Source organism: Camelina sativa, chromosome 9 (assembly GCF_030686135.1).
Source record: "Camelina sativa cultivar CO46 ecotype springtype chromosome 9, ASM3068613v1".
NCBI lineage: Eukaryota > Viridiplantae > Streptophyta > Magnoliopsida > Brassicales > Brassicaceae > Camelina > Camelina sativa.
Window position 1 is genome coordinate 29,620,552 of NC_141888.1, and position 129,383 is coordinate 29,749,934.

The 129,383-nt window shown below is 34.6% G+C and overlaps 27 protein-coding genes, 1 non-coding gene and 4 pseudogenes across 43 annotated transcripts; 17 read left to right on the plus strand and 15 right to left on the minus strand.

The window, feature by feature from the left end:
• Positions 1 to 5,174: 5,174 nt before the first annotated feature.
• On the plus strand, positions 5,175 to 7,220 carry LOC104711851 (uncharacterized). The gene is given in 5 exon segments (XM_010428622.3): positions 5,175 to 5,734; positions 6,310 to 6,420; positions 6,708 to 6,788; positions 6,906 to 6,974; positions 6,976 to 7,220. Coding segments are annotated over 5 exon segments (555 nt in total). The 5' UTR covers positions 5,175 to 5,485; the 3' UTR covers positions 7,021 to 7,220.
• An 813-nt stretch (positions 7,221 to 8,033) lies between these two features.
• On the minus strand, positions 8,034 to 10,160 carry LOC104711852 (fructose-bisphosphate aldolase 8, cytosolic). The gene is made up of 3 exons (XM_010428623.2): positions 9,801 to 10,160; positions 9,177 to 9,404; positions 8,034 to 9,074 (listed from the first exon to the last, which is right to left on the minus strand). Exons 1-3 carry the CDS (start codon positions 9,826 to 9,828, stop codon positions 8,254 to 8,256), a joined length of 1,077 nt encoding a protein of 358 aa, XP_010426925.1. The 5' UTR covers positions 9,829 to 10,160; the 3' UTR covers positions 8,034 to 8,253.
• A 966-nt stretch (positions 10,161 to 11,126) lies between these two features.
• LOC104711853 (delta(14)-sterol reductase) lies at positions 11,127 to 14,503 on the minus strand. Its single transcript, XM_019229306.2, has 14 exons — positions 14,336 to 14,503; positions 14,034 to 14,228; positions 13,809 to 13,926; positions 13,638 to 13,708; positions 13,478 to 13,534; positions 13,271 to 13,362; positions 12,889 to 12,936; positions 12,624 to 12,744; positions 12,491 to 12,537; positions 12,318 to 12,399; positions 12,089 to 12,165; positions 11,896 to 12,015; positions 11,708 to 11,782; positions 11,127 to 11,445 (listed from the first exon to the last, which is right to left on the minus strand). The coding sequence occupies exons 2-14, from the start codon at positions 14,091 to 14,093 to the stop codon at positions 11,292 to 11,294; spliced, it is 1,122 nt and encodes a 373-aa protein (XP_019084851.1). The 5' UTR covers positions 14,094 to 14,228; positions 14,336 to 14,503; the 3' UTR covers positions 11,127 to 11,291.
• Positions 14,504 to 15,508: 1,005 nt separating this feature from the next.
• LOC104711854 (CBS domain-containing protein CBSCBSPB3) lies at positions 15,509 to 18,336 on the plus strand. The gene is made up of 2 exons (XM_010428625.3): positions 15,509 to 16,095; positions 16,310 to 18,336. The coding sequence occupies exon 2, from the start codon at positions 16,352 to 16,354 to the stop codon at positions 18,020 to 18,022; it is 1,671 nt and encodes a 556-aa protein (XP_010426927.1). The 5' UTR covers positions 15,509 to 16,095; positions 16,310 to 16,351; the 3' UTR covers positions 18,023 to 18,336.
• Positions 18,337 to 18,690: 354 nt separating this feature from the next.
• Positions 18,691 to 18,773, plus strand: TRNAL-UAA (transfer RNA leucine (anticodon UAA)). Its single transcript has one exon. It is a non-coding gene; the product is annotated as a tRNA-Leu (tRNA).
• Positions 18,774 to 19,344: 571 nt separating this feature from the next.
• On the minus strand, positions 19,345 to 22,585 carry LOC104711855 (bifunctional enolase 2/transcriptional activator-like). Of its 2 annotated transcripts, none has more exons than XM_087465084.1 (13): positions 22,291 to 22,585; positions 21,955 to 22,018; positions 21,697 to 21,761; positions 21,544 to 21,591; positions 21,378 to 21,451; positions 21,203 to 21,283; positions 20,893 to 21,075; positions 20,539 to 20,754; positions 20,258 to 20,452; positions 20,117 to 20,167; positions 19,901 to 20,041; positions 19,743 to 19,799; positions 19,345 to 19,646 (listed from the first exon to the last, which is right to left on the minus strand). In XM_087465084.1, the coding sequence occupies exons 5-13, from the start codon at positions 21,429 to 21,431 to the stop codon at positions 19,566 to 19,568; spliced, it is 1,059 nt and encodes a 352-aa protein (XP_087321210.1). In that variant the 5' UTR covers positions 21,432 to 21,451; positions 21,544 to 21,591; positions 21,697 to 21,761; positions 21,955 to 22,018; positions 22,291 to 22,585; the 3' UTR covers positions 19,345 to 19,565. The 2 variants fall into 2 exon arrangements, with proteins under 2 accessions (XP_087321210.1, XP_010426928.1); XM_010428626.3 differs by having other exon boundaries at positions 19,370 to 19,646; positions 21,528 to 21,591; positions 22,291 to 22,478.
• Positions 22,586 to 23,008: 423 nt separating this feature from the next.
• Positions 23,009 to 24,172, minus strand: LOC104715615 (putative F-box protein At2g33200 pseudogene; annotated as a pseudogene). The gene has a single exon (XR_015566092.1). The product of XR_015566092.1 is annotated as a putative F-box protein At2g33200 pseudogene (transcript).
• Positions 24,173 to 24,580: 408 nt separating this feature from the next.
• LOC104715616 (cytochrome P450 76A1-like) lies at positions 24,581 to 28,070 on the minus strand. Of its 2 annotated transcripts, none has more exons than XM_010433008.2 (3): positions 27,467 to 28,070; positions 26,754 to 27,169; positions 24,581 to 26,634 (listed from the first exon to the last, which is right to left on the minus strand). In XM_010433008.2, the coding sequence occupies exons 1-3, from the start codon at positions 27,972 to 27,974 to the stop codon at positions 26,011 to 26,013; spliced, it is 1,548 nt and encodes a 515-aa protein (XP_010431310.1). In that variant the 5' UTR covers positions 27,975 to 28,070; the 3' UTR covers positions 24,581 to 26,010. The 2 variants fall into 2 exon arrangements, with proteins under 2 accessions (XP_010431310.1, XP_087321211.1); XM_087465085.1 differs by having other exon boundaries at positions 25,832 to 26,618; positions 27,467 to 28,012.
• LOC104711856 (peroxiredoxin-2E, chloroplastic) lies at positions 24,624 to 25,456 on the plus strand. The gene has a single exon (XM_010428627.2). It carries the CDS (start codon positions 24,624 to 24,626, stop codon positions 25,323 to 25,325), a length of 702 nt encoding a protein of 233 aa, XP_010426929.1. The 3' UTR covers positions 25,326 to 25,456.
• A 7,311-nt stretch (positions 28,071 to 35,381) lies between the features above and the next one.
• On the plus strand, positions 35,382 to 39,176 carry LOC104711857 (pyruvate kinase 1, cytosolic). Its single transcript, XM_010428628.3, has 16 exons — positions 35,382 to 35,669; positions 35,825 to 35,921; positions 36,028 to 36,125; positions 36,221 to 36,376; positions 36,486 to 36,563; positions 36,671 to 36,802; positions 36,920 to 37,000; positions 37,117 to 37,188; positions 37,293 to 37,382; positions 37,474 to 37,618; positions 37,766 to 37,854; positions 37,991 to 38,086; positions 38,174 to 38,241; positions 38,335 to 38,434; positions 38,511 to 38,570; positions 38,799 to 39,176. Exons 1-16 carry the CDS (start codon positions 35,601 to 35,603, stop codon positions 38,949 to 38,951), a joined length of 1,584 nt encoding a protein of 527 aa, XP_010426930.1. The 5' UTR covers positions 35,382 to 35,600; the 3' UTR covers positions 38,952 to 39,176.
• Positions 39,177 to 44,213: 5,037 nt separating this feature from the next.
• LOC104711858 (F-box protein PP2-A15) lies at positions 44,214 to 46,793 on the plus strand. The gene is made up of 3 exons (XM_010428629.3): positions 44,214 to 45,190; positions 45,307 to 45,425; positions 45,933 to 46,793. Exons 1-3 carry the CDS (start codon positions 44,879 to 44,881, stop codon positions 46,396 to 46,398), a joined length of 897 nt encoding a protein of 298 aa, XP_010426931.1. The 5' UTR covers positions 44,214 to 44,878; the 3' UTR covers positions 46,399 to 46,793.
• A 491-nt stretch (positions 46,794 to 47,284) lies between these two features.
• LOC104711859 (putative carbohydrate esterase At4g34215 pseudogene) lies at positions 47,285 to 48,580 on the minus strand (annotated as a pseudogene). The gene is made up of 2 exons (XR_015566264.1): positions 48,074 to 48,580; positions 47,285 to 47,653 (listed from the first exon to the last, which is right to left on the minus strand). The product of XR_015566264.1 is annotated as a putative carbohydrate esterase At4g34215 pseudogene (transcript).
• Positions 48,581 to 50,429: 1,849 nt separating this feature from the next.
• LOC104711861 (large ribosomal subunit protein eL24y) lies at positions 50,430 to 51,881 on the minus strand. The gene is made up of 5 exons (XM_010428632.2): positions 51,742 to 51,881; positions 51,317 to 51,392; positions 51,123 to 51,224; positions 50,884 to 51,032; positions 50,430 to 50,771 (listed from the first exon to the last, which is right to left on the minus strand). The coding sequence occupies exons 1-5, from the start codon at positions 51,750 to 51,752 to the stop codon at positions 50,618 to 50,620; spliced, it is 492 nt and encodes a 163-aa protein (XP_010426934.2). The 5' UTR covers positions 51,753 to 51,881; the 3' UTR covers positions 50,430 to 50,617.
• A 135-nt stretch (positions 51,882 to 52,016) lies between these two features.
• On the plus strand, positions 52,017 to 54,363 carry LOC104711862 (uncharacterized). The gene is made up of 4 exons (XM_010428633.2): positions 52,017 to 52,418; positions 52,508 to 53,419; positions 53,565 to 53,612; positions 53,695 to 54,363. Exons 1-4 carry the CDS (start codon positions 52,224 to 52,226, stop codon positions 54,112 to 54,114), a joined length of 1,575 nt encoding a protein of 524 aa, XP_010426935.2. The 5' UTR covers positions 52,017 to 52,223; the 3' UTR covers positions 54,115 to 54,363.
• Positions 54,364 to 54,610: 247 nt separating this feature from the next.
• LOC104711863 (late embryogenesis abundant protein At3g53040-like) lies at positions 54,611 to 56,486 on the minus strand. Its single transcript, XM_010428635.3, has 3 exons — positions 55,446 to 56,486; positions 55,208 to 55,365; positions 54,611 to 55,114 (listed from the first exon to the last, which is right to left on the minus strand). Exons 1-3 carry the CDS (start codon positions 56,355 to 56,357, stop codon positions 54,811 to 54,813), a joined length of 1,374 nt encoding a protein of 457 aa, XP_010426937.1. The 5' UTR covers positions 56,358 to 56,486; the 3' UTR covers positions 54,611 to 54,810.
• A 680-nt stretch (positions 56,487 to 57,166) lies between these two features.
• LOC104711864 (beta-galactosidase 15-like) lies at positions 57,167 to 57,994 on the plus strand. The gene is made up of 2 exons (XM_010428636.3): positions 57,167 to 57,584; positions 57,660 to 57,994. Exons 1-2 carry the CDS (start codon positions 57,207 to 57,209, stop codon positions 57,771 to 57,773), a joined length of 492 nt encoding a protein of 163 aa, XP_010426938.2. The 5' UTR covers positions 57,167 to 57,206; the 3' UTR covers positions 57,774 to 57,994.
• Positions 57,995 to 59,306: 1,312 nt separating this feature from the next.
• LOC147938972 (beta-galactosidase 9-like) lies at positions 59,307 to 60,021 on the plus strand. The gene is made up of 2 exons (XM_087463988.1): positions 59,307 to 59,737; positions 59,823 to 60,021. Exons 1-2 carry the CDS (start codon positions 59,372 to 59,374, stop codon positions 59,952 to 59,954), a joined length of 498 nt encoding a protein of 165 aa, XP_087320114.1. The 5' UTR covers positions 59,307 to 59,371; the 3' UTR covers positions 59,955 to 60,021.
• A 2,944-nt stretch (positions 60,022 to 62,965) lies between these two features.
• On the minus strand, positions 62,966 to 65,252 carry LOC147938973 (myb-related protein 1-like; annotated as a pseudogene). The gene is made up of 6 exons (XR_015567233.1): positions 65,111 to 65,252; positions 64,830 to 64,905; positions 64,669 to 64,705; positions 64,446 to 64,539; positions 64,296 to 64,353; positions 62,966 to 64,182 (listed from the first exon to the last, which is right to left on the minus strand). The product of XR_015567233.1 is annotated as a myb-related protein 1-like (transcript).
• A 1,560-nt stretch (positions 65,253 to 66,812) lies between these two features.
• Positions 66,813 to 67,599, plus strand: LOC104715618 (beta-galactosidase-like). Its single transcript, XM_010433010.2, has 2 exons — positions 66,813 to 67,257; positions 67,344 to 67,599. Exons 1-2 carry the CDS (start codon positions 66,922 to 66,924, stop codon positions 67,455 to 67,457), a joined length of 450 nt encoding a protein of 149 aa, XP_010431312.1. The 5' UTR covers positions 66,813 to 66,921; the 3' UTR covers positions 67,458 to 67,599.
• Positions 67,600 to 71,818: 4,219 nt separating this feature from the next.
• Positions 71,819 to 72,785, plus strand: LOC109126585 (uncharacterized). Its single transcript, XM_019230269.2, has 2 exons — positions 71,819 to 72,242; positions 72,495 to 72,785. The coding sequence occupies exons 1-2, from the start codon at positions 71,823 to 71,825 to the stop codon at positions 72,612 to 72,614; spliced, it is 540 nt and encodes a 179-aa protein (XP_019085814.2). The 5' UTR covers positions 71,819 to 71,822; the 3' UTR covers positions 72,615 to 72,785.
• Positions 72,786 to 74,626: 1,841 nt separating this feature from the next.
• Positions 74,627 to 75,292, plus strand: LOC104715619 (beta-galactosidase 6-like). Its single transcript, XM_010433011.2, has 2 exons — positions 74,627 to 74,959; positions 75,067 to 75,292. The coding sequence occupies exons 1-2, from the start codon at positions 74,642 to 74,644 to the stop codon at positions 75,178 to 75,180; spliced, it is 432 nt and encodes a 143-aa protein (XP_010431313.1). The 5' UTR covers positions 74,627 to 74,641; the 3' UTR covers positions 75,181 to 75,292.
• Positions 75,293 to 79,830: 4,538 nt separating this feature from the next.
• Positions 79,831 to 86,568, plus strand: LOC104711866 (E3 ubiquitin-protein ligase UPL7). 4 transcript variants are annotated; one of them, XR_015566093.1, is made up of 15 exons: positions 79,831 to 79,963; positions 80,394 to 80,516; positions 80,781 to 81,021; positions 81,118 to 81,680; positions 81,848 to 82,807; positions 82,899 to 83,221; positions 83,372 to 83,650; positions 83,756 to 84,024; positions 84,118 to 84,288; positions 84,402 to 84,494; positions 84,574 to 84,681; positions 84,803 to 84,919; positions 85,010 to 85,099; positions 85,192 to 85,289; positions 86,168 to 86,568. XR_015566093.1 is itself a non-coding variant. In XM_010428638.3 (15 exons), exons 1-14 carry the CDS (start codon positions 79,940 to 79,942, stop codon positions 85,273 to 85,275), a joined length of 3,429 nt encoding a protein of 1,142 aa, XP_010426940.2. In that variant the 5' UTR covers positions 79,842 to 79,939; the 3' UTR covers positions 85,276 to 85,289; positions 86,168 to 86,568. The 4 variants fall into 4 exon arrangements, 2 of the variants coding, with proteins under 2 accessions (XP_010426940.2, XP_087321212.1); XM_010428638.3 differs by having other exon boundaries at positions 79,842 to 79,963; positions 83,756 to 84,008; XM_087465086.1 differs by having other exon boundaries at positions 79,854 to 79,963; positions 81,838 to 82,807; positions 83,756 to 84,008.
• LOC104711865 (GDSL esterase/lipase At3g53100) lies at positions 85,616 to 87,803 on the minus strand. 2 transcript variants are annotated; one of them, XR_015566095.1, is made up of 5 exons: positions 87,107 to 87,570; positions 86,891 to 87,021; positions 86,580 to 86,813; positions 86,176 to 86,415; positions 85,616 to 86,033 (listed from the first exon to the last, which is right to left on the minus strand). XR_015566095.1 is itself a non-coding variant. In XM_010428637.3 (5 exons), the coding sequence occupies exons 1-5, from the start codon at positions 87,348 to 87,350 to the stop codon at positions 85,840 to 85,842; spliced, it is 1,059 nt and encodes a 352-aa protein (XP_010426939.1). In that variant the 5' UTR covers positions 87,351 to 87,803; the 3' UTR covers positions 85,616 to 85,839. The 2 variants fall into 2 exon arrangements, 1 of the variants encoding a protein (XP_010426939.1); XM_010428637.3 differs by having other exon boundaries at positions 86,176 to 86,431; positions 87,107 to 87,803.
• A 919-nt stretch (positions 87,804 to 88,722) lies between these two features.
• On the plus strand, positions 88,723 to 91,753 carry LOC104711868 (DEAD-box ATP-dependent RNA helicase 38). Its single transcript, XM_010428641.3, has 9 exons — positions 88,723 to 88,900; positions 89,040 to 89,275; positions 89,457 to 89,750; positions 89,857 to 90,084; positions 90,214 to 90,279; positions 90,628 to 91,026; positions 91,124 to 91,232; positions 91,320 to 91,408; positions 91,490 to 91,753. The coding sequence occupies exons 2-9, from the start codon at positions 89,042 to 89,044 to the stop codon at positions 91,556 to 91,558; spliced, it is 1,488 nt and encodes a 495-aa protein (XP_010426943.1). The 5' UTR covers positions 88,723 to 88,900; positions 89,040 to 89,041; the 3' UTR covers positions 91,559 to 91,753.
• LOC104711867 (vacuolar protein-sorting-associated protein 37 homolog 1) lies at positions 91,742 to 93,708 on the minus strand. The gene is made up of 7 exons (XM_010428640.3): positions 93,536 to 93,708; positions 92,939 to 93,121; positions 92,756 to 92,843; positions 92,478 to 92,517; positions 92,345 to 92,391; positions 92,130 to 92,250; positions 91,742 to 92,045 (listed from the first exon to the last, which is right to left on the minus strand). Exons 1-7 carry the CDS (start codon positions 93,547 to 93,549, stop codon positions 91,885 to 91,887), a joined length of 654 nt encoding a protein of 217 aa, XP_010426942.1. The 5' UTR covers positions 93,550 to 93,708; the 3' UTR covers positions 91,742 to 91,884.
• Positions 93,709 to 93,832: 124 nt separating this feature from the next.
• On the plus strand, positions 93,833 to 97,393 carry LOC104711869 (carotene epsilon-monooxygenase, chloroplastic). Of its 2 annotated transcripts, none has more exons than XM_087464103.1 (9): positions 93,833 to 94,418; positions 94,541 to 94,837; positions 94,946 to 95,143; positions 95,240 to 95,341; positions 95,443 to 95,583; positions 95,653 to 95,760; positions 95,860 to 95,942; positions 96,037 to 96,199; positions 96,309 to 97,393. In XM_087464103.1, the coding sequence occupies exons 1-9, from the start codon at positions 93,906 to 93,908 to the stop codon at positions 96,336 to 96,338; spliced, it is 1,635 nt and encodes a 544-aa protein (XP_087320229.1). In that variant the 5' UTR covers positions 93,833 to 93,905; the 3' UTR covers positions 96,339 to 97,393. The 2 variants fall into 2 exon arrangements, 1 of the variants encoding a protein (XP_087320229.1); XR_015565464.1 differs by having other exon boundaries at positions 93,836 to 94,418; positions 95,240 to 95,336.
• Positions 97,139 to 99,723, plus strand: LOC104711871 (nicotinate N-methyltransferase 1). The gene is made up of 4 exons (XM_010428644.3): positions 97,139 to 97,753; positions 97,970 to 98,306; positions 98,431 to 98,495; positions 99,252 to 99,723. The coding sequence occupies exons 1-4, from the start codon at positions 97,385 to 97,387 to the stop codon at positions 99,549 to 99,551; spliced, it is 1,071 nt and encodes a 356-aa protein (XP_010426946.1). The 5' UTR covers positions 97,139 to 97,384; the 3' UTR covers positions 99,552 to 99,723.
• Positions 99,724 to 99,874: 151 nt separating this feature from the next.
• LOC104711872 (UDP-glycosyltransferase 73D1) lies at positions 99,875 to 101,449 on the minus strand. The gene has a single exon (XM_087464104.1). The coding sequence runs from the start codon at positions 101,419 to 101,421 to the stop codon at positions 99,907 to 99,909; it is 1,515 nt and encodes a 504-aa protein (XP_087320230.1). The 5' UTR covers positions 101,422 to 101,449; the 3' UTR covers positions 99,875 to 99,906.
• Positions 101,450 to 103,456: 2,007 nt separating this feature from the next.
• On the minus strand, positions 103,457 to 105,566 carry LOC104711874 (UDP-glycosyltransferase 73C7). Of its 3 annotated transcripts, none has more exons than XM_087464108.1 (2): positions 105,303 to 105,566; positions 103,457 to 105,096 (listed from the first exon to the last, which is right to left on the minus strand). In XM_087464108.1, the coding sequence occupies exon 2, from the start codon at positions 105,089 to 105,091 to the stop codon at positions 103,673 to 103,675; it is 1,419 nt and encodes a 472-aa protein (XP_087320234.1). In that variant the 5' UTR covers positions 105,092 to 105,096; positions 105,303 to 105,566; the 3' UTR covers positions 103,457 to 103,672. The 3 variants fall into 3 exon arrangements, with proteins under 3 accessions (XP_087320234.1, XP_087320235.1, XP_087320233.1); XM_087464109.1 differs by having other exon boundaries at positions 103,457 to 105,065; positions 105,303 to 105,431; XM_087464107.1 differs by having other exon boundaries at positions 103,457 to 105,490.
• LOC104711873 (pentatricopeptide repeat-containing protein At3g53170) lies at positions 105,471 to 107,749 on the minus strand. Of its 3 annotated transcripts, XM_087464105.1 has the most exons (5): positions 107,214 to 107,717; positions 106,153 to 107,134; positions 106,039 to 106,083; positions 105,815 to 105,926; positions 105,471 to 105,730 (listed from the first exon to the last, which is right to left on the minus strand). In XM_087464105.1, the coding sequence occupies exons 1-4, from the start codon at positions 107,586 to 107,588 to the stop codon at positions 105,898 to 105,900; spliced, it is 1,431 nt and encodes a 476-aa protein (XP_087320231.1). In that variant the 5' UTR covers positions 107,589 to 107,717; the 3' UTR covers positions 105,471 to 105,730; positions 105,815 to 105,897. The 3 variants fall into 3 exon arrangements, with proteins under 3 accessions (XP_087320231.1, XP_010426948.1, XP_087320232.1); XM_010428646.3 differs by having other exon boundaries at positions 106,039 to 107,134; positions 107,214 to 107,749; XM_087464106.1 differs by having other exon boundaries at positions 106,039 to 107,117; positions 107,214 to 107,703.
• A 537-nt stretch (positions 107,750 to 108,286) lies between these two features.
• LOC104711875 (protein ANTAGONIST OF LIKE HETEROCHROMATIN PROTEIN 1-like) lies at positions 108,287 to 112,975 on the minus strand (annotated as a pseudogene). Its single transcript, XR_015565466.1, has 5 exons — positions 111,888 to 112,975; positions 111,751 to 111,814; positions 110,636 to 110,712; positions 110,253 to 110,558; positions 108,287 to 109,541 (listed from the first exon to the last, which is right to left on the minus strand). The product of XR_015565466.1 is annotated as a protein ANTAGONIST OF LIKE HETEROCHROMATIN PROTEIN 1-like (transcript).
• Positions 112,976 to 121,335: 8,360 nt separating this feature from the next.
• LOC104711876 (protein fluG) lies at positions 121,336 to 126,144 on the plus strand. The gene is made up of 17 exons (XM_010428652.3): positions 121,336 to 121,796; positions 121,916 to 122,241; positions 122,341 to 122,456; positions 122,537 to 122,642; positions 122,857 to 123,013; positions 123,100 to 123,195; positions 123,312 to 123,360; positions 123,492 to 123,763; positions 123,858 to 124,030; positions 124,118 to 124,238; positions 124,322 to 124,374; positions 124,473 to 124,602; positions 124,688 to 124,833; positions 124,920 to 125,108; positions 125,189 to 125,421; positions 125,645 to 125,787; positions 125,902 to 126,144. The coding sequence occupies exons 1-17, from the start codon at positions 121,635 to 121,637 to the stop codon at positions 125,962 to 125,964; spliced, it is 2,535 nt and encodes an 844-aa protein (XP_010426954.2). The 5' UTR covers positions 121,336 to 121,634; the 3' UTR covers positions 125,965 to 126,144.
• Positions 126,145 to 129,383: the final 3,239 nt, after the last annotated feature.

A 129,383-nucleotide genomic window follows, 5' to 3' on the forward strand; every position in this document is an offset into this window, starting at 1 on the left:
AAAATTAGAAACATTTACAAGTAGTATATGATATCTTCTTCACTTGTGCTGAATAATACAAAAAGGCATTTAATATTTTCAAAGTAATCTTTATTTGGTGGTGCAAAAACAAAAAACGATAGCATTATTTTGTTGTTTTGAGGAAATAAAGTAATGAATATGAGAAGGACGATAACGATATCTCATGTAGGAGTGAGCCACCAGCCTTTGGCTATGGTACCGTATGTATATGATGAGAGAGTTTTCCTAAGTTTTCTATTCATTCACTCCCACCAGTTTCGGCGGCATTTATATGCACTAAACGTTGCGTTTAATTTCGGCTCCTCTGTAAGAATTAGAAAAATATCACAAAAAATCAATCAACTATTTTAGGCAGGATTGGTGTACTATTTATAAAAGTGTTTTCAAAATGCCTATAAAAAAGTTTGATATTATTAGAATGCCCTCCAAAATATATTAAGCTCCTAAACTATAATAAATAATTCTTTTTTGATAGTATTACTATTAATGGATCTTGTGCACTAATAATGGATCTTCATTAACAATGGATCTTGTGGGCACTAATATCTTCGGGCCAGAACTTGTCATATACCAAAACAAAACAAAAATTCTAACATATGGCATTTTCTTCTGTCCTTACTATAAGGAAAACAAACTGAAAGCAATGTGTGAACGTGATGACATTGATGAACAAGAAGGCAACCAAATCCAGATTAGATTATATATTTCTTTAGCGTACATAAAATTTAATAATTTCGTATGACAATAATGTATGGTAAAAACATTAGTTCACATTTCTAATATACTACATTTATAGTAGTTGCTCATGTTCCAATGGTTTAGTATGAAGCATGAAGAAATATTACAAACTAGATCTGTTGTCTTACAGGGCATCCGCAATGGGAGAACACTTTAGGATGTTCTTAGAGTAAAAATATTATGAAAATAATCTAAGATCAGTAGTTAAGATCTTTTGTTAAAAAGTTAATTATTGGGAGAACATGTTTAAGATCATAAGATTTAATAATATAATATTCTTAAACATATTACATTTATAAAAACTGTAAAAATAACATTCAAATTGCAAACTTATAAAACTTGTACTAAAATTCAAAATACAATACCAAATTTTTATGAAACAAAAAAAACATTAAAGATTAAAAAAAAAAACAAACAAACATATTACTTAATTAAAACAAACAAACATTTTATTTAATTAATACATAGTTTAAATCAAATCCTCTTTTAATTTGTGAAAAATTGTTTACAAAAAATTGTATCCAATCACAGCTTGCCACGTCAGCTTAGAACTGAGTCTAGGATCAGTTCTACATCAAGAACTAGACAACATGTTCTTATGCCACTATTCATTATATTTATAATTTTAATGGGCTAAGAACACACCAAGTGTTCTCCCATTGCGGATGTCCTTAGAAAATTAAGATAAAGATATTACCAAATTTTTATAATTCAGTGGACGAGGGTTGGGTCACGTGCTATAACTAAGACCAGATAAGATCAATAGAGGGACCGACCCGACCCAAACTCTCCACCTACCTACTCACAGATTTGAAAAATTCACACGAGCCGAGTCGAAGCCGGACAACTAAGTAATAGTCTTAAGGAGCTCTAGTTTCCGACGAGGGCGCAGACAGTGAGTCCCACTATGTAATGTGTGACCCCAATGACCAATTATGTGTGGGTTTATATTTACCTTTCTGCTCCAAAAGTTACCGTCTATTTACGCACTATGCCATATAATCTTGCGGTATTGGATGATTATACTGTAACAAACATTTTATTTTTCTTGAAATGTTAAATTTATTCGTCAACAAAAAGTAACATATACAAAGGAAAATCACAGAAAAAAAAAACACAAGCTAAGTTATGCATCAAGAGATCAAAACCTTGGATCACACAACTTAAAATAGAGACATTGATACATCTTTAGACAGTTTAGGAACATCCTACTCAGGCATTCTATCTTATCCGGTCAAAACTCATTAGTATCTTAAACCAAAATCATATATGCTGAAGTTTGAAGAAACCAAAATCATATATTCTTTAGTAATTAAGAATAGTAATGGGCTCAGTTTTGGGTCCTATGAATTTGGGCTCGCATTGGGTGTCCTAATTTTAACCCGGAAAAAAATTGTAGGTCTGATTCCATACCTAAACATCTATAATGAGGCTATAACGATTGTTGTACATCTATCATGGAATATATAGCCGAGAATGAACTGAAATTAAATGTTTGGAACAATATTCAGAAGAAGAAGAAAAAAAAAGGGAGAGAATGTGAGTAACTTTTGTATATGAGTTTTGATGTCACATGGACATGTGACAAAGACAAATACGTCTTTTTGGGACATTGTGTCAAATAATTTAATTCTTCTGTGTATTAATTATTGGTTTTGTCAGAAATAATAAAACCGTATGCATATTAATAAGTACTATACAACACCACAACAGAAGGGGTCAAACATCAAAGTGAGTCAGTCAACTTGGGGGTCTACGTCTACTCTAGTGACTCTAGTCTCTTTTTGTGGTTGTAAAAAAGGTAAGTCACGCCAGCACACAGAGGCCAGAGCCATCACGTAGTTAAACCACGTGCCTTATTGTTTTTCTTCATTCGCCATGAGAGGCCCATACTCGTAACAAGCGAACCTCTAATTTTATTAATGGGCTTATTTATTATACTATGCTTGTGGGCTTTTTTAACTTGATTCATGTTGTTGACCTCCAACAAAAAACGTTTGTAATATATTTGATGTTTTAAGAGTAGTAATTTGACGTTTATCAAAAAAAAAAAAAAAAAAAAAAAAAAAAAAAAAAGAGTAGTAATTTGACAACAAAAACAAGATAAAAGAAAATTGCAGAACATGATGGGTCTCGTTACCATTCCTCGAGGAACTCTGCTTTTTTTTTTGTTGAGGTCCACAGTTAGATGGAACCTACTACCATGAGAATGAGATAATCTCTCAATCCAGACCGTACATCTGTCTGGTCCCCTACCGCCACCGGTTCTTCTCTGTAGCACTAACGAGTACCGATCAATCATCATCATATGCCTTTTGTTTTAGGTAATCATCTCTATGGATTTTTATTTGGAAATCAATTTTTGTTATATATATATATATATATACTGCACTCAATTTGAAAAAAATCCAATCTGTAAAGTGTTTTTGATTGACCTCACTGACTCACAATATGTCCATGAATGAAGAGGACATTGTTGTTGTATGTTAATTACTTACAAAGTGAAACGTTCTTACTTTTTCCAATAAAAAAACATAACCTTTATATATAGATGCATATGTTTGGCTACTGAAATAAAAACAATGCATGTAAGTTTGTTCAGATTAACTAGGCTAGTACAGTAGTACGCAATAGTGGTTGACTACAATATATTACCAAACTACAATCTCTACAAAAAAGTAAATAATGTCTATATTGTAAATTAGGTCAATTTATCTTGATAAGTTTATAGATAGATATATGTCTTTAAACATTTACATACTTTTGTCGATTATAAATACTATGAACAACAATTCACAATTGGTCTTTCCAGTTCAAAATCGTTACTAAATTTCTATTGTTTGCTGGGATTCGGTGAAAACGATGATGAATTCGAATCTTCTGAACAAACGATGATCAACTTACAAAACCAAGAAAAATGCAATAATAAAAATAGTTTAAGAAGAGAAGGTAAAGAGTTGAAAAGAAGTTGATAAATTATTGTACAGCTGCTGCCTTTGGTGTCTCCTTTCTTCCCAACTTTGTGTTTACACCTATCTTTTTCCCCACATCCATTGTTTTCCATTTTCTATTTTGTGTTTAAATATTCCATTTTTTTACACGTATACTAAGGTTTGGACATTGGACTATTATTAAAGATTCACATATGATTCTTTTGCAAATAGATAATGGGAAATTATGAAGTCTGTAAGACTGTAACTATGTTAAGTGGAAAATAAAACAAAGTGTAAATGATTTTTTTCATTGTTTGAGTTGAGATATTGACATATTTTAGCCTTATAATGTATTATTTGTTCTCATGAGAATAATGTCTTTTAATTTTGTTTGCATCTCGAAGCTGTCTCCGGAGTAAGTAGAAAGATTGTGAATGTTATGTTCCTCATATGATTAGGCAGCTTTGGTTGGCATTTTGCTTTTCAATTTTTTTTTTTTGGTTTAAAATAAAAAACAATCTCTTTAATATCTCCACGCATATATGCTTTTCTAAAGCTGTTAGGATTTTTAATAGCATGCAATATGCATATCCATATCAGATCATAGCATAATTTATCGGATTTAGAAAAGAAAATGATAACAACAGATCGCAGTATTATTAGTAATTACCAGTTGTTTGTTTGTCAACATGTATATTACACATCTTTGAATTCGTAGATGGTATGATAAGTTGATAACACAACAATGTCATTATAGACAATATTATTGTGAAGCTGTTATTTACAAATATCTAAAAACATTTTTGGCTTTTGCTTTACAGCCGTCATCTTTTTTTTTTATTTTTTTGAAAGATGGATTCATTTAAAAATTCGCATAGAATGCCAAGTGGCCAAAAGCCAAAAACTATAGAAAAACACCAAAAAAATTTGCATCTACTCTCACAATAAGAAATGTAGGATTCATTCAAGGTTCAAAAAAAGAAAAAAAAAAACATTAAATGATTCCTGAAACTGACCGTTAACATATTAAATGTCAAAAGACCAGACGACAACGATCAATAGTAGTAGTTCAGAATCTTTTATTATAATAATGCAAAAGAAAAAGAGATTACTATACAATTACTCCCTTCTCTAATCATTTTAGCTAAACATTTCTTTAAATTATTAGTTATACATACGTTTAAAAATATCAAACCAAGCTATAATATTTAAAGTTAAGGATTCAAATTCAAAAAAATTCCTCGTATCAATCAATATCTCTCTAACTACATTCTCAAAACTATCCAAACAAACCTCCAAATATATAGGATTAAACCAAATAATTCGCCACCTCCAATTACAAAAGAAAAAACATTATAATTTGAACAAAAAAAGATATGTAAACGACACGTAATTAAAGTATTTGTTGAGAATACGAACTTAACGGATACGTAAAACAAACTCTTATTTTTATTAAAAATCCTAAATACAATAAAATAAAATAAAAGAGAAAGGAACCAAAGTGAGAAGAAGAAGAGGACAGAGGGAAGAAACCTTTTTACCACCACACACAAACACACAACTCACAAACAAACCCACTCTCAAGTCTCAAGTCTCAAGAAGTCCATTTAAAAACCAAACCTTTTTTGCTTAGTTTCATTCCCAAATCAGTAAACATAGGTTTAATCGAAGAACCCCATCGGAATTCCACTGAGGAATTGCGTCAGTCTCGTTCTTGTTGCGGCTTGAGGAATAAGAAGAAGACTACTCTTAACCAAAACAAGAACAAAGAGGAGGAACAAGTCAAATCGAAGATGCAGACTTCTTCGACTACGGAACAACCGCCTCAGCCTCAGAATCAGCAGCAGCAGCAGCAGCTGATGAGTTTGAGTTTTAGTAGTCAGATGTCTAAAGAAGATGAGGAGATGGCTCGTTCTGCTCTCTCTGCTTTTAGGGCTAAAGAGGATGAGATTGAGAAGAGGAAAATGGAAGTTCGTGAAAGGGTTAAGGCTCAGCTTGGTCGTGTTGAGCAAGAGACTCGTCGTCTTGCTAATATCCGCGAGGTTTGCTTTCATTTTTTTTAAGTTTAAACTTTCTAAGATCTCAAAAAAAATTCGAGATTTTGAAGCTCAAATGGTTTGAAATTTACACTCATGCAGTTTTGGTTGTGTTTATGTTTGCTGTCATTTGAATTTTTGGTTCTGTTTCTACAATTTTAGAAGATTAGGGTTTTAAAGATGTGACAAATTGTGGATTTTGGACTCAGGGGTTAGGCAAAATTGATTTTTTTTTTTTTTTATAATTACCCTTTTAGTAAAAAAAATTCAACTTGGAAGATTTGATGATCTGAGATTGATTTATAAACATAACTGGTTTATCTTGGAATGCGAATTGGGTCATAAATTATGATTTCACTTTCTAAATTGTATATCTTATAAGCAGATGGTTTTGCATGTACTCAATTTGTTTTGCTGTTGAGTGAATTTGGTTTGTTTTATATCACATAGTGAAGAAGTAAGTAAGTCTGTTCATTTGTGAAATCTCTAGGCTTTGTGGACATGAACTTCTGCTTTTTGTAGTTTGTTTTATGAGTTCTTTTCTCAGGAAAGGGTTTAATGATCATGTTTTTTTATTTCAGGAGCTTGAATCTATGGCAGATCCAATGAGGAAGGAAGTTAATTGGGTGCGTAAGAAGATTGATAGTGTCAACAAAGAACTCAAACCATTAGGCTCTACAGTTCAAAAGAAGGTATATATACTTTTCAAGATCAGTTGTTTCATTCGATTACCCGATTAAAGTATGTCTAACAACCGGTTGCTATAAAAAGTTTTGGTCTTTTACCCAACCCAAACTCAATCCTAAATGTCAACTGTATAGGTTTTTAGGTTGTTATGGTGTTGACAAAAAGATTTGATTTTGCAAGATTTGGGTTCACAAAAGTCAATATTTTAGGACTTGTTTAGGTATTTGCTTCTTGATTCAATAAACAAACCCAAAAGCTTATGTTTTTGTGTTGTGTGATGATATGAAAACAGGAAAGGGAATACAAAGAAGCATTGGATACATTCAATGAGAAGAATCGTGAGAAAGTTCAACTGATCACCAAGCTAATGGAGGTTAGTTTCGAATTCTCGAGTTATTATTTAGCTGAAGTTTTTATTGTTTTCGCGCTTATTAACCTTAATGGTTTGTGTTCTGTTTTCTTTAATTTTCTCCCTGGGGAGATGGGACAGTTGGTTGGAGAAAGCGAGAAGCTGAGGTTGAAGAAGCTTGAGGAGCTAAGCAAGAGCATTGACACCGAGTGATAAGCTTATCTCACAAGACAAGACCAAACAAGTCAAGAACTAATTTGGGTTTAGGGTTATATGGTTTTATTTTGTGTATTTATTCTATTTTATTTTTTACATTTTGGAATGTTTGCTTAGTTTTTGGGTGTTTTAGTTTTTTGTTTTTTTGGCTTATGATTTGTGGGTTGATTTGTAAAATTATGATGGGTTTCTCGTGTTTTTGATTAACCATTAGTAGGGAAGGGAACTGGGATTAGGCTACTGAATGCTAAACGGTTTGTAAGTTTGAATTTATTTATTTTGTTTTTTCTTTTGAATATTATTTTATTTTTTAGCTTTATTTTAATTTCATTTCCCCCCAAACTATGTTTAGCTTTTATGATAAAGTAGCCTCTTGCCGTCAAGAGCGTGTATGGTGCTTTTGAAATTGTCTCTTGTCTAAGCAAATCATGACTCTTGCTTGACCCACACAAGACACATTAGACTCGATAAATTCAGGGTTTAAACATTTTCCAATTATTGTATATCAAAGATATTTACGAACCTCCCTTAACTTTTGTATGAAATGTAAAACAAATATATTTTTGTAAAACAAAAAGGAAAACAAATTCCATCATTTACTGATATTTTGTTGTGCTCTTCAAGTATTTCCATTATCTTATCTTTCTATCAGATTATTCCATTGAGCTGGTAAGATTCGATCCTACAAACACATCAATGTGCTAATCTATATATACTACCAAACTATTTGGTATTATATGATCTGGAAAGCAAATGCTTTTATGATATTTAGTGGAGATATAATTATTTGAACAGCATGCACAAATTTTTTTAGGCCCATATTATAAACGGATATAAACATTTTTAGCTGTTTTCTTTTGATTAGCTTTTTGAATGAAAACACTGGTAAGACAGTGTGGAAAGAAAAGAGTAATTATTCTGTAGGGAGATGTCATGTTCTTGAATGAAGAAGTTTTAAGATGATACTATAATTTAGGCTTAATAAGTTGGAGAATGATCATTAACTGATTTTTTAAAATCCCCAAAAGAGGTCTTTCAAGGCTCAACAGAAAATAACCTCAAATGGCTTTTTTATTTGGGCGTGTTATAAAACACTCAAATCTAAATAACACAAACCCAACCAAAATCAAAACACAAATCCAAAAGGAAATCGAAGGAAAAAAAGAAACACCTTTAATCCGATAATGTCAAAGTAGAAAAACGAAAAAAAAAACCCTAGAAATATATCCAGGAAGATGACAAAACGTCACAAACTCCAAACCATGGACGATGCTCAGTACTTGTAATCCTTCACGTGAAGGCTCTCAGCTGCTCCATCACCAAGCTTGGCGTCACCCTTGTAGGTTCCAAGAGTGGCTTCTGAGTTAGCCTTGCACCTCACATACAAAGCCTCTTGAGCTGCCTTGACATTCTCCTCTTTGCCTGCCCATGTCTTCAAGGTAGACTGCTGCAACGCACGTCCGAAAGAGAAAGACAATGACCATGGCTTCTTGGTCTTCAACTGGTTCATTGCGTTCAAGTTCTTGGTAGCTTCTTCCTCGCTCTGTCCACCAGATAAGAAGACGATGGCTGGAACAGCTGCTGGGACGGTTCTCTGAAGGGCACGGACGGTGTGCTCAGCAATGACTTCAGGTGAAACCTTGGGGCTGTCTGATCCTGGTGTAACCATATTAGGCTTCAAGAGGGTTCCCTCGAGCAAAACGTGGTGGTCGCTAAGAGCCTTGTAGCAAGCTGCAAGAACACGCTCAGTCACGGCAGCACACTTCTGGATGTCATGGGATCCATCAACAAGGATCTCAGGCTCAACGATTGGTACAAGACCGTTCTCCTGGCAGATAACAGCGTATCTAGCTAATCCATAAGCGTTCTCATGGATGGATAGCTCAGATGGCTCGTTCTCGCCGATCTTGAGGACTGCACGCCACTTGGCGAAACGAGCACCAGCTTCGTAGTACTTCTTGCAACGGTCACCAAGACCGTCAAGACCTTGAGTGGTGGTCTCACCGTTAGTTCCAGCAAGCTCAACGGTACCCTTGTCAACCTTGATACCTGGAAGAACTCCTCCTTCCTTCAAGATATCAACGAAAAGCTTGCCTGTAACAAAGAGTCATCACCATCATCAATAAGAAACAATCACAAGCAAGAATATAACAATCATAATAGAAAACATAGAGAATAAAGAGATTGAGTTAATACCATCGGAACTCTTTTGGTAGAGAGTCTCCTCGAAGAGGATGACACCGCTGAGGCATGGGAGAGCACCAGGGGCGGTGAAGAGAAGCTCACGAAGGTTACGTCTGTTGGTCTCAACGTTCTCGACGTTGATGCTAGCAAGACGCTTTCCGATGGTACCGGTTGACTCATCAGCAGCCAAAATACCTTTTCCAGGTGTGCCGATGTAGGCAGCGTTGGCGATCAACTCATCTACATATGTTCCAAACACACATAAACAATCAATCACACCATAAGAGACATCAACTGTAAATCAATCTAAAAAGCTTCAGATCGTGAATACTGGATTAGATCCGTTCCTGAACTATATAACAGATCGATAAAACGAAGAAAAAAATCCGAACGAGTCTACAACTGATGAGAACAGAATCAGATCTACGCTAGTTTTTAGCCATGGAAATCATCGACAGATCCAATTCAACTCTAAAAACAAGCTAAGCTCAAGAATAAACCAGATCTAGACTATTAAACACGCTTAACAAGAAGCAAAACAAGAGATCTAAAGGTTTTCAGGAATCGAGTCAGATTCACGAATCTAGAAACACCTAATCGCTACGAAAGTATAAGAAGGAGGGAGAGAGATAGTACCGGCGAATTTGCTGGTGAAGGCAGACATGGTTGGACGACGGAAAGATCGAGAAATCAGAGAGAAATTAAAAAGAGAGAAGCGGAAGAAGGCAGACGAATGGTGGACCAGTAGAGGAAAAGGGCTCGGGTTTTTATAGCTGCGGATCCCTCTCTATTGGTTGGTGAGAAATGTTAATTTCAAGGGTCAGATCTTTGCATGTTCCCCAAGAAATTGCTTTTACAGCCGTTGGATCTTCACATGGTTTTTTGTTAAGTGGTAGTTTTGGTTAATCTTTGTTCTACCCCTTTGTTAGCGTGGATTCAAAGCAAATTAGCTAAGGGTAATTTGGGAACTTCGGGTTTTAATTTAAGGAATAGCATGACTACAGCCTCATTACGGCCCAAACCGCCCGACGAATTATATAATTTAGTTTAATGATTATTTTAATCAGTATAAACACTTAATAGTTGACTACGAATCTCTATAGAATATTCTTTTATTGAGAAATGCTATGTGTTTCTAGATTCACAATAAAAAGTGTGACTTTGATATCACCGAACATTATAGATCTGAGATGTAGATGGAGACACATAACCGTAAAACAGCTGCGACTCTTCAAATCCATGAATCATCAAGAAACTATCAAAGTCTTTTTGCTTTCTACCGACACATGTTGTAGTCTAGAAGTTTTTTTTGATCTTGTTGTTACATTTTGAAGTTTTGAAGGTGTCTTTTAGGATCGTCAATGGTTTTTTTTTTTTAATCGATCTTTTTAAATAATTATAAAATTATACATCTTTACTTTATTATAACGAATTAGGGGACTTTGACTCGTATTTCAGCATTTTTTTAATATGTGTATATAATTTTTTATAATAAAGCTCGTTGACAAATAAATTTTAAAAAACTCTATGATCTACTAAAAACTAAAAAGTAATATATGATTATAAATGGAAAACAACTGTTACGATATTCCATACTATTATTTAAGAAAAAATAATGATATAGGATAGGAAATACATTTTATTTGAAGAAGAAAATAGGGGGAACAAAGGAAACAATATCCTTTACCAAAAAAAAAAGGAAACAAATATACCAAAAGGGATGTATGTGGATATTTTTAGGTGGTCCATTCAACTTTGTAATCGTCAATATCTATTTTTGTGAATTTTTTTCCATTTCCTCCAATAAACATATTCAGCAACGTTCAACATCAATTTGTTCCTGTATTAGTCATTTTCTATTTCCATCATGACATTTAACATCAAACAAATTGTTTTCTTCTGTAAATCTATGGAGTCCGGTTTTAAAACAAGCCAAAAAAAATCAGAAAATGCTGCTACCAATGATAAATGATAATGACTGAAGTAGAATTCTCAAACGTGTCAATCAAGCATTTCTAAAGGGCCATAATGGGATCTTCTCAAGTCCATACATTTGAAAACAAGATGATGAAAGAATAAGACACAAGAGGGTGAATCTGAACTGAGAGGATTCGTGACATGGCACATCTAATACACGTAAGGAAGTATTCTCCAGGGGACTAGTCTAAGATACTCTGCCCATATCTCCTTGTACTTCTCTGCGCATCTAACCTCGTCTCTTCGTTCTCTCCATATCAACAGTATCAGAAGATATGTTGGGTAGAAATATGGAACTGGAGAACTGAGAATATACGAAAGACAACATCATACAAACACCTTTGGAAAAATGAACTTGAAAGCTTTGGAAAGTTCAAATAGTGGAGTTAGAGAATCTCAGACACTTATCAATCAATTATATTAGGTTCAAGATAATAATCATCTTTAATCTTGTAGCCAAATCGATGTTTGGGGATAACATTCTTAACGTTAAAAGTTTTTGATACTGGTATTAGTTTCTACATGACTTTGGTAGTCGTAAGATAAACTCAAGCAGAAAAAGTTACCTTATTCCACAGGGCAAACTGAAGGAGAGAGCAAGCATCAAGTCGCCAAGGTAATTACAGTGCCTTGCAATTCCCCTGTAATATATTATAAAAAACAGCGGAACTTTCACTTCTCCGCATGATGAACAATCAAAGACAGAGATGGCGGAACCAAACAAAGAAACAAGAGAGATATAAAAAGATCATACCAATAGCCTGAAGCCAGTAACTTTCCACCAACTACCACTGGAGGCTTGCCCCATATAGGCGTTTTTGGGTTCTTCTTAAAGATATGTTTTTGTTTGTTAGCCCCTCGAAAAACCAAGTACCTGCCGAAACAGAAATTGTGGGTTTCTTAGTGTAGTTTAAGAATGTAAAATAACCCAATGACTCAGAACTTACCCTATCACGAAGACAAGGCAATTGGCTACAATAGCAGGAACTGTAAGTTCTACTTTGTTGTGCAAAAGCCACCAGCCCTGTACCAAAGAGAAGATAATCCAGTCACAGAATGATCAATTATTCAAGAACGATATTGTTTCCGAGAATAATTGTAACATGCCAGGAAGATACTGTCAATAAGACAAGTTAAGTACGTCTTGTTTGTGTTCAAAAGTTCACAGTTACATGCCTGAATGCTAAAAGTGAAAGGAATCCATAAGAGATCTCCAAACACTAGCATGAAGCCCAGTCTCTCTGCAATTATGTCCCACCTGAAAACAGTAAATTCAGAGTAAATGTAATAATGGAAATGTTCATATTTTAGTAAGAAAAAAGTGTTTCCTTAACACCCCATGAACTTACGTAGAGGTCATGTATTCTTCATGAACAAAGTAGTCCAATATATATAACTGCAATTATAAAAGTAATCAAAACTAACAAAACGTAAATAATCAGAACTTCAGGAAGCAGGAGTTGTAAGTAAACCCAAATTTACCGCACAGAAGATCTGGTAAAGAATCATCGACTGACTCAGTGAACTATCCTGCACACTTTTTGCCAGAATAGAGAGATTGATAAGCAGCCATCCCATCATCCCGGCTCTGACAAAGAAAAACCTACACAAGGAGTAATTCCCATCATCATAAACATACCTTACTGTAGATAGATTATTAAACTGCTACTCAATATGAGTACTGAGCAAACTGAGCAATGTGCAGCCCGGGATGACAAATAGAAGAAAAAACGGAAAGATGGATTACTTGAGATCGATGCTCATAAACTGAGGATTCAGCTGAATTCCAAACCACCTATCACACGAAACAAACTAGATGAGGAAAAAATTGAAGCTGTTGTTTGGAAAAAACAAGTAAACACAGAAACCAGAACTTTAAGTTTCAGTAGAAAAAAGTCGAAAAGCTAAGTCACTGCTTAATAGAATTAACGTGGAAGCAACAACCGTTCAAGAAGAAATTACTCAACATTCTACAAGGTTCTACAGAATCATCATGTCCAAATCGTTGTCGCAAACTCTATATAGTACCAGAGTACATATTCTTAGCTTTTCTCTGGCAGGAATCAAAATAAATAACTTTAAACTACGTTTTATGGGACAAGAAAGGAGTAGATATCAAAATGTATTACCAGTCATGTACAAGATTTCCTGAGACATGAGGCTTTAGGGAAGAACTCTTATCCGAGGAACTTCTCCCAGTAATATACAATACTAGTGTCACCTGACAATATTAAGAAAAAATGGAGATTACACACTACACCACCCAAGAGAAAATCTGATCCTGTGGTAAATAAGACTAAAACAAAGACAACCTCAATTAGGATTGATCATCTTACCAAAACACAGAAAATAAAAGTAGCAGAGAGTAACTCAAGTCCTCTATCGGCAACCACCTGCAAAACATCTCAATGGTATGAATACAAGAAAGTTCCAATCTCAACTCACTCATTCGGATTCATAGAAACACACAGTTTCGATCTTGGTAACTACACTTACAAGAGGTGATACAATGCCAAGTTTTGCACAGATTCCCAAAATAGCGACCAACAATGTTAACGCCAATAGACCTGTAAATAAATGTTTAGGGGAAATTAACAAAAATAGTGAAAATAAAGAAGTTTCGAGATCACATAATTACAGAGAGACTAAAGTCAAATCAAATTAAACCATTGCATCGGTAACGAAGTTGAGAGCCATCAGATAAAAGAACGCCGCGAATAACTTTCCCGGGGAGAATTTCACCGGCGACGGCCAAGTAAACGAAGTAGAACACCAGCACATAAACCTAAAATCTCGGAACGGAATTAAAACAGAAATTAATCAAAATCGAAAACAAAAATCACAAGAAACAAATTGCGACATTGAAATCGAAAGCGATGAGAGACAGCTCACAGATTGCGATGATGGAATAAGAGATGGTAGAAGAACACCGAGATCCATATCTAGGAGCATTAGCAGATGAATGATATCAAAGTAGAAAGATGAAGAAGCATTCGAAATCGTTTGTATCGCCCTCTTCGCTTTGTTTTTAGTTTCAAGTATTTTTTTTAGTGGGAAGCTCGTGGACTCTTCTGATCAGCTCTCTCACTTGTGTGATTCGGGTAGGGGGAAATTATCAAAAAGAAACCTTAAACTCTTCATTTATTACGAATAAAGCCTAAAACTAATAAATGTCTCGAACCAAAAAAACCAACCTGAACCTAATGGCTAATGTGGGCTGGCCTGGCCTGGCCTAGCCCGCCTCAGTTAAGTCCATGGCCCTGATTGTTTATTTTTGTTTTCTTTTGTTAAACCATCTCAGCCGAGTTCCAAATTTGATGATTGAATATCATCATCTCGTTTCTGCAACTTCCAAATGTGCCAAAGAAGCCAAATAAAAAGATGAGAGTGCTAGGTACACTTTACAGTTAAGGGATGACAACGATTATTAGATGATTTTCTTTTCCTTTAAGATTACTTTTATGCATTACGTAAAAAAGCTAATACTATATCGAAGAAAAATAAACTGAATATATTATACTATGTGAAATAGGTAAAAAAAAAAAAAAAAATTTTGCATTAAACGTACATTAAAAATCTTCACATATCAAATTTCACAATATTTTTTCTTTTTCTTTTTTCCAAATTTGGTTTGATGTATTTGGTAAACTATTAAAAGAAAAAATTACATGTTGCCATTGGGTTTAGCAGATGGTTACATGAACTCTTTGACTCTGAGATACTCTCTCTTCCTCTCTTCAAACTTGGGTTTTGTTCACCCTTAATGGCTAAAGTGTTAAAGCCTATTTTTTGGAGGATTAAGTTGATTATGTTTAAATCACTTTCCCTTAATAGCTTTTGAGTTTTGATCGGTCTACAAAGCTGCATTTTGTAATCCTTTCTAATATGAATGGAATATCCATATAATAAAAAGAAAAAAACAAAGAGTTGCAGCAAAGAAGAGTGGGTCCAGTTGACCAAAGAAGCAACTTGCGTGCATCAATAATTTTTTTTTGTTTTCTTTCATTATTTGACCATTTTTTTCGTGTAACCCACACAAATCTTTATCCGAAGATTTCGATTATAAATTTTGTATTTTCAGTTTTAGGAATTATGATTTGGGATATGAATAGAGTTTTTTAAAGATTTAAATGTTATATAAAATTAAGATTTTGTTAAAGTTTAGTGTTATTAGTTTGTGGTTTATAAAAAAATATTTAAATTTGGATTATTGCATTAAAATTTTTATAAATTATTAAAAAAAGTTGTTATTGAATTAAAACAAAAGAATCTAGAATTGTTAATAATTTTAATTATTATGTTATTGGTTCATGATTTTATACACTTTATTCACAATATAAAGTCTTGAAAAGTATCACAAAAATAAAGAGATTGTTTGGAACATCTTACAAAATTTTAGAAAACTAATGAACAAAACTATATAGTCTCTCTAGCTGTTTTTAAAAATAGTTCACTTATTTATTTTGTTGATTTTGTTTTATTTTTTTCTTTTTTTTTGTACTGATTTTGTTGAATTCTTCCAAATTTTTTATAAATTAAAGAATTTAGAGGAACACCTATTTTAGAGGACATAATAATACATACAAGAGATAAATAAATGTTTTTTTATTGTTTTAAATGCTGGTGATTCAAATTTCATACTTTTGAAAAAGAAAGGGTAAAGTTATGGACATTTTTATGAGACAACATTAAATTCCCGGGTTGTTACTTTGGTTTTACGGATCTTTTTTTATATAGAAACTTCATTCATTTTACATTTCTATGATAAGTCGTCCATTAAATTATCAAAAAAGAAAGACACAAAGACGAAGGTGGTGAGGCGAACCACCACACACACGGAATCAAAAGAACAGCCAATGAAAACTCGATAAATGGCTGAACACAATTGTTAAGAGCCGTTTGTTTTGTTTTTGTTAACAAAATTGCTCCAGAGAGAAGAGGTTGAAGAAGAAAGGTAAACCCTAAAATCCTAATCTTCTACTCATATCCTAGGGTTTTCAAGTTTTTATCATTTCCCTTAACTCGTCTCTTAAATTTGAATCCTTTTATGCGTCGGATCCTCAGAACAAATCGTGTTTATTGTGAAATTAGGTTTTATTCAGATTTGTTGTGCTTAGATAAAAATTTCGACGATGTTTGAATTTAAAGGTTGAATTTTTAATTCGCAGAACAAGTTTGATTTCAAAAGGAATCATTTTTTGACGGAATCTATGAGTACTCAAGCGACGGGTCCGTCTTCAACATCAGGGAGAAGAAACACTACCTCTAGTGTACGCCGTGGACCACCACCTTCGAAGAAACCAGTCCAATCAGAGAACGGAAGCGTTAATGGGGGGAACACCTCTAAACCCAATTCACCTCCTCCTCAACCTCAAGCTTCTTCTAATGGAGAGAGAACTGTGAAGAAGCTTCGTTTATCGAAAGCTCTTACTATCCCTGAAGGAACCACTGTTTATGATGCTTGTAGAAGGATGGCTGCTAGGCGTGTTGACGCTTGTTTGTTGACTGATTCAAGTGCGCTTCTCTCCGGGATTGTTACTGACAAAGATGTAGCTACAAGAGTGATTGCTGAAGGGTTGAGACCTGATCAAACTTTGGTCTCTAAAGTTATGACTAGGAATCCTATTTTTGTTACTTCTGATTCTTTGGCGCTTGAAGCTCTTCAGAAGATGGTTCAAGGGAAATTTAGGCACTTGCCTGTTGTTGAGAACGGTGAAGTCATTGCTTTGTTGGATATCACAAAGTGTTTATACGATGCGATTTCGAGGATGGAGAAAGCTGCAGAGCAAGGTAGCGCTTTAGCAGCTGCAGTGGAAGGTGTAGAGAAGCAATGGGGAAGCGGGTACTCTGCGCCGTATGCTTTTATTGAAACCTTGAGGGAGAGAATGTTTAAGCCAGCCTTGTCAACGATTATCACAGAGAATTCAAAGGTTGCACTTGTAGCACCATCAGATCCTGTTTATGTTGCTGCTAAAAAGATGCGGGATTTGCGGGTTAACTCTGTTATCATTTCTGTTGGGAACAAAATCTATGGAATCTTGACTTCAAAGGACATTCTCATGCGAGTGGTGGCACAGAATTTATCTCCTGAACTGACTCTTGTCGAGAAGGTTATGACTCCGAACCCCGAATGTGCATCGCTAGAGACAACGATTCTTGATGCGTTGCATATAATGCATGATGGGAAGTTTCTGCATCTTCCGATAATAGACAAAGATGGAACCGCTGCAGCTTGTGTAGACGTTCTTCAGATTACTCACGCAGCTATTTCGATGGTTGAGAACAGTTCTGGAGCTGTGAATGATATGGCTAACACGATGATGCAGAAGTTTTGGGATTCAGCTCTTGCTTTAGAGCCACCTGATGATTCCGACACTCAAAGCGAAATGTCAGCGATGATGCATCATTCAGATATTGGGAAGCTCAGTTCTTACCCATCTCTAGGACTTGGGAACTCGTTTTCATTCAAATTCGAAGACCTTAAGGGCCGTGTACATCGGTTTACTTCCGCAGCTGAAAACCTAGAGGAGCTGATGGGTATTGTGATGCAAAGAATAGGCAGCGAGAACAACAGTGTGGAACAACGGCCTCAGATTATATATGAGGATGATGAAGGTGATAAGGTTTTGATTACATCGGATAGTGATTTGGTTGGTGCTGTTACGCTTGCTAGGTCTACAGGACAAAAGGTTTTGAGGCTGCATCTGGACTTCACCGAGTCATCAAGGAGCTTGAGCTCAGAAACCATTCAACTCAAGAAAGAGGATTCTCGAGATAGAGGAAGCGGATTGGTTTCATGGCGTGGTGGTGTGGTGGTTACAGGAGCTGTTGTCCTAACAAGCATAGCCGTAGTTGTTTACTTGAAACGTTCAAAGATCTGAATTTTTGCTGAAGCTTAACTGTTTGGGAGGCAAAACAAAAACACACTCTTTTTCTTCTTTTTTTGGTAAGTTTTATACAAGTTGTCTCATTTGTCTTTTGGGTTTACATTGTTTTTGCTGATGCAAAAAAAAAAACAAAATTTATTTCCTAAGATAGTTTAAATTAATGGGGAAAAACCCTATGAAGAAGAGAGTATTACATTTGACAGAGTTTATGTTAAAACCTCTGAAACAGAGAAGATAAAACCAAGACATGTTGTTCCACTGCAATTTCTGGTATTTGATCTAATTGAAAGTATGTATTTGCTTCTGTCCTCGTGGATGTGTTTGTGTCATAATCTTACTTACCCAGAGCGATTGTTGTGTGGATACGAGGAACAGAGTGTGATCTATCAATTGTCCTGCTGATTTTGTGGTTAACCTTTTGATACAATATTCTGAGGCATAGCTACATACACATTGTCACTTGTGATCTGTGGATATGTGGTGTAGTTATATTTGCATATTACGCAAACCAACAAAGAAATCACAATCTCGAGACAAGGACATTATCATTCATTATGTGAGAGGTAAGAAACGTACAGGTTGAAATGAGTCGAGGAAAACAAGTTTGTTTATTTCATCTAGGCTATATATATATATATATGAGTGGCTGAGATAACAGAGTAGCAGGTTTGCCCGAGAGGTTAAGGGGGAAGACTTAAGTTCTTCTGCACATAAGTGCGCGTGGGTTCGAACCCCACAGCCTGCATTTTATTCTTATCACAGATAGAAACACTTATTTACTCTTTTTTTTTTTTTTTTTTTTTCTTTTCCAATTAGCATTATCAAAATAGGAAATTAGTCTTTAATTTTTGAAATTAATTAGTTACTTTATATAATAGGTATTTCCTTTCCAGCAATTACGTTACTAGCTTATCAATTAGTTATTTTAGTCAACTTTCTTTGTGAGACAGTTGGCAATTTTACACCAACAAAAATGTCATGCTAATCCTTGGAGACATCTCAGGACACTTGGGGTTCATTAGGGATTTACGATTTTTGAAATCGAGAGATCGCTACTATTTTCTCCTAGTACAGCCTCAATAGTCAATACCCAATAAAGGAACTAAATGGTAGTGTAGATACAGTACGGCTTTGGGCTAGCTTATCAGCTGGAGGAGACCCTATCTATGAATGCGGTAGTGAAGAGCTTAGTACCGATGATACGGTTTCTGATTCCGATTCTGAGGACAACTAGTCGAAACTATGGACTCTGATTTACGTTAGATTGTGTAATATCTATCAAAGAGACATGTGACCATGTGAATAGAAACACGAGATAACAAAACAAAAACACTAACATTAATATAAAGTAAGGCTACTGTATTTTGAAAAGGCAGAGCTCACATGAAATCCACACACACTCTTGTTTTCTCTTCTCTACCAAAAAGTAGAACCAAACCAATTCAGCTGAGACACAAATACTTTATTTAGCTTTTATAAAAACCTCAAGTACAGTATTAATTAAACTCTCAGCTTTGTTTCGAGTCTCTGTCTCTCTCTAGTATGGCTCCACGGGCTTGCGGAAGTTGGCTCCTGCATACACTGCCTCTGCTCCAAGCTCTTCTTCAATTCGCAATAGCTACATTCATCATATCCCAATCATTATTCATCAGTTCGATAACTCTATTAGCGTGATCTTTATCAATCAAAAAATCAAAACATGTTGTTACTAAACCTGGTTGTATTTTGCAAGACGCTCTGATCTGCATGGAGCTCCGGTCTTGATTTGTCCCTGTTATATAGCAACATCATAAAGAGACTCGATATCATGATATAATATGTACAAGATAAAAATGGAAGGTTTCTTCAATATATTGTAAGGTTCTGACTTACGGTTGACAAACCAACGGATAAGTCAGCAATGAAGGTGTCCTCGGTCTCTCCACTACGATGGCTGGCCATCACTCCCCAACCAGCTCTCTTTGACATCTTAACTGCCTCGATACTCTCGGTCACAGATCCAATTTGGTTAACCTGTTTGTTCATGCACAAGGAGTTACTAACAATATTCAAAGGAACTGAAGAGTACTTTGTGGGTGAGTATGTTACCTTCAAAAGAAGAGCATTGCAAGACTTTTCCTTGATTGCCTTCTCAACCCTCTGCATACGTATGAGAGTGTTAGAGACGTAAGAATGTTGAGTAATATATAAAGAAAGGTCTAAGGACACTCTTGATTAACAATGGAAGACCTTGGGGTTGGTGACCAACAGATCATCACCGACAATTTGAACTTTCTCGCCACACTCAGCGGTCATTTTAGCGTAGTGCTCCCAATCATCTTGGTCAAATGGGTCTTCAATGGAAACAATTGGGTACTCTGAAACGAATGACTTGTACAAGTCCTTTAGAGCATCTCCAGAAATTTTCTGAGAACCATCATTGTTCTACAAATACAAAAACAGAGCAGGGGATAGATATTGAGAGCATTGTTCTTGATTTCTTCTCAAGTAAAGAAAATGTTTGTGATCACCTCTTCTTTGAAGTTCAAGTCGTATTTCTTGTCTGATGAGTAGAACTCAGATGCAGCAACATCCATTCCAATGACAACCTTGCCAGTGTATCCAGCCTTCTCGATGGCAGTCTTGAGCAGTTCTAGACCTTCCTTGTTCTCCTGAATATTTGGTGCAAAGCCACCTTCATCACCAACGTTTGTTGCATCCTGGCCGTACTTCTTCTTAATCACAGACTGAAAAAAGAGCCAGAAGAGTGAATTAGTCACATAAAAGAAATGTGAGACAAGTCATGTTAACCCCAAGGGATCAATCAGTATTAAGGAGTAACAACAAAAGACATGTTATTTCACCAAAATGATGCATGATTTTACCTTCAAGTTGTGGTAGACTTCCACACCCATTTTCATGGCTTCCGTGAAGGATGAAGCTCCAACAGGGAGAATCATGAACTCCTGCATTGCAAGCTTGTTTCCTGCATGCGATCCACCGTTGATGACATTGAAGGCAGGAACTGGCAGCACAATCTTTGGGTTACCAGCAAGATTGGCAATGTGCTGCACGAGAATACAAAAGAAAATCAAAAAGAGTTGAGATGATCTTGTACTATAAAACAAAGTGGCAATGTATTGTTTTGTGCTATCGGTTACAAGAAACCAGTTATTTAGTGCAAGATGATCAAACCTTGTAGAGAGGAATTCCATTGACAACAGCGCCAGCCTTGCAGACGGCGAGAGAAACAGCAAGAATTGCATTGGCGCCGAGCTGTAAGAAAACACAAGAAGGAAGCTAAGCTAAGATCATCTGTCAATATTTTAATAAGTGAATCCACAAAACAAGAAGTATTCTAATAAAGCACCTTTTGCTTGCACCATCCCCACTCATTTTGGGTACCATCAAGTTCGTGAACCATGTAGTTGTCAATAGCAGTCCCTGCAACAAGCCAAAACACACACAAATCTTGAGAAAGTGAATCACATGAGAAACTTTTGATGTAAAAAGGGTTTAATTAACAGGGGCGTCACCTTGCCAATCAATGCCGGACCAATGATTGAGTTAACATTTCCAACAGCCTATAGACACCAATAAAGAAAACATGTCACCGCCTCCTTCACATAAACATTTTGTTCTGTTCGAAAACAACACCATAATAACGAACAATCACCACATTCTCTCACCTTTGAGACACCTTTGCCAAGGTAGTCTGATCCTCCATCCCTCAGCTCAAGAGCCTCGTATATTCCTATGCAAGAGGTTACAATAATAAGTATATAGACCCGAAAAAAAATAAAGAGAACCACTATGTAATAATCTAACCAAACATATATGTCGACTACATAAGACAAAAATAACGAATAACAAGAACCTACAGTGAGTTCTACCTGATAAGCAGATCATAATATTTAAGAAATAATTAAAATAAAAAAACAGCATACCAGTGGAAGCTCCACTAGGAACAGCAGCTCTGACCTTAACGCCGGTGGATGTGTGGACATCGACCTAGATCATTAAACAGATAAACCCCATAATCAGTTTTCGAATCAAATCGGTGAAAAGCTAATCAAAACCGTGTGATCCGTTACAAAAAATAGATTAAACATTGATCATCCATATCACTCACAACGCAATCTTTGTTGCCAAAAAAAAAAAAAAACAGAGCGATCGATGGACAGAGAAAACATAATCTATTCAAATAGTCATCGTCTAAACGGATCTATCTACGAGAGAAGTAATTCAAAGGAAGCTAAAAAAAAAAAAAAAAAAAAACAAACCTCGACGGTAGGGTTTCCACGGCTATCAAAGATCTGCCTAGCTTTCACAACAGTGATAGTAGCCATTTGTTCGATTAGATCTTATACAGACAGAACCTTTTGATCAAGAACACTGAACACTTGTCGAAGCTTTGGTTTTACACTTTACACTAAATGTGATTCTTTAGGCTTTAGCTTCGTATATATATATATTGCCGTCGGATTAAAACTATTAATCGTCGTACGATCTTATAAAATAAAATATAAATGGAAAAACGTTAAAACGGTGCGTCGCAACTCGCAAGCAACACGCCTTGGCTATGCTCTCTTGCTCTAATAATGATACGAGTACGACTTTGGGGAAATTAGCTGGACACTAGAACAAGTAATAATTAACTAATAAAGGGAACTAAATATTTATTCCATCATATAGTAATATATATTGAATGTGCATAGACTATGAGTCATTTATGTTTTAATTAAATTAGAACGAATTTGACTAGCTTATACCTTATAGTATAAAATTACAAGCTCCATGATCATTGATGATGTAATTTTAGAATCTTAACCACAAAACCAAGTGCATTGCATGTAAATACAAACATAAGCTAAGGACAGGTGGAGGAATCACAGTCGCAGACTCGCAGCACAATTCAGGTTGACGCATATTCCTTTGGCATCTTTTTGCTTTTGATCATTTTTTTTGGTAGTATCGTTCCGATCATTTTAAAACATTTTTGTTATATTGCTAAAAGAAGCCTCTCCTAACATCTAACACGTAGTTTCCACTAATCAAAAAGCCACAGCATAAAAAAAAAAAAAAAGAATATTCTATTGACGGCTAATTTTTTATCAACCAAAAATATTAAATCTAGTTGACGCTCTGCTTCAGCTGTTGATTTCTCTCTGCATCTTTAGACGTCTAATCGAAGAGTTACGCAAATCCAGGAACAAACCAGAAACTCTTCGAGCACCAATCTGCTAATAATGTGATTCTACTTGTCGCAAGATCAAACACACCAGACTTTCTGTTGGGTTTAAAACTACGACGACAGCCTCTTGGTCTTGGGCAAAGATCATCATGACCAAAACAGATTGAATCACTCTTGACTCCCAAACCATTAACATCTTTGATTGTTACCCCATGACCAAATATCAACACCTCACCTCCTAGAGAATCTACTATTTCCCAGTCACCACTTTCCATATTCATCTTGAAGATTTTAAAGAAACGTTTCTCTTCTAACCTTTTCATACTCGCAACGATCAAAACATCCCCCGAGTTCGTTATCGCAACCTTCGCCTTCCAAAAGGATTCCTGATGTTGCAAATCATAGCGAAACGGATGGTTACGATACGGGTTTCCTCGAGTGACTTCGTTAGGGAAATCTCCAGAGAAATCAAAAATCTTGATGTAGCAATCATATGTATATAGGTAAAGCTTGTGGTCCTTATACGCCATGTCTACACAGTTAATGCCTTCAAAGGTGTACCAATAGTCATCTCCTTTCTTAACTGTAAACAAGTTGTTTTGGTCGTGGTGGTTCCAAGCTACAACGTAATCCCTTGTTTTGTCGTTTATCCAAAAACAAGCTGGATTCTTGGCAGGAGAATATTTTATTACCTTTTGTCTTTTGTACGTGGACTTGATGAAATCTTCATATTCATCGTCTCTTTCTTCTTGACATGACTCCATCGATGGAAGGTTGATCGTCTCGCTAGTAAACACGTTCAAAAGATATAAGAAACTATGATCATTCATCAAAAGCCAACTGCTGCAACTAGCCATAACAAAGCTTTTAGATAGATAGAATCCGAGATTTTCTAGGTTTTCAATCTTGTCTTCATCGAGATCTTGCAAATAAGCCAAACCCTGTTGGAACAGAATTCGCAATGGATACATAGGTAGCGTACATTCTCTTGAAACATAATGGGCCGATTAAAAACTTATTGTAACTGCGGCCGCAAGCACCAGCTTGGCTTGCTTGTACCCTTGGCCGGCTCTGATCATACCAATGTGTGCAAACACTTCTCGCTCGACAAAAATCTTTAGTCCCTAACCCTTCAAAGATTATTCTCAAAACATCGGAACAAAGGTTGGACCAATCACTACGAATTCTAGACATTGTTTCTTGTCTCCGTAGTGCTTACGATACCAATGACGATTAGTCGATTAGGGTTTGACTTTTAAACCCTAAATTGTATCTTAACAAGTAAAGATAGAGGCCCATGCGGTGGATACAATGTAAGCCCATTAAGGCCCAATAACGACATAGCCTTTCATCTTTCTCCTCTCTACTCAATCCTAAACAAATCACAAAACCTGAAGTCACTCTTCACCTAAACAAGCATCAATGGCGACTTCTCTCTCCGTTTCTAGATTCATCTCCTCCTCCGCAACCGTTATCTCCGTCGCTAAGCCGTTACTTTCCCCCACCGTATCCTTCACCGCGCCGCTCTCCTTCAATCGCTCTCTCGCTCCTAGCCTCTCTCTCAAATTCCGCAGCCGCCGCACCAGCTCCGCCGCAACCAGATCCTTCGCGACAACACCCGTAGTCACCGCCTCCATTTCAGTCGGAGACAAGCTCCCAGACTCAACTCTCTCATACCTCGATCCATCCACCGGAGACGTCAAAACAGTAACCGTCTCCTCCCTCACCGCCGGGAAGAAAGCAATCCTATTCGCAGTCCCCGGCGCATTCACACCGACCTGCTCGCAGAAACACGTCCCTGGATTCGTATCCAAAGCCGGTGAGCTCAGATCTAAAGGCATCGATGTAATCGCCTGTGTCTCCGTCAACGACGCGTTCGTGATGGAAGCGTGGAGGAAGGACCTAGGAATCAACGATGAGGTGATGTTGTTGTCCGATGGAAACGGTGAGTTCACAGGGAAGCTTGGAGTTGAAATGGATTTGAGGGATAAGCCTGTTGGACTCGGAGTTAGGTCAAGGAGATACGCGATTCTGGCTGAGGATGGTGTTGTGAAGGTTCTGAACCTTGAAGAAGGTGGTGCTTTCACTAACAGTAGTGCTGAGGATATGCTTAAAGCTCTCTGATTCTGAAATTTTTCTTTTCTTTGTTTGAATTTTTATTTCACTTTTGTGTGTTTAGTTTCTTCCTTCTGATGTACGAATCGTTGGATTTGTAAACGGGAATAAATGAATCAGAGGCGTTTTGTTTGTGAACATTGGATTAGTGTTTGCGTTTTAGGTCCTTACGTTTTGTGAAGTTGGTGTTCTCTGATTTGGTACCGGTAGGAGGCAGTCTAGGGCGACGTCGTTTGATGATGACTGTTTAGTGGTTTGGACAATATAACAAGGTATCATATTAAGTTGCTCAGAATATTCTAGAAATCTAACTAAGTGAGGTTGTTGTTTAGCAATAGCAACTAAACCCAAGGACTGCTCCAAAAGGCACGTCTATGTATAGGAAGATTGGAGACCCACAAAAAGAATCTGACTTTTGGAAAGGGCCTAATTGCATGCCACGTCTTACGTGCTAACGTTTGCATCGATCCGTCCACATGACATAACATTACAAAAGAAGACAATAACACCAAATGTGGTCAACTTCGGCTATGTCAGTGAACCGAATCAATTCATTGACAATAACGCCTTATTCGTTTTTTTCTTTTCTTTTTTTCTTTTGGGGTATACATATTGGATTGCTTTGGTATTTTAAGTGTTAAAAGTACATATGCATGTAAAGAAAACAAAGATTTTTTTTGAAAAAACTAACTGCTTAGCCTAGATAAGGAATAGGAATTGCTTCCAAGGGAAGGGCTTTTTTCAATGTAATACCAATTCTTTCTCCCATATCCATTTCTTCTGCATTAGCCCCATTTTCCAAGGCCCAATCAAACGACCTTACCATCGATCCAATGGCTAACGGCAAGATCCGTGACGCCAAAGGCAAAGCTGGACACATCCTTCGACCTGACCCGAATGGTAAAAACTCGAAATCCTGTCCTTTGAAGTCTCGGGGATTCGGGTCGGATATAAATCTTTCCGGTTTGAACATAACCGGGTCGATCCATGTTTTAGGATCGCGCCCAATTGCCCAAACGTTAACCAAGACTTGTGTTTCTTTGGGGATAGTGTATTTGCCGAAGATGTGACATGTAGACATGGCCTTGTGTGGGACTAGGAAAGGCAGAGGTGGGTGCAGCCTTAAGGTTTCCATGATAACAGCTGAGAGATAGGGGAGGTTTGGAAGGTCTTCTTCTTGGAGCTTTTGGTTCGGGGACTTCAAGTATGTTCGGAGTTCGGTTTGTAGTTTGGTTAAGGTTCTTGGGTTGTGTAGTAGCTCCGCTAGTGCCCACTCCAACGTGCTTGTTGTCGTATCCGTCCCTGCCGTAAACATTTCCTATCAATAAAATTTAAATTGTATAAAATTTGACGTTTTCTTTATATAAATGTAACCTTTTTCTAAACACATAATTAAAGTGACAAATACAAAATCGAGATATGGCGGGTAAAACTTACGAAAACAATAACGTTGATATCTCTTGCTGAGAAGCTACAAGGTTCTTCTTGGTCGACTCCATCGCCGCCACGAAACTCCAAAAGAACATCTAAGTAATCCTTCGTGTTCTCGTCGCTTCCTTCTCTCTCCCTAACCTCCGATCGTTCTCTGATGAACTCTCCGGCGATCTCAAAGGCTTTCTCCACGTGGAATTGTGTTTTTCTTCTGATTCCTTGTGGGTCAAGAAATCTTAACAAAGGGAAGAAATCGGCAACGTTGGGTTTCCCGGCGAACTCCATCACTTTCCCGGTGTGGTAAAAGAACTCGGAGCCTCTTTTTGAATCGGGATCGAGCAAATCTCTCGAGAACATGAGGTTTCCTATGAGGTTAAATGCCATCAAGAAAAAGTATCTCCCCACGTCGATTGTTTTTGTACCTGATAATAGAAAAATATGTAAAGTGTATATAAAACTATACATTAATTTCATCAGAATCAATATAATTAGTTAATAGACAAAGGAAAATTCTTAAAAGAAAATTAAATTTTTAAAACTTTGAAACTTTTAAATTCTACTAAAAGAAGTAACATAATATTTTGAATAATTATATAATCACACCAACCAAGGATATATATGTATAGCTAAAATGGTTTGTATCAGTGAGTACCAAGAACGTTGTTGTTGATGCGTCACACATGTATTGTTGATAAAAGGAAATCTAATACAATACGCACCGTTTTGGCCACCTTCCTTGACGAACTGAAGCATCTGCTCAACACACTTAGAACGTACATCACTCATAGCATCAAGACGGCGCGTGACAAAGAACTGAGTGGTGCAGAGTCGCCGCAGCATCCGCCAATACGCACCGTACTGAGCCGTGATGAGCGAGGTGTCACTACTCTTCCTTCCTTTCATCGCCTCGTAAATCTTCCGACCAGCCAACGCTGCATCGTGCTTCTTGAAAATCTCCCGAGCCACTTCGCTCGAAGAGATCACAACCGTCAGCATCGACCCGAGGCGCAAAGTCATGATAGGTCCGTGACGCCGTGAAAGTTTAGTCAGTGAGTGGTGTGGCGGTGAACCGGCGAGCTGAAACATGTTTCCGATCACCGGCCAGGGCTTTGGTCCCGGAGGCAGTCTCGTACGACGTTTGGTGTGGAGGAGACACGTAACGTATATGACAAGGGCAATGGATGTAAATAATCCAATTAACTCGTTCTTCGTTAATTGATTAATCATTGTTTTGTTTTGTTTTGTTATGAAATATGAATACAAACCTTTCTACTTTATAGGTGTAATCAGGTCTCTTATAACTCATAAGAATGTTAATCATTCATGATCTTATGCAACCTTGTCGGTATTATGGTAGGAATCTTTATCGGATATAATCGCTTTGTAAGTACATTTCACTGTAAGCCCATTAAACATCCGATTATGTTAAGTTTAAGTGGGGCAAAATTAGAAGGCCCATTCGATGATTGGTGTAGAACCTCAGGAGCGTTTGTTGTGTGCGTGGCTAGTGGTTTAGTGATTTGGAGTTGGAATTTGACCGTTGGCATATAGGTTGAAGTAGTTTAACACTCTCTTATCCACAAGATTAGCCAATTTTCACGTTAGATAGACTATGTTATTTAGGTCATGAGGTTGAAGTAATTTAACACTCGCAATCTGTAGAGATGAATAAACAAATATAATATTTTTTTTAATTACTTTTAGGTCAAAGAGATCTCGAACCAAATTAGCCGGAGATCACAATAATTTTAATTATCTTCTATATTTAACATGATGATGTGTTTATATATATACAAATAGAAGGTATAAGAGTTATGTATCAGATCCCATATATATGAAATTTGCATATGTATATATATAACTAAATTTATGAAAAGCTTTACTAGATAAAAAAGTTATCATCTAAATTTTAATAACTATGAATCTTGTTGAGTAGGTTTAGTTATCAAAACAAATTATTTTTAGTTGCAAAAAAAGTCGTTTAATCTACAATGATAAAAAAAAAAACAATTTACAAAATGTGAGTTCTTCATCCCAAATACTATGAGACAATATGTAGAGAAAATATATATATATATAAGAAAGATATAACAACTTTTAAAAAAACAAATAAAAGTCAAAATGAGCCAAGTCAGACTGATCTCAATTCGCCGATGATCATGATAGTAAGTTTATTTCCTATTTTTAGCAAAGTGGTATCAATACACACACATGTGTATGTAGAGCTATAAGAGTTGTGTATACTGGGTCTGAATGGAAGCACCCAAACGCCTGGTTTGCAAACGAGTCATTCTAATGATCACCAATCAACAAGTCGTTGGGAGAAGGCGGTTGGATATCGTGATTGGGGAAAGCATTTGAACATGGTGGTTAGAACCTCTTTTTGGTGGCTACAACCACTCATCCTAGCCACTATCAAAATCCAACGTTTGGCTTTATAGAGATGTTGCACAGTTTTTTTTTTCTTTGGACACAAAGTTGCATAGTTTTATTTATTTATTTATTGTTCAAACCCTAATCTTGATTTAACATATGTTACTATTCTTCTCAATGTTTTTTTCTTATGAAAAGGTTAGTAAGCCAAAAATAAATAAAAATTTAGTAAATAAAAATTATGATTTGAATAGTAACATACATGGAGATTATGATTTTGTTAATGTCATATAATGAAGATTTAAAAAATAAACATTTGCTAATTTTGTTAATATCACATTTGATCATTTTGTTAATATCATTTAAATATATTAGTATTTTATATTATGAATTAGAGAATGATTTATTATTTCATTTTTTAACTAAATTAATTTCAATTTTTTTATAACTTATACTATTCAACCGCTGAAATGTTACCAATCAAGCTAAATACTCAACTGCTTTCTTTTACTGTGCCGTCTTTTCCATCCGCTAACTTTAACCGCTTTCTTTTTAACCACATTTTTTACAACCGCTATAAAAATTTCAACCGCCTCTTTTATAATTGATTCAAATCCCTTCAACTACCATGTTCAAATGCTTTCCCCAAAAACAGGTTCTAACCACCATAGATTTCTATAAAAATTTCAAATAGAAGGATTCAAATCCAAAGATAAAACATGTTATTTCAAAATCCATGTGTTTTGATTTCTAGAATTTACAATTTCATATGGATTTAGAAATCATCCCTCCAATAACATACTGTTTGCCAATTATAGAAATCATCCCTCCAATATGGAATTGTAAATTCTAGAAATCAAAACACATGTATTTTGTAAGCTATCAAACCAAATTATGCATACTGTTTAAAATCAAACATTTACATAATTTTTTGGTTTTTCATTCATCCTAATTTTGTTGAGAATCAATGTGTAGAGATGAATAACAAATATAGTATTTTTTAAAAAAAATTATTTGGTAAAAGCTCTAAGCAAAAAAACACATCAGAAGCTAGGTCAAAGAGATCTTGAACCAAATTAGAAGGAGATCACAGTGGTTCCCTTTTAATTATCTTCTTTATTTGATATGATTGAGTGTGTTTATATACAAATACAAGGTATAAGAGTTATATATCGATCCTATATATGTGAAGTTATATATATATATATATATATATATATATATATAAGTCTTAAAGTATGAAAAGCTTTACTAGATAAAAAATTATCATCTAAATTTTACAATGAATCTTGTTGAGTAGGTTTAGTTATCATAACAAATCATTTATAATTGGCAAAAAAAAGTCGTTTACAATGTTAAAAACGCAATTTACAAAATGTGAGTTATTCATCCCCAATTTGTGAGACAATATGTAGAGAAGAAATATATATATATTTATATATCTATATAAAATAACGCATTTAAAAAAAACAATAAAATGATAAAAGTCAAAAAAGCCAAGTCAGAAAGATCTCAATTCGCCGATGATCATGGTAATAAGTTTATTTGCTATTTTTAGCAAAGCTGTATATATATACACACATGTGTACGTACAGCTATAAGAGTTGTGCTATATATGCAAAATTGAAGTGACAACAAAAGTTGTTGTCTCACCGTTTGTTCCTTTTTAAGAGTGTTGGTTTGTGTTTTGTTTTTTTTATTGTTTAGGAGTGGTGTTTTAAACAGACACACATACCAAAAACAAAGGAAACAAAAGAAGTAGAAGATAATATATGCAAATGACAAAAAAAAAACTTTCTAAGGGTACGTAGGCAGCCCATCAAAAGGCATAGCTATACCAAAAAAAAAAAAAAACAAAAGTTTGAACACTTCAAAACCAAAACGAGCTCTCTCGAACGAGTCCGTCTCAGCGAGATGTCCAGCTCCTACATCGATCCTCTGGCCAAGGGAACGATTTAAAACGCGTTCCTCATGGATGCAGCGGTGAAATAATCCGCACAAAATAAGCCGACCCAGATCGCATTCAGCTAGCAGGCGGTTAAGTTTGTATAAGCCAAGTTCTCACTTGCACTTTCTTGCCGACCTCGTGGCACACACAGGGTAAGCCGGACACCAGGGCCGCACCTAAAAGGTATGACGAGCTCATCTCGATTACCACCCTAAACATTTGGTATTCGACACACGTAATAGGATAAGCCAAGAGACGTCTTGCACCGTAAAGTACAACTCGATACCAAAGATAGGAAGAACACAATTTTATTCCATAATCAAAGAGCAAACAAGTTCAAAATAACACAACCAACAAAAGGCCATGCTCGGCACAAGTTCAAAATAACAACCAACAAAAGGCCATGCTCGGCACAAGTTCAAAATAAAAACCAACAAAAGTAAGCAATGCTCGGCATAGATTCAAAATAAAATAACATAAAGCCACGCTCGGCACAAGCATCGCGCACAGACAATCAATCTTCTATCCCCAGATCGGCATTGGAAGGCACATCGAACTGCAGCTCATCGACCGTCTCCCGAAAAGATCGGCAATCGCTATACAAAGCTCCCCATTGCCGATCTCAACATTTCCAGGCTCGTCAATGCCAACCTCATCACCATTGCCGAGCTCGTCACTTATATTGCCGAGCTCATCAATGCCGACCTCGTCGCACCACCCTTCGATCTTTACAAGGCCAACCTCGACGTTTCTTTCATCAACCACATTCCCGGATATTGCCTTAGACCGGCCTCCCATCATCAGATCGGCATCGCCATCATCCGAACCACCATCGTCTTCACTCGCTGAAAATCCCGTGGTTGGCGTCAACGCTATCGGATCTTGCCGATCTGACGAACCGCACTCGACATATGCCGACCTCCCGAGAGCCAGTCGCGATACCAGAGCCAACCCCGAGAGGAACCGGAAGCCACCTTCAATCTCACTCTCCCGCTCGCCGATCTCACTCTCGGTGGCGACCTCAAACTCACTCTCGGTGGCGACCTCACTCACTCACCGACCTCAACCTCACTCACTCGCTGACCTCAATCCCACTCTCGGTGGCGACCTCAAACTCACTCTCGGTGGCGACCTCACTCACTCGCCGACCTCAATCTCACTCTCTCGCTCGCCGACCTCAATCTCACTCTCTCGCTCGCCGACCTCAATCTCGATGGCGACCTCAAACTCACTCTCGGTGGCGACCTCACTCACTCGCCGACCTCAATCTCACTCTCTCGCTCGCTGACCTCAATCTCGATGGCGACCTCAGACTCACTCTCGTTGGCGACCTCATTCACTCGCCGACTTCAATCTCGTTGACGACCTCAATCTCAATCTCGCTGACCTAAATCTCACTCTCGCCGAGCTCACCGCCGAGCTCATCTCGCCGAGCTCATTACCTCCGCTCATCTCGCCGAGCTCACCGCCGAGCTCATTACCTTCGCTCATCTCTCCGAGCTCACCGCCGAGCTCATTACGTCCGCTCATCTCGCCGAGCTCACCACCGAGCTCATTACCTTCGCTCATCTCTCCGAGCTCACCGCCGAGCTCATTACCTCCGCTCATCTCGCCGAGCTCACCGCCGAGCTCACCGCCGAGCTCATTACCTTCGCTCATCTCTCCGAGCTCACCGCCGAGCTCATTACTACCGCTCAACTCATTACCACCGCTCAACTCATCTCGTTTTCTCTCAAAACCTATCTCAATCGGCCGATCTTCGATCCCCCTAAAATCATTAAATCTGCTGATCTCACCTAGATCACTCTCTCGTGCAGGGATCCTCAACGACGCCCAGCAAGATCGATCGAACCCGCTCAAAGTCAAGTCATTGCGGTGACCCCTGTCCGATTCCACATCATCAGCACCGTGCCGATCTCGAACTGTGGAGTCTCGCTGATTGCCGATCATCAGCAATCTCACAAGCAATCCGAGACGATCTGTGCCGAGCAGGCATATTAACAGAATTTCAAGCACGCCCGTTGATCGCAGAAGAACTGCCGCTCTCCGGACTAAGGAGGGGACTATTGTTGGACATGGGCTGCTCCCCAATATGCCACTCGGCCCAACAAGATAAGTTCTGTGATTTTGGCCCGACGAAATCAGATGAAAGACATTAATAATCCGTAAAGGGCAATCTCGGGAATTCACGATGGGAACCCTAGAAAACCCTCGGTCTACAGTCCACTATATAAAGAAACAGTACTCATTGGAGAAGGGGATCAGACCCTCGAACAATACACAGAGAGCAATACTTTGCGTCTAAAACATTGTTGTTATTTTCTATACAATTTCCTGTTAGCTTCCGAGCTCGTCGTGACTCACTTGTCAGTTCTTCTGTGAACTGACGAGCACGATCTTGGCTCGTTTTAGTGACGACCTCGCATCCTTATCGTTAATAAAGAACAAACTTCACTCTTTCCCCTAAAATCGATATTTATTTAGTGTTGTGCAATCCCCAGTACAAACAATGTTTGAACACATGTATATACAGTGAATAAGAGATCGATAACATGCAAAAATAAAAAACGATGGAAAAAAATATTCTAAGAATGCTATAATCACGCGGTCAAAACAAGTTAGCGTGGATTGGTACAATTAAAGGAGGAATATTAATAGGAAAAATACCAAATCGGGATCTCGAAACCGTGTTCTTGTGAAGCGATCAAAATGTGGTGTTTACAATTACACACAATGTAGTTAATTCGAAGGATTATAAATACAACAGAAAATAATGACAACAATCTGGAAAATGTTGTTGCGAATTACCCAACAAAATAATAGCAATGTTGACCGAAGAAAATAGAAATTATATTCTTCTCGTGTTCAATAAAACATGAGATACGTACGTACCAAACGGACATGTGTATGTTACTGTACTACCTGACATGCACAATTAGCGTTTGCAATACAAACTCCTAACAATTAACACCACGGCCGACCAAAGTAGTTCTAGAAGAGGCGCGTGAAATCTGTTTGACCCCTTCCCCACGAAAGTAAACTATGCGGTCATAAAAGATCCTCCATAGCTCCACGTGCCTACGAGCTCTTTACGATTTTAGTCCTAAACAATTAGCTTATTGCAGATCTAGTTTCTATGGTGTATAATAAAATAATGTAATTTGCATCCAGTCCTTCTAGTTTTAGCTTGATGTTATTTTAATGCATATATTTTACTTTCGTAACTATTTATCGTCTCATCTTTATTAATGTAATTACTAAAATAAATAATTCAAAAACTACATAAACATTATCAAATACGATGTCATGTTGTTAAATTGTTTTCTATTTTTAATAGAACTTAGCTATTAAAAAAAGCTATCTCATATATAAATATATTTACTAATGTAATTTCCCAAATTTTTGTTTCTCTTTAGTTCTTAGAGAAGTTCTTTCTTTTTCCAAAGTAAAAAGTTCAACAATCTTACAAGTAATGATTTTGTATAATACAAAATAGATTCATCACCTAATCACTGAATTTATTTATACGCTGAGTAGTTGAAAGATGTAAACTATTACATGTATGCACAAACGTTTCACGCCAAATTCTTTAGAATTGGGATATGTTGGTGAGTCAAATATTTTATGATCTCGATAATTCAAGAATAGTTTAAAGAAAAACAAAATTGTGTTTTTTTAAAATCTAACCAAATACTTTTGTTGTGCAGCTTTATACATGTAGGTGCCTTTGAGGATAGAAATTTTCTATTTACTAAAAACAAAGATATAGTTTAGTGTTAAATATAAGTATTAAGTGTGTGACATCAAACTATACATTTTGCTTAATATTAATTTAAAAATATATATTTTAATTTTATTATTAATTGTAGTTAGAATTATTGATTGAATTTGAAAAATTTAGCAAAACAATTAATATTAATTTAAGAATATATATTTTAATTTTATTATTAATTGTAGTTAGAATTATGGATCGAATTTGAAAAATTTAGCAAAACATTGAGTAGGAATGTTAGATGACAAAATCGATCAAAATAATTAAAGTTAATAGTTAATTATAGGATATAAAGAAAATATTGACATGCAACTTTTGTTATATAGAGATGAGGAGCTATGTTTTAGCATATTGTTTGATATTAAAATTAACTGACTTATAATAATATAGAATATGAAAACTAATATATATATATATATCGAAAAAGTTCAAACAAAGTATATATTGTACACCAAACATAAAACATTAAGGTTTAAGATGATAAGAAAAAGAACATAGGGGTAAAATTTGCATTAAATTGAGAATGTATAGGTTAAAAAGAGAGAGAAAACAAAAAAAAAGCGTCGACTTGTTTCCTCTCTTTTTTTTTTTTTATCATTTATTTTGCCTCCGTTGCGTATTATATCATTTCATTGGACGGAGAAGAAGAGAAGCATATTCCACGGTCACCAAACCTCTCCCGTCGAACTTTTCTCACTCTCCGTCTCTCTCCCGTCGCAGTCGAAACATCTGAGATCTCTCTCCACTCTCGTCACCGAAGATGCATTCCAGTCATCTTCTTCTCGAGGAGCCGATCAGGATGGCTTCAATCCTCGAGCCTTCCAAATCTGTGAGCTCTCTCTCTCTTCCTGTTTAATGCTTTAATTTCTCAATTCTTCATCGATTTGAGTTTTTTTCGCATGTATGGATTGCTCATGAAAGTATCGATTTCGTTATAGAGGTTTCTGATCTGATCTTTTTGTTTTGATGTATTTTTCTACTCAGAGTTTCTTCCCGGCATTGACTAAGATCGTCGGAACTCTCGGTCCTAAATCCCGATCCGTCGAGGCTCTCTCCGGCTGTCTCAAAGCCGGCATGTCTGGTACGAAACTATTACTTCTCTTTTTTTTGTGTGTTTCTCTAGTTTTGCTAACTTGTTTTAAGTTCGTCACACACTAATACTTATGTCTTCCTTGTTCTGTGATTAGTGGCTCGATTTGATTTCTCTTGGGGAGACTCTGATTATCACCAGGAGACACTAGATAATCTCAAGGTTGCTGTGAGGAGCACTAAGAAGCTTTGTGCTGTATGTTTTTTTCCTTTCTCTTCTCTCAACCTTACTTTAGATTTGCTATATGCATCTGAGCTGAGATTTCTGATTTGAGTTACTTACTTACTTAGGTTATGCTTGATACTGTTGGACCTGAGTTGCAAGTTATTAACAAATCTGAGAAAGCTATTACTTTGAAAGCTGATGGCCTTGTAACTTTGACACCGAATCAAGACCAGGAAGCCTCTTCTGAAGTTCTTCCTATTAATTTCAATGGGCTTGCCAAGGTTCTCTCTTTTGACTCTTAATAGAATGAGATGATATTATGTATGTAATCAACTGTTTAGTGTTTAGTATTATAGGTGTGTGATGTGTGTTCATGTTTGATGTTTTCAGGCAGTTAAGACAGGAGATACTATCTTTGTTGGGCAATACCTCTTCACTGGTAGTGAAACAACTTCAGTTTGGCTCGAGGTAAAAAATTTGAAGCTTGCGAATATAGTTTTGATTGTTTCTCTATGTCAAAGTTTAGACATTTAGATGAATATGTTTTAAGAACTACTTCCCCAACGAATTTGCAGGTTGCTGAAGTTAAAGGAGATGATGTCATTTGCCTGTCAAGGAATGCTGCTACTCTGGCTGGTTCTCTCTTCACTTTGCATGCTTCTCAAGTTCACATCGATCTGCCAACTCTCACTGAGAAGGATAAGGAGGTCAGAGTTTCTTCTAATCTTTAAATCTCAGTGGTTCACTTTGTTCCCTCTATAATACATTTTTCGATTTATTGTTCAAGTGTTTGACCTGGTTGTATTTATTTGGTTATCCTCTAGGTTATAAGCACATGGGGAGTTCAAAATAAAATCGATTTTCTCTCGTTGTCTTATTGCCGACATGCGGAGGATGTTCGCCAGGTCTGTATTTTGTTATGCTACCCTTCAGTTGTTGTGTCGTATTTTCTTGTGTATACACTGTTAATTCTGATCTTCTGGTAGCTTAAACAATAACTAATTGTTGTTTCATAACACAGACCCGTGAAATGCTTAAAAAGTTGGGTGACCTCTCCCAAACACAAATATTTGCAAAGATTGAGAATGTAGAGGTAAGTGAAATGTGTATTGATTTTTTGCTTTGTATGATGTATCAGTACCTTTTCTTTCTTTCTTTTTCCTAGAAGAGGAGGCTGCTGATTTATATTTTATTTAGGGACTAACCCACTTTGATGAGATTCTACAAGAAGCTGATGGAATTATTCTTTCTCGTGGAAATTTGGGTATAGATCTACCCCCAGAAAAGGTATGTTGTTGGTTGGTCATTCAAATTGATTTGTCCGGCACCAAACTTCTTCACACTTTTTTATAATTACCTTGGTGGTTTTTTATTGTAGGTGTTTTTGTTTCAAAAGGCAGCTCTTTACAAGTGCAACATGGCTGGAAAGCCAGCCGTTCTTACCCGTGTTGTTGACAGTATGACTGACAACTTACGACCAACTCGTGCGGAGGCAACGGATGTTGCTAATGCTGTTTTAGATGGTATGTTTATACTTCAGTATCCTTCTAAAATTCTTAGCAGAATCTGCTTGGTTTGATAAGTGTTATGAAATGCTGGAGGGCAATTCTACTTCTGGGTCATTGCTTCTTTCATAACTTGGGTTTCTTCTTCCGTCTTACTTCCTGCAGGAAGTGATGCAATTCTTCTTGGTGCTGAGACCCTTCGTGGATTGTACCCTGTTGAGACAATATCAACTGTTGGTAGGATCTGTGCTGAGGTAGGCTGAATGCTATATTTCTTTAGTATCATTTGTTGCTTGAGTCTTTAAATCCCGCGCATTTAGCAATTGTGTGGAACCAAATAGTGGCTTGTCTTCCGATTTGCTCTGACACAGTTTCTTTATCTGTTCATAGGCAGAGAAAGTTTTCAATCAAGATTTGTACTTCAAGAAGACTGTCAAGTATGTTGGAGAACCTATGACCCACTTGGAATCGATTGCTTCTTCAGCTGTAAGTCTGTCATCTGTGTTGCAGAGAGACGTAAGAAATGATTAGAAATGCAAATTTTCTAATATAGCTTAATTCATGCTTGATCAGGTACGGGCAGCCATCAAGGTTAAGGCATCAGTAATTATATGCTTCACCTCTTCTGGAAGAGCAGCCAGGTTCTTAGCATTTCTTTTGGCTTAAACTGTTAATTTCGTTTGATCTATTTATATTTCTCGAATGTGTTTTTTATTCCTTTGAATTACGTGCAGGTTGATTTCCAAATACAGGCCAACGATGCCTGTTATTTCTGTTGTCATTCCCAGGGTTAAGACAAATCAGCTGAAATGGAGCTTTAGTGGAGCTTTTGAGGTATGTGCCTGGTCTCTTTAGATATTACATTCATGCCAATTTCTTACAAGGTTAACCCGTGTATCTCTCTTATCAGGCGAGGCAGTCACTAATTGTCAGAGGCCTCTTCCCAATGCTCGCTGACCCTCGTCACCCTGTAAGTCTTGTTATCCTTCTTCTATTGCATATTAGATCTTCCTCTCTATTGGATAAACACACTGACTCAAAGATACCCTATATGTGTTACACTATTATCACTCTCTCAAGACTTTGTGCCTTTAGTATCATCAATATTGTTTAGTGTTCTGTTTGAATATGGACTGAAACACAAGTATAGTACAAGTCTTTCAAACGTTTTTAATGAAACTTTGCTGTCTCTTTTAAGGCGGAATCAACAAGTGCGACAAACGAGTCAGTCCTGAAGGTTGCTCTAGACCATGGGAAGCATGCTGGAGTAATCAAGTCACATGACAGAGTAGTGGTGTGCCAGAAAGTTGGTGATGCATCCGTGGTTAAGATCATCGAGCTCGAGGATTAACTTTTGCCTCACAAAAAAAAAAAAAAAAACATTATAAAAATTGGCTGCATTTTGGGTTGCCTTGAAACTCCAATGCCGGAGTGAGTATATTATCTCCGGGACTTTTGGTTTTTTTTTTTTTTGTACCTAGGAGATTTGATGTCTATAAGGGTTGCCCCTTATTTTTGGCTATATTTGATTACCTTCAAAATTTAAGCATATGATAATGCCTAGTAAATTTTATAATAAGCTGTATTACATTCCCTTTTTTTTTCCGTTCTGTTACAAAGTTTTATTGCCTTTAAGACTATTTCTCTTCTCTTGCAGTCACATCTCTACACATGAAGTTATATCCTTTTCATAATTTATTATTGTTTTTATTCTTCTGATTTTATTGTAGACAAACGAGGTCTTCTAATTTATTTATTTTGTCGTAGTCTGAAATATAATTAGTGAAGCTTAAAATTGGTCGTAGATAAATCGTATTTTGTCATTATTAATGAAAAAAAAAAAAAAAGCTGATTTTCTAGGGATAAAGCCATTAGAAAATTAAAATATCTAAAGGCAAGAGAAGACAAAAAACCAAAATAGAGTTACACAACAACATATCTGTCATTCTGGATAACATGATACAAGAGTCTTTTTTGTTTTAATGTTCTTTTGGTTCGTATCTATGGACCTTGTACACACACCATGCCCTTTTCCTATTTTAGTTCGATTACTTTTCATCAGTTGTTGATTATCTTTAAATTTATTTCGATGGTGTTAGTCTAATAGCTTTCTGGATTACAGTACCATTACTTACAGATTTTGGATTCAAAACGTCTGGAAGCTATACCGTGCTGAACATTAAAACCTTAATTGGGTAACTAAACTATATTATATATATGTGATGGGCAATTAATCATCATTTATAATATGTTAAAAAAATATTAAGCATATTAATGAATGATGATGTTTTAAGGGCAATTGACAAAAATAACACAATTTTAAGTTTTTCTTTCACAATTAGCATATGTTTTCAAATGTTCCAAAACTAGCACAAAAATTGTAATGTAATTCTAAAAACAATACAATTCTAATTAAAATCTCATCTTTATCTCTACAGATAAGCTCGAAGCGTGACGAAGGAACGTTTCCACGAGCCAATTGAATCCTTACTCCCAAAAGACCTTGAAGCATCCCAGATCTCTTGCCAATCGATTCTCATCGTCGATCTGTCGTTGTCATCGTGTTCTCACCGTCGTGTTTGCCTAACCCTTTCTCGGTTGATCGATTCATTTCTCTGTTTTTCTTGCTGGGATCTGAAATCAACATTCCATAGTTGATGGTGATGTTGATGGTGATGACCGGTCAAAGCTACCCGAGATCTCTCTTGTAACCTGAAGAATTCCATAGTTCAGTGGTTCAATCTACACTTGACTTGCCTCTAATGCTGATGTTGCGTCCTCTCTTCCTTCCCTTTGTAATTTTCTTGGTTCTGATGGTGATGACGACGGAGAGATTGAGAGTGAGATGATAGTTAAGGCACTTAAGATTAGGAGGAAAGTCACGAAGGAGATTATCAAAGAGTCTTTGGTGAAGAAAAGCATATTTGGGATAAGTATGCGACTAATGTGACTGATCGTTTGGGTAATTTTGTTGGTATTGTGATGATTGAAGCTGCGGCGTTGAAGTGGCTGCCAAAATTTCAGAGGCCAAGTTCTATCTTTGTGTTAGGATGATTATAGAAGTCTCCAGTTTCGTGTCCTTGTAAGGTCAAGCTTCATTTTTTTGGTGCTACTTGTTAGTGTTTATTAGTCCCCATAAGGTGTTCGATAGTTGGCCTCTAAGAAAAAACAAATTAGTTTTTACTATAATTTGAGCATAATGAAGATTAATTTTATGATTAACTGAAATTATGTGGAATTGTTCTTGTTGCTTATTGATATGGTTTTGGAGCTGTGTTAAGCCTAGCATGCACCATCAAGCTTCTATCTTTGTTCTGTTAGATTTAGATGTTATCTAATGATAAATCTAAAGCATAGTTACCATAGAATTTGAACCTTGCCCAAATAACAGTGTCATATGTTTTTGTCTGCACTTTGTTTTAACAGTGACTGAGTTTCAGGAAGAAATATATGAAATTAAGGAAGAATTTTATCAAATTTGGGAAGGATTTTACAAAATTCATGAAGAACTTTTTGAACTTCAGGATGACTTTCATAAAAACAATTTGGATTTCCTAATATCACAAAAAATGATAACATTACCCCTGGCTTATAGAGTAATCTACTAATATTTGACACATTGAAGCAAAAGACACAAAAATATAGAGTTAGAAACACATTTATACGAATTTAGGGGGTTCAACACTATTGAGGATCAACACCTTGAAATTCAGGATGGTTTTCATAAACATAATGGTTTAAAGATTATATAAAGCTTCTTATTCCAATCAATATCTACAACAAGAGAACCAAGTTGATACATAAGGCAAAACATAAATAAAAGATTCAAAAACTCATTTCTTTAAATTTATGAAGAATTTCATAATGTTTAGGAGGTGTTTCATCATATTTAGGAAGATGTTCTTCATTTTTAGGAATGTTTTCCTAAATATTCAGAAATCCAAGAAAAAGGTATGTTTGGTTTGCATTCTTCTCCTTGGACACAATCCGCCTCCCAAATTTGGCCCAATCTTCTTGATTCCTTCCCCATGAACCACCTTCCTCGTTCTCTTCCTTTTCTCCTCCACCACTGCCGCCTAATCAGACCACACCACCGTTGTTTCCGTCCGTCAAGAACCATCGCCAAAGTCTCTTGTACCGTGTAGGAAGGTCTTCCTAATGTTTACGGATCCCTTCCTAAATTTTCAACAATGCTTCATGAATTTTCGACAAAGCTTAATTTAATCAATTTTCCTAGTACAATGTAATGTACTGTTTATTCATTCCCCAAGAAACCACTTTCCTCGTTCTCTTCCTTTTCTCCTCTACCACCGCCGCCTAACCAGACCACACCACCGTTGTTTCCATCAAGAACCATCGCCAAAAGTCTCTTGTACCATGTAGGAAGGTCTTCCTAATGTTTACGGATCCCTTCCTAAATTTTCAACAATGCTTCATGAATTTTAGACAAAGCTTAATTTAATCAATTTTCCTAGTACAATTTAATGTACTGTTTATTCATTCCCCATGAACCACCTTCCTCGTTCAGCTTCTTCCCTGTACTAAGTTTCCCATCCATCATTTCTCCAATTGAGCCGTCAAAGTTTCAATCTTCTCATACGCATCTCCCAACGAAGCTGCTTCAAACTCTCCCTGCAAAACTTATGCAATTGGCAAAAAATCTTATATCATCTTGAATCAAGCGTGAGCATGTCGAGAAGAGTAATAGTAGAAATAACATACCAAAACTCTATAATTGATACACCTCTTCTTCTTCCGCCGTTATTGTAACCTTCTCTGACGATAAAGTGGTGGAATTCGATGATGATTCGAAAAACCAAATCGTTCTGGTGTCTAAGGTTAAGGAGACCGTTACGACGAAGAAGAAGATACTCTGATCGATTATGGATTCGGCGAAAGCAGAGGAGTACGGTGAGTCTCTCTCAAAAATTGTTGAGGACGAAGGCGAAGAAAAAGCCAAAAAATAATAATAATTGTATAATCCCAGAAATAATAATATTTCTCTCTATTAATTACTCAGTATTAAGAAATGCTAGTTTTGGAACATTCCAGCATGTGTGCTAGTTTTGGAACAAAAACCCAAATGTGTGTTATTCTAGGGTATTTCTCATGTTTTTAATATACAATACCACCAACGAAATACAATATACAGTATATATATATATATATATATATATATATATCTTTATTTATGATTTTCTTACATCAATAATGATTTCTAGTTGTGTTCAATTTATATGGTAAGCAGTGGCGGAGCCAGAAATTTTTTTCATGAGGGTCCAAATAAATTTTTTTCTCTTAAAGAAATAAAATGTAAAATTTTAGAGGGTTAAAATGATTTTTTCAGAAAAATGAGGATAAAAATGTAATTTTTAGAGGCTCAAAGTAAAATTTTAGTCTAAAATGTGGTAAATATGTAAATTTTGTAAGGGTCAAAATCAAAATATAAAATTTATAGGGGTCAAATTACAAAATTTAGAGGGGTCATATTAGAATTTATAACTAATAATACATTAAAAAAAAATTAAGTGGGGCCAGCTGACACCAATACAGCGTTACTAGATCCGTCCCTGATGGTAGGTTTTCAATTACTCCATCTGTCCCATAAAGATTGATGTTTTGGAATATTTCTTTATCCACAAAAATTGATGTTTTGTAAACTTAAAGAAGTAATCATTGAAAATATTTCAAATTTTGAATGTCTATTAGTTTAAAATTAAATAATATCTCTTTAGTCAAAGAAAAAATATATTTAAACTCAGTAATTATTGTTTTCTTAAAATGGGTAAAAGCTTATAAACATCAATCTTTTAGAGACATAGTGAGTAATTTTTAAAAAGATTTTTTTTTTTTTTTTTTTATGCTAAAGTTTGGAGACCAACATTTTCTATGGTTGGTTTGAACTTTGAACATTAAAATTGGGAATTTGTTCCCCCAAATACTTAATGCCTCTCTTTATGTAGAAAAACAAAAGAGAGAGTCATTCACGCTCGATCATGAGTTATGATTTACGAATGATGCATTATGAATAGTCTAATTATGATGTTCTTGTCTTGATTTAATTCCCCCAAACTCTTCCGTCCAGACAATTCGCTTTCTGAGAGCGCGAGAGAGAGAGATAGCAGTGATAATGATGCTCCATTGCTCCTAAACAAACTTTTACGAACAACTCGTTGTGAATTAAATTCTCTCTTTAATTGAAATCTAACAATCTACATCGATACATTTATTGATCTCAATCCCAGTATACATATATTAATCACATGGTGTAAAATGTACATCACAAAACTTTGGACAAAAATAAAAAAAAGGACCCTACGTGCAAATTATTATTTGTAAATATCTTAGCAACTACTCAGAGTGTATAGTTACCACATAAATTAAAAACGTGAATACAAAAGTGAATCTTTTGGTTTTCATTGATTTGATTTGATGTTGATGATGTTGTTGTTGGTTTCCAATTGTTTTTCTTGATAAGACTTGGAATGGTACTATTTCATTGCTCTCGATCTCTAACGCAGACTAGTCTCATTTTTTTTATCAAAGCATTTATGAATTTAGCCAAAAACAATCTTTAAACTTTTTAAAGAATTTGGACCCTTTTGTGATCAATGCTAGTTTCACAAATCAAGATTGTTTTTTTTTTTTTTTTTTGCATAAAGAAACTAATACGACGAATTTGATATCTAATTTATTTAATCACACGAATGATTTGTAACGGAATAAAAAAAAAGTTACAACATCCTCATTCGTATAATTAAAAAATACATCCGCATTGGAAGAATCTAATTTAGGACTTACTTAATTAGATATTAATAATTTAAATTAAAATTACTTGCACCAAATGCTTTACACCAAATCAAACGGACTTTTCACGATCGTTCGGCGCTGCCACGTGTCATCATTATTCATCGTTGGATCTTAACATTGTACACGTCACCATTTTGCTGCTTCTTTTAATACTCTTAAGAGAATATCTCTTTCCCTCACTTTCTCCGTTTCTCGTCTCTTCCGACGACATTTTCCGAGAAAATCACCACTGAGATATATAGAGATACAGAGCAAAATACATTAATAGGAAGCTTTCATTAGTATTATTATCTCCGCCGCCATGGCTATCGAGCGTCATCGATTACGCGTATAAACCAATTGCGTTTTTTTTTTTTTTTTTTAAGTTTTTTTGAACAGACGTGTACGGAGCTCTGTGTTTTGTGTAGCTTCTTCGGTCAACTTATTAGAAGAACGAGAGAGAGAGAGATAGAGAGAGGAGGTATTATAATGGGTTCGTCCTTGTCGAATCTAAACGACGGGACGAATGGTTTGTCTATGGGAACAAGTCTGGGCGATATACCGGAAAGCTGCGTGGCCTGTGTGTTTATGTATTTGACTCCGCCGGAGATTTGCAATCTGGCTGGATTGAATCGTGCATTTCGTGGTGCGGCTTCTTCCGATTCCGTTTGGGATAAGAAGCTCCCTGCGAATTATCAGGATCTGCTTGATTTGTTGCCACCGGAGAGGTATCATACTCTCTCCAAGAAAGATATTTTCGCTGTCCTCTCTCGTCCCATCCCTTTTGATGATGATACTAAGGTACTTTTTACATTTTTGTTTCTGATTTGTTGATTTTGATGTTTTTTTTTTGGATTTGGGGGAATTAGGGTTTTGGTTTGGATGATTTTTGTATGAAACTGTGTTTGTATTTGCAGGAACTATGGATTGATAGAGTTACAGGACGGGTTTGTATGGCAATTTCAGCTAGAGGAATGGCTATAACTGGGATTGAAGACCGGAGATATTGGAATTGGAATCCGACTGAAGAATCTAGGTACTCCACACTATCGCTTCTTGAATCTCAATTAGAGTTTTAGAAGATCAACGAGTAGTAGATGAAAAAGATGCTTGCAAAAGACTTGTTTATGATAATGTAACTTGACCTGAGTTTCGTGAGCTCTTGATCCTTGGATTCGTAGAGTTACAGGGTAGGTCTTTGAAGAACACTTAAGTATGTATAAGAAACTAGACTTGGAAAAGGTTGTGTGAGGATTACTGTTTGATTAGTGGCATGTTTTCTCTTAGTTTGTGAGGAGGTGACTCTGCTTTGAGTTTTGATAAATAACTTATGTAGATTATGAGTGTTCTTGCCTAATCTTTATAATGATGCTATTGTAGTGATGAATCATTTCAACTGCGGAATGATTAGGTTAATGACAAAATTCTGCATCAGGTTTTGTGTGAGACTGCTTTATACAACATGAGACGGGTGCATAGCATGTGATAGGAGTTTGTTTGTGGAACAAAAAGAGTAAAATTCATCTGAATCTTTTCTTGACAGGTTCCATGTTGTAGCCTACTTACAGCAGATTTGGTGGTTTGAAGTTGATGGAACAGTGAGATTTCATCTCCCACCTGGTATATACTCTCTATCATTCAGAATCCATCTAGGGAGATTCACAAAAAGGCTAGGGAGACGTGTGTGCCACTTTGAACATACTCATGGTTGGGATGTAAAGCCTGTGAGGTTTTCGCTTTCAACTTCTGATGGTCAAAATGCATCCTGTGAATATTACCTGGACGATGTAGAGAGAGACGAAGCACTCGGACAACACAAGAGGGGTTGCTGGATCGAGTATAGGGTTGGAGAATTCATAGTGAATGGATCAGAACCATCAACCGAAATCCAATGGTCGATGAAACAGATAGACTGCACGCACTCGAAAGGTGGGTTATGTGTTGATTCAGTCTTCATAAACCCAATTGGTGATCTGAAGGAAAACAGAAAGAAAGATTTTGTGAATTAGCTTTAAAGAGAGATGATCACACACACCAAAAAAAGCTTTTGATTCTTGCCTAAGGTTAAATTCTTATTAGTGGTTTTTTCCTTTTTTTTTTTTTTGGGTCAACAAAATTCTTGTTAGTGGTTATGTCGTCGTTTTTACTGGTTCCCAAAATTAGGGTGCATCGAGTCGACGATACGGTAACTAAATTTCATTTTATTATTGTGCATTTCATCGAGCATTTTTGTTTGTTTTGTATTTTTACTTCATACTCATTTTGTTACACATTTTAGGCGAGAGGACTCTTTTTTTTTGTGTGTGTGGTGTATACCATGTTTATAGGTTGGATGTTGGAGACTATGACTATCTGTATCCAACCAAGATTATCTAAATTATTGTCTCTGACTAATTCTATTTTATTTTGTTGTGTGTTTGTTTTAAAAAAAAATGCATATCCAATCAAATATGATATGCGTAGGATTGGATCAAATAATACAGGCTATATAAAAGTATAATTATCCAAAATATCTGTCAATCAAGCTTATCCAAAAACCAAATGCTTGAAGCCTTGAAAGTTGAAACTATCAAAAGAACTACATTATCTGAAATAGATTTATGATACAATATACAGAAGAAGTCAAAACAAATGAGCTACGGAAACGAATTTATATAATGTAAATATGTACTGTACTGAAAAGTTTGTGTATAGTCTAAAATTTTTTTTCATCATTGGTTTTTCTTACACAAATAGTGTTAAAGTGGACAAAGTGTCTTGTTTTCAAGGTCGGATTTACTTAAAGCTAAAGATTTAGGATATCTAAAAATTTTAGACTATACATTGGATCGTGGAATCACACTGTCTAAATTGGATATTCTTGATATAATTTAAACAAAAAATAACCTGAATTCATTAAGTGAATAAAAATTAGATTCTCTATAATAATTTGAACAAATATCATGATGATGAATCCAAAAAAAATGTTACAAAAAATGGTAAGGTAGGTGCCAAGATTTCTAAAAAGATGATATAAAGGGAACAACAGAAGGAGGAGATTAGAAGAGGGATATAGAGTGGTTGAGCTGAATTGGGAATATTGTCAGCGAAACTCTGGGCTAACATTTGACCGAGCCGGACCTGAGATGAAGTGGTTAGATGCAAACCGTCCGGTTCAAGAGGTAGACCCATGGCGTCAACACAATACACGTTCTTAAGATCTGTCTTGAGTTGAGCTTTTCGCACCGCGTCAACATATGGTCCTTCTCCTGTCGCTAGAGCCACCTTTTTTGTTTGTTTTACGTCCAAACACATAAAGAAGATAAATATTAGAAGAATGTTTACTAAAATATCAGAAATCAGATATGTACATTCTACCAGTAGATTTTTTTTAAGGAATAAGACCAAAAAAAAAATGTCAATTTGCATACACCACAGCTGGATTGGTAGTACGATATTTTAGCTACAGCCTGGATTAAAAAGAATGAGTAATCACGCTTCACGAACCATAAAAAAAGATGGCTAAAATAATGGAGCATTAAATACATTAAATCTGTAAATACTAAATACTATATTCAACAAGATTTTTTAGTCTGCATGTTATTTTCGGAAACTTTTCACTATTCCAATATTACTTATCAAAGTTATACGAACTATTTGCTATATTGCGGATTAATACCAATTAGATGTTTTTGTGCAACGTACCTGTATAATAGGAAGATTTGGCTGATCTAAATCACTTCGAAGATCACTAAAAAACTGGACTAGTCTCTTCTTATAAACCGAAGCATCCACCATATCCACCGTATCCGACTCACCCTGATACCACAAAATCCCCCTGTACGAGCCGCCTCCACTACTAGCAACCGCGGCTTTCGCCCTCCTCACCGTCTCCTCGTAAAGAAACTCACCCTTTCGCCATTGGCTTAGTTTAGTCCCACCGATAGAGCAAGGAACCAAACCCACATGACCAAACCGGTAAAACAACCGATCAGCAAATGACATCCCCGGTCCAATTCCATTGGTCTTGTTAACATCAATGTCAACGTGTAGTGGCTCTTTAGCAATTTCCCACTTGAGCTTTGCCGTGAGACGGAGGATCGAAGGGTTTGATCGACATTCTTGGGGGATCACACCGTCCCACACGGTGGTGTTTGTAGCGGTGTCGTTATAAACTCCACCTCGACCACTCAATTCCAAACTATAGTAGCGGTGTCGTTATAAACTCATCACTCAATTCCAAACTATAGTAGGTGTTTGATGGTTAAAAAAGAAACTAATTAAAAAACCAAATCAGAAGAAGAAGAAGAAGGATCATGATGAGCGAATATGCAAGACGGCGTGCGGAAGTGAGTGATGAGTTCTTCACTTTTTTGTTTCCTTTTGCTTTTCATATTTTACTTTCTTTAAATATATCATTAGTTTTTTTTTCTTTTTCAATTATACTAGGAATATTGAATATTTGTCTATGAATGTTACCAAAATAGCTTTACGACTGACTGAGCTACTATGGCCTTCTCTATTGCAATGTACTAATGTACGGACTGTACTACTAACAATTAAGAGGACAAACTTCGAACAGTTACAAACAACAGAGCTGCAAGTAGAGTAGGTTTAATTAGGCTTTTCTTTGCTTTTTTTTTGGAACATAACCACTCGCACCAATTAGTTCTAACATTGCAAATGACTTCCACTTAATAACTAAAGAGGAATAAAAGGCTGTTTCAAGAAACGTTTTGAGCTCTTCTTGTTTCACAAGGAACAGCAGCAGAAGTGAAACACGTTGTACTAAACACAGTATAATTAATAGGGATGGAAATATTAAACTAAATCATATATAAACATATCAAGACATAAACTATAAGACAGACAGAATAAAAAAATGAAGGTTTATACTAATATACCAATAGAATAGATGTTTTTAGTTTTTGTTACCGACTTCTAATTTGTTTTTCCAAAAACAGAACATGATTTCAATCAAACCTTTGATATTTCTCATCCCCTGTTGGTTTGATGAACAATTCTGTAAATGATCGATGTACAGTTGTAAACTCTCTAACCTGTACATATCTTCTTACATTCCACATGAACCTTTGAAGCAGCCCTCACATACGAATTCCATAAAGTACTTTGGTATGCACTCTATTGAGATCATTGCGAGGGCTGCCGCAACGGTTGATGTGGAATGTAGATGATCAACAGTCATGAGGCCGGTTGGTTCTCTCTATTTCCCACTTCACAAACAAGTTTCATATATCTCCGAGAGTGAAATATATTTATTTGCTCCACAAGAGTTTAGAATTCTGATAGGAGATCGAAATATAGGGATTGTCGTCTCTGTTTGCAATCCACACGTAGTTCCTCGTAGAAGATAAGATCGTCTGGGAAGGAAAACAGAGACGAGAATCCCTCTCAATTGATAAAATATTACCGTAGATCGAATATACAAAGAGGAACCAAAATCAAAACAAGCACAAAAAGAAAGAAAAGTGATGGTAGTAGAGTTATCATTTTCGTCTTCTTCTTCTTCTTCTTCTGTTTTCATTGTAATGCATCCTTTCCTTTATACTATAATGTATCGAAATGTGTAGTTGAGACTTGAGAGTGTATGGCATTTTTGGGGGACAAGGATCATGCATGAACACAATATTTCTCCAAAGACATATGTTATGTTTTGGCCCCGTGAGAAATTTCCACAAGTAAATTTATTGCGAAAGTTGTTTGACTACAAATGTATTTAATTGAATAGTGAACAAAAAACTCAACCAATATTCATGGTGTTCCTCACTCTGCAACTTCGGTTCTGAACTTCTGATGCAAATTCGTAACAATTGAAGTTGTCACTTGTGCACAACAACAAGCCTGAACATAGATAAGATACGCAACAGGTTGTTTTAGTTTTAGCTCACTAGTTAACGCCAGCTAGAATCGACCATTGCATATAAACGCCAAAGCAATCCAACGTATGACAACAGTTGGCAACGTATTCCACAATGCTCTAAACAAGTTCGACAAAACACGATCTCTTTAAAATCAACTGATGTAAGAAGAGAATAGCGAGAGTAGTAAAATGAAGTTCATAAGCAACAAAATTCTTAAGTCTGAGATTATAAGAGTTGCAAAAGTAAGAGACAAAAACTGATAACAAGGTTTTACGTTTGGCATAACATACTGGAATCAACATTGCTAGTAAAAAAAGTAGCCACTACGCAGAAAACACAAAGTGAGAGAGAGAGATGGCTAAGCTCTTCAGCGTTTGCCACCAACACCTCCCAACTTAGGACCCTTTCCTGCAGCTGCAGCTTTGGGGAAGTTTGCCTTGACCTTCTGTTGCTTAGAAGCAAATTCAACCTTCTTAGCCTTCTTTTCATCTTTGGTCTTCTTGATTCTTTCCTTGATCTCACTGTAAAAATCATAACAATCCATTTCAAAAGTCAAATACTTTTCCTCAAATATAACAATTTTGATGATACTAGTTGAATGATTCGAGTCTTGAGAGAGGAAAGAAAACTAACCGAAGAGCAGCTTCTCTGGCAGCATCACGAACTTCTGGCTTCTCAGCTCTCTTCTTCTGAATCACCTCCAAGGTAGCACCAACAATGGACCTAGAGTATGGCTTCTTGGTTGCACGTCTTCTTCTCTTCACAGCCTCTTGAGCTGCATCCTATAAAATGAAAGAAAAATCAATTAAATCTCCTGAACCTGATCTACAAAAACATACAGAAACTTGGAACTCTATAAAAAGAATCAATACCTTCTTATGTTGCTTTCTGTACATGGCAGTCCATGAAAGCTTGGAAGGCTTCAACTTATTGTGGAAGTACCTCTTGCACTTCGAGTTAAGAAACAAGAAAACCTGATGGAACCATAAGAAACAATACCAACCACTATAAGAAGACTAAATACCAAAACATCAATCTCATAAGCTCATAGAAGTGTTTAGCTAACCTGAGAATCAGATCGGATAAATCTAATTCCCCTTCCTGGGTAAATTTTCTGACCACTGAAACGACAAAGCTCCGTCCTGTATTCCAAATATAACCACCAAATGAGACATTGATTGAAATAAGCAAATGATCTTTGCTAGTGAAATATCTAAGTCTACATGATTAGAAATGAATCATATTATACGAAACAGAGACCAATCACAGACCCCAGATCCATCTAATACACAATCTCATCTTCACACAACACCAAAAACCCCAACTTTGGACTACCAAACTAACGAGAAATCGAAAAATATCATAAAAATCCGATTGAAGCAAAGAGCTAATCCAGTACAAATCAATCCCTCCGATGGTGTAAAATGATGAATCATCACACTAATTAGATTCAATACAGGAACAGAAACAGAAACAGAGAGAGAGGATTACTTGAGAACCATGGTTGCTGCTGCTCCTCCTCTTCGTCTTCTTCCTCCTTCTGCTCAGGCTGCTCCCGGAAACCCTAGACTAGAAAACCCTAATTCAGTCGACACTTATATATATAAGAGAGACTAACCCAAGCCATTTTCGTCTGTTTATATATATTAGTTCGGCCCAAACTATAAGCCCACTAAAATAAACGCATCAAATAGGCCCATAGTTTTATTGGCCCATAAATTATTGTCGTGATGACGTCAGCATCTCCTCCAATAATTTATTTTCCCACAGCCGACGACGAACCTGTCAATGGACCTCAAAAACGGCGACGTTTCATAAAGAAGTTTGAAACAAAGTAGCAGCTAAGCTTTCTCTCTTCTCTGCACAAGCTTCCAGAAACAAAAAAAAGAGATCCAAAAGATTTTGGATTCAATCGTAGCCGGATATTCCAAAGAGTATATAAGACTAAGATAAGACGAGATTAGTTCGTGGATATGGAGGTGGAGAAGTGGAACAGCGACGGTGGTGAATACACGTCGGAAGACGAAGGAACTGAGGATTACCGCCGCGGAGGTTACCACTCCGTCCGGATCGGCGACTCATTCAAGAACGGCCGTTATGTTGTCCAGAGCAAACTCGGTTGGGGCCATTTCTCTACTGTTTGGCTCTCCTGGGACACTCAATCCTCTGTACGCACCTCTCTCTCGAAGCTAAATCCTTAGATGGAGTTTGTTCTAATTCGTTGATTCTAAATTGTTTGTGTGTGATTTTGTTACAGAGATATGTGGCTTTGAAGGTGCAAAAGAGTGCTCAGCACTACACAGAAGCTGCAATGGATGAGATAACAATATTGCAACAGATTGCAGAAGGAGACAGTGACGACACCAAATGCGTTGTGAAGCTTTTGGATCATTTCAAACACTCAGGTCCTAATGGGCAGCATGTATGTATGGTTTTTGAGTATTTGGGTGATAACCTCTTAACGCTGATTAAGTATTCTGATTACCGTGGCTTACCTATTCCGATGGTTAAAGAGATTTGTTATCATATGTTGGTTGGGTTAGACTACTTGCATAAAGAGCTTTCGATTATTCATACTGATCTGAAGCCTGAGAATGTTTTGTTGCCGTCAACGATTGATCCGTCTAAAGATCCTAGGAAGTCAGGAGCTCCTCTTGTTCTCCCTACTGACAAGGATAAGAGTCAAGTTGACTCTAATGGGGATTTTGTCAAAAATCAAAAGACAGGGATTCGTAGAAAGGCTAAGCTTTCGGCTGCTCAGGGAGATGCTGAGGTTAAAGGCAATTCTGAATCACTGGTTAATGGAAAACCGAGTGCTGCAGAGAAATTGATGGAAGAAGAGTGTCCTTCAACTTCTGCTACAAATGGATTAGATGGTAGTGAGAAAGGGAAGCAAGGTGGTAAGAAAGGGAGTCGATCGAGTAGAAGGCACCTTGTGGCATCTGCTGACCTCAAGTGTAAACTTGTTGACTTTGGTAATGCATGTTGGACTTACAAACAGTTCACAAGTGACATTCAAACGAGACAGTATAGGTGTCCAGAAGTAATCCTTGGATCTAAGTACTCTACATCTGCAGATCTCTGGTCCTTTGCGTGCATATGTTTTGAACTTGCCACCGGAGATGTACTTTTTGATCCCCATAGTGGAGACAATTATGATCGAGACGAGGTATGCTCAAGTTCATGGTGTTATCCTCATATTTTTGGTTTTCTCTCATCTTATTCTGTGGGATTGTAGCATCGTTATGCTTTTAGATCGTTTTAGTTTTGTTTATGGGAGTTTGGAGAACCTAATTGGCCTTTTCTGCTAACAGGACCATTTGGCTCTGATGATGGAGCTTCTTGGGATGATGCCACGCAAGGTATATATCAGAATCATCAGCAGACAGAGTTTGTTTCGACAATTTGAAAAGCTAAACCCTTTTTCTTTGTTGTGTTTTGCAGATAGCATTAGGAGGCCGTTACTCCAGAGATTTCTTTAACAGACATGGTGATCTTCGACACATCAGAAGACTCCGTTTCTGGCCCATGAACAAAGTCCTGACCGAGAAGTACGAGTTCAGTGAGCAAGATGCAAATGACTTGAGTGATTTTCTTGTTTCGATTCTTGATTTCGTCCCAGAAAACCGACCAACTGCGGCTCAGTCTCTGTTACATCCGTGGATCAACTCTGGTCCTCGCTCTCTAAAACCTTCGCTCTCACCTAAAGACCAAAAATCCGAAGTCAAGCTCGATACTGAGAGAATGAAGACAGAGAATGAGGAACAAGAAGCTATGGAAGTTAAAATGGGGAACGTTGCCATATCATCCTCAGACTCCAAACCAGGTACGAGCCGAAGCTCCTCTCTTAAGAAAGCAATTTGACTTCAGAGATTTGTCTGTTTGATATCGGAGTTCTGTTCTGTAATTGAGCGAGGGAATCTTGACATTAAAAATTGGCTGCGTGTCAGTGAGAGCACGAGTGAGAAAACCATCTCAAAAGCTTGTTTAATAGAAAGACATGAGCTCTCCAACAGTTTCATGTGTCCAGAGTCATATCTTGATTGTGTACTTATACGAATCCCATACCGATTTGTTCACAAATTTGTCATAATATATTATATTTGATTGAAATATATCATCTTACAAAACCACTGATCAAGGGTTTGTGCGATTCCTGTTTCCGGCTTGGTGCTAGTGTTTTTAACACCATTACGTAGGCAGTATTAGTCAATCGATGTCATATTACTCGACAGATTAGTTCAAAATGTATGCTTAGGCAAAGAGAAGCAAGGAATTCGTTATTTTGTAACTCTTCTAATGAATTTGCCCCACACACAAAAAATCAATTCATGATCAGCCACGACAACAGAATCCGATATATAAGAAATATGCTTTCACTTCTTCATTTCACCAGGTTGGAAAAGGAAACATCAGTTAAACCGGCAAAAGGCCTAAAAGAAAAGCAGTTTTATTACAAATCAAGACTGAAAAAGAGACATGACCAAAAAAAAAAAAAAAACAAGAGACATGTTATATCTTCTTTCACACAAAACCAAACGCAGTGTTCATATTATTACATCAAAGCTTCCCTTTCTCTTCCACGACGACTTTGCCTCTCCCTGCATCTTCATCCATCTCCCCAACATCGTTAAAAGTTTGACCTGTCATCTGATCCGACGTTTTCAGGGAAGTTGCAACGTGCCCAGGCCTCGTATCTTTCACGTCAACCGTCACAGTCGTCTTCCCCGTGCCTGTGCCTTCGTCTCCACGCACCGCCCGTGCCTCGTCACCAGACGGCGTCGTAGCACCAGTCAGCTTACTCTTTATCGCTCCCGTCATGTTCCCCAACGCACCCATTATCGTTCCCTTCCCTTCTTCACCTCTACAAGAACAATTACAACAAATATTAGCACATTCACCAAGTATAAGTTCCGACCCTCAGATCAAATATATCCCAAGAGATCATGTCCTAAACCTTTGGGCAACAGAATCTCTAGTCTCATGGGCTTTGTCAGCAGCCGTTTCCTTGCTCTGCTGCGTCCTTCTAGAAGCATCTTCTTCAAGTTCTTTTCCCTCAAGTCTCATCTCTTCCATCTTCCTCCTCGCTTCTTCTCCGGTCTCGTCCAGCTTCTCCTATTAATATAGCAATAAACGTCATTTCACTAACCAACTGTGCATATCTGAACACATAAAATATTCTGCTAGTTTATTACCTTGGCCGTGTCTTTGGTCTCAACGGCTTTTTGCTTTGTTTCCTCTGTCTTGCCAGACAAGAAACCCATAGCTCTCTTTGCCGTGTCCACCGCACTATCCTTTAGTTCACCAATCTTACTCACTCCCGCATCTTTCCCTTCCGTCGCCTTCTCTGCTGTATAGTCTTTGTATTCACCCATTTTCTGAGCCGTCGTGTCCTTGGCTTCCTTAGCTTTATCTGCCGTGTAATCAGCCGTCTCCTTTGCTTTCTCTGCAGTCTTATCCTTTGCTTCTATCGCCTTATCCACTGTGTAGTCTTTGTATTCACCCACCGTCTCCACCGTTTTGTCTTTGGCCTCCTTTGCCTTCTCGGCAGTGTAATCTTTATACTCGCCTATTTTATCCGCCGTCTTGTCTTTAGCTTCTCTCGCCTTCTCTGCCGTGTAATTTGCGGTTTCTTTAGTTCTGTCCGCTGTCTTGTCTTTAGCTTCTCTCGCTTTCTCCGCCGTGTAGTCTGCGGTTTCCTTAGTCTTGTCCGCCGTCTTGTCTTTAGCTTCTCTCGCCTTATCAGCCGTGTAATCAGCAGTTTCCTTTGTCTTCTGTGCAGTACTGTCTCTAACCTCTCCGGCCTTCTCTCCGGTGGCGTCTCTCATTCCCGCTGCCTTCTCCGATGCAATCCCGGCTCCCTCTCTGGTAGACTCAGCCGCATCATGGCTTTTACCGATCACCGCTTCTTTCGTTCCTTGCACCGCCTTCATCACTGAGCCTATTAGTCCGGGCCTCTCCGGCTCGGTCGTCGTAGTCCTCTCCGTCACCTTGTACGTCACATCCCCTCTGTTGATATCTTTCAAATCATCAGCCGCTAGACTCGCCGCGGCCTCAGCTCTCTCAGCCTTCGCGGACCTCTCTGCCTCCCGTTGTCCTGATGCCATGGTTTGTTTGGATTCCAAGAAAGATTTTAGATAGATTTTTTAAAATATATATATTTCGAAAATGTTCTCGTGGTGTTAATGAGTATTTTAGAGCTGCTTGTTGATTTTTATAGCAAGTGTTCTAGTTATAGTGAGATGCCACGTGATGAGCTTGATGAAGCAAAAGTTGCTACGTGTGTTCTGGTATCTTCCTTAATTTCCGAATTCATTAATCCAAATCTCCTTTTTGCTCGACACGTATCTGAGACGATCGTTCTATTGAGAAACAATGCCACGTGGGCTTTTCATGCATCGAGAGAGCTGGGACTTAACGTGCAAGGAAGCCATTATGGTCGGTTCTCACATACTTCTAAACCGTGTAGAAGCACCTTAATTCATTGACGTACGTTTTCACTTAAACTCCTAATTTAGGGTTTCAATGACAAAATAACGTCAATCAAAGTTCTTTTAGTTTAAAAATAAATAGTTATAATGGCATAATTTTTTCAATCAACAGAAAAACATTAATTATGGATCATGTAGTTTTGCTGAAAATGTATTTTCAGCAAAATAGAAAATAAATTTCTAACATGAGAGAGTTTAACCGGTTTCAGAAATCATTGAAAGTATATTTTCTACTTTTTGCTATTGTAAATGCAAACCTATTATTAAGTAATCGTAGAAAAGTCAAAGGAATTGTCATTCACTAACTCCTCCGCAAGCCAAGAAGAAGGGGTACAGAAAATCAAGTGAAAACTCTAAGACCACGTCCACAACCACAGCACGAATCCACCTCTCATATAAACTTTCATTATTATTTAAAGAAAATAATTATCCATAATTCATAGCCTACACTCTTTTTGATCATTTATGAGAACACTAGGGGAAAAAATGGGAACCTCACATTGCCGTCGTCTTCATGGCTTTATTTTGCTTCTTGCTATGTTTCTATCCTCTGTGTTTAGTCTAGCTTCAAAGATGGACGACGTTTCTTTTCATGGTGACCGGCAACGTAGTCTCTCTGGCTCCAATGATTCCTCTCTTAGTGAGTCTGGGGGATCATATACAATGTGCGCGACTCATAGAGAGGCTAAGGATGGTGAACCAATGCCATTGGATTTTGATTGTGAAAAAGGGTATGTTATTTCAAAAATCACTTTCGCCGACTATGGCCAAGCCACTGGTAGCTGTGGGAAATTTAAACGTGGTAATTGTGGAGCAAGCAATACCTTAAATATCGTCAGAAAGGTAAATAAAATCAATCAACATATAAGTCTATTCCAAATTGTGTTCTTATTCTTATCGTTTTTTTTTTGGGTGCAGAAATGTCTAAGGAAAGAGAAGTGTAAGTTGTTTGTTCCGGACAAGATTTTTGGTCCGACTCACTGCAAGGGACCTCTCAGACTAGTTATTGATGCTACTTGTGCGAAAGCTTAGTTTTTGGTTTCGTACTTAACTCGTTTCGTTTCAGATTCCAAAGGTTGAACTCCTTCCCGAGTTAAACATTTTAGTACTTTTTGCTTGAGTTTAGTCCAAAGTCCTTTGTAATTTTTTTTTCTTCTCTAATTTTGATAAAGCAAAATTTTCTTATATAATAAAGCGAAATTTTTTGTACACCCATATTTTAAGAATATTGACATATAGGCACTCTTCCTTTTGACATTTGTTATTTTTTAAATTAAATTAATTTGTTTTTGTTAATTTCAACTATAAAAAAAAAAAATTAAACTCAGATACACTATTATTCATCTTTTATAAATTTATATTAAAAATGTATATAAGTGAGTTCATTTCAGCATTTTATTTTAAATATCAAACTTAAATTCATATATCATAAAACGTTGTAATTTAAATTTATATATTGTTTTAATTATATTTTAAAACATAAGAAGAATCCAAAAAATCAAATATTTAAAATACACGACATCATTATCAATGCAATATTAGATTTATTGCTAAAACGGTAACAAATCTAAAACGGTTTAACAAATACATAAGTTCATCGTCTAATATGATAAATTCACATTTTTACATATATATTTTAATATAAAAAAGTAAATTAAAAAAAGAATAATTAAAATTTATATAAATATAAGCAAAACATAAGTAAAATATTTTGATGTACACAAAATAATTCAAATAATAGTAACATGTTAGTTTATGTTATTTTTTCAAAATCAGTAGCGATTATGTAACAACCCAAACGCCTGAACTACAGCCTGGTATATATATACGTGAGTTCATAACTTTATTTTCTGCACACGAGTTTTTGATATTATTAAAGAGTGATCAGTAGGGAGTAGTTTAGTTCTTTTCGCTCTGTTATTCTCTTAAAAACAACAAATTCAAGATACTATTGGTTAAGACTTAAAATACAAGATACAAGCGTCGTTACAATTCAGGTAGCTGTGTAGCCAAAACATTATTTTTACTTGAGTATTACAAGCGTCGACGCATATTTTTTGCAACATTAGGGAGGATATATGTGTTATCTTTGGTATATATATATGTCATGACTCACCATACATTCTATCTAGCTGAATTGTTGAACTCCGTTGTAAGTTGTAACTACAGTCGTCGAGTGCAAATGGAAACACTCAAATGAAACTGTTAATAAACGTAAAATATCCAAAGAAGAATATACTAATTGGTTTTCCGGTCTTTCAATAAAGTTAACTAGCAGAGACGAAATTCTAATGATCACTGGAATTGTGAAACCGGTTAAGCTATATAATAAGGTCTTGGGGAAATTTTTTCTACTGTAAATGCAAAGTAATTGAATAGTAAGAAGTGCCATTCACCAACACCTCCGATCGAATGCCAAATTTAGAACAAAATTTAAACAACAAATTGATAGAAAACTTCGCAGCTACATCCGCAAACAAACTCGCATCTCCAAGAACCATATAACTATTCCATTGTAAATCAAAATTAAAACATTACATATTTATATTTAACTACCATCCTTAAGTTAGTAGCTATCTTATAGCATTTTCATTGTCTTTCTGATAAGGGAACCAAAAACTAGAATAAAAATGGAAACTACAAATTGTCTCCCTCGTCATGGCTTAATCATTTTGCTTTTTGTTACGTTCGTTTCTTATGTGTCTTGTTTTGATTCAAAGATCAACGGTTCTAATATTAATGCAAGAGACATCAGAATCCATCGTTATAGGAAACGTGTTCTCTCCAGTTCCAAATCTGGAGGATCTCAACCGCATCAACGGCCACTGTGCTTTGCGAAATCGGCGCCTAGAGACATGGTGCCCATCTTTTGTGGTGGAGGATATGTTCTCTCTGATGTAAAATTTGCCGACTATGGCCAACCCACGGGCGACTGTGAAACAACGTTTAAACGTGGAAACTGCGGTGCACCCGCTACTTTGAGGCTCGTCAAAAAGGTTTAATCTAAACATATTTGATTATCTCTTTGAATGAAGTAATTGTACGTACTCCATATCTTATTATTATTCTTATTTTATGCAGAATTGTCTTGGAAAAGAAGAATGTTATCTTCCACTGTCAGACGAGATGTTTGGTCCGACCCATTGTAAGGGACCTGTTAGATTCGCTTTTTCCGGTTCTTGTAAGAAGGAAAAAAGTAACTTAAACGATTAGTGATTCTTATAACAAATTTGTCTTTTAGCTCTTAAAAAAAATTAATTAATTATGTTGTTGATTATCATCTTTATGATTTTTTTGAGAAGTAAGACCTTTTATAGAGTGCATCTTTATGTTGCTAATTTAGGCAATCCATGGAATCAGGCTCGTGTTTCCTATGTGCCTATTTGACTGGACTTTTTTCCTCTCCGATTATGCATAAGAAAGAGTGTTATATTAAAATATGCTATAGTCAAATCCATCTATGAAAAGATATACCAGCCAACAAGTAACCTCCGTCGGAACTACATCTACATGTACCCTAGTGTTTTTGTGTAAGAGGGACTACAGATAACTTAATTGGCAATTTATATTAATTGTATTAATGTCGTTATTGAAATGCAAATCCGCATAATTCTACATTTTTAAAAAGATGTATATATAAGTTGTTTTGATATTGAGGAAACTGAAGTAAAAGAATGCAAAATTTACATATTAACATGAAAGGACGATTACTACTTCGTCTCTAATAAAGGCTAAACCACATCCATATTGCTAATTTTATGACTTTCAAGCCTAATTGAAACTGCATATAAATTCTTGGGATGAAAATTATGAACAGTAGTAATGAGTTTTGTTAGAGATGTTTAGCTTCCGATCTAAGAATTCTATAATTTGTTAATTAGGTAAATGATCTATACATACTTCCTCGGATACTTCAGGCAAAAAAAAGATGTGGCAATTTTCGGAATTTAATTAGGGTTAAAGTGCTGAAAATACACATAAGAGAACGGAAACTCGCCGATATCTATTTATACTAATATTTTTGCAGCAGTTTTTGCTCAAAATTTTTTTTTGAAAAGTTTTAATGTCATTTAATGCTTAATATTCATATCCAGACAAGTTTTCTCTCTACTATCCTTATAACCAAACACAATTAAAATATTTTAAATATCCATATATTTAATGTTCTATAATAGATATTTAGATGATTTATTCCAGATTAAAAAAATTATTCTTTTATCATCACTTTTTGATTTTAAATTTCAAATATAGTGAATCATCATATAATACATAAAGTTAATAAAAAATATATATTTTTCCTACATATATTATGATTTGAATTTTTTTAAAACAAACATATATTACTCAATTAATATAAAAACGTTGTGTTCAACATACATATATAGTAATTTTTCTTATATAATAAATTATAAAATTTTAAGAAGTTTATAATTTATCACCGATATATCTAAACTTAATAAAAAGTTTTAAATTATGAATATTTTTAAACATATTAAATTTTCAAAATAATATAAACGAGTTATATTACATGACGGGTTATATGACATTACAGGATTGAACTGATAATACTAAAAAATAAACTATCATTAATATGATATTTCAATATGGGTTAAGTCTTCATCTTACTATTTTAACAACACCAATATAAAATATGTCGAATTAAAATAAATTAATTAAAATTGTATTAAATAAAAATTATTGTGCGGTATACCACGGATTATATACTAAATACTATAATTAACAAAATAATATATTAGCAAAATTAGTATTAAAATAATAAATTAACAAAAAAATTAGAAAAAAAACCTTACTCCGCAGTGTACCGCGGGTCATAATCTAGTATATATATATATAAAGTTAGATTTTCTCTCTTCTCATTCTTCCACCTCATCAATTTTTATTTTTCATTTTAATAAATTAATTAAAATCATCAAAGAACATAAAGTGTAAAGTTAATGCATCAATTTATTCACTTATTTGTGTAATATTTTTATTATTAAGAGAAATGTAAAAGGTTACTTAAAATAAAATATATTAAAGAAAAATTATTATGAACATCACATACCAAAAAAAAATAGTGAAAAATACTAAGAAGGAATTTGAAAAAGCTATTTGTAATAAAAAAATAATTACAATAGTAGTGGTAGATTGTAGAACTTTAATTAAAATTTAAAAAGAATTCTATTTTTGGACAAATACACATATTTAAAAGTTAGAGTAATCTTATAAGTTTGTAGATTTAGGAGAATCAAAATAAAGAACATTATATATACCATAATAGTCTATACACATTTTAAAGTAAAAAAATTATATATGTGAACATAATTTTTCTTTTGTCAAACAGTTAACATCAAATATAATATTTGATGTTATAATATAATATTTATGGATTAAAACGAGTCCAGTTAGGAGTTTTATTACTAGGAATCAAAACTTATGTGTAGTATATAACACTGTTAAATAAACTTTGCAACAAAAAGTGGGTATATTCTCTAAAAAAATTTACGTACGTTAGTAAGTAATAATCACTCAACCGATAAAGAAAATATATTGGAAGTATACAAATAGTTATGATATGTTTTCATAATCAATATATTATCTCAACATACTATAAGTGAGATAATTGAATGTGAAAAGAGAGGGGATACAAGAGATGACGAATGTATACTAAAAAATAAAGAAAGAATAAATTGTGAACAAAAATAGATAAGTTATATATCACTTAATAAAATAAATTTAACATCTATATAGATTTATATTTTTATACTGAATAATTATAATTATATTCAATAGTTTGTATTAATAATAAAAAAAATTATAGTCCCGCACGTTGATCTAGTAATGTATAAACCAAAGCGGTAACAATCAGAGAAGTCTTGGCCATAAAACCAGAAAATAATGACAGTGTTATTTTTTTATTAACAGGAAATAGATGGTTAGGCAATTGAAATATTTTTTCAAGGTATAGATTGTTGTTTTGACCACCAGTACTAGTTTTATTTTATAAAAGTAAAAATGTAAAATAAAGTAATAAACTTAAATTTTGAAAAGATAAATAATATAATTTAAGAGTAAATTGCTGAAATATCTTATATATTCCAATAAAGAGAGGATAAGAAATTTTGTCCAGCCAATAAGATAAAATATCAATTCCTAATTACAGTTACATGATATAAAGAAGTTTTTTTTCTTTGTTAAAAAATATTATACAAGAAGGAATTGTCCAAACAAATATATATATATATATTTTATTATATAAAGAAGGAAAATATATTTCTTGTTTTAGTCAAACAGGAAAATACATTTCTTTAAACAATTAACAATATAACTATAAAAATATTAAGTCTTTTTTTGTCAACTGATTTTTATTTATTATTGATAGAAGCCTATCACCCAAATCATTCTACAAACAGTATCCAGTGGACTTTGAAGAAATTAAAGCCCACAAAATAGATCCAAGATTGAACCCTCCGAGAAGGGAAAAGAGAGAGGAAAACCAACTCTTCAGCTCACATGACACATCAAACGGAAAAGACATGTGTTGATTACACATCCTTTGCTGCATAAGACTCGACTTCCGATGAATTTTAGATCCTCGCCGAAAAAACCAAACTCCGAGCAATCGAATCTTCTGTTGATCACCGGTGATAACAATCACAGATCACCAAACTGAACTATCGACGACCGATTACTTGCCCAATTGAATCTCTAGTTCCTTAACCACAACTACGAAACGGTAATCATAACAAGCAAAAGAAATGAGCTTTTAATCAGGAACCTGACACTATCAAAACCAGAACTGTCTTAAACCAAGAAGATCGGCGTAGAGATATGATAATAGAACTTTCTTCAACACCGGAAAAATCTGGTCATTATTAAAAAGAAAACAAACCATCGGATAAAAACAGAAAGATCCGAGATGTACGGCTGAAAAACACAGCTTGTAAAAACAAGAACTGGCCAACGTCTGTTGAGATAACCAAACACTGCCAGACAAAAACCGGCCACCACCACTGAAAAAACTAGTGATGCCGGGCAAGAGAACCGATAATGATGCTAAGCAAACACTTTGTACCATTCAAAAGCTTATACAGTAATTGGTTTGAAACTAGTTAATGAATAATTGGTTTGAAACTACTACAGTATATTGTTTCCTTGAAACTTGCAATATAGAAATATTGATTAAACAGAATTGTTTTATAAAATAATCTTTCACCCAAATAAGGGAAGAAAATTACCATAACATATTTTCAAATTTTTATTTCTTATCCCATATAAGCATTATATAAATAGGGAGCTAGCATAGAAGAAAAAAAAAATAGAAACCAAAGTCTTCTTAGTATTTGAGACCAAGAGTGAGTTCAAGAGACATGTCTTCTTCACCATTTGCACCATCCCCAGCAGCAATAACATTATTGTCTCTGTTTTCATTTTCTGCCACCTGCCAAAAAATATACATATATCTAATTCATATGCATCGAATCTATAAGCGGATGAAAATGAATACTTTATAAGGTAAGAAATGCAAAAAGAAAAAAAAGAAGGAAAATTTACCCTTGAAGATTGATAGAGAGACTTGCAAGATACTTCCATTGGGGTTACCTTCTTAGTACTATCCAATTGTAGCATAGAGGAAATTGAAAAAGATAATTAACTACCAAACTACCAAAAAATAATGATTATGCAATAACCTAATTTAATTACTTTTGATGATTTTGGATAGCATCTGGAATACTTTCATAGATCATAAGGTACTGTTGAGACTGCATCTGATTCATTTTCCGTATCATTCTCCTTTCTGCATAAAAAGAACATAATAAACTCACTATGCACTATGTTGAACATCAATGCATGTATTACCGTATGCAAAGTTACAACACTAACATATTTATTTAACTTTAAATGAAAGTGTATGATAGTTATTTACCTTTCACAGATACTCCTTCCTTCTTGTTCCTATACATCTATTGAAAGTAACACATATATTTGATTAAGTACATTAATGCATATATATATATAGCTATTCTATGGATACATCATACATATCATGTATAGCTAGTTAATAATGTGTGTATGAATCATAAGGACCTGGAGATGGCTTTTAACTTGTGATAAAGTAAGGTCGCTTTCACCCATATAGTCAAAATTTTCTTAGGTGTTGCCGCTGCAATTAAGAATATTAACTATAATGAATTTAAAAATGATACATAAGGAGAAATTTGATTATGGATAAGATATAATCATCGAAAAAACTGAGAGGGGAGGTATCTTAATGAAAGAGACAGTTGATTTCAATGACAAAATTTTGGGTTACTCTGTTTTACTACAGAGGAATCGACTTTGTTTTAGGTTTAAAGAAATTCGCTTACTCTTTTCGCCACCGAAAAATTCAACAGCTTGAACAAAAAGGTCATGACGATCGTCAGTCCAGTGCATACGCGACATTGTTGACCTATTGTAAGATCTAACGATCGCGTCTCTCATCAGTTTTTTTCTCCGGCTAAAACCTTAGTTAACTTTATGTTTTGTTTATAGGATGTACCGTATATTTATAGAATATTGTTATGATTAAAATATTTATATATAATTCCAAAAATTAACATAAGAAAAAGAAATTCAATGCTTATTATTTTTTAGTTGTCACTTGTAATTTCTTATTTAATTATTTCTCCAAACAAGGAAACACAAAATTGTACATTTGCTTAAAGATATATTTTCTAACAACTGTGAGTTTTCTTTTATCTAATAATAATAATAGGTATGAAAGGATTTATAATTTTCAAATCAACATTAATATTATCAGATTTATCTTCTTTTTATATTCTAATATAGATATCTTTTTATGTAATAATGTTTTTATATTCAGAACTCATTTATGGCATAAGCCTTGTTGCTTATTATCATTATTTTGAACAAATGATATTAATAATTTTAAAACCATCCAAAAAAAATAACACACACAATATATATATTGATTTTAATTAGAACTTTCATACTGAAACGATCGATCCATTTTTTTGATTTTAATAGTATAATATTAAATTAGCGATCTCATACTCACTAATATTCTAACTCCAATCAAACCAAACATAAACCAATCTCATTAATAAACGAATAAACAATACCAATAACCATCAACTCAATAATATCAAGAAGCAATAAACCAACATCCTAACATCATTCTAATGACCCATTCTAGCAGCCTAATGGAAACTAGATAATACATCAACGAGCTGTTAAAATATCTTCCTCTTCATCGTCTTATTACGCGATCACACTTTGCCTTTACCTGCACCATAAACAACAGTTGAGATGTATGAGTATTAATACAAATACTCAGTGAGACAATCCTCCCATCTACTCGGCTATACACACAATCAATTGAGATCTCCAATCAACAAACAACAAGTAATACAATCAAACCAGACAACAAACAAAGATCAGCCGCTGCTGAAGAATGGTGTCGACCGACACCCTCCTAGTGTCGATCGACACTGACACTTGACGATGGTTGGTGTCGACAGACACCCTCCTGCTGTCGATCGCCACTCGTAATCTAGTATTGATCGACACCTGCTCGACATCTTCAAAAATTCTAGTTGTCTATATAAAGGAATAATGTTCAACTAGCCAAAGAAAATTTAGAGAAAAGCATACAAGATGAAAAAATCCCTACAACTTAATGTTGGTGTACAAAACCTTATATTTGTAAACAAGAAGATCAATCTTCATGTTCACACCGAACCCTTCCTAACAAAAAGGTTATGTAAGAATTAATACATATAGATAACTATAATATTACGAACAATTGGCGGAGACAAGAGCCTGACGATCCATGGAATGTGAGACCAATTAGACTATCTTTTTTAAGGAAAGCAATTGAAATAATATCTTCTGGAAATGCAAATTTGTTATTTAGTAACCGCGAAAAAGTCAGAATGAATGTCCTTCACAACACCTCCGAAAGCCAAGATGTATGAAAAGTGAAAAAAAAAAAAAAAAAAAAAAGAGAATACAAATGAATTAGAACATAGCTAATAGGAAAAATTGATAGTAAACTTCGCAGCAACATCCGCACATATATACATTCTGAAAACACTAACTATATATAACTAAATACACACGTAAGTAGTCTGCTTAGCATTTTAATGATACCTCCTGATCTGTAATAGAGCCAAAAATGGAAATTTCACGTTATTTTCCTCGTCATGGCTTCATCATGTTGCTTCTTGTTATGTTTCTTTCATCTGTTTCTAATCTTGCTTCAAAAATCAACGGGTCTTTTGATGAAAGAGGCACTAATTCTAAAGGATCTCCTCCACGGGGAAAAGAATATTCTTTCTGCGGGTTGAATAACCCGTCTGAAGATGGTATCATATTTTCACCTAAATGCGATAAAGGATATGTTTTTTCGCAGATCAAATTCGCCGACTATGGTCAGCCCACTGGTTCATCATGTGAAACGCTTAAACGTGGAAATTGCGGTGCGCCCGCTACTTTGAGACTCGTCAAAGAGGTTGTTAACAAAGTTACTCAGCAATTGTAATCTGTTTGACGATAATTCTTTCTTATTGATTGTTATTTTTTTTCTTATTCACGCAGAATTGTCTTGGAAAAGAACGGTGTAGGATTTATATTACAGACGAGATGTTTGGTCCAACACATTGTAAAGGACTTGTTAACTTCGTCTTTTCTGCTATTTGTAAAAAAACTTAAGGCTTTCTTAATTATTTCCTACGTTAATTAAGAGAATGTTATTCTTATTGTAACGTTTTTTTTCTCATGTTGTTGATTTACGTAACCCACCGAATTAGGCTTTTGTTTCCTATTTCAAGATTTGAGAGAAAATTTTAGACCTCCCGTGATGAGCATGCTAACTCAATTAATTATGCAGCTTTCCCTAGTTTCCACTAGGCCTGAGCATTTTATCCCAACCCAAATCCCGAACCCGACCTGAAGTAGATGGTTCGGTTCGGGTTCGGATATTGTATAAAACCCGATCGGGTTTAGTACCTTTGAGGTTCGGATACCCGAACCGAATGCCCATCCAAACTAACCCGAATTAAGTGTAAAAATATGCATCTTAAAGGATTTGAGCCCATGACCTTGAGCAATTAAGGGTGCATCTTCAACCATTTTGCCATTTTAGTTTCTGATTTAAGATGAAATGTTAAATATATATATATACTAGAAAGTAGCCTACGCGATGCATGGGTTATGTATACATTATTAATTTGAAATAAAGAATCAAATTTCTATTTAATTGTATATGAAATGTACATATAATTGTTAATATATGTCTTAAAAATTAATTTTCATAATATTACGGTTTAGCTATAATATTTTAATATATAATTGTTATATGATGCTTCGTAAAAGAGTCATTTTAAGATAGAGAAAATTAAAAATGTAAATTACACAGAATTGTTGAAAATATTTAGACAATATGTTACTATAATAATAGGACCATTGTTTTAGTTACCGCAAAATCAATTTAATTTTGTATTTTCGTTAAGTAATTAAGATAAATTATATTTTTTTACATTTTTTTTGAAAAAAAACTGATAAGTAGTCTAAAAAGAAAATTGTAAGACCTTACTATATAATTAATTTGATAGACAATTTAATGTTGTTCTATATATTAATTTTACTTTCATCATATAAAAGTAATACTTAACAACAAATAATTTTAAAAGAAATACCCTCTCTTGTAATCCATTTTCAATAATATCCTTATACATATATAAAATAACTAAATTATAAACCTTAAACTTCAAATATTAAGAGGGGGTTATTGGTTCTATGATTTTAATGGATTTGGATATCCAGACAAAAATCATGGGTTATTCAATCATTGATCTTAAAATACTTATCAAATAAACATACTATACATTATCTCTTCATCACTCTTGAATGAACTTGCCTTAACTTTTTTTTTGTTTTGTTTTGTGAATGATTTCATAAGTATTGATGTACCATTTTTTCTATTGCTTACTTTTTTTATGACTCACCTCTGTATAATTAACTTTTATTTTGCTCGGTCCAAATATTTGAAGTGCCTTTGATATGCCTCCATTGTCATGGATAGTGATTCTCCACAATCCAGCCTGGCCAATATTATAATATGAAACAAAATCTCTTTCATCCAACAAAATGAAAACGTTGCCAGAAATCATAATTCGGCCTTCTTTCCATTTATCATTGAAAATTTTAAACACTATATTAGTTTAAAAATTATGTAGGACTGCATTAAATGGTTATATTAGACAATACTCCCTCTGTTCCTGATTAATCCATATTTTAGGATTTTCAAACATATTAGAAACTGACTTTAGTCGCATTATTTTTTTTCGATTAACAAATTTCAACCAACAATTTTCAGTTTCTTTTTTGAAGTTTACAATTTGTCATTAATTACTTATTAAAAATATATAGAAAACCTAAAATTTGTTTTTTGTGCAACATTTTTGTTCTCTAGAAAATGGATTAATAAGGAATGGATGGAGTAGATTTTAGTGAGAAAAACATATTGTTTAATAGGACAAAATTATTTTACAAAATGTACCTTGTCAATGCATCTATGTAAGTATTCTACCAAAAATAAAATGCGTCTACGTAACTGTAAAAGTTGAAAAAGACTTGGCCATGTTTTTCACTCTTTTTCGTATATGTGAAACACAGAACACATGAAATATATCTTGATTATGGAGAAAAAGAGTAAATATATTTTGATTAATTATAAGGACCCCTTGCTAGACATCAAACCTCTGTTTGATCATCGAGGATTGGAGAAGAGTACCATCATATCAAGAAACTTGACGATCTGTTTTCTTCTTGCAGCGATGATGATACGTTAGAGCAGGTCTATAATTTGAGAGTAAATTTGAGTCCAAGTATTTAAGTAAATGTCTACATATGGCTATATATACGTACACTATTTGAATGTTAGATAGATGTTATTCTTAGGTTCAAAATATTTTATTGACAGTTACAAATTTGGGAATTATGGAATTTGGTGTCATAACTTTTGTAACATAAATATTTTCATTAGATTAAATACAGTTCAATGTGTGGTTATTGAAATTATAAAAACGCATCTCTCTTTAATGCATGGTGAAAGAAATTTGTAGCCCGCTACATGATATTAAATATAAAATTTCAATATATTTTCTATATAAGAAATAATCAAACTTAATGATTTAAGTAATACTGTTTTAAATATGTCACTTACAATTGTGTAATGAAATAAATAGATAGAAAATCAAGAAAAGTCAACATATATCAAATTCTTCTTATATATATATATATATGATTTTGAATATGACAACAATTCTGAAATACTCTTGACAGATTGATTTTATGTTGATATGTGCATTGATATTAAAGGAAAAGCTATTATTTGTGTAATTTATACATTATTATGTAATTTATCATAACTTAATAGGAATTTAGTGGAACTGACTAACTTTATTGCCTACTCAATTAACAAAAAGAAAAAATATATCATTTTAAAATGTGTAATAATTAAAGTTTATAAAATTACATAAAGGCATAATCATAATCATGTATTTAAACTATTTCATTTCTCATCCAAGATATGATTTTTATTATGATATTTTCTTTTATTATAAAATACTGTGTATTTTTTCACTTAAAAGGATGAAAGAAAAATTAAATAGAATGTAAGATAATGTGTAAAACAGATGTATCAAATATCAGTTAATTTATTAGTAAATGTTAAAGAATATTAGATTTTATATCAAATATATAATATGAGATTTTATTATAAAACAATCTGATTTTGTTTAACAAAAGAACTTAAGATATAAAAATGGATTTAAAAATATATGTCAATTGTACCAACTGGATAAGAGAAGTATGATTATTTGGAATTGAAAATGATATAAATTTGTTGAAAAAAATTGAAATAAAAGATGACAGGTGTCACTAAAAGAGAATGCCAAATATTGCAATGTGAGTAAGAGTTAGGAAAAACCTTCTCATATTATATAAGATATATACAAGTTTTCTAAAATTTATAAAAAAAATAAAAATTAGTTTTTTTTTTCATGGTTTGATTGAGTTTGGGTATACCCAAATTACTCGAATCTGAACGGATAATACCCGAATCCGACCCGAAAGTATAAAAAATCCGAAGGTGTTCTATATGTCTAAACCCGAACTCGATCGGGTTTGGGAATCCGAATGCCCAGGGCTAGTTTCCACTATTTTGTTTAAAAATGTATTAATATATGGAAAATATATCTCAGGGGCAACTGTGAATTATTTGGGTTGGAGTTTAACTGGAACTTTTACCTCACATGTGAGAATCATATCTGTCAACCACACGGATCTATGTTACACGTACGGAGTAAACTCGTATTTGCACGCGCAAAAAATATACAAATCAACAACGTACACTTTTTCTTCACTTTTGCATTTTCCTAAACAACTCAAATGTTTCAATAACTTTGTATCGTCCATATAGCCTCATGGATATATTCTTCTTCATGCTCATCATCTTGAAATTAACATGTTTTCTATGATTTTAATATTATAGACGATGGAGCTCGAACTCTCAAAATAATCAACTAACAAAAAAAAAACAAACTACGGAATAATTTGTTGAACGTTGTATATAGTTACAAAACCGGGGAATTTCAAAACGTTTAAAGTTAAAAACATGAAAAGTGGTACAACATGCATCACTTCTATATTATTGTGACGTACGGGTACAAATATAAGTTCGAAATTTTAAGTTTGTTTTTTTTAATATAACAATAAAATCAATTTTAGGAGACAAAACTCTAAAGATCAACGGATAATGGTGAAACCAAATAAACTCTCTTTTGCAATTAAAAATCTTTTTTTTTTTCCTTTAAAGAAGCAAATCTATTAATAAATAATCGTAGAAAAGTCAGAATGATGTCCTTCACCAACACCTCCGACATCCAAGAATCAAAAGAAAATTTTGACAGAAAATTTTGCGGACACATCCGCACACGAGTTCGTCCCTCCAACAGACTTTATAATTTTCAATGAAAAAAAAACCCCTATATATAACTATGTCCGTACTAGTATATGTTAATAGCATTTTCACTACACCAAAAAAAAATGGGAGCTACTCATTGTCGTCGTCATGGCTTCATAATAGTTCTTGTTATGTTTCTTTCCTCTATCTCTTCTTTAGCTTCAAAATTGGACGTTAACTATGATGCAAGAGGCATCAAAATCGAAGTTGGCCTGAAACATAATCTCTCTGGTTCCATTCCTAACCCTCGTAGTGACTTTGGTAGTTCTCTTCCTACTTTGGGCAATCAGATTCCAGTTTGTCGTCACCAAAACAGGTCTAGAGCCCCTGTATTGATATTTGATTGCAAAGAGAAAGGATATGTTTTCACAAAGATCAATTTCGCTGACTACGGCCATGCAAGTGGTGATTGTGGTAACTTTAAACGCGGCAATTGCGGCGCACCCGATACCTTGAGGCTCGTCAAAAAGGTTTGTACCACTTATTCATTGTGCTTTGGTACGATGTTTTATATAAATTGGGTTTGCGGAAACGCTTAGTTCTTCCCATGATGAGTTGAGGTATGGAAAATCCGAACATTAGGTGCCAATTAGAAAAAATATATATTAAATATATGCACAGAACACCAAACTAAACATATGTTCATTATGTTGGTTCACCATTATTTCATGGAGAATGAAATATTAAATTTCAATAAATCTTATAATTTATTATTCGTGCAGAACTGTCTTGGAAAATGGCAGTGTGTGCTTCTTTTGGGGAGAGGGGACGAGATGTTTGGTCCGACACACTGCAAGAGTCCTCCTTGGTTCGTTGTTGAAGCTACTTGTACAAAAACTTAGGTCTCTACTGCTCAAGTTTCTTTATAATTTTTTTCTCTTTCCTCGCTTTGATCAAAGTTTGTTATTGATCATATTCAGATACTAGGGGCTCGCACCTGCCACAAAATTGTGGAAATTTTTGTCCTGCATGTATTATCCGTTAGATCAAACTTTTATTACAGTATTATTTCATATTTTGTTCCTATAATTCTTATAATTCGTTACCGTACGTAAATTTAATCCTAAACCTACATCCATCAGCTAAAAATTTTAAATCGGAAAAGGTCCTGAATTTTTTGTTTTGCTCAAGCTCGAAAAGAAAAGATAAAACACAGGGAAAGAAATCAAGCTTAATATATATGAAGAGAGAATTTTGAGTGTGAGGAGAAGTGTATTTTTAGGAAAGCTCATCGAAGGAGAACAATGCTTCTACAATTTTTCTCAGAAAAAAACAGTTTTTTTAGTTTGTGTATATTTTCGAAAGTATCAGTTGTAATTTGTGTTTTTCTTTTTTTGAAATAGCTAGCTAAATTAATTGATGTTGTTTGTATTTTTTTATATAAAAACATGACATAACCAAATGGACAACGTAAATAACATCTCAAACTACATGTGATCAATAAAGGTGCCAAATATCTAAAAATCTAAAAAGCTAACGGATGATTGTGAAACTAATTAATTAAATAAACTCTAGTACAGTATATACTACAACATCTTATCTTTTTTTTTTCTGCACTTATTTAAATATAGTAATCTATTATAATAAGTAACACCTCCGAAAACCAAGAAATAACCGAATTGAAAAAATAAATATACCAATTGATAGAAAAATTTGTGGCCACGAATACGCCTCTGCAAAACTTAAGTAAAAACAAGAATCTATAACTACATCCATAAGTGGCATAGTTGACCTTTTCGTTATTTTTTTTATGAGAACAGAAAAAATGGATACAAGCCACTGCAAGGGACCTCCTACACTCGCTGTTGACGCCACTTGTACAAAATCCTAGGTTTCATATTCTCTTTTCTTTCGTTTTGATCAAGTTGTTGTTGGTCATAACTTTTATTGTGCAACACACGAGGGTCTTTTGATGCACGGATCTTTATGTTGTCGATCAAGTTTCAAGCGTTTTTATATCATCAACATAGTCTTTGATTGTTTCAGTGAATCTTTATTTTGTTGGAGTTCGTGAGTTTCTAACTCAATACTGATTGACTCATAATTATTTAGGCTTCATATATAATTGTCGATGTGAGATTTCTAGCTAACACGTCTTCCAAAGATAATCCATGACATAGAATCCCATGATTTTGTTCAAAAAAAAAGAAGAAAAATCCCATGATTTGATAAATTATGGGTTAGATAAGTGTGATCAATATTGGCTTCCTCTGATCGGACCAACTTTGAAAATCACTTTGGTTTCAGTTGTTTGAATTTCCAATTCAAAACTACTTTATTTTGATTATATATATATATAATATGTGAGTGCATGTAATGACAAAGACTGCAGACGAACACAAACCATCTGAAAATGTGAAATTTAGAGATATGCATGTGAAATTATCATTAGTTTGGTGGGAATTAATGTAAGAACACTAATGAAATTTCATGACATACATAAAAAGCAAATAACATGAATACACGTACTCTCATATTCTGGCTGCTTTTATATAACAAAAAATTAATTAATTAGCAACGACAACAATCTAAAGATCAACAAAAAATTTAGGAAACAAATTAAACTCACAACTATGAAAATTAAAATGTTATATTTTTTTTTTCTTTCACTGGAAATATTGCAAATCTATTAGTAATAAGTAATCGTGGAAAAGTCAGCATGAATGTCTTTCACTAAACTCCTCCGAAGTCCGAAAACCAAGAAAAGAAACAAGAGAATGTAAAAAATATAGAACTAGTAATTGGGAGGAAATTTCGTGGCCACATCTACGAATGAAATCACCTCTACAAAACTTTGATTAATTCATAAGTAGCTAATCTACTTAAAACATTTTCGATAGCTTGATCATGAGAGCATAAATAAATAAAAATGGATAGTTTACATTGTCGTCATCATTATGGCTTAATTTTGCTTCTTGTTCTACTTCATTCCTCTCTCTTTGGTTTAGCTTCAAAGATCGATGTTTCTTACAATGAACGAGGCAGCAGGATCAACAATGACCAGAAACATGTAGCCTGTACGAATCAAGAACCTGATCCCGGTCCGCTAACGCGTATTTCTTGCAATGAACCTGGATATGTTATGACAAAGATCAATTTCGCTGACTATGGCAATCCCACTGGTACATGTGGACGCTTTAGACACGGCAATTGCCGCGCAGCAGCTACCATGAGGATCGTCAAAAAGGTTAACAAAAATAGACTAACAGTAATGTTGGTTTTTGCCTTCTCCATATCATGTGGACTAAATTCATAAATATTTCAAAGAATCTTAATTATTGGTTATTTGTGCAGAATTGTCTTGGAAAAGCGAAGTGTCAACTTTTGGTCACGGACGAGATGTTTGGTCCGAGCCATTGTAAAGGAGCTCCTATGCTCGCTGTTCAAACCACTTGTACAAAAGCTTAGATTTCATATTTCTTAAGTGTTTTTTCTTTCTTTTTCTTTTTCCCCCTTAATTAGATCTCGTTTTTTGGTCAAGTTGTTCTTTTCTCGTTTCTTTGATGCTTGGATCTTTATGTTGTCGATCATGTTTCAAATGTTTGATCTTGATCACTAATTTTAACCATTTTTACACATTGACGGGATAAGCACATCTGAAAATTTTCACCATACTCTTCAAAATGGAAGTGAATTTGATAGTGAATTTACGATGCATCGGAGGACGTTAATCAAACTCATAACTGATTATAACTTTATAAGAGTAAGATACCTTCTGTTTGTTCCTTATGCATTTGTTATCGAACCTTGCACTCTATTTTTAAGCTCAACGTTATGGATGTGCAAGCATGGAGTGCATAGCCATAGAGTGATAGTGATAGAGCACTTTTGTTGTAGTAGGGTCTTTAATTACTCTTCTGTCCCATTTTAATAGTTTTTTTGGACTTAAAAGGTACACAAATTCAGAAATAATAAATATTTTATCATTTAGAGAAATTCAACCAATATTGCAGAATCTATATAATAATAACAATCCGAATAAATGCGACCAACAGTTGTGTTTTTTCAATCATACATTTTAGATATTTTCTGAAAAGTCGTGATGGATCATTAAAACGGTTATTTATGAAAAGTTACAACTGTTCACTGTGAAGTTCTGTTGATTGGAACATTTGTATCTTTTGGAATATATATATTTGTCTGTTTGAACTGTTTTCATTTTTTTTGCCATGACACAAAGTTAACTAAAATTTCAATCTCAATGGTTTATACGTTTTTCTAAATTATTTTCTAGCATTCATTCTTTTATAAGTCAAGAAATTCCTCTAATTCTTGATTTAATAAAAAAAATTTGGAATGATGAATCTAATTTACATCTTTTAGTTAATTTTAAATATAAAAGTTTAATAAAAATACCTAGAGTGTTTTTCCAAGAGTTAGATGGATGACATAGTAAATTTTGGATTTGACTTTTCAATATATTTAAACCCAATCCGAATAAATGCCACTAAAAGTTTTGTTTTTTCAATCGTACCTTTTGGATAATTTTTTAAAAAAATCTGTAAAAAATTTAAATTGTATGTTTTACAAAAATTTGCAATTTTCATTGTAATTGGTTTTTTGTAAAGTTGCAACTTTTCATTGTAGAGTTGTGTTTATTTGAATATTTGTATCTTTTGAAATCTATATGTTTGAACTGTTTTCATTTTTTTTGTCAAGACACAAAATAATATTAAATTTTAATATCAACAGTTGTTACAGCTTTCTAAATTATTCTCTAGCATTCATTCTTGTAAAAGTAAAAAAACTCTTCCAATTCTTGATTTAACAAAAGATTTTTGGAATGATGAATCTAATCTACAACTTTTAGTTAATTTTAAATATAAAAATTTAATGTCTATATATAATAGCAATCCGAATAAATGCCACCAAAAGTTGTGTTTTTTTCAACTGTACCTTTTGGATATATTTTTTAAAAATCTGTAGAAAAATTAAATTGTGTGTTTTACAAAAAGTTGCGATTGTTCATTATAACAGGTTTTTTTTTGTAAAGCTGCAACTGTTCATTGTAGAGTTGTGTTTATTCAAATATTCGTATCTTTTGAAATCTAAATATATTTGTCTTTTTGAACTGTTTTCATTTTTTTGCCATGACACAAAATAATATAAAATTTCAGTATCAACAGTATTTACACATTTCTAAATTATTCTCTGGCATTCATTATTTTAAAAGTAAAAATATTCCTTCAATTCTTGATTTAACAAAAGATATTTGGAATAACGAATCTAATTTACAACTTTTAGTTAATTTTAAATATAAAAATTTCATGAAAATAACTAGAGTTTTTTTTTTCAAGAGTTAGATGGGTTATATAGTGAGCTTTTAAATTTAACTTCTTAATATGGTAATAAAGATGACTTCTATTTAAAAACAGTTTATATGGGTTATTAGGTGAAATCAAGTGCATACACAACATTTGCGATTTTTTGTAGCACCTTTTCATAAGTTTTTTTTTAATTCAAACGATTGTATCTGATCATTGTAAAGTTGTGTCTTTTCACTATATTTTTTTAATATATTTTCATCATAACTTTTCGGTCTAATATATGTGTCTATTTAAATAGTCATGTCTTTTAATCTCTCTTTATATTTGTCTCTTCATCAGTAACTAACAAGTTCATTGAAACAAAATTTTCATTTTATGTTGAATCTAAATAATTAAATATTAATATCTAATATTCAGCGTTATTCTATAATCTAACTAAAATTTTAGAAATGATTATAGCATTAGAGAAATTTAATACAACTTAATATAGAATTTATAGTTGCCACTATTTTTACCATAACTTTTTGTTAAAAAAATAGTTTAATATTTAAAAATAAGAATAACAATCTGAATAAATATGAACAACAGTTGCGATTTCACCTCCATTGGACAACCCCATGGCGCAGGAGGATTGTGGCGCCAATACGACACCAGACAGCTTCCTCCAAATCTGACTCGTACGAGATGGCACTTGAGACCCAAACACTATGCTGGGGCTTACAAGCTAACCAGATATTCTGTAGCCGGCTTTCACACTTTCCTCTACTTCCTCCATTTTGCACCTGATGTACCCGGTAACTCTGATATTTCAAGATAAAAGAATAATTTGGTTTGGTTATGCTTTGCCGTCAATATAAGTGTAAGGTTTATTATAATTCCTTGAAGAATTTTTAATATTTTTTTTTTGCATGGTTCCTAGAAAAAACCTAACGGCGCATTATGTCAAATTTTTAATTAATCAAACTTTTAAGTTAATCAAATTTGGATTACTCAAATTTTTAGTTACTCAAATTTTTCCAGACATGTATATTAAGAAAACATATTAAAATTCGAATTATAAGTGTGTTATTTTTATGATTAACATTTTTATGATTATAAAAAAGAGAGGTGAAAATCAATTCTGTTTTAAGAAATTTAGAGAACCCCATAGCATGACTATTGGTCATCTCTAAAATGGATTTTTCAAAAATATTTTAAATATAATACTATTGAATTTAAATTTTATTTGTTTTGAAAAATTCAACCAATCAGTTTTTAACATGTAATGAGAGAAGGGTTTGAGAGTGTCTGAAAATTTAGGCTGAGACATTGTGTCTCTCTCGTGAACTTTTTATTATTTTTATATTTTTTATTCTTTTGACACTCACAAAAAATGACCAGTGGCCATGCACTCATAAGAGACTCATTAACACATGTTAATATGTGTTTAGTTATAAAATTAATTTTTTATTTAAAATTTAAATAATTAACTAAATTAAATTACAGCTATTAATTTATTCTATATGAGAGACTATGAGAGTCTTTGTGCACTGCACATGCTCTAAGTTAAAAGAGAAAAAAATTCTGGTTAGTAACTCGAGTCATTAATGAAAAGGCCCTAAGAACATGATTATTGGAGGTTCTCTTAGAGATTCTCTTAGTTAAAATCTTAAAAGTAATAATAAAAAAAATAACTGAGGAACGCTGCTTCCTATAGTAACTGAAGAATCGTTACTCAAGACTGGTATCAACATTTAAGTAGTTAATTTTCTATTTTTAGATTTATTATTTAAATATATAATAATATTAAAAGAAAATCATTAAAATATACTTTTTGGAGTAACGATTGATCGTTGCTGGGATAATGACGCTCTTACAAGTTATGAGAACTACTCTTTCTCACCTGTCTAAGTCAATGTATGTTTAAGTCAGTCTTCTCACTTGTGAACAAAAAAGGAAAAATTAGTCTTCCGACCTCTTATCTTCAAAGTGAGAAGACCGTTTCTACTTGCTCGGAATAATGTGGGTTGTTTTCTAACGGAACCTCACACGAATATGTCTCTTCACATCTCTTTAATTTGATTTTTTTTTTTTTGTTCTAATTGAGTTAAAAGAAGCAACATTAAATTGGGGATGCTCTTTCACCATTATTGCGTACTGTCAACTTATCATTTACGAATTACGAATTCGTAATTGTGACCCACGATATTTTATTTTAACCGTCAAACTCGACGATGTACGCAAAAGACCAAACACACTTGTTCTCTGACTAGATTACACGTAACATAGCTGCGTGTAAGAGCGCCTGCGCGGCGTTTAGTTCGCTGCAAACTTGCTCTGACGTTACTCGACAATATTCAAGAACGCATGCCCTAGTTTAAATAATTATAAACTATTAAATTATCAGAAATAGTTCAAAGAAACTTGAATTTTTTTAAATAAAATGAAAAAGTCTAAAACATTCTAATATATATTGAAACAAAGAGAATATTTTTTTTTGGTTTTTAGAATTAGATTTTTTCACTATTTTAAAATATTTAGGCGAAAAACTATACCATAATTCAGTCCTGTACAAACTAGATTATATACGTATGGAAAATTACAAGTTCTTACAAATCAAGAAAAAAGCAGGATTTGTAAAAAATTATTTTAGAAAGTACAACGTGTTAAGATGCAATTTGTGTCACAAAGTATCCTTAACAAAAAAAAAAAAAATCACTTGGAGACAAAAAAACAATCACAGTAAAAATAGAAAAAAAAAAACTAACACATTTTTGATTATGACTTAAAAAGCTGACGTCATGAAGAAAGTGGTTGAACCTTGACGTCAACCTTAACCCAGATACGAACAACGATCCGTGTGCCAAAAATATTTCGTTCCGACTCTTTTTTTTTTTTTTTTTCTCTAATTTTCCAATCCAATGGACCTGAATCGCAAACACAAGGTACCTCTCCTCCTCCTCCTCCTCCTCCTTCTTCTCCCGATACTGTTGAAATTAAACCATCTCGATGCTGTTCTGATCATCGCTTTCGAATTCTCGATCTGAACTCTGCTAAATGGCACTGAATTATTATTTTTTGCTCAAAAATTTTCTGGTTGAAATTGCTAGTCCTAATCTTTTTGACACCTTGTTTCTAGGAAAACTTAGGGCTCTTAATTCTTCTTATAGCACTCAGATTTTTGTGGAAGTTTTAAGCTCCTGGTAGTGAAAGAAGAAGCTTGATATGCCTTAGTTTTGGAATATTAGACTATTAGAATGGTCTGTTTCCGAGGGAATTAAAAATTATGTTTCGGTTTGCTTCAAAAAATTGTTGATCTAAGGTTGATTGCATGTTCTTAAAAATTGGTGCATGATGATGATGATGATGCATCAGGTGTCCCTTAGAGGCGCCAGCAGTGGGGAGATATCACGGGATGCTTTGCTTGCTAAAGTGTCTCAAGAGAGGGAGCTACGCAGTTACGCAAGACGTGCTAATGCTGCAGCTATTTATATTCAGGTACCTCTTTCTGTTGCCTTTGGCTCTCAAGTGGTGAACTTATATTAAAACCGTCGCTATGGCTAAAAAAAAGTATCTTTTGTTGATTGTTAATATAGTGAAAATTAGTAGGAGAACGTTTTGTGCAGTTTATATGATTGTTGGTATTGGAAGAAGTGGCTAAGCTTGGTGTCATCATTCCAGTACATTTATAGGATTATTCTGAGTTGGAATTTATGGATGTCGTTTTTGGCATAACCTTATATCATTTTCCAATATTTGTAGAGAGTTTGGAGGTCTTATATTGTGAGAAAGAAGGCAGCTATAGAGATCCAAGAGGAGTGGGAGATTTCACTGAGTTGCCGTTCTGATACACTGACTAAAAGTTGGGTATCAAGCACAGTATTGAGACCGTTCCTCTTCTTTATCAGATCTTTGTCTGTCCAACATCAAAAGATACAGTCAAGAGATATACACTGCATGCAAACTTGCTTTAAGATTCTATTGGAAAGCATCAACTCTAATGGTATGATTTTCTTGTTTCGCTTGAATTTAAATCGTTCTTCTTGCAAAGTAGGAGAGATAGAAATCCTGAATGGATGCTGTTATTGTCTTTTTGCAGATCAGGGGTGCAATTTTTGCTCACTAGCGGTTGGTACATTTGAAGAAAGTAAAACATGGGACTGTCAAACACGAAAGATGGTTTCTCTCTGCTCCTTCCTTCTCATGGAGTGTAATTATTCACAGGAGAGGATAAAAGATGTTATTGGTGTCACTGCCCTTCTGTTGCGTGTTCTTATTATTTTAACTGATCCCAAAAGCTGGAAGATCATTACAAAGGAAAATTTTGAAGATGCAGAAACAGCTGGAAAGATGATCATTCAGTTTATAGGGAGCTGTAGAAGTGGATATTACTCAGCAGTTAGAAGATATATCAAAACATTAACCAAACATACAGATGAGAGACTATTGGTTACTACAAGTGCAGTAACTTTGACTCTACGACCATTCCATGTGCGACAGCCTGCTTTTGTTGATGAGAATCAACCGTACACGGATGTAGCTGTTGAAGAATATGTTTCTCTAATACTGACGATTCCTCGACTAGTTTGCTGCCTGCCAAGCGCTCTCATACGTGCACTGAAGCACAAGAGCATACTAATGCCAAGCTTTCACACTATATTGGTAAAACTCATATCAAATTTTCTTAGACCAATTAATTTTTGTCAAAGTCTCAAAAAAGAATGTAGAGAGAATTGGTTGTTTGTTTAGAGTCTCTGTTACTTTTTCCTGTTTACTTTCTTTTTCCCAAACAATCAAAGGACTTATTAAAGTGTGGCAGGTGACCGCAGATTTTGAAGGACAAAATCTTGACCAGAATATCTGTAATGGAACATTCAGAAAAGCAAAGTTGTACCATGGAGATTCCTTCTCTTGGATGGGCTATCGGGAACATCATATCCCTGGCAACAGTTAGTGAAACTGACTTTATGGATCCACAAGAATCAAATCCGGAGATGTTTTATGTCTTGTATGTCCGTGTTATTGTGACTCTAGCCGAGAATCTCTTGTCTCAGGTTGAAAATGTTGGAATTCAGGATATTCATCCTGATGTTGAGGCCACATTGAAGACTGGGAAAGGAGAAAATTCAGTTAAGATTTCTTTCGTGGAATTGCTTCGGCCAGTATGTCAACAGTGGCATCTCGCAAAACTGTTGGCAGCTTCTGGGAAAGAAATTCGTGTTATAGCAGATAAAGATGCTTTGACGAGTAATGAGAAAGGATCAGAAACACTAGGATTGCTTGATATAGCACGATTATATTCATGCATGTTGAGAATCTTCTGCGTGCTGAATCCTGTTGTAGGGCCTTTGCCTGTCCTTAACATGCTATCCTTCTGTCCTGGATACATTGTCTCTTTGTGGAATTCTTTAGAGAGTTTCCTACTACCTAAAAATGGTTGCACTGCTGACGATTTATCTCATGTATCTGTTAAAACTTCATGGAATACAAGAGGCCCATCTGAGAAGAAATTGAAACATCTTAAGAATGATGGTGTCAACAAGTGGGTGAATGTGCTAAACAAGTTTTCTGGTAAATCACCAGGCCCGCGTGAACATGTGGAGTGTACTAGTGATCAACCAGAATCAAGCCAGGTTAATGAGTCAACTAATGATGCGTGGGATGTGGAAACACTGAGGGGTGGTCCTGCAGGTATCTCCAAAGATGTGTCATGCCTGCTTCATCTATTTTGTGCAACCTATGCTCATTTACTTGTTGTTCTTGATGACATACAGTTTTATGAAAAGCAGGTAAATATGCAATATGGTTTCCTGCAGTTTATTATTTATATGTTACTAGTCTGATATTTAGTATTTAACTGAAGGTTGTTTTGGCATATAGGCCCCCTTTACGCTAGAGAAACAACGGAGAATTGCATCAATGCTTAATACACTCGTGTACAATGGATTGTTGCGAGGCACAGGTCCTGAGAATAGACAACTGATGGATTCTGCTATCAGATGTTTGCATTTATTGTATGAAAGAGATTGCAGACACCCTTTTTGTCCTTCTGCCCTGTGGCTCTCACCTGGTAGAACTAGTAGACCTCCAATTGCATTTGCTGCCAGAACTCATGAGGTTTTACCAGCCAATGATGTTCTTACGTCTCCAAGCATGGGTTCTGTTATAACAATTACTCCGCATGTCTTTCCATTTGAGGAAAGGTAATCTTACCTTGCTTATCCTTCATTGGCTATCCATGTCATTTTTGTGCTATAATAACTTCTAAGTAACTATTACATGTCTCCTCATTTCTCTTTCTCTGTTTTTATCTGTTGACTGATGTTTATTTACATGTTTTGTTATTCCTGCAGGGTCCATGTGTTTAGAGAGTTTATAAGCATGGATAAAGCTTCAAGGAAAATGGCTGGTGAAGTAGATGCACCTGGTGCGAGGTCAATAGAGATAGTGGTTCGTCGAGGTCATGTGGTTGAGGATGGATTTCAACAACTGAATTCTATTGGTAGCAGGCTAAAATCTTCCATCCATGTGTCGTTTGTGAATGAGTCTGGCCTTCCTGAGGCAGGCCTAGACTATGGTGGGCTTTCAAAAGAGTTTTTGACTGACATAACAAAAGCAGCTTTTGCTACTGAGTAAGCTCTTTTGTATGCATACTTTATTCTAGTCTATGCTGTTACTTGTCCAATGGATTAAGCTTTGTTTCTATTGGCATTTTCTTTCCATTCTTTTCCAAAAAGGTATGGGTTATTCTCGCAAACCCCTACTTCAGATAGGTTGCTTGTTCCTAGCCAATCTGCACGGCACCTTGAGAACGGGATTCAGATGATTGAGTTTCTTGGAAGAATTGTTGGAAAAGCTCTATACGAGGGAATATTGCTGGATTACTCTTTTTCACACGTTTTCATCCAGAAGCTTTTGGGACGTTATAGCTTTATTGATGAACTATCTGGGCTAGATCCAGAGCTCTACAGGAATCTCATGTATATCAAGGTAAAAACCATCGCAGGTGATATATCTGTCATCTCATATGTCAAAATTCAATCTTGTGTAAGTAGCACAAGAGAGGGTTTCTGAGATCAATATTCTTGTTTATACGCAGCATTATGATGGTGATTTGAAGGAGCTCTGTCTGGATTTCACAGTCACTGAAGAGTTTTGTGGAAAAATGAGCATAATTGAGCTCAAACCCGGTGGGAAGGATATTTCAGTCATGAATGAGAATAAAATGCAATATATTCATGCAATGGCTGACTATAAACTCAACCGGCAGGTACGTATTTTTCTGGTTTTATAAAGAATCTACAGGTCAACCATCCTACAAAAAAATTAACTTCATAGTTAATGAGGTAAAATTGTTGTCCTATGTCTTGAAATTGAATGCAGATTGTGCCCTTTTCAAATGCATTTTACAGAGGATTGACTGACCTTATATCTCCTGCTTGGTTGAAACTATTTAATGCCCATGAATTTAATCAGGTATGCGGCTTTAATGTAATGATTTCTTGAGTTTTTCTCTTTTACGAAGCTATTGTCTTACAAAAATTACTGTATGCAGTTACTCTCTGGAGGAAACCATGATATTGACGTTGATGACCTAAGGAGGAATACAAAATACACTGGTGGTTACAGTGATAGCAGTCGAACAATCAAAATCTTCTGGGAGGTGATAACTCGTATTCAGAAGTCCTGATTTCTTCTTTTTCTTCGTATTCTGTATGCCAATTTATGACATAGGCGGAGAGTTGAGTGGCTCGTTTAATTTCTCTTGGGGCATTCTGTCTCAGGTTATGAAAGGGTTTGAACCGAGTGAACGTTGCATGCTCCTCAAATTTGTGACTAGTTGTTCTCGAGCACCACTCCTTGGTTTCAAATACTTGCAGCCAACCTTCATCATCCATAAAGTTTGTTATTGAACTTTAGCTTAAAATGTAGGTGTGACATTCTGTTTGGTACGTTTTTTTCTTATATCTGTGCTTTTTCATCTTCTGCAGGTCTCTTGTGATACTTCCCTTTGGGCTGCTATTGGAGGACAAGATGTGGAAAGGCTTCCATCTGCTTCCACGTGCTACAATACTCTTAAGGTGGAGTTTCAGTTGTTCTGTTTCCTTTGTTGTCTGCTTGTGAAGATTCCTGTATCTTTTTTTGTTAAGTCTTTCTTTGTGGATTGCTTCAGCTTCCAACGTATAAACGAGCAAGCACTATGAGGGAAAAACTATTGTATGCGATTACTTCAAATGCAGGATTTGAACTCTCGTAGAGACTTCTAACCAGGTATTCATTTTGTGATGCAAGTAGAACTTTTATCCTTTATTCTATTCAATATATAAGGCTTCTGTCAGTTAAATTAGTAGGGATGGTTTAAATAGTGTGTTTGGTTTATCTTAAGATTATGGGAACTTGGTTCTTCTTGGTAGTTGGATTTGATAATCAACTAAGCTGATATGGAATTTAAATCTTATACTGTATGTCTAACGAAACCTGAATTTCTTATGATATTCACATAGCAGTAAACTTTGATTTATTTATACCTTTACCAAAAATCTTGCTGTAATCAAACTTAGAAGTGTTAGTAGAGAGATAGATTAGACACACAGATAAAATATCAAAGATTATGATATTCTCAAACAAAGCTTGGACCTATAGACCCATCACATAGACCAGATTGGTAGTTTCTACATTCAGTCACACACAAACACACACAGTCTGTCTCTTATTTATGAGTTATATATAAATAGAAAAAGAGAATAGAGAGACACACACACTTTGGTAGCTATTTGTAGGTATACAGTTTGAATTCTATCCAACGGAGATGAAACTCAATTCAAGAGATTAGAGAAATCCCTTGACCCAGTAGTTGACCAGCCAGCAGCTCGTTTACAGCCTCTGTGGGGTGGAATCCATCCCAAAATACATATCCTGTGGCATTTACACACGTTCCTGGGGATAGAGAATTGCATAGGAACGATGTTTCTATTGTTCCTGTTCCGCAGCATGCCCTTTTTGTTTCAAAGAATCCTAAAATACGTGCAGTTTAGACATTTTATCTTGTTAGTTGCAAACGAGATTAAATATATAAGAAGTTCTTCCTGTGAGTAGCTCACTCTATCATGGCTTAAAGTTGAATAAGGATTTAAAATTTGCATATGCAGGCTCGTACCATTGTCAGTTGGGTTGGTGATGATGTCCAGGAAAGGTTGGTAGACATTAAAGGCGACGAGCTTGAGGCCTGAGTGTCTATTCATCAATGATTGGGTTGTGGTCTCAAGTTTGGTGTTGAACATGAAAGCATCGTTGTTCAGTCTCTCGACACAGCTTTTGTTTCCTGCACCGAACAGAGTGATAGCTGCAGGCAGGCAACCCATCGGCGGTAACGATATCACTCCAATTCTCCTTGCTCCTAGTTCATACAGATTCTGTTACAAGTGACAGTATGATTCTTGTTGACACAAAGAAAGGGTAAATAACTGATACGTTTTTTTGTTTCTTGTAAATTTGCACATTCATATGGTTGCCTTGTTATGAATATCGAGTTCTACAGTTAGTTACTAAACTTAGAAGTACCTGGATGAATTCTGAGTAGGATCTCATGAGAATGTCAGAGAACTGATCAGGTGTATTTAGGATGTTGAGTAGAGGATTGATGTAATAGTTCTGAAGAAAGTCGCTAGATCCCGCGCTCAAAATGTGGATTCCTTTAGAGAATAGCCTGCGTGCGTTCTCCCTCCCGAGCATGCTTGTTACTCTGTTTTGATACGCCCTGTAATAGCTCAGCTGTCGTGTTAAGGAGATCGCGCCCTGCAAAAGAACGAGCAAAGTTCAAGGATCATTTCGGGTGCATGTGTGTTGATATTTTATTGTGTTGTCCCCCTTACAAATGGAACAGATGTGGCATCATAGTATCCTGAAGAAGCTGATGCGAAGTTGGCGCCAATTGAGAAATTCTCGTTTCTTGCTTCTCGGCTTAGGAATGCAGGTGGGTATGAAGAGAAACCAAGGTACTCAGCTAGACATGGGTTGGAAGATAAAAAACCAATTAGATTAGGGAGAGAGAGAGAGAGAGATATATGGTTTTGTGATAACGAATTTACCCGAGAAATCTACAGAAAGTTTTCCGTTGCAGAATCTTCCGGTGGGTCTTTGGTCGATGAAGTCTCTGCCGTAAGGAGGAAAGTTGGATTTGACAATGCTTAGTAAGTTATTGTTGTTGCCAACGTCAACAATGGAATCACCGAAGATGATGAGTGCGGGAACAATAGCTCCTTTGGATTTCCACAGGAAACAAGAAAACAAGAGAAGAAGAACCCTAAACCCTGAAACTCTCATCTCTTTCATTATTTTTCCTTCTTGTCTAATGCAATTAGACCGTTAAGACAAAGAGAGAAAGAGAGAGAGAGTGGTCGATAGTTAATAGTGACGAAGAAAATGGAGCATTAAGAAGATGATGAATGTATAATAATGTAATCATTCTCCCCATGCTTATGTTTAAGATAAAGAAAAAGCATTTCATAGTGCAAAAGAGTAGGTGAAAATTGTATGTGAGGTCAGTTTCTTTGGTCATTTGGTCTTGGACAATAAGCAATATTATTTTTCCATCCCGGGTTCGAAACCAAAACTTCCATCATAGTGAGGTTTCAGTTTGGTCAACACGACAAGGTCTCCCTTGATCCAATTTGAACCTCAAGTCGGTTGATTGGTTTTGGTTTGTTGTGCAAACGGGTTACTGACTATTGAGACAATCATCTATCTTTGATTGATTGCTGAGTTCTGCATTAATCTAATTTACGTTCTTGATCAAACCGTTGGAGGAGACATGAATATAAGTTTTTGAGAGTATTCAGTTTTCTTGGCAAGAAATGATTTGTTTAGAGGAAAACAAAGTTGAATATTGGCAAAACTATCATTATAACAAAGTGTGAGCTCCACCAACTTTTTGTTGTTGATGTAATAATGTCTCAAGTATAATGTGGCATCCACTTTGTGCACCTCAAAGATGATGTTTTTTTTTTCTAACCTTCTGTTTTCCCTCAAAGATTGTGGTTAAGCCATCATGGTTTTTTTTTCATAAAGGGATTAAGCCATCATGGTTTATTTTTACATTTCTTGTATATTTTAATCAAAAAGGTACCAAATATTTTACCATAAAAAGGAAGATTTTGGGCCATATTACCATTGAATTAAAAAAGTCTCTACCTGATACAAAACCCAAATTAGGGGAAAAAAATGGCCAATTCTGACACAACTTTGGCCTGTTGGCCATAATATACTAACTAATGTGTTAAGTCTTGACTTGTAACTCTTGTAAAATAAAGAAAACAATACTATGAAACCTGCATTTTTGTAAACACTAACCTAAACGAAGTTAAACTATCCAAAGTTCAAAGATGATGATTAATGAAAATATTCTATAGCCAGCCATAAGCAACACCACGTCCTTTACTGTTCTTGAAATGCTACTGCACTTTCACAACCTCTAGATGGGCTTGTCATAAACTAAAGCCCAATTTGAACAGTGCTGGGAATTAAAGTACCCAGTTTTAATATTACCTTTTTTTTACTAGTACGTAGCTTAAGTTCTTATAATTATTAAGGAAAAAAGGAAAAACCGAATAATTAACAAAACCAAAATAGGCTAGAGTCGGTTTAGCTTGTAATTAAACGCCAGTAAATTTTCATTTTTTACTAGTAGCTTCAGATTGACGTCAGTATAATATCCAAATTTTACCAGTAGCTTCAAAATAAAGCAGCAGCTTTTCTTATTTATTTTTTCATCTTTCTCCCCCAAATTTTGTCTCCGACTTCAAAAACGAAAAAGCACAACACAATCGTTCATCAATCGTCTTCTTCGTACCTTCTCTCTGATTCCCTCATTCAATAATTCACAGGTTCCTCCAACTTCTCTCTGATCCTCAGCACCTTCACGAATTAATGGAAGCTGATGAGTTCTCTTCTGCATTAGGTTTTTTTTCTCTAAAATTGTTCGATTTTGGTTTCTAATTTTTTCTTTTTCTTTTTGGGCTACAGCTATGGCGGATACAGTAGAGAAAGTTCCCACCGTTGTTGAGTCATCATCTTCCTCCGTGGAAGCACCTGTTATTGCCGACAAGACTGAGCCCACGACAACGGAGAAGAAAAAGTGGGGCGATGTAGAAGATGATGACGAAGAGGAAGCAGTATCGGAACTCAATTCTTTGACCATTAAGGAAGAAGAGAAAAGTGATTCTGTGCTTGAAGAACCTGAAGATTCAAACATCAAAGCGGTTTTTAACTATCCCCTTTCCGATTTAGTAGATTTCGTTTAGTGTAGTGAATTTGTGATTGGTGTTGAATCTTGCCCAATCGAGCTTAGATCTGTGGTTTTACTATCAAGTAATTAGGGTTTGTTTTGGATCGAAGTCTCAATTAGTTTCCAGATTTATTTGGATGATTTTGTTTGTGAAGGTTGTTTCGGGTGATACACCATATACATCAGCGAGTAGGTTTGAGGATTTGAACTTATCTCCTGAGTTGATGAAAGGCTTGTACGTGGAGATGAAGTTCGAAAAGCCTAGCAAGATTCAAGCTATCAGTTTGCCCATGATTATGACGCCACCTCACAAGCATCTGATTGCTCAGGCGCATAACGGATCTGGAAAGACCACTTGTTTCGTTCTTGGAATGTTGAGTCGGGTTGATCCTAAACTGGCGGAGCCTCAGGCGCTCTGCATTTGTCCCACTAGAGAATTAGCTAATCAGGTTTGTCTTGTTTTGTTATTGATGATCTGAGAGTTGTTTGATTTTTTGACTTGGGAAAAACGTGTTTAAGAGCTTAACTCATGTAAGTAAAATGGTTGGATGGCAGAATATGGACGTTCTTCAGAGGATGGGGAAGTTTACTGGGATCACTGCTGAATTAGCTGTGCCAGAGTCAACGAGAGGCGGACCATCTGCTCCAAGACGAGGTCCTGTTACTGCTCATGTGGTGATTGGCACCCCTGGAACGCTTAAGAGGTGGATGTCATTTAAGAGACTAGGTCTAAATCATTTGAAGATTCTTGTTTTTGATGAGGCTGACCATATGCTTGCTACGGTATGCTCTTTCTTCTGTTTTGCTTTGTTTTTGTTTATTTCTCAACTGTAATGATTAACTTCCTTATAATGTTATAAAATAGTTTCCCTTCATATGTGGTTGATAACTGAAAATTCATTGATATTGCAGGATGGCTTTAGGGATGATTCCTTGAAGATAATGAAAGACATTGGGAGAGTTAATCCCAATTTCCAGGTATTTTGTTTAAGTAGGATGACTATTGATTTCTAGTAGTCTACCATGATATTGAGGGGTACAAGTTATTCTGTTGAACATATATCTATGTTTGTTTCGATGCTCAGAAGCTCTTAGTAAAATAGAAACAGTTCAGCTGTGTTTTTATATTGTTTAGAGCCCTTTATTTTATTAGGACATGTCTGTTTTAAACGAAGATGAATCTGTCTTTACTGCAAAAGGCTGTACTAAATAATGGTTATTTCATTATTTCAGTTGCTGTTAGTCTAAATTAAAGGAAACTTTTTTTTTGCTTTTTCTTTAAATTGGATTGTCTGCTTGTGTTCTTGACCTTCTTCTTTTCTACAGGTTCTACTTTTCTCGGCAACTTTTAACGAAACTGTCAAAGATTTTGTGGCGAGGACAGTCAAGGATCCCAACCAATTGTTTGTCAAAAGAGAGGATCTAGCTTTGGACTCGGTAAAGCAGTTTAAAGTTCTTTGCCCGAAGGAGGAAAACAAGATTGAAGTCATTAAGGATCAGATTATGGAGCTTGGGGATATTGGGCAAACCATTATCTTTGTGAGAACAAGAGTGTCTGCTGGTAAGGTGCACAAGGCCCTTGCGGAAATGGGATATGATGTCACCAGTGTCCATGGTAATATGTCTGAAGTGGACAGAGATAAGATTGTTAAGGAGTTCAAAGACTGCCTTACTCAAGTGCTAATTGCTACTGATGTCATTGCAAGAGGTTTTGACCAACAGCGGGTAAATATTATCATTTGACCCTTTTCCTTTCTTCTTCTTTTTTCCCAAAGGTGCTTTGTAGTTAATGCCTCTTGCTGGGTATATACAATACTTGCAGGTGAATTTGGTTGTGAATTATAATCTTCCCACTAAATATGAAACCGGAGAGCCAGATTATGAGGTGTACCTTCACAGGGTTGGGAGAGCTGGCCGGTTTGGTCGTAAAGGTAAGTTTTGATTCTTGCATTTTTATTTATCTCAAGTGTGTTGCCACAAGTTGTCATCAATTTCTGAACTATGTATTTGTATTGTAGGAGCGGTATTTAACCTGCTGTTAGATGATGGGGGGGATAAAGAGGTGATGGATAAGATCGAGAAGTATTTTGGAGCAAATGTTAAGGAGGTATAGTAAGATTTAATGAAACTACATATATATCGTTTGTTTGTTACAACAGTATCCAATGATTTTTAAACTTTACTGCAGATTAAGTCATGGAACTCTGAGGAGGAGTATAAGAGTGCGTTGAAGGAAGCTGGCCTGCTCGACGAGTGAGGAAGAGGAACATAATGTGTTCAAAAACATCTAAAAGACTTATGTCGTCTGTTTTTTTGAGATTGCTTAAGAAAGAAACTTGTATACGTCTTTGGGGTTTTTTTTTTGTAATCTTTTTTATCAGATTGCTGAGATTTTCAGACTTTTGTAGCTTATTTATCATCAAGGGAAAAAAAAACATGATTTTGTTGTCAATGTCAATCACTTTAGTATGAACTTAAAAACAGAGAATAATTTTCTTTACAACACCTGATAAAAGTCATAAGACACAAACGCAAGACTTTGGTAATTGTGTTCGAGTTCAATGTGCAAAGCATATTATAAATTCAAATGTTTGAAGTTTTAGCAGCTAGATGAATTAGTGCCCGTCGATGATACGTAGTACGCAGCTTCTTGTATTTCTGCACAAATGCTGCCGTATCAATCTCCTTCTCTAGGAACTTCTCTTGCAGGGCTTCGGATTCTTCATCCACCTGATTCATAGCCTCTGCAAAACCAGCAAAAGGTGTTTAGAAGTGATGACATGACACAAGAACTGTAGAGAAGATGAGGGAAGAATATAACTTGTTACCTTGAAGTTTATGAAGAAGAGAACCAGGGGAGTAGAATTTGAGGATCTCTTCTTTTTGCCTCTCAAGCTCATTGAGCTTTTCTTGCGCAGTTGCGAGCTCAGTTGTACGAATAATTCTGCACTGTTATCAGAGTAGCGAATAGTAAAAAAAAAGAGATATCCAAAAAGGTCAAACATGGTAAACTGAACAAGGATAGTTGGTTCTTGATACATACTTGGTTTCTGAGTTCCATTATCTGTGGCTCTTTCTCCAAGTTCTCTCCTGTTACATTTGACCACATAAAAGTTTTAGATTTCCAGATGAAACAAGAGCTTCTCGTAGAATGTAATGAACCACAGAGAACTTACTAGCTAGCTGCAACGTTTCTCTGCGGAGCTCATCTTTGATCTGATGGATAGAAACAAGGCACAAAACAATTAATGCGGTTTTAATGCGGTCCAAAGACTAAAACAAAGAACCAGAAAACACCAAATTACTGGCAACATGTAAAAAGATGATGCCATGATGAAGACCTTCTGGAAAAATCCAACAATATCAATGTATACACTAGCAAGGAGAAAAAAATGAAAAAATCTCAACACATACCTAATGAAGCTACTTTCTTAGATGTAGTTTAAGAACTTACATTGTTCTGGATTTTGACCTGGTCAAGAGAGAGAAGAAATTGCTGATACGCATCTTTGTCATTGAGAAGCTTCCTTAGCTCATCCACGCTACAGAAAAAAAGTAAACAACACCATTCAAAAAGAAAGCAAAACAAAACAAAACCGCAACACACGAGAAGAAGCATAACAAACAAAACGCAAACCTTTTGTCTTTCAAGAAGACGATAATGCCAGCTGCTTCTCCCGGTGAGACTTGTGCTGGAGTCTGACCAGATGTTTGAGGCCGAGATGAACTTGGCGAACTGACTAAAGAAGGAGAGTACCATGGCGACTGTGAAGAAGCTTCAGGAGGACGAGACTGTCCTTGTTGTTGATCCTTTGATCCCCTTAAATATACACAACAAAAAATAAACCATCATCAACTACAAATCTCAGCTTCTAGGTCATCACTACTATACATCACCGATTCAACCAAAATGCAGAACATAGATAAGGACTCATCAAAACTCCCACATGAAAACTAGAACGTTCTCTAATTAGTAACTGAGCAAATCTACACTAATTTCACCTTAAAGGTACTTCAAAAAACGCATTACAGCTCAAATTCACCAACTAGCTATATACATAACAACCTAATATCCTTCCTTAATCGCCAACAAATCCAATTTCATAATAAAACAGAAACCTCTTTAAAATCAAAAGAGATCATATGGAAAAAAAAAAAACAGATAGCGTTAAAAAAAATCTCACAATCACGGCAACACACAATATAAAGATTGTAAGCAAAATTGGTTTGTTACCAAAAATTGAACATCTTCGTTTCAAGAAATCGTCGACCCAACCAAAAGGAGCAAAACTCAAATCTTCGTACTTCTTCTTCTTCTTCTTCGTCCCTAAACCACCAGATCGAAAAAAATTTAACAACTTTAAGAAACCTGAGTCCGTCTCCGTCGTGTTTCAACGAAAATTTCAATTCTTCGATCTTTCCTCTGTTTCAGATTCTTTTTTACTTCTCAACTCTCAAATAGGCCCAAGTACGAACAGTTAAGGCCCACTATTAAAACGGCAGCGTTTTATTCATCGTCGTCCTTATCCACGCTTAACGGCTCGCGCTTCCTAAAAACATTGTTGTTGTCTGCACCGAAGCTTCGAAAAAAGAGCTCCTCATCAATGGAGTCTTCTCTCTTTTCTCCATCTTCCTCCTCTTCTTATTCTTCTTCTCTCTTCACTGCAAAACCTACGCGTCTTCCTTCTTTAACCCCCAAATTCTTCTCTTTCCCCATCAAATCCTCCATAGAGAAACCTAAACCCAAACCCAAACTCGAGACAAATTCATCGAAATCACAGTCATGGGTCAGCCCCGATTGGCTCACATCGCTCACCCGTACCATTTCCTCAGGTAAAAACGACGATTCGGGCATACCAATCGCCAGCGCGAAGCTCGACGACGTCTCTGACCTCCTCGGTGGAGCTCTCTTCTTACCTCTTTACAAATGGATGAACGAGTACGGACCCATTTATCGTCTCGCTGCTGGTCCTCGCAATTTCGTAGTCGTGAGTGACCCAGCGATCGCTAAACACGTTTTGAGGAACTATCCTAAGTACGCTAAAGGCTTAGTCGCTGAAGTTTCTGAGTTTTTATTCGGTTCCGGTTTCGCAATCGCTGAAGGACCTCTTTGGACGGTAAATTTCATCTTCCTATCTTGCGTGATAAGTAATCCTGACTCTAGGTTTAGGGTTCTAATCTTCTCAATTGGGGCTTTAGTTTTTGAAACCGTTGAAGTCTGAATTTTTTTGATGTATAGGCGAGGCGAAGAGCGGTGGTTCCATCTCTTCACAAGAGGTATTTGTCTGTGATTGTGGAGAGAGTGTTCTGTAAATGTGCAGAGAGGCTTGTTGAGAAGTTGCAGCCTTATGCAGAGGACGGTACTGCTGTGAATATGGAAGAGAAGTTCTCTCAGTTGACACTTGATGTTATTGGATTGTCTCTGTTTAACTACAATTTCGATTCTTTGACTACTGATAGTCCTGTCATTGAATCTGTTTACACTGCTCTTAAAGAAGCTGAGCTTCGTTCTACTGATCTTCTACCATATTGGAAGGCAAGTTTTGTGGTTTCTTTTTTTTTTCTTGTGGTTTTTGTTGATTGTGGCTCAATTGGATTCTAGTTTAATTAAGAGGCTTTGGTTGTTGTTTTTTTTCCTTATCAGATCGATGCATTGTGTAAGATAGTACCGAGACAGGTGAAAGCTGAAAAGGCTGTAACTTTGATAAGAGAAACTGTTGAAGACCTTATTGCCAAGTGCAAAGAAATTGTTGAAAGAGAAGGGGAAAGAATCAATGATGAGGAGTATGTAAATGATGCTGACCCAAGTATCCTTCGATTTTTACTCGCAAGCAGAGAAGAGGTTTAACTTTCTTTCCCTTCAGTTCATTAGCAAACTTGGCCATTTATAATTGCAAATTGAAGCTGATGTTAGTTTGTCTGTGTGTTTTTTAATCAGGTGTCAAGTGTGCAGTTACGAGATGATCTTCTCTCAATGCTTGTAGCGGGTCATGAAACCACGGGATCTGTCCTCACTTGGACACTTTATCTCCTAAGTAAGGTACCTTTTGGTATCTTATACTTTGCCACTTGAAAGGGAGCTTCTCTGTTCTCATTGATCAGTAACTTTTTACCACGTTAAACTTATACGTGTGCATATAGAACTCATCTGCATTGGCGAAAGCACAAGAAGAAGTAGACAGAGTTTTAGCGGGAAGAAACCCAGCGTTCGAGGATATAAAGGAGTTGAAGTACATTACTCGTTGTATAAACGAGTCAATGCGTCTCTACCCTCATCCTCCTGTAAGCAATCAAGCTCATTTCTCTAATTATTCATGAACTAAATTTTCTGATAGCTTTGTTTCCTCGTAGGTCTTGATTAGAAGAGCTCAAGTTCCTGACATTCTTCCTGGGAACTACAAGGTTAACACCGGACAAGACATTATGATTTCAGTCTATAACATCCATCGTTCTTCCGAGGTACAGTTCTCTTCCTTCATTTAGGGGAGCCCAGTCTGGTATCAGTTCGTACATTCATGCCCACATTTCTTATCTCATTATGTGTTTGTTATTCAAAAGGTATGGGAAAAAGCAGAGGAGTTTCTGCCTGAACGATTCGAGTTAGAAGGCGCAATACCTAACGAAACAAACACCGATTTCAAGTAAACTCAGTAGTACTCATGTTTTGACACAAACCATTAAATCAAAGCTAATATTTTGATCACAAATGTTAAAAGATGATTTGCATTTCAACAGATTCATACCGTTCAGTGGAGGGCCTAGAAAATGTGTAGGTGATCAGTTTGCATTGATGGAGGCAATTGTGGCACTCGCAGTGTTTCTCCAGCGGCTAAACGTCGAGCTGGTTCCTGATCAGACCATCAGCATGACCACTGGAGCAACCATACACACCACCAATGTATGACAATGTTTTCTCCTAACTCGAGAAGATTAATCAGAGTCTGTTTTATTCTGTTTAGAATATGATTCCAAGTCTTCTGATGCTTAATTTTTTTTAAAAATTGCAGGGATTGTATATGAAAGTGAGCCGAAGGTAAAGCCATAATCTCGAAGATGAATATTTTATAATCATTGGATAGATTTTTTTAGTTACCATATCTTGAGTGGTTGGTGTTGATGAACTACTTTAATCTTTTGAGATATAACGACAAAAAAAGATTTATGGAGTTGGAGAAAAACACAAAACAACTCAATTATTTCATATATAGGTAATGTTATCATGTCAGATCCTTAGATTCAAAAAAAAATATCATGTCAGATCCGATACAGCAACTTTGTGTTTGTTCGTTTTCATTTCATACAATTCATTCCACAATTGCTATAACCATCCAGACCATTTCCTCTCGTTGCAGTAACCAAAACATTTATTCCATTATTACTATAGATAACAATTCTTAATGTTTGTATAATACAATACTTTTAAACTTGAACTCAAAACCAGGTTAACTAGTGTATAAAACTTTTTCTGTAATTTAATAGTGTGTATCATAGATCTAATACGTTTTATTGAAATATTTGAGTTAATTGAAAAAGTACCAATTGTATAAAAAATAAAAAGCGTAAAAAAATATCCATAAAAAGACAAATATCTAAGATTATACTCCCTCCGTTTCATAATATAGGATGTTTAGAGAAATATTTTTGTTTCATAATATAGGATGTTTTCAACTTTTTATACAACTTTTAGATTAAATTTATATTTTATATTATGCAGATTTGTTTGTGATTGGTTAAACTTTTCAAAAATAACTATTTCTTAATATACGTGTTTTCACTAAAACATCCTATATTTTGAAACGGAGGGAGTATATATTAACAATTTTTTTTTGGTCGGCATATTAACACCAAGAGTATAATATTTTAAGCTTTTTTCTATAATTTCAAAAGCAAGGTTTTAAAAAATCTTTAAGCTGAGAGTATAACTAAATCTTTACTGTAGTTTCCATTCCATCCCATATGGACCATACTGTATAAGGTTAACCTTGAAACCATGTGAACCTTACGTATTATATAATTCTACTCACTATTCTTTCACTCTCACATACGAGAGGAGAAGATAACAAACAAGCAAAAAAAAAAAAAAATGGAGAAGGAGAGCTCAGAGAGTAGAAACAGAGCTCGTCTCGCTATTTTGGAGCTGGCTAACATGATTAGCGTTCCCATGTCCCTCAACGCCGCTGTGAAGTTAGGCATCGCCGACGCTATTTGGAACGACGGGACCAATTCTCCTCTCTCCGCCGCCGAGATCCTCCCTCGCCTCCTTCTCCCATCTGGCGGCGGCGATCCCGAGAATCTCCAACGTATACTTCGAATGCTCACCAGCTACGGTGTCTTCTCTGAACACCTTGTCGGATCCACCGAGAGAAAATACTCTCTTACGGACGTTGGCAAAACTCTCGTCACTGACTCTGGTGGCCTCTCTTACGCAGCCTACGTCCTACAGCACCACCAGGTTTCCTATATATTCGAATTATGACAAAACTTTAATCGAACCAGTTCTTGATGGTTTAGTTTTGTAGATGAGGATAAGGTTTCGAGTTTATACTACGAATTTATAAATGTTATATGGCAAAATATTATACAGTACTTTTTTCACACTTCTCGAGAGTAGTCTATATTTCGGATAATATTTTAATAAGTAACTAATAGTGAAAGTAACATTTTAAAGGATGCCTTGATGCGAGCATGGCCACTAGTTCACACGGCAGTGGTAGAGCCGGAGACAGAACCGTACGTGAAAGCCAACGGCGAGGGAGCATACGTGCAGTATGGGAAAAACGAGGAGATGAACGGTCTGATGCTGAAGGCAATGTCCGGGGTATCTGTGCCGTTCATGAAAGCTATATTGGACGGCTACGATGGGTTTAAATCCGTTGAGCGTTTGGTTGACGTAGGAGGTAGCGCAGGGGATTGTCTCCGCATGATCCTTGAACAGTTTCCTAACGTCCGTGAAGGGATTAATTTTGATTTGCATGAGGTTGTTGCCAAAGCCCCCACTATTCCTGGTGAGATTTAGTGTGTTTGTATTAATTAGAAGTATTATATTTACGTTATTTATTTCTTGAAAACAAAAACAAGTTACTTTATGTAATACTAGTACTAATCGATGATATTACCGTGTGGTGTTAGGAGTGATTCACGTGGGTGGGGATATGTTCCAATCAATTCCTACCGGTGAAGCAATCTTCATGAAGGTTCGTTGTTACATTGTTGTCACGAGAGAATACACCTACTAACATTTTTGTACATATATAATAATAGGAGTATAGGACGAATACTATTTTTCCTCTGTATATTTTTAAGGTTTATTATATATATTGATCAGTATAGGTATATAACGCTGATCACACAAAAGATCATAGTTTAGTTAGGTATAACCGTATAATAATATATATCTTTGGTAGTATATAGGCTTAGTTTATCGTTAGATCATGCGACTGGTCACCTTTATTTTATTTAAGATCGTTTAAATACTAGTAATACATTTATCAAACCAAAAACGTGTGAGCTAGCTAGAATCATGCGTGGGTAGGATCTGATATGTTTGGTGAAAGAACAATACAAACAAATACACATTTCTTGCTTTCGCTGGTCCCAAAATGAATGGCTGTGAATTTTCAAGCTGTTTTTGGTTTTAGATTTTTCAAAAATCTACTTTAAAGCCAATCAAGATTATGCAAAAATTAGTTTTCCCAAAAATTAGAGAATCCAGATTTTGTGGGTTTTTGTAGATTTTAAAAGAAAAACCAAAATCTATATTTTACTAGTTTTTCATTTATAATCGTGACTTGAATTCTTTTTTCTATTTTTCTAATTTTTTTAATAATTTTTAACACAAAATTTGAAAACCATAAACCAAAATCTAAAAACTAAAAACTAGAATTCAAAAACACCTTAAAAAACTTGTAAACATTCATGGTCATAATGTTGTTGTCCTGCTGAGTGCACAGTGGGTGTTAACGACATGGACGGATGAAGAATGCAAGCAGATAATGAAGAATTGCTACAATGCATTACCTGTTGGAGGAAAGCTAATCGCGTGTGAGCCTGTCTTGCCTAAGGAAACCGATGATAGCCACCGGACTCGTGCCTTGTTAGAAGGCGACATCTTTGTCATGACCATCTATAGAACCAAAGGTAAGCATAGAACCGAAGAAGAGTTTAAAGAGCTTGGTCTCTCTGCAGGATTCACTACTTTTCGACCTTTCTACATTGATTACTTCTACACCATCTTGGAGTTTCAGAAGTAATATCCTAAAAGCATTGATCTTTCCGTATTTCTAAAAGCTTTGAAATCATGAATCAAGGAGGCCTCTTTGTTGAGAATCTCTAATAAATAATTTTTCATCAAGTTGTAATAATGCAAAAGACTATTTCTAAATTTCACTTTTCAACTGCATCCTTAAAGGGATTATTCATAAATTTCATCTTTGGAGAAAAGGAAAAAAAAAAACCTTTGATGATTGCGAGATATGTGACTTTATAATTTATATGTTGTTATAAATTAAATGCCTCTATTTGAATTTGTTTTCTTTGGAATTTTTTTTTTCCTTAGGTATTATATTCTTATAAATTTATATCAGCTTAGACACTATATTTATTTAACTACTCGAGACTCAATTGCTCTAAAACATCTTGCATTAAAATTGAAACGTTAATACTCGAAGATCCCTTTTCATTCACAGCCTTTTTCGCCATTACTGCAAGTTCTTGAATACGTCTCCTTCGTCTCACAAATTCACTATCTTCATCTACACGTTGGCAATCTTCTTCCATCACAAGCTTTATAGCTTTCACAACACACTGTTTCTTGACCAACACTCCAACTCTCTCCTCGTCTCCCCATCTAACCGGAATCTCCACCCCAACCCTAACCCCGATTTTCAAAACCTCCACGACTAGTTTCTCATTGAGGAATTGTTCAGCGAACAACGGCCATGTGATCATTGGTACACCAAAACATATCGCTTCTATTGTAGAGTTCCAACCGCAGTGAGACAAAAACCCTCCGGTTGAGCCATGTGAGAGTATCATAGCCTGAGGACTCCAACCTTTTATCACTACCCCTCTTCCTCTAACTCTCTCTTCAAAGTTTTCGCGTTTTAGCCATTCATCTAGCTCATTCATGTGTCTTTCCTCGGTCTTGATTACCCAAATAAAGGGTTTTCCCGATTCTTCTAACCCTAAACCTATTTCTATCAGTTGATTAGGTATTAGTCGACATAGGCTACCTAGACAAACATATAAGACTGACCTCGGTCTCATCGAATCTAGAAACTGCAAGACCTCGGTCTCGCTTATCGCGATGTTACCGTTGTTTCCTCTGTCGAATAGGTCTGCCATATGTTCGTTGCATAAAGAAACGGGTCCAATGAACCATACCTTCTTATTGATGGCCTTAGCGTAAGCCTCTGCATAGCCAGGCTCCAATTCTTGGAAGCTATTAACAATAACTCCAAAGGATTCTGATTCAGATTCACGCATCTTGTCGCGAACATCATCCATATTTTCTAACTTCTGAAAGGCACCCGGTAACTGAGCTCTAGTTATTTCAACTTTATGTGGCATTGCTGGTATAGAGAAGGGCTCCGAGGCCGAATAAACTGACAGGTGCGGGCTGTGAAGATGGAGGTTGTGCGAACTCAAAAGAGAGAAGCAGCACATTCCATGGAACACAATCCTCGGGATTTTGAACCTCTTAGCTGTTTTTGAAGTCCAAGAAAGACATTTATCGGAGATAATGCAACTTGGAGGGATATCTTGTCGCTCAAGAAACCGTTCCAAGGGATCCTGAAGTTTATCCACAGCGTCATAGAATCTCCGTAGGAGGTCTTTGGATGGCAGAGTGTCGAGAGTCTCACAATCTTTGGGGAGACCAAATTCTTTGCAAGGAATTGGAAATGCAATGACGTTGATTTCTAGATCAGCCTCGGATCTTGCTCGGTCAACTGTCTTCGCAAACCTAGAAGCATTTTGAGGGGTTGTAACTATGGTAACGATATTGCCTTGTCTTGCAAGAATCTTTGAGATGTCGACCATGGGGATCAGATGCCCTTGAGCCATGAGAGGGACCAAAACAAAGTGAAGTCTTTTGGCTTTTGAAACTAGTTTTGATTCCATTTTTTGGGTTTAGCAAATGCTTACACATATAGAAGATACCCAAAATTACCGGCTATGAATATATACATGTGTGAATCATCTGGTGAGAGACCTTGATGAATTGGGAAAGTCATCAAAAGCTGTATATTGACTTTGAACAAGTCACAAAAAAAAAACTATTGTTTTAGAGAACCAATCATGTACCCCTCATTGTTTAACGTCTTAGTCGCTGACGGTGGTGAGTTGCGTCATTATACCATGACAATTAAACTGAGTTACATAAGAAAAGACTTCAAGGAAAATATGAGGAACTTTAAATCCTAACAAAAATTGTTGAATCCAGTGATAAGTAAAAGTTAAAATAAGCGTATGTTGTATTTTTTTGTAGTAGTGATACAAATTAAAATATTCAGTGATATCTAAGAAAAGACTATTGTAATCTTTGGTTTACTTTTTTTTTTATTTTTTTTTATAATGATTGCTAGTATTTGTTTATTATGATTTCGGTTTAAGAAGTGCAATTAGGTCAAGCTTGGGCGTAAGCCCGTACTTCCATTGATGATGGGTTTGTCCTCGCCTAAAGATAGAGAGCATTAGTTTGGTTATCACATGATTGATCACATCGTTAATATTACATATATAGGAGTTTCATTTAAATTTTCTTTCCGGTCTAGCTGGTGTTCAAGAGATTGATTTGTTATCGGTAATGAAATCAATTTTAAATTAATAATCGATTGAATTCCAACATATATCTGTACAAGAGTTCACTTTGAGTTTTAGAGATTAGACAAATTAAAAGATGTAAAATGGAACCGTCTTCAAATGGGAAATGTGGTTTAATAATTAAGTCATTAATAGCTCGTTTTAAATAAATAAACACCATCACGGCATATTTGTTCGAAGTTTCCTTTATATTTTTAATGAGTTCCGTCTGAAAAGGACATTATTTTCTTTGTTTGCATGATAAAGGACTCTTTGAAACGTTCAATTTGTGCGTTTAACTAACGAAGACCAGTTCAACTTTTGGAATATTTGATAGCATTGACGCATACCTTTGATGAGAACATATAAGCAAATATAAATATGTACACACACGCATATATATGTTGTAAAAATATCTACACACGCATATATATGTTGTATTCTTGTATGATCAATTATACATAGAGGTTGCACTTTACAATTATCTTCTGTATGATAAACGCAAACCTATGATGTCTATGTTGTAGTATTGTATTTCGAACAGTTTTTAATTAGGTGACGATTTATTTACTGTTTACAATTTGACTACGTAATCAATTTGTAAACTTTACGGTTTTAATCAACAAAAGTAAAAAAGCAAGAATTTTTAGTCTCATGCTATTAATCATCCAAAGCCACGTCCACATGTCAAAAATCAAATCACAACAACTTCTATAAGAAGATTCACATAAGTCCAGAAGTTTCAAAAACATTTCTGTGATCTTACCCTAAAGGACTAGTATCATATTTAATCTTTTTGCAGAAAACTGAATAGAGTAATATTAAAAGACGAAAAATCGATTATAAAAGTCATTCTTTGATGATAAATTGATGATCCTTCCTTGTCTTCTTTGGAATATTAGTTTTAAATCCTTGGACAACCAAAGCTTTGGATTTCCAAATCCCTGTATAATAGTATCTTATTTTCTTCATCTGATATGATATGACATGTCTTTATAACCATGTAACTTAAAGATGAATGGTGATGGTGGTCAGGACGGACAATGGATTAGTCCGCCCTAAAAATAAGACGGACAACAAATCCAACTCTATTTGTATGCAAAACGGTCTGTAGTTAGTTTGTTGCGGTTTTATTTCTGTTTCCTTTGGACCGCATCACTACGGACTATGTTTAATGAATGTTAAATAAGAAGCAGTTTAATCCACAGACGAATTTGTCCGTCCTAACCGCTACAACCATTCACATTCATATTATTAAAAGGTGACAAATTTTTATAATAAATCTAGAGAATATATTTTCTCTATATCCAGGCCTGGTGTTTTCTTTTCTTCTAGACCATATAATGGGTTTTAGTTTAATAAGAGAAACCTATATTTAAAAAAATAATGAGTATGAAACAAATTTTGTCTAGATGATAGTATTTGTTAAAAACCATCATTGTCAATTATTACAAAATAAAAATATTTTACAGCCAACTTTTTATTTTCTTTTCTCAATCAATCAACAACAATCCTACTGATCATGTCAAATATCAAATCCCAACAACAATCCTTGAGAACCATCCCATATTCAAATTTGATGCTGTTGTGATTGCTCCATTATGTCATGAATGAGCAATGTGATATTAGCATCTGAAGATCCTCCTTCGCCCAAAGCCTTATTTGCCAAGTCACTGAGTTCTTTGACTTTTCTTCTTCTCTCTTCTGCTTCTTCACTATCACCCATTAGCTCGTCCACTGCTTTTCTCACACTTTCTCTACTCACCATCACTCCTATCTCCTCTTCTTTTCCAAATTTCATCATTTTTTCTACTCCTATCTTTAACCCTGATTTTAATATCTGCACGATCAACTTCTCATTCAAGAATTGTTCAGCAGACAAAGGCCATGTCAATAATGGTACTCCTGCAGTAATTCCTTCTAGAGTCGAGTTCCATCCACAGTGAGTCAAAAACCCTCCGATGGATGCGTGTGAGAGGATGAAAACTTGCGGCGCCCAACCTTTGATCACGAGTCCTCTATCTTTGATCCGTTCTTCGAATCCGCTTTGCTGCATCCACTTTGCTAAATCCCCAAATTTTCCCCATTCTCTTATAACCCATATAAAAGGTTTACTAGATTCCTCAAGGCCTAATCCTAGCTCTTTGAGTTGAGCCAAGGGAAGATTACATAGACTGCCAAGGCAAACGTAGAGCACCGAACCAGCTTCTTGAGAGTCAAGAAATTGAAGACATTGGTCTTGACCAATGGAAGCCTTGTCTCCTCTTTCAGCTTTTTCTAACCCTAACTTATTGCACAAAGAAACAGGTCCAACGCACCAAACTTTTCCAGCCCTTGCTTTCCGATATTCTCGTGCATAATCAACCTCTAGCTCTTCAAAACTATTCACAATAACACCATAAGAGTCATCATCAGCTTCAATAATCTTGGCTGTACACTCTTTCATATTTCCTTCAACAGGCTGTAGAACAGAGACCTGAGGTTTAGTGAACTCAACTCTATCAGGCAAGTCAGGTAAATCAAAATACTCGTCATCAGATTCTATAACTTTTAAGATCCCGCTTTCTCGAACCACTTGTATACACTTGAGGCTGAAACAAGAAAATCCATGGAAGAGAAGTTTGGGGATCTTGAATTTCTTGGCAAGTCTTGAAGTGAAAGGAAGGCTCATGTCTCCAATGATGCAGCTGGGCCGCGGCTGAACCATCTCCTCCATCGCTTTCTCTACTTGCTCCTCAAGCGAGTTGGCAGCGTCAAAGAACTTCACCATATCGACCAGTGAAGCCAACATATCTACACTCTCGCACCCTTCTGGCAAACCCGTTTGTTGAGACGGAAACTTAACTTCAACGATGTTGATGGTCGGGAAGGAAGAGGAAGATGAGAGTGAAGTCTTGATCTTGGCTACATTTTGAGTAGTTGTGATGATAGAGACGGTCACGCCTTGACGCTGGGACAAGAGCCTAGAGATATCGACCAATGGGATCATATGACCTTGGGCCATAAAGGGTATTACGACGAAGTGAAGAGCATCATGAGAACACATTGTAAAAGATCTTAATATTAGCAAACAAATAGATCTTTCTAAAGACTTAAAAAGCAAGCCACTCTTTACAAATGTTATATATACAGCAACGATAGAGTTTAGATCATAACAAGTTTTTACCCGTCTAAAGATGCGTAAGAAAATTATATTTTACCTTACCAAGAAAACTTCAAATTGAGTTTTGATTCTAGTCGATCAAAAGAGTAGACCGACCACATATACAGTATAACAATTAGTCTGATCGTATCTGTTAATATATTCGTGTCATCATCTGTATTGAAACCTAGGAATAAAGAATTAGAATATGGCAAGCATCATGAAATGGGTCAAAAAGATGATAATTAATTAAAAGAGTTGGCGGGTCAAATAAGGTCTGCTGAATATTTTTGAGAATTAGTATATTACAATCTTCGTTAACTTTAATTTCACATCACATGATAGTAGATGTATCCGTTGATTTCTTTGTTTTGTTCATTTTATGAACAGAGCTATAAATGATGGTTTTTAATACTTACACTGACCCGAATCATTAGTAATGACCATGCGGCTCTTGGAATTATGCTAACCAACGCCCCCAAACACCTGAACAGACGGTTCCATAACTTACTTACAGGCATGAGTCTCCAATTTATCTTAAAGTTAAGAAGAGTAAAAAAGAACAGTTACCTTAAGTGATCCACTTAGTGTGAACATTTCACAACTTTCCAAAATTCTTCTGCATTAGATTGCTCAATTCACAGACCAAAGCCTCACCCCATAAGCCTCTTTTTGCTTATATCTTAAAACCCAATAAAAGAAACATAGTTAAGAAACATAACACAACCACCAATTAGAGCTGCAATACTAAGCATATATCTCTTATCCCAGTTATAATTTGTCTAAGAGGATACCTGAGTTCTCACAAGTGGATATCATTTGTTTCTCGAGTTCCCGGACTGCATCAAATATCCCATGAGCAGTGTAGGTTTTGATCATAGTAGCAAAAGTGACTTTATCAGGCTTACATTTTCTCTCTTCCATTTGTATGTACAATTCTTTCATCGTAGCCAAATCACCAGCCTCACCATATGCATTGATTATGCAATTGAAGAACGGAGTATCCAGTATCACATCAGAATTCACAATTTGCCTCAAAATCGAATCTATCTTAAAGACAAGACCAGCTCTACTATACGCGTTAACAAGCGAACAATAAGTGATTGAGTTTGGTTTCACTCCTTGATACTTCATTTTCCTGAATACATCATCCATTTTCTCAATTCTTCCAGCTTTCCCAAACGTCTCAATCACTATATTGTAAGTGACAGTCGTCAAGGAGAAAAACCTTTTCTCCATGAAATCCATAACCGAGCACATCTTCTTATACATTCCAGCTTTTCCAAACGACAAAATCAGTATATTAAACGTAGTGATGTCTGGCTGCACTCCCATGAGCTGGAACCGATTATACCAGCTCTCCATCTTTCTAATGTTACCACCATTTCCATATGACCCAATGATCGAGTTAAGCGTGAAAACATCCGGAAGAGAATCTCCATCCTCGATCATATCAGCCAGAACATTTTCCATTTCCTCAAACAAACCAGCCTTTCCATACCCATCAATAATAGTATTGTAAGTAACCGTGCTGCATCCAACTCCAAGATACGACATCTCAAGAACAATACTTTTAACCAGATCAAACCGACCAAGTTTGCAGCAACAACTGATGAGAACAGTGAAGGTAAACACATCTGGCTTACAGTCACTAACCGATTTCATATACTCAAGCGTGGCGAACGCCTTGTCAAGAAGCCCGCTTTTGCCATAAACAGCTATAAGAGATGTATACACATCAATGGTTGGTTTCAATCCTTCAGATAACATTACTTCAAAAAGCAAGCTAGCTTGATCAGGCTGTTTGCAATTCCCAAGCACTTTGAAAAGCTTTGTGTATGTTTTGCATCTTGGTTCATACCAATGCTGCTTCCTAAGAAGATTGAAAATCTATAAAGCAGAGAAATTTGGGCAAATGAGTTTCGATTAGAGTAAAGAACTTAGAAAAGAATTCAAAAGGGTACTGTACCTTTAACGCAGACTGCCATCGATTCTCTTTGATAGCTTCATCAAGTGCTTCAAGAACAGCTTTTGGCCATAAAGTTATGTACTTTTCGGAATTTGCTTTCCTCTCGACGCCTTTGACAGCAGCGTCTGCTCTCAGAATCCGGGATAACTCTTTCTTAGGATCTACTCGGTGTCTTGTTGAGATCAGACCAGAGTTTAATTTCCCAGTAGGTTCGTTGGGGCTTTTTGTCGAACACGTTGTGGGCGTTGTTGAAATAGAGGCTACACGCCGAGGACAAACCGTGGAAGATATATGTTGCCGAGAAAAGCAGAGTTTTTTAGTTTCAATGGCATAAGCGGAAGTGATCCCTTGAACATGATTCTGTATCAATTCCATCGGAGAAAAAATGCGAGAGAAGATAAGGGGAGGACGAAGACGACACTGCAAATTTCGGTGTAGGGAGGAGCTAAGCTAGAAGACGATACAGTTGTTCGGCTTCATTTTTCGGTTTAGTTCAATTAGATGGTTCGGTTTACATAAGAGCAACTTTGGTAGATGACCACGGATCCAAAAAAATTAAGAAAATAACTATGTGTCAGTTTTTTTTAGTAAATGACTTTTTGTTATGGTGGGGTAGGGGTAGAGTAGTTACCAAATTAACCTTCTAATTTACAAGTTTTACAAAATCTGAAAGTTCAGTATGAGATATATTTTGTGACTGAAGAAATGCAGAGAGATAATGCTACAATAAGGCTTCGAATGGTAAAAGCAGTTCAAGCATTGCAGATCGTGCAGATCATGCAAATCATGTAGAACAAGTGTAGATCATGCTGGAAAAGTGCAGATTGTGCTGATTGAGCAGTCTAAATTATATGCTTGAATGGTAAAAGCAGATCAAACGGTGTAAATCAAATATTAAACTGTAATTTATTTAAAAACACATCCAATTCAGCAAATTTATTTAAACAAATGATAAAATTCTTGTAAAATAAACATATATTTTTTTAATATAGAATATTTTCTAAACAATTTCAAAGTTTGAAAACATTAAACACAAATTATCCAAATGCAATAAAAATAAAAATTAGAATAGTTTAATGGATATTATTTTGATTTTCCCATAGCATATCTGCAATATTTTCTCTAATGTTTGCCATTTGATCTCCATTAGTTATAGCCGTAGTCTCCATGCCACCTTCATCATTCTCTGAATTTGTGTCGCTAATATCAGTATGCTCCATTACTTCAGCAAAATCTTCATCAAAATAATTTGAAATTATGATAAAGTTATGTAGTCCCATTGTAGCCATCACCACTCTTTTTTGAACATGAGTGTTATATCTTGGAAACTCACAAAGGATCCTCCATTTCTTCTTCCAAACTCCAAATGTCCTCTCAATGACAGAACGTAGTGATGCATGACAACGATTAAATAGTTCTTGTTTGTTTCTAGGAGGAGGACCATTGTTGAACTGTGACATATGATACCTAACAACCCCATTCCGTGAAGATCTATAAGGAGCCAAAAAACCTTGTTTATTTGGATAGCCAGAATCAACGACATAATATTTGTCTGCAGGAGGCAAAGGAAATTTCAGCATCACTATCTTGTGCCATCGTGAGAACTGCTGTATCGTGACATGACCCCGGTGCTCCATTCCAAACATATGTGAACAGCATATTCAAATCACATACCCCCATTATATTAAACGAGGTTCTATCATGGCGATTCCAATACATTCCTTGGAGTTCAGGTTTAACTTTTACACATACATGAACTCCATCCATGGCTCCAACAAATCCACTAAAATATGGCCAATATCTTCGATCCATTTGCAGTCGTTCAGGTATTCGACGTAGTTCTTGTCTCGTTGGAGTCTTGATATAATCACAAGCAAGTAACTCAGTTGCTCTAAGGACTTCAAAAAACTTTCTTTGCACTGTCTCTTGCGTTCGTCCAAATCTCAATCCAACATCTCTTTGAACTTCATTGTGGCCACATATTCGTAAAAACATGGCTACTCCCTCTTCGATGCTTACATTCATTGTAGGTTGTAACCCATAACTCCTTTGTAACTTGTCACAAAATGCTCTAAAAACATCAAGTGACATTCTTAGTAATTGAAGACATGCAGCATTATCTTCTTGGACTCGACACCATATATTTCTCCATCCTAAACCGTTATCTGTTTGCACTGGACCTCTTACAAAATATCGATTATAGTATCTCAGTGACGGTTGAATTATTAACTCTTCAAATTGTTCATTTTCCAGATTCCACAACTCAACTCTCTCATCGTAGTTTAGATTGTGGGCACCTTGTGATCGCAACTGACATATACGAAATGCCTGAAATTTTATAAAGACAACATTAAACTAAATTAAATTGATGAAAATTACATTATTCAATAATAATAAAAACATAACATAACTTTTAACAACAAAGTACAAATGTTATAACTAATCATCAGATCCTGAATCACTTTGCTGATTTTCATTTAAATTTGGTCCTTCTTTATTTCCCCAAATGTTGAATAATCCTCCTCTTCTACGTGATCGTGATGTTTGCCCTCCTGATGCGTGAACCACTTCCAATAGAGATTCGTGAGCTTCCTGCCCCTCTTTGTGAACTACTTCCCCGTCTTAGTCCACCTTGTTGTTGAACTCTTGAAGCCGGAGTATGAATTGGAGGAGCATGTGGAGAATTATGTTGTAAATGATCCTGGGTGAATTCATTAGAGGGACCTGTTTCATCGTTGATATTAACGCGATACACCTCTTCATTTTCTTGTGTCTCAGGAACTTGACTTTCATCATTATCTATACCCTCATTCATTAACTCCTCTCTTCTTTGGTGCACAGAGTACTGAGACTGTGATTGTACATCATGTAAGATGAAACAACGTTGCATCACATCCCAAAAGTCAGGCGGCTTTCTTTTAAATGATTTTACGATCTTACGTACCTGTTAATAATATTACAATTTTTTAGTATACAAATTTAATGTATACTAAAGTTAATAAATTTATATTGATTGTGAAAGATATTTTAAATACTTACTTCATGATCTTTCCACCATGAATCAGATGCAGATATAATGGATGTAACAGGATCAACCGTAATTCCCGTAGAACCTTGCATAAGTTGCTTGTACTTCTTGTATTTTCTTTTTAGTTGATTAAGTTTTTCTTTGAAAAACCAATAGTTTATATTTATATTGAACTCCTTGTTGAATTTTTCAACCAAGAACTCTCTTCCAAGGGGTGTAGGATCTTTGAAGCGGTAACCATTCATGGCAATTGCTTGATCGTACAAATCAATAAATATTCTTTCTCGATTATATGTCCATTTGAAAGTTTCTTCGATCTACAAGTTTTAAATTCATTTAAAATTTATTGCACTTAAATTCTAACTAAAACTTAGACAAATGTGAAATATTATACCCGTGCTGATGTTTCTGTAGGAAAATTTGTATCTTCTTGCACGGACGAATTTCTGTTTTGTCTGCGGTTAGCCATACCTACAAATACAATTTTAAATTTATTTTTAGTTATTATATATAAGAGAAAATTTTAAAAATACTAACTAATATTTTCTCACCAAAAAGTTGATAATGACTTATTTATCTTAAGTTAGATAAACTATTATATCTAACAATAAATCTTATAGTAAATTTTACTTATGATCGAAATAAATGATTCCAAATTTTTTTTAGAACAGTATTTTACAAAACTAAGTGAGACTTATAAATAATCTACAATTTAAGTGAGATTTATAAATAATCTACAAAATTATGTGAGACATATGCATATATATTCAGTATAAGAGACTTATATATATATATATATATATATATATATATACTAACTAATATTTTCTCACCAGAAAGTTGATAATGACTTATTTATCTTAAGTTAGATAAACTATTATATCTAACAATAAATCTTATAGTAAATTTTACTTATGATTGAAATAAATGATTCCAAATTTTTTTTAGAACAGTATTTTACAAAACTAAGTGAGACTTATAAATAATCTACAATTTAAGTGAGATTTATAAATAATCTACAAAATTATGTGAGACATATGCATATATATTCATTTATAATATTCTAAATGATTATCTGATAGTAATTATTGAGTTCATAGCACATTTTTTAATCTATAATAAAAATAATTATCAGTCTTTAAATCTGAGTAAATAAAGATTTATTTATATAAAATTTTCTAAACATGTAATCCTATACAATATATATTCATATTATATATTAATATTAGGAGAAAATATACCCAACAATTATGAATAAATATGATAAAGTAATCTTAACTTATTTATCTTAACTTATAGATAAAATATTATATCTAACAATAAATCTTATAGTAAATTTTACTTATGATTAAAATAAATGATTCCAAATTTTTTTAAGAACAATATTTTACAAAACTAAGTGAGACTTATAAATAATCTACAAATTAAGTAACTAATATATAACATAAATAGAACTACTAACATATTATATAACATAAATATATTTATTTATGAAATAAAAATACACACCTTTCAACAAGAAAATGTGAAAACAAAATGTGATAGAATAGAAGCTTTGATTGTCCTTTAAACTCTGCACAAAAAAATAGATGTTACAATAAATAAATAAATTAAAAAAAAATGTTTATTTATAAAATAAGAAATACCTTTGATGGAGAGAAGATGAATAATGGAAATAGAGTTGAGAGGAATTTGAAATATTTGTTTTGTGTTGGTTGTAAAAGGGAAGAAATGGTGTGTTTTTTTTTTTTTTTTTTCAAACTAGGGAAGAAATGGTGTGTTATATATAGAGGATAAATGTTTAAAACTGTGGGCAAAATTTTTGAACTGCCGATGGACAGCTTCAAAAAACCTGTGGGTGAATTAACTGGTGTTTCTCCTGCTTTTATGACTAAAAGACAAAAAAAAATAAACTGTCCACAGAAGAACTGCGTAACTTTATAGAAAGAAGAAAAATGTTGAATGGTGTTTTTAAGACAGAGGAACTGTAGGTGCGGGTCCCCTGTCTTTTATCAGCCACGCCATTCAAAGCCTAAGTCATAGTGAGTACTCAAATTAAAGTTGAGGTTACAGTTGGAAGAGATGGTGGTTGTAATTATTACGGAGGTGTCTATGGTGGTGAGTGAAAGTAATTATAGAGGTGGTGATAGGGTTATTTTAAAAAATAGAATGAATTATGTTTAAATTGCATGTAATTATCGTATAAATAGCATGTGATATTACAAAATAGCATTTTTAGTTGGAGTAAATAGAAAAAGCATGCGATATTATCATTTTTTGGAATATATTATGTCATTTATATAAAAAAGCACTATGAATTACAATAGTTTTCTAAAAAAAACATGATAGATAAACGCTGATACATGTAAAAATATTAAAACACATAGTTCCTCTAAAAATGTTTGCCTTGATGTTGGAGGAGATAAAGAGAATGAGAAAAGTAGAGCAGTTGGGAAAAGAGAAAACAAGATGATGGTGATAATATAGGAGATGGTGGTCGGAGGTGATGGTGATGAATTCGGTGGATAAAAGATGATGGAGAAGGCGGTAATTGTTACGGAGATGATGGTGATGAACTCGGCGGAGTGGATTTGTGTTGGTGGTGGTGAATTTTTTTTGAAGCTTTCGATTAAGAAAAAAAAAGGAGAGATGTTTATGTATTTTGATGAGAGAGAAAGAAGAAGGAAGCAAGAGGAAGAAGAATAAAGATAAACCAAAGAAGTATAATTTTGATGTACTTGGTTTGTAATAGATGACTATACTTTTAGAAATAACTAGGTGCTTCCCCACGCAACGCGTGGGTTGTGGTGTAGTTGGCACTTTCTTGTTTTTTTTTTATCTTTTTCGTTTTTTTTTTGTATTATTTCGTTTTAATTAGGCATATACGGGCTTTCCCGTCACTTTTATTTATACATTATATATTTATACCATTTCATTCAGATGTGTATAATTGTGGCGTTTATTTTTTATGAATTATGAAGTTGTTGTTTCTTGCTTTTGAGGATCCAATCTTATCATTGACTGATATTGTTTCCAATACATTTATTGTATTATAGATTTTCTAATTAACTGCTTATGTAAACCCTTCATACGTTGATGTTGCAATAATAAGTTATTTTTTAAAAATATCTTCCGTATAAGTGATTATGTTTGTATGCCCATGTTTTGGTCTAATATCAATAAGATCGTTTCTGTGTTTCTTTAGTTGGCTTTGAAACCAATATTGAGTTAAGCAAATAATGGGTCGAATTATGGTGTTAATAAGTAATATAAATTCTTATGTATATATATTGTATATATGTGACTATAAATTTAGCTAACTAAAAAATTATGTAATATTTAAATACAATCTTGAACATATATATATATATATATATATATATTATTTGTGGGAGGAATGTATGAAATTATTGGATAGAAGTTATTTTTGAGTTAAATGACCTTTAATGTCTTTAAAGTGAGTTAAATATTAATAAATTTTATATGTGTCTTCACTTTTTTAAAAAGGAATACCAAGTGTTTCCTTCCAAATTTGAAGTGATATAGTATTTTAGTTTTCTTATATGATTTTATGAACTTCAATGTAAAAGTTTTTCAAAGTAATAAGTACACTCACTGATTGAATTATAAAATTTGGAGAAATATTTATTTCGTTTAATCATCTGCTCTTTTAAATAAATAAGTATGTTGTTATTCCTACAAATAGGACAACATATATTATAGTTTAACCATGAAGTTAAGCAATGGAAATGGAACTTGTGATTGCAAGACAAAATGCTTATATGTTACACATTGATCGTTTAAAAATGAATAGGAACATCTAGTTCTCAAATAAAGTTGATTGTTTTGTTAAAACCAATATATGTGAATTTAAATTTAACTATGCAAATTTAAAAAATAAATATGAATAGATTAGAAAGGCAAGAAATATAAAAGAAATATTTTTGTATATAAATAAAATAAAAATTGAAAACAATGTTAAATATATATAATACTTTCTACATTAAAATATAGAATCAAACTCTTACAAGTTACAACACATATGAGATATAACAACATTTGATATTGGTAGGAGAGGAGGAGAGAATGTTTACTATAAGATGGTAATACAAATTAGATAATGGAGATGAATCTTTAAAAAATAGAACAATGTAATATCTATATATATATAATACTTTCTAAATTAAAATATAGAATCAAACTCTTACAACACATATGAGATATAACAACATTTGATATTGATGGGAGAGGAAGAGAGAATGATTACTTATAAGATAATAATCCAAATTAGATAAAGGAGATAAATCTTTTAAAATAAGAACAATGTAAAATATATATCATGTAGTCTCTATTTTAAAATTTAGCATTAACAATTTACAATGATATTTCATTTTTTTTTACAACCCATACAACAAAAATAAGAAATCAAAAATAACAAAAAAAACGAAAAATGATTTGAGGTATTGTAGAAGAGAATGAGAGAATGTGAAAATGAGATAGTAAAAGAATGTCAATATGAGAGAATGATAGATTGAGAGAATGCTTATTTATATGATAAGAAATGATGGAAGTTACATTTAGAACTATGGAGTTACAATAGTAATTTATTGTGTTTGAATAAAATTGAGTGGTAGAATATGATTAATGCATAATTTATTTTATTTTCAGTTATAATTTTATTTTAATGTGTGAGTTAAATTTATTGTGTTTACTGGATCTTAAATATTGTTTAAAGCAATTAGAAAGAAAATAAAAAAATAAAAAAAATTAGAAAACATTAAATGAAAATCAACCAATAAGGAGAGACCAAAACCTTTCTTTTATATATATGATATATTGCTTTAAACTTTGAAATGAGAAATATATTATAAATAATAATTTTACATGAGAAAATATATTAATTTAGCCAACCAAAATATGAAATAAGTTTAGCCAACCAAAATAAATAAAAAATATTAAAATTTAACCAAAAATAATTTCTCTTGAAAGATAATAAGTTAGTAGGAGGAATGAATTAATGTACAATTATTGGATAGGAGTTACATTTGAGTTAAATGGAGTTACATGTCTTTAATTATAAATAAATATTTTAATTTTTTATAACCTAAAATAAAAGGAATACCAAGTGGCTGAATCAAAATTCACATGATTTGGTTGTTTGTTGATATAAACTCAACACTTACACATAATATTTCAAAATAAAAAATATTACTTTTTAAGTGACAAACTAAATTAGTTTTCTTATAAAATTATATGAATTCTTCAATCTCAATAATTTTTAAAATCCCAAGGATGACTTATATTTTTTTGGTTTTCACTCATCAGTTTAATTTATAGTGCTAGATTTCATACTAATGGTTTCATCTTTAGAGAATTTAGTGAAATGATATTTTTAAAATTATATTTTATTTTTATATTTAAGGTCCAGTTGAATATGTTTTGTTTTTTAGATCATTTTTTTTTTGATTAAAGACACAAAAAACCAATTGTTTAATTATGTTCTTTTTGTTTTCAAAAACCTCAAATCATAAAAAATATATATATTATATTGATCTCTGCAGATTTATCAATTGGATCACAAAACAAAATAGTCTTTATAAATTGATAAATGGGTAATTATATTGATCTTTAAATATTATATTGATTTTTATAAATTATTAAAATTGATACATGAATATGTGAGATAACCAGAGACATAATAGATAATTACATATGGATCATTTCAACTTTATGATCTTATTGTGTGGTGAATATTGTAAGGAAGTATGAAAATAATGATTTATAAGATGTTAATATAAAATAGAAAATAGAGATAAACATTTTAAAAGATTAAAATAAATATATAAGATATACATATCATACAAACTCTAAAACTAAGCTTTTACAATGATATTTGATTTGATTTTTTATAACACATACAACAACAATAACAAAAAAAATACAAAACAAAACAAAACAAAACAAAAAAAAGATTTGAGAGTAGTGGAAGAAGATGAGAGAATGAAAGAGTGATAGACTAAGAGAATAAGATAATGAGTATTTATAGGAAGAGAAAAAAAGAGATTTGAAAGTAGTGAAAGAAGATGAGAGAATGAAAGAATGATAGACTAAGAGAATAAGGTAATGAGTATTTATAGGAAGAGAAATGATGAAAAATTATATTTAGAAAAATGAGAATTAACTCTACTTTTATATATATGATTTATAGTGAATGGTTTGATGTGGTTTTAGTTTTGATTTACATTCCGATTTAATTTAATTTATATAATTTTCAATTTTTCGAATAGATTAAATTCAACCAGTAGTTTTTTGAGTCGCTTCAAAAAACCTTGTAGCCCAAAGTGTCACTACAGATATGAGAAATCAATCTTATGTGGCCAGAGGTTTCCCGAATTGGCTCCGTGGTGTTTTCATTGAAGAAAGAGGTATGTCCTGTGTTTGATTGTTTGCTTTTTGGAAGAAAGTTCCTTGGATATAGTGAACTTTTTTGGTGATAGGGTATAGTTTGTCGCCCTGGTATATGAGACTTCTTTAAAATCTGTATAGAACCCATCAGGTTGTTGTGGGGGAAATTAAGATAGGCTTGTCTCTTTCTGTAATTGGTAGCTGTTAGCCTTTTTGTAACACTCTTGGTTCCAATTTTGGATTAGTACAAATTCAGATGACAAAAAAAAAAAAAAAATTCAACTAGTAGTTCATACTTTATATCATTTTATCTAACACATTTTCCGGTTCAAGGTTTTAATCAGAAACTAAATTTATAACCCGCGCATTACGCCGGACTATAAATTTTTTATTATTAATGAAAACCGTTAAATATAATATAATTATTCATATTAAAAATATAAATCTATATAGATATCAAAATTTATTTTATTAAGCGGTATATAACTTATATATTTTTAACATTTTCACAATTAATTTTTTCTTTATTTTTCGGTATATTTTTCGATATACACTTGTCATCTCTTGCATCTATTGATTATGAAGATGAAACATAACTATTTTTCATCTTCCAATACTTTTTTATATCGGTTGAGTGATCATTACATACTAACATAGACGTAAAAAATTTTAGAGAATATATTCATCCTTTGTCGTGAAGTTTCTTTGACAGTGTTGTAATAAACGTAAATTTTGCTTCCTAGAAATGAATCTCATAATTGGACTCGTTTATATCTATAAACATCATAATGTAACATCATATATTATATTTTATTTTAACTGTTTAACAAAAGAAAAATTATGTTCACATATATAATTTTTTCTACTTTAAAATATTTATAGTCTCCTATGTTTCTATATAGTGTTCTTTCATATCGATTCTCCTAAATCTACAAACTCATAAGATTACTCTAACTTTTAAATATATGTATTGATACAAAAATAGAATTCTTTTAAAATTTAATTAAAATTCTACAATCTACCACTACTTTTATAATTTTTTTTAATTGCAAATAGCTTTCTCAAATTTCTTCTTTCTATTTTTCACTATTTTGTTTTTGGTGTGTGTGATTTTCAAAATAACTTTTCTTTAATATGTTTTATTTTAAGTAACCTTATACATTTCTATTAAATATATACATTATTTTAATTTTTAAGCACTTGATTAATATTTTCTTCTTTTTGGGATATACCTTTGTTAAACAAATTTCACCATTTTTCAATTTTGAAAACAAAAAATAACAAAGATCACTCAAAATATTCTAAATATTTATATTATTTAGAATTCTAAATAATAATATGCACCAAATCCTTATGGTTTTAATCGGTAACATGAATTTATAATTTAACATTAACAAATATAGTCTCAAGGTATATATATATTAATTATATTATATTATAATTGAAAATAATAATATACACCGATATTAATCAATAATATGAATTTATAATTTAACACCAAGAATTGAATAACCTCTTGATTTAAAAACCTTTAAATTTTGGTGTTTATTTTTTTAAAACACCCTTATTTTCTTTATCCTAATAATTGTAACTCTTGAAAGTAATTATTGTCCCATTAAATATATGATAGCTTTATTTTTCTATTATTTCTAGTCTTTTACAAATATTTACACAAATATTATATGTTATGATAGAAATATCTAATTTTATATTTATGTAATATCTATTCATATTTTACTTTGATATTTTTTTGGTTGTATTTTTTGTTCATTACGTTTTTGGTGAATATTTTAGTTTAAATTATTTTTTAATAATAATAAAATATTACAAAAATGAATGAATTAATGGATGCATTAACTTTAGATTTTATGTTCTTTTTATGATGTGGATTAATTTGTTAAAATTAAAAATAAGAGTGATGAGGTGGAGGAAGAAGAAGAGAGAAAAACCAACTTTATATATATGTATATTATATGTTTATAAAGAAGATAAAAAACCACATAAAACTTGAGAATTTGTATTTAAATTTTCTACGGAAAGACTTTTATAATGAACTAACAAAATGCTAATGTGACAATAATTGAGAATCTATTTTATTTGTAATAAAAATATTTACATAGAAATATTTTACTTATGTTTTGTCAATATTTTGCATATGTTTTGCTATTTTTTAATTTAATTATTTCGTATTAAAATCAGTGAAATTAGTTAAAAATATGTATATCATAATAGGTATATTTTAAAAAGTTTCAACAACATAGAATTTGTTTTTTCATCCACTTTTATGGAAAATAAGATATTTCTCATAAACAATTTCATTGTGAATAATAGCATTTGTTCGAATGTGGAAGGATCGATCAGTTGGTGATCTTTCACCATTCCCCCTCTCTTATGAGCTCTTTGCTCTGATTTATCCATACAGTATTGCGCTCAGGATTGTGAACAGTTTTGGAATTTCAATCCAACTTATCTACAAGAATATTGTCAAACGCAATAAGAAGATAAGACATAGTCCGGTACAGATTTCTCCATGAATACCTTTCGAAATATGCCATCAGTGGCAACGACAAAAGTCCCAATGCAAAGAAACATATTGCCCAGTTTGGCCTCTCCACTTTTTACCAACCGTCTCAGTCGCGAGTACAACACAACATGGCCCTATTCCTGATCTGAAAAACCCATTCATGAAACGCAAGAGTGCATAGATCCATATGTTTGGAGAGAAGGAGATAGAAAATGTCGTGACAAAAGCCATTAGGCATGATAGAAAAAGCGTCTTTCTTCGACCAAGGGATGAATCCGCAACAATCCCCAAAAACTTGAACCTGTGCGTAATATCGAAAAATAGTTAATATCTTAAGTAATCAAATGGTTAATATATATTTTGATATTACGCACAGGTTCAGGTCTCTGAGGATTTTAGTTACTTCTCCTCTCAAAATTAAGTAAGTAACTAAAAGGTATAGTAATATTACCATTATACTCCCATGTATAAGATTGGGGGGGGGGGGGGGGGGGGGGGGGGTGTTTTGAGAGGGGAAGGATATGTGGCACCTACTTCTGTTGGTGCATCAGTTTAGTGTCTTAAAGTATCAATTGTCAAATCAGTAACATAACTTCTAATTATGTTGCATCCGTTTTATGGAAGAGACTAGTTTAATAGTTAAGTAGCTGTAGTGTTTTCCTGTATTAAATGCTAAATATAACTCAATCCTACAAAATTGTTACTCTTTGTATAGTGGTAAAAAATGTTTTTGGATGATTCACCTTCTTATAAAATAACGTATATAAGGAAAAAAAGGAGGTGAACAGAAAGGTTCACCTAAGTATTTTTCTTTTGGAAAACTAAACCTTACAAAGTAGAAATTTGTAAACCCAAACGGATAAGTATATATTTATGTTCCATTTTAAACCTTTTGACTAATATTAAAGAGATTTTTTTTAGAAATTATAAACTCTACAAGATAGAACTTTCTAAACCCTAACTAACAAGTAAACATTTATGTTTCATTATCAACCCTAGCCATTGGCCAATAAAGAACAATTTTGCTCAATAACCTTACAGATAAAACTAATGAAGAAATAACACATTATATCAAAAAAATAAGTGAATAACCATTGGCCAATATAAAAAGACTAGAGATGATATCGGTGAATGACATACGCACATGTAATATATAGAATAATGTTTTTTACAACACCTTAATGAAATAGTATAGAACAAAAATAAATAGTATAGAATGAAACATTTTTCATAAAATAAATTGATGGTATTGGTAATGATGGTGAAATGAAATGAAGAATTATGAAACAAGCATGTTTCCTAAGAAATATACAATATCCGAATAAATTACAATATACCTTAAGGGATACAACATAAAGAACCCAAACTATTAAATTAGGCACATACTAAAATAAGATTACATGGAAATTAAATTAATAGAACATATATATATATATATATATATTTTAAGAAAATGTAATAGAATATTATTGTATTATAGAATAATAGAATAAATAATTACATTATTTTAGTTACATATTGAGTTAAAGTTGTTTGATTAAAAAATCAAATAACAAAGAAAATGTTTATTTTTAAGTAAGATTGTGAAATCCAAATAATTTGTGTAAATAGATTTATGAGAATTGCCCTAGATTTTATTATAAAGTATAAATGAATAAATAAGAGATAAACAAGAAAATGAGAAAAATAAAGAAAGAAAGAAAAAAAAGGGAGGACGAGGGAATACACGTGAGAGAGTGTGTGTTTAGCTCTTCATAATATCATATGAAGAAAACTGTCATTATTATAGAAAATATAAAAAATATTATAGAGTGATGGTTAGAATAGTTAAAGAATGAATTAAAGTTTTTTTTGTTGGTTACTGCTGTCAATTTCTCTAAAATATATATTCATCCTACAATAAAGATCTTAAATTAGAGTATCGTTTGTAATTTACTCCTACAAAATTGGTAAAAAGATCTTAAAACAAAAAAAAATAGTGTGTCAAGCAAATCACTATATTATTTGTTTTGTTTGCCAATGTTATGTAATTTGAAATAATAGAAAACCAAATGAAAATTTTTCCCAATTTTGAATTTGTTTTAACATAGGAGTTAGGACTCACTTATTTGGGGACCAACCGGAATTTGGAGATGTGACGCGAACCGGAATTGAAAAATGAAAAAGTTGCAAGAATGTTATCCGCACAATCAACGACACGTGGAGGCTAACTGTTGGTCACGTTGTCACGTGTCCATCACTCTCCTTTAGACACGCCGCCGTGTGAACTGAAAGGTCAAACGCATTGGCCACCGACCAAATCAGACAACAAAAGAAGAGGCAAAGTTGGAAACTTTCACTCATGCTTTAAAGTTTAAACAAGTTCCTCCTGTAGTAAACAAACTGTGAAGACTGTAAGAAGAAGAACAACAACACCAATCAAGTAATCGAGAGTTTGATTGTGACTTAAGACAGAGATAGAGAGATGGAGTTTAAGGAGTTAAAAGAAGCAATAGAGGGAATAGAGCTCGTCGATGGTCACGCACACAACATTGTCTCTCTTGACTCGTCTTTCCCGTTCATCGGAACTTTCTCCGAGGCCAACGGCGAAGCCTTGACCTTCGCTCCTCATTCTCTCTCCTTCAAGGTATACACACGACCGATGTCTACTGTGTTGTCAATCAATACCCTCTTAAAACGCCGACGTGTTTAGCTTGATTCATTGGTATGGATGTGTTTTTTTTTGGTTGTATGAATGAAAAACAGAGGAACTTGAGGGAGATTGCTCAACTTTATGGCACTCAAGTATCGTTAGAAGCAATTGAGGAACATCGTAAGACCTCTGGTTTGGAATCTTTTACTTCCAAGTGTTTTCAAGAAGCTCGTATCTCTGCTCTGCTCATTGATGATGGATTGAAGCTTGACAAGAAACATGACATTGACTGGCATAGAAACTTTGTTCCTTTTGTTGGTCGAGTCTTGCGTATCGAAACTCTTGCTGAGCAAATCCTCGATGAGGAGAGTCCTACTGATGCTTCTTCCACTTGGAGTTTGGATTCTTTCACAAGAGCCTTTGTTGAAAGATTAAATTCATATCCTTTACCTTTATCTTACTTTTTTTAATACACACTCTTAGTGAATGTGACTATATATTCACTAGTGTTGGTTTACCTTGACTACTTTGGTGTCACGCTTGTTCCAGAGATTGTTGCTTTAAAAACTATTGCTGCTTATCGTAGCGGTTTGGATATTGATACTCATGTGAGTAAAGAAGTTGCTGAGAAAGGCCTTGCTGAAGTCTTGCAAGGTAAGACGGTTTGCACATTAGTCCATCAGGAAGTATAACATAGCTGTTGTTTTACACCTTAAACCCTGTTGTTACTGCAGCTGGAAGCCCCGTCCGCATTGGAAACAAAGGCTTGATTGATTACATTGTTACTTGTAGTTTGGAGTTAACTGAACGTTGCGACTTGCCCTTGCAGATTCACACAGGGTATGTATGCAAGTTTTGGTCTCTGTGAGGGTCTTTGTGATTGATGTTAGTAAAGTCTGATTCTTTTTTCATTAAACAAACATGAATATTTAGTGAGGTTGAAGTGTGCAGTAAGCTTTTGAGGATTTGTTCTGTGCTATACATAGAATCAGAAACTCATGTTCTGAGGTTTGTAGTAATGAAAAATCTCTTTTTCTTTTGTTGTTTGAGCCAGTTTTGGTGACAGGGATTTGGATTTGAGGTTGTCAAATCCTCTTCACCTTAGAACCCTTCTTGAAGACAAAAGATTTGCAAAGTGTCGTATTGTTCTTCTTCATGCAGCTTATCCATTCTCAAAGGAAGCATCGTTTCTGTCTTCAGTTTATCCTCAGGTTTACTTCATCCCATTTCAATTAATCTGTAAAATTATGTCTAGTCGTTAACTTATTTTTCTATCAATCTCTTTTTGTTCCTTAAGGTTTACCTTGATTTCGGGTTGGCGGTTCCAAAGCTTAGTGTCCATGGTATGGTGTCTTCAGTTAAAGAGCTCCTTGACTTAGCGCCAACGAAGAAGGTAATTACTAAATGCAGCATGTTAACATTGCTAAGTTTCTTTATCTCTTTACTTGCTTTATCATTGTTGTTGTTCATGAGTCATAGAAAAATGCTAAGCATTAGGATATATTGCAGGTTATGTTCAGCACTGATGGGTATGCATCTCCTGAGACATACTATTTAGGTTAGCTCAAGTTACTACCTCTTTTGTATAGTTTGTAACATGCTTATATATGTTTTAATCCTGTTTATAAATTTTGAAACTTGAAATCTCCTCGCTTTAGTCTTAAACAAAGCTCTCTGTGTTTTTGGCAGGTGCAAAGAAAGCACGAGAGGTCATCTTCTTAGTTCTGCGTGATGCTTGTGCCAGTGGTGATCTCTCACTCATGGAAGCTATTGATGCAGCTAAAGATATTTTTTCAAGAAATTCGATTGAATTTTATAAGCTTGATTTAAAGACAAATTCTTCTAGTCCACAAAGTATAGTATCTCCCAAATTAGAGATGAAGGAGCCTGATGTGCAAGAAGATAGTAGTTCTTTCGTACGCATTATTTGGGTTGATACATCTGGACAACATAGATGCCGTGTGAGTTTTTTTTTTTTTTTTTTTTTTCTTTCTTCTGAAGAAAAAACATATGTTTCTCACATTGACAAGAATTATGTTTATTGTATTGTTTCAGGCTGTTCAAGCACATCGTTTTAACAGTAGCGTGAAGAAGAACGGCGTTGGTCTGACTGTTGTAACAATGGGGATGACTTCATTTGCTGATGGACCAGCAGAAGGGTCTAATTTGACCGGTGTGGGTGAGATTAGACTGGTTCCAGATCTATCAACCAAGCATACAATACCTTGGTACTTAACTCATGTCCGATCCCTTTGCAGCTTAACTTTTTACATACCTTCTTTTCTTATTTGTTACCGTATCATATTTACCGTTAGGACAAAGCAAGAGAGCATGGTTTTAGGTGACATGTACTTAAAGCCTGGTGAAGCATGGGAATACTGTCCAAGAGAAACCTTAAGAAGGGTCACAAAAGTTCTCAAAGATGAATTTGACTTGGTAAAAAATCTTCATAAACTCTCTCTATGGAAACTTTTATTGGCTTTTTGGTTGCTAAAACTCAAAGTCTCCTTGGCTTTTAGGTAATGAACGCTGGTTTTGAGAATGAGTTTTATCTCCTCAAGAATGTTGTCCGGTATGTATGCCACTATAAGTTTCCTGAATCTTGGTTTTCTTGTTCAGTCCAATCATTTTCATAATCTTAACACTAGTCCTACCCAACATTATTTGAAGGGAAGGGAAAGAAGAGTATGTGCCTTTTGACTTTGGTCCTTACTGCTCTGCATCCTCATTCGATGCTGCATCTCCGATTTTCCATGAAATTGTACCCGCACTCGAGTCCTTGAACATCACAGTTGAACAGGTTACCAAACAGTTTTATAATCATTTCATTTCATAATGATCAGTCTGTATCATGTGTCTTGACATGTATATATATTTTGTCATAGTTTCATGCTGAATCCGGGAAAGGTCAGTTTGAACTATCTCTCGGTCACACTGTTGCATCTCATGCTGCCGACAATTTGGTTTACACACGTGAAGTTGTAAGATCGGTTGCAAGGAAACATGGATTGCTTGCGACCTTTGTTCCAAAGTATGTTAGTCTCTTTCCCACACTAAAGTTATAATACCCTTTAACCGCAAAGTTTATTAAGAATGCATTTCTGTGTGTTTTCATAGGTATGATTTATGTGACATTGGTTCTGGATCACATGTACATCTAAGTCTTTGGAAAAACGGTGAAAATGTCTTCCCGGCATCTGATAAGTCATCTGCTCTTGGAATCTCCTCCGTTGGTGAAGAGTTCATGGCTGGAGTTCTGTTTCACCTTCCTTCAATTGTAGCAATTATAGCTCCACTCCCAAACAGGTAACTCTAGAACCATTCTTTTTTTAGTAACTTCCTCAAGTTGTTGCTAAAAGTTGCAATATTTTTAACTAAAACTTCAGCTATGATCGGCTCCAACCTAATACATGGAGTGGAGCATTCCAATGCTGGGGCAAGGAAAACCGTGAAGCGGCTATAAGAACAGCTTCTCCACCAGGAACTCCTGATGGAATATTTACAAACTTTGAGATCAAGACTTTTGATGGCTCCGCAAATCCTCACTTTGGTTTGGCTGCTATAATGGCTGCCGGTATTGATGGTCTCCGACGACATCTCAAACTACCTAATGGAATAGGTACCTACAAATTTATCTGTTACTCATTTTCATTTATTTAGTCTTAGATGAAATCTTTCGATCTTGAGTTGTTCGGATGAAGTTTTTTCACATCCTTCAAAATACATTACCTACTTTTCAAAACATTCTAGGCGATATATGGATCGGTCCATTTTCGTTATATGTAACTTTAGGTCACGTATAACATCTAATGTGGGATCTAACAATTTGTTCAACGAAACAGATGTAAATCCGGCAGATGTTGCTGCTACATTGAGCAGGCTTCCAGAATCGCTCTCAGAAGCTGTTGAAGCTCTGGACAAAGATGAAGTTCTCCATGAACTGCTCGGACAAAAGCTTGTAGTTGCCATAAAAGCAGTCCGTAAGGTAACGCTATCATCTTTTAGATTCCATTATACTGATTTACATACAGTACTGGTAACTAAAAGTACATAAGGCACTAATCTATTGTTATATTATTTTTCAAAAATTTTGTAACAGTCTGAGGCCGAGTATTATTCCAAGAATCCAGATGCATGTAAGCAACTCATTCACCGATACTAATCCTTTGAGCCTCGGAGTAATATGATTGTTCGATCATTTTCTCTTTTATTGTGGACTTTGTGTCACATGAAGAGAACTGTAGTATTGAGGTTTCACTTAAACGGAGTATATGACTATATGCAAACCGCAAACGTGACATAAAGATGTGGATCAGAAAATAAATAAACTATATATTTCATATTTCGAGACGCATGCTTGAGTATTTCTTACTTTTTCGTCCCACGCTTTCAAAAGTCTCCAAGTTTTGGTTCTCTATTCTTATCTTATACTAGATTTCAAGTATCTAATCTATTACTATGTTTCTTTACTTTAATGCTACCTAATAGGTCCTCGTGACTGAATATTTTCAAGTTTTTATGTTCTTAATCATATCATGTAGTATTGGGAGCGAAATATACACTTTACCCATTGTTCTACTTCTATCCATGTTCTTAGTCCAGCTATTGTTATCTAGGTTCCTTATCTTATTTTCCGAAATTTTCTGATTCATTACTTTGACTAACCTTTATACATCTATGAATCATATATATTAAAAAGTTTTCGGAATCTATGTATCTCTGCAAGCTAAAGCACATGTTAAGAAAGAAAAAGTTAGCATAACATTCTATTGGTAAAATATTGTCTTGTACTAATTATTTACTTTAAATAGGGGAAAAATGCCAAAAAAAACCCGAAGTTATTTTTATTTGAGTTTTTTAACTAATGTACCACATTCAGAAACAAAAGTTATGCATTCTACCACATTGGTTCAGTCCTTTTGGGGAATACCACATCTAATAGATAAAAATACATTTGTACCCTCCAACCATCGAATGGAAAAATCTCTAGAAATCTATATTTTTGTTTTTTTTTTCTCTATGTCCGGTCTTTTCATGTTTTTTTCTGAGGAATTTTAAATTATTTTGAACTGAATAACTTTTAATTTTGGGGTGCGTTAATGGTCGACTTCTTCATCTCTCCTAGTCATGGTCGACATCTTCATCTTTTGTCACTTACTGGCCGGAGTTCTATGTTTAACCGTAGTTGCGTTCGCCGGAGTTTGGAAATTACCAATTTTTATTCAATTCTCAGTTTATTACATCTTATCCTCTTTGTTATATGCTGACTCTATTTTGATCCCTCAGATTGAACCGCATTTTCAACGCTGGACTCCTGCCGGAGATGGAAATAAATGGTGACGCAGTTGAGAATAACGTAGATCCTCCAGCGGTGATTCCTGAAAGTACACTCGGGATGCTCTCGACTCTGCTAATCCCACGAATCCGTAAGTTGTAACAAACTTTAGTCTCTCTTTCTCTCGGTAGACGTCCTTATTAAATTTGTTTTTATTATGTCTACACAGAGATCATCCAGAGGGTGAGAATATCACAGATCCTCAGCCGCCTTCTGTATATTTTGTTGAAACAAACGATGGACAACTTCCTCCGCGTCTATGTCGATCACTTGTCCTCCACTTCCAAACGGTGGACAACTTGTCAGAGGTGCCAACTTTGTCTACTGCCAGAGTTGGCAACTTTGTCTACTGCCATCATTTTATAGTGGACAATGGACCTACAACATCGCCAAAGGTGTCAACTTTGTCTACTGCCATCAGTTTGTCCCCCAGCTCTCTTATATTGGACACTGTTACATCACACACGCGATGTTCCCGGGTGACCATTACATCAACATTGTCCACCACCATAATATTGTCCTCCGTTTCTAATTCAGTAACCACATTTACCTCATATAGCTCCTCTTCTAGATTTGATTCCACTCTAGTCCTATTGTCTACCTGCGGAGATCTTGTGGACAACGTCTCTGCATTCATGGACACCTGCTCTGCATACTTGTCTACATTCTCATTATTGTCCACCACTTTAGCCAACTTAGCAGGCCAATCAACATACCACCTCAATTAATACTTCCGTCGTCCACCATAAAACCTACAACTTTGTCTTCTTCTATTAAACACGTCAATCTTTGCACACAAAAAAAAAAAAAAACACGTCAATCATATCCCAATATCCTCCTTCATTCTCTTTTATTTTATTATTTAATCTCATACTCTCTTTTACCCATCATTTCTCTCTTTTGTCCATATTTAATGCAAGTTTGGGTTACCAATGCATTTAATGTGAAATCACATGTTGTCCTACGACAGCACAATATTTCAATGACAGATTTTAGGGTTATTTAAGTCATTTATGCTCACTGCTTTTGGTAGATCAGAAAAGGTTTCGGTAATGTGGTAGATTAGAAAAGATTTATAACCAATGTGGTAGATTACACTAAATTCCCTTTTTATTTGGACGTTTAATACCCAATGGTTTTGGATTGGAATAAAAATATACCAAATAATAAAAACGTGTCATTTAAAACCTAAAATACTAAGTTTTGTTATTTCTATACACACGATATTTCAACAAAATTAAAATTCCAATTTTACCCCAGTTATCTAATTAATTATTAATTTTTAATATATAAATTCTCGGTTTTCTGTTAACCATATCAAACCGGGATTAAACCCCGGTTTAATCTATTTCTTTCATCTTCGTCGTCCTCTTGTTTCTGGAAATTTTCTAAAGAGATCAAAAGGTAATTCAAACAAAAGAATTAACCAAAAATTAAAAAAAAATTAAAAGCCACATTGCAAGAGGAATCAGATGAAGTCGCCTTTATTGTTGCAAGCAGTGAAGAAGATATAAGCAGTCTCATCAGTCATCACCAACGAGACCCTCAGAGATCCGAGCAGGTCGGAGATGAGAGGAAGAAGCATCACCAGGTTTATGACAGTCTCCGCTCGTTCCTGGTTTTAGTTGATTCACCTTCACGAACACCAGTTTCTCTTCTCCTGTGGCGTCTGCTACTGTGGCTGGTCACGAGACGGAGGCGGTGGGCTTCTTCCTCGTCGCCGCGTCGGAGGCGGTCCGTTTCTTTATCGTGGTATGTGCAGGAAATTATCGTTGCTGGTGTTTGACGTCATTGAACTGAGATAAAATCTCAAAACGAACAAAAACTCTTTTTGCTTCGATCACTTTAGAGATTTTGATTAAGAAGAGGAGGAAGAAGAGAGAAAGAAGTTTAATTCGGTTTGATATGGTTAACAGAAAACCGAGAATTTATATATTAAAAATTAATAATTAATTAAATAACCGGGGTAAAATTGGAATTTTAATTTTGTTGAAAAATCGTGTGTATGGAAATAACAACACTTATTATTTTGGGTTTTAAATGACACTTTTTTATTATTTGGTGTATTTTTATTCCAATCCAAAACCATTGGGTATTAAACGTCCAAATAAAAATAACTTCGGGTTTTTTTTGGCATTTTTCCCCTGCAAATAGTAAACATGTTCAAAGGTTAGGTTCATATGGTACGCATATTATGGGAAAATCGGTAATTTCATACCCCAGCTAAGGGGGTATGTTCAATTCCT

What these genes read in the sequence shown, in the direction of transcription:
- LOC104715619 (XM_010433011.2), top strand. Translation starts at nt 74,642, where the DNA reads ATGGATAGTTTACATTGTCGTCATCATTATGGCTTAATTTTGCTTCTT. An exon ending in CCATGAGGATCGTCAAAAAG is followed by an intron (nt 74,960 to 75,066) that starts GTTAACAAAAAT and finishes TTATTTGTGCAG; the next exon opens with AATTGTCTTGGAAAAGCGAA.
- LOC104711863 (XM_010428635.3), bottom strand. Translation starts at nt 56,357, where the DNA reads ATGGCATCAGGACAACGGGAGGCAGAGAGGTCCGCGAAGGCTGAGAGA. An exon ending in AGACCAAAGACACGGCCAAG is followed by an intron (nt 55,366 to 55,445) that starts GTAATAAACTAG and finishes CTATATTAATAG; the next exon opens with GAGAAGCTGGACGAGACCGG. An exon ending in AGAGATTCTGTTGCCCAAAG is followed by an intron (nt 55,115 to 55,207) that starts GTTTAGGACATG and finishes TTGTTCTTGTAG; the next exon opens with AGGTGAAGAAGGGAAGGGAA.
- LOC104711857 (XM_010428628.3), top strand. Translation starts at nt 35,601, where the DNA reads ATGCATTCCAGTCATCTTCTTCTCGAGGAGCCGATCAGGATGGCTTCA. An exon ending in TGCTAATGCTGTTTTAGATG is followed by an intron (nt 37,619 to 37,765) that starts GTATGTTTATAC and finishes TACTTCCTGCAG; the next exon opens with GAAGTGATGCAATTCTTCTT. An exon ending in TTGGTAGGATCTGTGCTGAG is followed by an intron (nt 37,855 to 37,990) that starts GTAGGCTGAATG and finishes ATCTGTTCATAG; the next exon opens with GCAGAGAAAGTTTTCAATCA.
- LOC104711865 (XM_010428637.3), bottom strand. Translation starts at nt 87,350, where the DNA reads ATGAAAGAGATGAGAGTTTCAGGGTTTAGGGTTCTTCTTCTCTTGTTT. An exon ending in ATGCCACATCTGTTCCATTT is followed by an intron (nt 86,814 to 86,890) that starts GTAAGGGGGACA and finishes GTTCTTTTGCAG; the next exon opens with GGCGCGATCTCCTTAACACG. An exon ending in CACCAACCCAACTGACAATG is followed by an intron (nt 86,034 to 86,175) that starts GTACGAGCCTGC and finishes CACGTATTTTAG; the next exon opens with GATTCTTTGAAACAAAAAGG.
- LOC104711853 (XM_019229306.2), bottom strand. Translation starts at nt 14,093, where the DNA reads ATGCTCCTAGATATGGATCTCGGTGTTCTTCTACCATCTCTTATTCCA. An exon ending in CTTTTATTTTCTGTGTTTTG is followed by an intron (nt 13,363 to 13,477) that starts GTAAGATGATCA and finishes TAATATTGTCAG; the next exon opens with GTGACACTAGTATTGTATAT. An exon ending in TGCCTTGTCTTCGTGATAGG is followed by an intron (nt 12,016 to 12,088) that starts GTAAGTTCTGAG and finishes CTGTTTCGGCAG; the next exon opens with GTACTTGGTTTTTCGAGGGG.
- LOC104711871 (XM_010428644.3), top strand. Translation starts at nt 97,385, where the DNA reads ATGGAGAAGGAGAGCTCAGAGAGTAGAAACAGAGCTCGTCTCGCTATT. An exon ending in CAAAGCCCCCACTATTCCTG is followed by an intron (nt 98,307 to 98,430) that starts GTGAGATTTAGT and finishes GTGTGGTGTTAG; the next exon opens with GAGTGATTCACGTGGGTGGG. An exon ending in GTGAAGCAATCTTCATGAAG is followed by an intron (nt 98,496 to 99,251) that starts GTTCGTTGTTAC and finishes CTGAGTGCACAG; the next exon opens with TGGGTGTTAACGACATGGAC.
- LOC104711866 (XM_010428638.3), top strand. Translation starts at nt 79,940, where the DNA reads ATGGACCTGAATCGCAAACACAAG. An exon ending in CAAGCTTTCACACTATATTG is followed by an intron (nt 81,681 to 81,847) that starts GTAAAACTCATA and finishes AGGTGACCGCAG; the next exon opens with ATTTTGAAGGACAAAATCTT. An exon ending in ATGCCCATGAATTTAATCAG is followed by an intron (nt 84,495 to 84,573) that starts GTATGCGGCTTT and finishes TACTGTATGCAG; the next exon opens with TTACTCTCTGGAGGAAACCA.
- LOC104711874 (XM_087464107.1), bottom strand. Translation starts at nt 105,148, where the DNA reads ATGTGTTCTCATGATGCTCTTCACTTCGTCGTAATACCCTTTATGGCC.
- LOC104715616 (XM_010433008.2), bottom strand. Translation starts at nt 27,974, where the DNA reads ATGATTAATCAATTAACGAAGAACGAGTTAATTGGATTATTTACATCC. An exon ending in CAAGGAAGGTGGCCAAAACG is followed by an intron (nt 27,170 to 27,466) that starts GTGCGTATTGTA and finishes TTCTATTATCAG; the next exon opens with GTACAAAAACAATCGACGTG. An exon ending in ATATCAACGTTATTGTTTTC is followed by an intron (nt 26,635 to 26,753) that starts GTAAGTTTTACC and finishes TTTTATTGATAG; the next exon opens with GAAATGTTTACGGCAGGGAC.
- LOC104711856 (XM_010428627.2), top strand. Translation starts at nt 24,624, where the DNA reads ATGGCGACTTCTCTCTCCGTTTCTAGATTCATCTCCTCCTCCGCAACC.
- LOC104711876 (XM_010428652.3), top strand. Translation starts at nt 121,635, where the DNA reads ATGGAGTTTAAGGAGTTAAAAGAAGCAATAGAGGGAATAGAGCTCGTC. An exon ending in TGTCTTCAGTTTATCCTCAG is followed by an intron (nt 123,014 to 123,099) that starts GTTTACTTCATC and finishes TTGTTCCTTAAG; the next exon opens with GTTTACCTTGATTTCGGGTT. An exon ending in ATAGCTCCACTCCCAAACAG is followed by an intron (nt 125,109 to 125,188) that starts GTAACTCTAGAA and finishes CTAAAACTTCAG; the next exon opens with CTATGATCGGCTCCAACCTA.
- LOC104711868 (XM_010428641.3), top strand. Translation starts at nt 89,042, where the DNA reads ATGGCGGATACAGTAGAGAAAGTTCCCACCGTTGTTGAGTCATCATCT. An exon ending in CTAGAGAATTAGCTAATCAG is followed by an intron (nt 89,751 to 89,856) that starts GTTTGTCTTGTT and finishes GTTGGATGGCAG; the next exon opens with AATATGGACGTTCTTCAGAG. An exon ending in TTGGAGCAAATGTTAAGGAG is followed by an intron (nt 91,409 to 91,489) that starts GTATAGTAAGAT and finishes ACTTTACTGCAG; the next exon opens with ATTAAGTCATGGAACTCTGA.
- LOC104711861 (XM_010428632.2), bottom strand. An exon ending in TTATCCGATCTGATTCTCAG is followed by an intron (nt 51,225 to 51,316) that starts GTTAGCTAAACA and finishes TGGTTCCATCAG; the next exon opens with GTTTTCTTGTTTCTTAACTC. An exon ending in GCCAGAGAAGCTGCTCTTCG is followed by an intron (nt 50,772 to 50,883) that starts GTTAGTTTTCTT and finishes TGATTTTTACAG; the next exon opens with TGAGATCAAGGAAAGAATCA.
- LOC109126585 (XM_019230269.2), top strand. Translation starts at nt 71,823, where the DNA reads ATGTTAATAGCATTTTCACTACACCAAAAAAAAATGGGAGCTACTCAT. An exon ending in CCTTGAGGCTCGTCAAAAAG is followed by an intron (nt 72,243 to 72,494) that starts GTTTGTACCACT and finishes TTATTCGTGCAG; the next exon opens with AACTGTCTTGGAAAATGGCA.
- LOC104711854 (XM_010428625.3), top strand. Translation starts at nt 16,352, where the DNA reads ATGAGTACTCAAGCGACGGGTCCGTCTTCAACATCAGGGAGAAGAAAC.
- LOC104711858 (XM_010428629.3), top strand. Translation starts at nt 44,879, where the DNA reads ATGGGTTCGTCCTTGTCGAATCTAAACGACGGGACGAATGGTTTGTCT. An exon ending in CTTTTGATGATGATACTAAG is followed by an intron (nt 45,191 to 45,306) that starts GTACTTTTTACA and finishes TTGTATTTGCAG; the next exon opens with GAACTATGGATTGATAGAGT. An exon ending in AATCCGACTGAAGAATCTAG is followed by an intron (nt 45,426 to 45,932) that starts GTACTCCACACT and finishes TTTTCTTGACAG; the next exon opens with GTTCCATGTTGTAGCCTACT.
- LOC104711864 (XM_010428636.3), top strand. Translation starts at nt 57,207, where the DNA reads ATGAGAACACTAGGGGAAAAAATGGGAACCTCACATTGCCGTCGTCTT. An exon ending in CCTTAAATATCGTCAGAAAG is followed by an intron (nt 57,585 to 57,659) that starts GTAAATAAAATC and finishes TTTTGGGTGCAG; the next exon opens with AAATGTCTAAGGAAAGAGAA.
- LOC104711862 (XM_010428633.2), top strand. Translation starts at nt 52,224, where the DNA reads ATGGAGGTGGAGAAGTGGAACAGCGACGGTGGTGAATACACGTCGGAA. An exon ending in ACAATTATGATCGAGACGAG is followed by an intron (nt 53,420 to 53,564) that starts GTATGCTCAAGT and finishes TTCTGCTAACAG; the next exon opens with GACCATTTGGCTCTGATGAT. An exon ending in TTGGGATGATGCCACGCAAG is followed by an intron (nt 53,613 to 53,694) that starts GTATATATCAGA and finishes TGTGTTTTGCAG; the next exon opens with ATAGCATTAGGAGGCCGTTA.
- LOC104711872 (XM_087464104.1), bottom strand. Translation starts at nt 101,421, where the DNA reads ATGGAATCAAAACTAGTTTCAAAAGCCAAAAGACTTCACTTTGTTTTG.
- LOC104711852 (XM_010428623.2), bottom strand. Translation starts at nt 9,828, where the DNA reads ATGTCTGCCTTCACCAGCAAATTCGCCG. An exon ending in CTTCACCAGCAAATTCGCCG is followed by an intron (nt 9,405 to 9,800) that starts GTACTATCTCTC and finishes GAACATATGTAG; the next exon opens with ATGAGTTGATCGCCAACGCT. An exon ending in CTACCAAAAGAGTTCCGATG is followed by an intron (nt 9,075 to 9,176) that starts GTATTAACTCAA and finishes TCTTTGTTACAG; the next exon opens with GCAAGCTTTTCGTTGATATC.
- LOC104711873 (XM_010428646.3), bottom strand. Translation starts at nt 107,588, where the DNA reads ATGGAATTGATACAGAATCATGTTCAAGGGATCACTTCCGCTTATGCC. An exon ending in GATGGCAGTCTGCGTTAAAG is followed by an intron (nt 107,135 to 107,213) that starts GTACAGTACCCT and finishes TCTGCTTTATAG; the next exon opens with ATTTTCAATCTTCTTAGGAA. An exon ending in ATCCACTTGTGAGAACTCAG is followed by an intron (nt 105,927 to 106,038) that starts GTATCCTCTTAG and finishes TTGGGTTTTAAG; the next exon opens with ATATAAGCAAAAAGAGGCTT.
- LOC104715618 (XM_010433010.2), top strand. Translation starts at nt 66,922, where the DNA reads ATGGAAATTTCACGTTATTTTCCTCGTCATGGCTTCATCATGTTGCTT. An exon ending in CTTTGAGACTCGTCAAAGAG is followed by an intron (nt 67,258 to 67,343) that starts GTTGTTAACAAA and finishes TTATTCACGCAG; the next exon opens with AATTGTCTTGGAAAAGAACG.
- LOC104711855 (XM_010428626.3), bottom strand. Translation starts at nt 22,356, where the DNA reads ATGGCTACTATCACTGTTGTGAAAGCTAGGCAGATCTTTGATAGCCGT. An exon ending in TTGGCAAAGGTGTCTCAAAG is followed by an intron (nt 21,592 to 21,696) that starts GTGAGAGAATGT and finishes TGGTGTCTATAG; the next exon opens with GCTGTTGGAAATGTTAACTC. An exon ending in AAGTCTACCACAACTTGAAG is followed by an intron (nt 20,755 to 20,892) that starts GTAAAATCATGC and finishes CTCTTTTTTCAG; the next exon opens with TCTGTGATTAAGAAGAAGTA.
- LOC147938972 (XM_087463988.1), top strand. Translation starts at nt 59,372, where the DNA reads ATGGAAACTACAAATTGTCTCCCTCGTCATGGCTTAATCATTTTGCTT. An exon ending in CTTTGAGGCTCGTCAAAAAG is followed by an intron (nt 59,738 to 59,822) that starts GTTTAATCTAAA and finishes TATTTTATGCAG; the next exon opens with AATTGTCTTGGAAAAGAAGA.
- LOC104711867 (XM_010428640.3), bottom strand. An exon ending in AGGTCAAAATCCAGAACAAT is followed by an intron (nt 92,518 to 92,755) that starts GTAAGTTCTTAA and finishes TCTATCCATCAG; the next exon opens with ATCAAAGATGAGCTCCGCAG. An exon ending in AGAAACGTTGCAGCTAGCTA is followed by an intron (nt 92,392 to 92,477) that starts GTAAGTTCTCTG and finishes CAAATGTAACAG; the next exon opens with GAGAGAACTTGGAGAAAGAG.
- LOC104711869 (XM_087464103.1), top strand. Translation starts at nt 93,906, where the DNA reads ATGGAGTCTTCTCTCTTTTCTCCATCTTCCTCCTCTTCTTATTCTTCT. An exon ending in ACATCCATCGTTCTTCCGAG is followed by an intron (nt 95,761 to 95,859) that starts GTACAGTTCTCT and finishes GTTATTCAAAAG; the next exon opens with GTATGGGAAAAAGCAGAGGA. An exon ending in GAAACAAACACCGATTTCAA is followed by an intron (nt 95,943 to 96,036) that starts GTAAACTCAGTA and finishes GCATTTCAACAG; the next exon opens with ATTCATACCGTTCAGTGGAG.